Source organism: Anomaloglossus baeobatrachus, chromosome 5, assembly GCF_048569485.1.
Source record: "Anomaloglossus baeobatrachus isolate aAnoBae1 chromosome 5, aAnoBae1.hap1, whole genome shotgun sequence".
Taxonomy (NCBI): domain Eukaryota; kingdom Metazoa; phylum Chordata; class Amphibia; order Anura; family Aromobatidae; genus Anomaloglossus; species Anomaloglossus baeobatrachus.
The window spans coordinates 506,740,100-506,884,278 of NC_134357.1; the positions used below are offsets into that span (position 1 = coordinate 506,740,100).

At 48.2% G+C, this 144,179-nt stretch overlaps 4 protein-coding genes and 1 long non-coding RNA gene across 5 annotated transcripts in view; all 5 read right to left on the minus strand.

The window, feature by feature from the left end:
• LOC142310535 (uncharacterized) overlaps nucleotides 1-928 on the minus strand; it is a 16,103-nt gene extending 15,175 nt beyond the window's left edge. The window contains exons 1-2 of the mRNA XM_075348057.1: nucleotides 895-928; nucleotides 714-811 (exon numbers count right to left, since the gene is read on the minus strand). Of these exons, the coding sequence (XP_075204172.1) occupies nucleotides 714-811; nucleotides 895-928 (132 nt within the window). The remainder of the gene's footprint in view (nucleotides 1-713; nucleotides 812-894) is intronic.
• The window catches only part of LOC142312849 (uncharacterized), a 202,909-nt gene extending 188,649 nt beyond the window's left edge, over nucleotides 1-14,260 (minus strand). Inside the window, 4 exon segments of the mRNA XM_075351837.1 lie at nucleotides 1,994-2,584; nucleotides 8,918-9,008; nucleotides 13,926-14,023; nucleotides 14,116-14,260. Of these exon segments, the coding sequence (XP_075207952.1) occupies nucleotides 1,994-2,584; nucleotides 8,918-9,008; nucleotides 13,926-14,023; nucleotides 14,116-14,248 (913 nt within the window). The 5' untranslated portion in view covers nucleotides 14,249-14,260.
• A 116-nt stretch (nucleotides 14,261-14,376) lies between these two features.
• On the minus strand, nucleotides 14,377-21,755 carry LOC142312011 (uncharacterized). The gene is made up of 3 exons (XR_012754322.1): nucleotides 21,687-21,755; nucleotides 14,631-14,775; nucleotides 14,377-14,501 (listed from the first exon to the last, which is right to left on the minus strand). It is a non-coding gene; the product is annotated as an uncharacterized LOC142312011 (long non-coding RNA).
• A 43,743-nt stretch (nucleotides 21,756-65,498) lies between these two features.
• Nucleotides 65,499-84,267, minus strand: LOC142312850 (uncharacterized). The gene is made up of 4 exons (XM_075351838.1): nucleotides 84,234-84,267; nucleotides 84,053-84,150; nucleotides 81,923-82,013; nucleotides 65,499-67,042 (listed from the first exon to the last, which is right to left on the minus strand). Exons 1-4 carry the CDS (start codon nucleotides 84,265-84,267, stop codon nucleotides 65,847-65,849), a joined length of 1,419 nt encoding a protein of 472 aa, XP_075207953.1. The 3' UTR covers nucleotides 65,499-65,846.
• A 495-nt stretch (nucleotides 84,268-84,762) lies between these two features.
• Nucleotides 84,763-111,651, minus strand: LOC142311994 (gastrula zinc finger protein XlCGF66.1-like). The gene is made up of 7 exons (XM_075350869.1): nucleotides 111,583-111,651; nucleotides 104,165-104,309; nucleotides 103,856-104,035; nucleotides 103,650-103,773; nucleotides 103,469-103,566; nucleotides 98,499-98,589; nucleotides 84,763-85,923 (listed from the first exon to the last, which is right to left on the minus strand). The coding sequence occupies exons 2-7, from the start codon at nucleotides 104,240-104,242 to the stop codon at nucleotides 85,268-85,270; spliced, it is 1,227 nt and encodes a 408-aa protein (XP_075206984.1). The 5' UTR covers nucleotides 104,243-104,309; nucleotides 111,583-111,651; the 3' UTR covers nucleotides 84,763-85,267.
• Between the last annotated feature and the right edge of the window lie 32,528 nt (nucleotides 111,652-144,179).

Here is a 144,179-nt window from a genome sequence, read left to right on the forward strand (position 1 = left end):
TATACGTTGCTTACATTCAGGGGATCCAATATCACCGGATATTTTTCCTTGATCGCACCATTCTCAGTATACTCTTCACACCATTACATGTAAGAACCACATGAGTTCGGTAATTTTAGAAATACTCGTGCTGAGACAGTTACAGTATATGAGGCACTGGAGATTGCTCAAACTTCCCTGAAAACTGATCGCTCCGATTTATGCTGCACTCTGCGGTCATGTGTCTAATAAGGCTAAGTTCACACAGGGCATCTTTTGTAACTACAAAGATGGAACGTTTTTGCAGTGTTTTTGTCCCAAAAAAACGCACCAAAAACTCAATGAGTTTTTGCAGCGTTTTTAGCGCGTTTTGCCCAATGCTTTTTAAGTAAAATCTAATGACTGGAGGGCTAAAAAACGCATCAAGAAGAATTGACATGCTGCATCTTGAAAAATGCAGTCAAGATGCCCAGTGTGGACAGCAAAATAGAAATCTCATAGACTTTGCTGGCAGAAGGAAATGCATGCATTTAGGTGAATCTTTGTGACCTCAAAAACGCAGCAAAAGATGCCCTGTGTGAACTTAGCCTAAATGTCAGATGTGAGTGTGAAAGTGTCTCTAATTAGTGCCCATTCAGTGTATAATACTGGAGGAAATAATAAGCCTGGACACAAGACCTTCACAGCCGTCTACACATCATAAGGAGATTTCATGACACCTTCTCTCCATCTACCTGATCATCCTGAGGAACATCTGCAGTTTCTTGTTTACAGTCCTGTGGAAGAAGAGGACGGGGACATCTCTCTGGTGTTGTCCTCTCACTGGATAGAACTGGAGGTAACACATACAGGGATTGAATTCATTCTTTACATACAGATAATTATCAGCCGTGTGTATTTAGTCCTGTCTATTACCTGGTGATGTGAGGGGCTGGAGAACCTCTATCATGACGTCCTTGTACAGATCTCTGTGTCCTTCTAAATACTCCCACTCCTCCATGGAGAAATAGACGGTGACATCCTGACACCTTATAGGAACCTGACACATACAATGATACCGTCATCCCCCGATCCCTTCATAGTGTTACTGTATAATGTCCCAGCATTGCCAGCAGTGTCACCTCTCCAGTCAGCAGCTCAATCATTTTGTAGGTGAGTTCTAGGATCTTCTGGTCATTGATGGCTTCATGTATCAGGGGGTGAGGTGGAGGTCCTGTGATTGGGCTCAGGGGTCTTCCCCATCCCTCAGACACAGGGTCCTGACAGAGCTCACTAGAGGTCTTCTTCACTACTGTGTAATCCTGGTTATGGAGAGACACATTAATAAATCTCACTACAGACATTTCCAGAGTCCTCACCTCTCCAGTTCTGTCCATCTGTTATTCCCATAGATAAGAATGATGTAATGTGACGTCAGTTTAGCTCTGGCAGGCAATGACAGGGATACAGTAAAGAGGCACACAATTTTTCAGTCCAAACTCAGAGTTTTATTCACACTGGTAGCAAAGAAAAAACAGAATCGTACATCAGATGGGAATGCAAAAGAAAAGTCCAGTTTGTTATCCAGCATATTTTAGGGCTCGGACGTGCCAGCCCTTTCAGGTATGAAGTTCCCACAAAACACATTTCAGCTTTCTCAGCCAAAACACCACTCTCCACTGATGTCTATTTATGCTGTCCTAACTCCTTCAGCTGTGCAACCTCGGTGTTGCCCCAAAAACCTGGAATAGCAGAGAAGATCCAGGCCAGGGTTTGACCTTCTCCTTGTTGCTCACCAGTGTGAGAAACAATTCCTGAGAGAAATATATCTTCCATATACCCCTCGCTGCATCACAATTTTCTAATAATTATTTAATGCTCTAAATTGTTTTTTTCATTTCGTTTGAAGAATTTACCATAACTTGTATTTTTTTCCTTTACATTTTGTCAATAAAAAAAAAAGAAAATAGCTACTTTCGTGTGTGCGTTTTCAGATGTATAAGAAGATTTTCTTTCTTTTTAAAACATTTCCCACATTCTGAACATGAAAATGGTTTCTCCCCTGTGTGAGTTCTTTGATGTCTGACAATATCTGATTTCAACTTAAAACATTTCCCACATTCTGAACACGAAAATGGCTTCTCTGCTGTGTGAATTCTCTGATGTGTAACAAGATGTGCTTTTTGGTTAAAACATTTCCCACATTCTGAACAAAAAAATGGCTTCTCCCCTGTGTGACTTCTCTGATGTCTAACAAGATGTGATTTCTCTGAAAAACATTTCCCACATTCTGAACAAGAAAATGGTTTCTCCCCTGTGTGAATTTTTTTATGTGTAACAAGATTTGCTTTCCAATTAAAACACTTCCCACATTCTGAACATGAAAATGGTTTATTCCCTTTGTAAGCCATTTTATGTTCAATAGTGCTGTGTCTTTGTTTTGTCTTTGATGAAGCAGAAAAAAGGACCTGTTGAAAAGGATCAGATGACCGTTTTTTTCTGAGAAGGTCTTGATGTGTATCTGACCTAATCACATGTTCTTCACAAGTATTTGGTGTGATGCTAAGATTATCTGCTGAAAAATCAGTGAATATCAGATGTCCCTCTGAGCTCCTAGTGCAGTTATCTGCCAAGAATAAAAATGATTTTATTATTTATCAGTAGGTTTGCATTGGAATTATATAACTATTTATATTGTATACAGTAGCATGCAAACGTTTGAGCAACCTTTATCAAAATTACTGTTATTCAAAACATTTAAGCAAGTTGAAAATTAACTGATCTCTAAAAGGCACAAAGTTAAAGATGACTTCTTTTTGTATTATAGCCAAAACAAACATATATTTTCATCTTTTACATTTTAAAAATAAGGAAAATGGGCTGATGCAAATGTTTGTGCACCCTTGTAAACCACAGCCACAGATTTTCAATGAAATTCAGATCAAGTGACTGGAAGGGCATTTTGTAAAATCTTTGGCTTGCGCCTTTTGAGGTTGTCTATTGTGGATTTTGATATGTTTTTAGGATCATTATCCATTTGTAGAAGCCATGCTCTTTTCAACTTCAGCTTTATTTTACAGATGGTGTGATGTTAAAATTGAATTTAATCCATTTTTCCATCTACCCTTGACATACAGTCAGGTCCAGAAATATTTGGACAGTGACACAAGTTTTGTTATTTTAGCTGTTTACAAAAACATGTTCAGAAATACAATTATATATATAATATGGGCTGAAAGTGCACACTCCCAGCTGCAATATGAGAGTTTTCACATCCAAATCGGAGAAAGGGTTTAGGAATCATAGCTCTGTAATGCAAAGCCTCCTCTTTTTCAAGGGACCAAAAGTAATTGGACAAGGGACTCTAAGGGCTGCAATTAACTCTGAAGGCGTCTCCCTCGTTAACCTGTAATCAATGAAGTAGTTAAAAGGTCTGGGGTTGATTACAGGTGTGTGGTTTTGCATTTGGAAGCTGTTGCTGTGACCAGACAACATGCGGTCTAAGGAACTCTCAATTGAGGTGAAGCAGAACATCCTGAGGCTGAAAAAAAAGAAAAAATCCATCAAAGAGATAGCAGACATGTTTGGAGTAGCAACATCAACAGTCGGTTACATTCTGAGAAAAAAGGAATTGACTGGTGAGCTTGGGAACTCAAAAAGGCCTGGGCGTCCACGGATGACAACAGTGGTGGATGATCGCCGCATACTTTCTTTGGTGAAGAAGAACCCGTTCACAACATCAACTGAAGTACAGAACACTCTCAGTGAAGTAGGTGTATCTGTCTCTAAGTCAACAGTAAAGAGAAGACTCCATGAAAGTAAATACAAAGGGTTCACATCTAGATGCAAACCATTCATCAATTCCAAAAATAGACAGGCCAGAGTTAAATTTGCTGAAAAACACCTCATGAAGCCAGCTCAGTTCTGGAAAAGTATTCTATGAACAGATGAGACAAAGATCAACCTGTACCAGAATGATGGGAAGAAAAAAGTTTGGAGAAGAAAGGGAACGGCACATGATCCAAGGCACACCACATCCTCTGTAAAACATGGTGGAGGCAACGTGATGGCATGGGCATGCATGGCTTTCAATGGCACTGGGTCACTTGTGTTTATTGATGACATAACAGCAGACAAGAGTAGCCGGATGAATTCTGAAGTGTACCGGGATATACTTTCAGCCCAGATTCAGCCAAATGCCGCAAAGTTGATCGGACGGCGCTTCATAGTACAGATGGACAATGACCCCAAGCATACAGCCAAAGCTACCCAGGAGTTCATGAGTGCAAAAAAGTGGAACATTCTGCAATGGCCAAGTCAATCACCAGATCTTAACCCAATTGAGCATGCATTTCACTTGCTCAAATCCAGACTTAAGACGGAAAGACCCAGAAACAAGCAAGACCTGAAGGCTGCGGCTGTAAAGGCCTGGCAAAGCATTAAAAAGGAGGAAACCCAGCGTTTGGTGATGTCCATGGGTTCCAAACTTAAGGCAGTGATTGCCTCCAAAGGATTCGCAACAAAATATTGAAAATAAAAATATTTTGTTTGGGTTTGGTTTATTTGTCCAATTACTTTTGGCCTCCTAAAATGTGGAGTGTTTGTAAAGAAATGTGTACAATTCCTACAATTTCTATCAGATATTTTTGTTCAAACCTTCAAATTAAACGTTACAATCTGCACTTGAATTCTGTTGTAGAGGTTTCATTTCAAATCCAATGTGGTGGCATGCAGAGCCCAACTCGCGAAAATTGTGTCACTGTCCAAATATTTCTGGACCTAACTGTATTCCCTATGCCATTGACTGCAACACAACCCCAAAGCATGATTGATCCACCCCCCTGCTTCATGGTTGGCGATATGTTACATAGTTACATATTTTGAAAAAGACCTAGGTCCATCTAGTTCAACCTTCAATCCACCAATTACCGTATTTTTCGCTTTATAAGACGCACTTTTGTTCCCCCAAATTTTGGGGGAAAGTAGGGGGTGCGTCTTATAATCCGAATATATGGATGTGTGTGTGTGTGTGTGTGTATATATATATACTGCAGGGTCCTGGGGAGATGGGGGCAGCTCTGGAGAGGTGCTGGGGGCTGGTCAAAGCTGCAGGAGGGAGCCTTTGATCTCCTGCTCCCGCTCATATAATATGCACTGCCGCTGTCCATCAACGTGGTGCTGAAACCGCACCGCGGTGATGGGCTGGGGCAGCGGCGCATATTATATCTGCCTGCGCCCCCGTTTGATGGCACATGATCCCCACTGTGTTAGATATGGCCCCCATACTGCTGCCCATAGTAAAATAAAAAAAGCTTTACTTACCTCTAGCGCTGATCTCCCGGTGTCTCTGCTGCTGTCATCAGGCACGCAGAGATGATATCACTCTGCTGTGCCGATCACATGACCGGCACCGAGAACCAGGAAGTGTAGGAGGAGGAGCAGCACGCCGGGAGACACAAGGAGGGATAGCGCTTAGAAGGTAAGGAAAGAGTGTTTTATTTAACTATGGGCAGCAGTATGGGGGCCATATCTAACACAGGGGAGGTGTGCCATCTATAGTGGCCATGGGCAGCACACATGGGGGCCATATCTAACACAGGGGAGGTGTGCCATCTATAGGGGCCATGGGCAGCACACATGGGTGCCATATCTAACACAGGGGTGGTGTGCCATCTATAGGGGCCATGGGCAGCACACATGGGGGCCATATCAAACACAGGGGAGGAGGAGACCTGTGCCAGCTGTAGGAGGCGTGTGCCATCTATAGGAGACCTGTGCCAGCTGTAAGAGACGTGTTCCATCTATAGGAGACCTGTGCCAGCTGTAGGGGACGTATGCCAGCTATAGGGGATGTGTACCAGCAATATGAGACTTGTAACAGGCTGCCAGCAATAGGGGACGCATGCCAGCACAGGGGGACATGTGTCATAAATAGGGGACATGTGCCAGCAATAGGGGATGTGTGTCATCAATGGGGGACATGTGGCATCACTGGGGGACGTGTCCCAGCACAAGGGGGCTATATTCAATATAAGGGGGCCATATCCAGATTAAGGGGGGCTAATTTTAGGATGGGGGGCTATGAGGGACATATACCCTATATGATTTGTTAGATGGACACTACCATTATAAGATGCACCCCATTTAACATTAAAAAAAAATTCTCTTTTCCTTCACCAAATTTGGGGGTGCGTCTTATAATCAGGTGCGTCTTATAAAGCGAAAAATACGGTATACATTTTGTCACTAAGTCACTTATAACAAACAATGTTGTGTGTACTGAGAAAATCATCCAGCCCTTTTTTTAAAAGCTGTTATAGTATCTGAAATTACTACCTCTTGTGGTAGGGCATTCCATAGTCTGGCTGCTCTAACTGTAAAGAACCCTTTCCTATTTAGCTGCCGGAATTGCTTTTCTTCCACTCATAGTGAATGCCCCCTGGTCCTTAGTATTGTCTTTGGAAGGAATAAGTTATGTGCCAGTCCTTTATATTTACCACACATGTATTTATACATATAAATGAGATCTCCTCTGAGACGTCTTTTTTTCTAAGCTAAACATATCTAAGTTTTTCAAGCTCTCATCATATGGGAGGCCTTCCATTCCATGTAGCAGTCTGGTTACCCGCCTTTGAACTGACTCTAGCTTCCAAATGTCCTTTTTAAAATGTGGAGCCCAAAACTGGATCACATATTCTAGATGTGGCCTTACAAGTGATTTATATGTTCTTTTCCTGAAATTGTGTTCCCTTTTTCCTCCATGCATACCTTTGATCATTGTGGCCAAAGAGTTATTTTTTAACCTCATCAGTCCAAAGAACTTGTTTCCAAAATGCAACACGCTTGTTTAGATCTTCTTTTGTATACTACTGATGCTGAATTTTATGGTGAGGATGCAGGAGAGATTTTCTTCTGATGACTCTTACACAAAGGCCATATTTGTGCAGGTGTCTCTGAACAGAAGAAGAATGTACCACAACTTGAGTCTGCCAATCTTCCAGAAGGTCTTTTGCAGTCAAGCGGGGGTTCTAATTTGTCTCTCTAGCAATCCTACAAGCAGCTCTCACAGAAATAGTTTGCTGTTCCAGACCTTATCTTGACCTCCACTATTTCTGTTAACTGCCATTTCTTAATTACATTTCAAACTGAGGAAAGAGCACCTGGGCCTCCACCATTTTCATTTTCAGAGTGCTAGGCAGCTGCTTAGATTAACCCATGGCTGCTTGTTTTGGCACAAGGTCAGAGGAGGCTGTTTTTTATAAAGCTGGGAAATTTGCATCACCTGGCCTTTCCTAACGATGATAGTGAACAAGTCATAACCCTAACAGGCTAATTAAGGTCTGAAACCTTAGACCAGGGTTCCCCAACTCCAGTCCTCGAGGGCCGCCAACAGTGCATGTTTTCAGGATTTCCTTAGCATTGCATGGGTGTTGGAATCATCACCTGTGCAGGTGATTAAATTATCACATGTGCAATACTAAGGAAATCCTGAAAACATGTACTGTTGGCGGCCCTCGAGGACTGGAGTTGGGGACCCATGCCTTAGACAAAGCTGTCTGGACACACATCTCCTAGTCTGCCCAAACGTTTGGATCATTGCATCACCCCATTCTCCTTTTAGTAATTTTTAAAATGTAAAAGATGAATATAATTTATTTTCTAAAATACAAAGTAAATATGTCCTCTTTAACTTTATGCCTTTTAGAGATCAATTTATCTTCAACTTGCTTAACTGTTCAGAATAACAATAATTTTGACCAAGTGTAGAGATAACTGTATAGATCAGTATTTATAGCATTTATAGAAGAATAATATTGAGGTTTTTAAAAGGAGAAAATTCTCTTGTACATAACAGTGAAGCCTGTGGCTGACTGGTAATGTTTATTTAGAGACATCCCTTGACCACAAGGACCTGTGATGGGCCGGACTGTAAATTGGTATCTCTATAAATCACAGAAAAAATACTCCTAAAATTTTTCGTTAAACTTTTATTGAATATCAATATATTGAAAACGTGAAGTGAAGGTGGGGGGTGTTCAGAAAAACATAAAATAATTATCATCCAGATCCAATAGTTAACCATGCATTGAAAAAAAGACTTATATAAATTGTAAATTTATATATAGATTTGGCATATATCTCTCAAATACAGAAACTTGGACTATATGTATTATTTGTAGAACAATGTAAAAAAAAAATAATTATAGAGTACTGTAGTAGGATAAAGTAAACATACAGTATTCTTTTCATGTAAAAAAAAGCATAAACAATTTAGCCCTAGGGTAACAGGGTAACATTTCTTGGGGCTAAATTGTTTATTTTTTTTGAGTATTTTTTCTGTGATTTATATTTTCGGGTTACTCCCTTTTGATCGTTTTTTCTGTGAATCGTTTAAATTGGTATCTCCTTTTCAGCAACTCAGAAATGGATTATGGATACAGGGAAGAAACCTTCCTACATGATCATGTAAAAAAGCATTTTTTTAGCACAAAGGGGCCAATTTATCAAACTGTTTATAATAGTTTTCTGGCACAGAACACAGAAAAGTCGCAAACCTTTTGCTCAAAGTGTCACAAAACTCTAGTAATTTTTGACATTTTCACGCCAGTCTCAGCCAAGTCCACCAAAGTGAGTGCAGCATTGACAAGGCTTGGTGGTATCCACCAAATCCCTCAAGAGTTATGCCACTGTAGTAGCATAACTGACGCCCATCAAAAATGTTGCTCTGGTCGATCCCTAACTTTAATACCATTTCTGGCAAGACTCTTGATTCTGAGATGTGCCAAATTCATTAAATTTCAAACACATCGTAATGAATTCAGCATAACTTACCCCACCGCAGCTCTTCATTAAGAAGACGGGAATCACCATGCCAACATTAATGAAACAGTCTCTAAATCTTAAAACACTCATCCCCAACAAATCTGTCACTTCTCTGCATTTAGTGATCACTACTCACCTGGGCGGTTATCTGTAGGAATCTCCTCTTTACACCACTCATCACCTATCACAAATGTCTCTGTAGTATTCATATGGGTCAGATCTTCATCCTGAAATAAATGTTTTAAAAGTCACAGACAAATGGAGATGTTTGGTGAAATGATTTGAAAAACAACAAAGATCAAACAAAATCCAACCTGTCGCCTCCTAATTGTAACCAGCAGTCTCGGTAACCAGAAAATTGTGAGAAGATCCAGACAACATCTAATGTCTATGATCATCTTTATCATGTCATCTGCACCAAGTATAAACCATACACTGAATGGCCACATTATTAGAGACCCCCATCTAGGAGCACGTTCGGCCTCCATCGGTCTTCAGAACTGCAGCAATTTGTGACGCCCTGGAGAATCCAGGTAGTCACAGATAGGCCGCTGCATTACACCATTCCCTCATTAGGTGACACACAGCCGACCTGAAACCCTAGTCACCCCCCTTTAGGGAAAGATAGACACACCAGTGGGCGTGACCAGGCAGTTGGTGCATGCCCACCTAAGGGTTTAGACAGCCCAGGGCGGGAAAACAGTAGTCTTATTCTGAAGTTCAAGTTGAGAGGAGGTGTGCTGGGGCTGGGTAGGGGCTGGGTAGGGGCCCTGGTGCCTTTGGCTAGGTGGCAGACGGTGGTCTCCATCAGCAGGAGACGGGAAGACGCCTCGGTAGAACCGAGGTGGACCGGGACAGGGTAGTGGCTCGCCGGTACCGACACGGGGAACCGACCCGGAAACCGTAGCACAATGGGGGTACTCGGACCCTGAAGCCGGAAACCAGAAACGACTGGACTGGTTAATTAACTGATTGAGGCCAGGACTAGAGGTCCTGTCCCACCCAAAGTCCCTCATAGAAGACAACAGCGCACTGATTAGGGATAAGAGGTCACCGCCAGGGCCCATAGATCCCACGGGCCGGCGTCTGCGGGCACGGCTTCTTAGGCCACATCCAGCCGGGAGCGGACTCCTACGTTTCACACTAGGAAGTTATTTCTACTTAAAACAGTGCAGAGGACAGAGATAGAGACCACCAGCTGGACGGGGGACCCTGAATGCGACCGGCCGAGGCAACTGCCACCATCACCTTGGTTTACCAGAGACTTGTGTGTTTTACTAACAGTGAGTACACCTGCACCATCTTGCGGTTGCAATCCCCTTGCACCTCAGCCACCGGGTCCCAGGGCCACCATCCCTGCCCACGGAGGGGTTAACAACTTGCTGCGCAACATCTCCCCCGGGTGCCCCGTAACTGCAGCGGTGGTGTCCCAACTCACCACGCACCGTGGGTGGCGTCATGAACTTAATACGGCCCAGCCCGTATATTCGGCGTGTCTGCGAGACCCTCGAGGCACCACCCCTGAAGGTCTGGGCCCGAGCAGCGCCGGCTGCTGGCACGGGGTCAGCACAAATTCATCACATCAGATTCCTCTAGGTGATGAGATTGTTCCCCAGGAATACTGGTCACTGCCAACAGGATAATTACTTGCAGTTGCTGCAAATTAGATGGAGGAGCTGACATTCTTTGAACAACCTCATCTACCTTGGCACAGAGATGCTTTATATGTTTAAGATCTGAGGACTGTGAAGGCCGGGGAAGGAAGAAGAAGTAATGTCATGTTCCTGGTGTAAAGAAATAGAAGATCCTGGTACCCAATGGAGAGACTTGCTGTGTGACATAAAGCTTTACATGTGATGCTGAAGGATATACTGGTATTAAAGGACTCTTATGCTAAGTACTGTAATTATATGGTTGATACTATGTTTTGTTGTAATTACTTTTATATGAAAGTCATAGGAGAGTAGGCAGCTCGGCAAGGGACAGTTACAGGTGGGTCAGCCTCTCAGCTGGGCAGAGAAGAGTTACAGAGGGTCAGCCCTGCAGCTGGACAGGGGAGAGTTACAGCGAGTCAGCCCTGCAGTTGGCAGAGGAGAGTTACAAAGGGTCAGCCTCTCAGCTGGGCAGAAGAGAGTTACAGAGGGTCAGCCCTGCAGCTGGGCAAGGGAGCGTTACAGAGGGTCAGCACTGCAGCTGGACAGGGGAGAGTTACAGCGAGTCAGCCCTGCAGTTGGGCAGAGGAGAGTTACAGAGGGTCAGACCTTCAGCTGGACAGGGGAGAGTTACAGCGCGTCAGCCCTGCAGTTGGGCAGAGAAGAGTTACATTGGGTCAGCCTCTCAGCCGGGCAGTGGAGAGTTACAGCGCGTCAGCCCTGCAGTTGGGCAGAGGAGAGTTACAGAGGGTCAGCCCTGCAGCTGGGCAGAGGAAGAGTTACAGAGGGTCAGCCCTGCAGCTGGGCAGGGGAAGATTTACAGAGGGTCAGCCCTGCAGCTGGGCAGAGGAGAGTTACAGAGGGTCAGTCCTGCAGCTGGGCAGAGGAAGAGTTACAGAGGGTCAGCCCTGCAGCTGGGCAGAGGAAGATTTACAGAGGGTCAGCCCTGCAGCTGGGCAGAGGAGAGTTACAGAGGGTCAGTCCTGCAGCTGGTGGGAGTCTTTGGAGAGGTTTCTAGTTGACTCATTTTATAAACAATAGACTGTAATTCTAGCACACATTTCCTATGTGGGGCTCTGTACAGTGACGTTGTGGCACCATGTACTGCTCATTGTTGCACTTGAGATGTGATATTATGTGTCCAAAAAACTAAGGAAAAAGAGTAAAGTTTTAATCTGTAAATAGACTCTGTAAATAGGCTGTTAGAGATCAGTTGTAGATTTAGGGGTACTTTGCACGCTGAGACATCGCTAGCCGATGCTAGCAATGCCGAGCGCGATAGTACCCACCCCCATCGCACATACGATATCTTGTGATAGCTGCCGCAGCGAACATTATCGCTACGGCAGTTTCACATGCACTTACCTGCCCTGCAACGTCGCTCTGGCCGGCAACCCGCCTCCTTACTAAGGGGGCGGGTCGTGCAGCATCATAGCGACGTCACACGGCAGGCAGCCAATAGAAGCGGAGGGGCGGAGATGAGCAGGACGTAAACATCCCGCCCACCTCCTTCCTTCCGCATAGCCGGCGGGACGCAGGTAAGATGTTCCTCGCTCCTGCGGCTTTACATGTTGCGACATCGTTACTGGCGCCGGATGTGAGTCACTTTCGATTTGACCCTGACGATATTGCAGTAGCGATGTCGTAGCGTGCAAAGTACCCCTTGGAGTTTGAGAGAGAGGAAATGAAATACAGAGACGCGAGGAGAAGGCCGGACCAGTGTGTGTGACAAGGAAGGATGAAGACATTGTGTTTCTAAAATGACCACTAAGAGGCCGAGAAACTGGAGTAAAGATGGTAGGATTTGGGGCCAGATTACATATGTGTTAATGAAGTAGAAGAAACAACTCTTGTGGATTTGAGCTGAAGGTCCAGAAAGGTAGCTAAGTGTTTGTGGGAAGCCTGAGGTGACAAGGACAGTGGCTAAGTATTACCCTGACTGACTGTACAGAGGAGTGGACTGCATGGAAAAGGAGTCAGGAAAAGTCCTATGAGGAAAAATAGAGGGTCAGTGAAAACTACTGGGTGTAACTGATGGAAACTGTATAAGTTATGTGCCTCCATTGGAAAAGAATATTGTATTTACAAGTAGAGATGAGAGGACAATATAAAGAAAATAAGAAAAATATTAAAGTGTAGGACGTTGACAAAAGGGCGGGATTGGCACCAAGAAACAGAAGCGAGCAGATGTATGTGCAAGGGTGCGTGATGTTACCCTCCTAGCTGAAGGAGCGAACTCATTGCAGACTGTGAAGTGTGTGAGTCAAGTCGCTCCCATGAGCCACCGGCCGACACCGCTTGTCACAACTCTGAGTCCACGCCACATGGTGAAGCCGCAGATGCTGATGGTCAAAACCACAAGCCCAAGCTGTGTGGTCAAGCCACAGGCGCTGCTTATAACCTCTCAAGGAAGATGACTGTATTAATGGGTGACTTGACAATCGTTAATTGGGTTACATCTTTTTCTGGTAAAGGAGTGTTATTACAAGGTGGTTCTTAGGGTAACATGCTGCTAAGAGTTATGGTCATTGTACGTATAACCTGAATCCATATTTGATGAGTATTTTTAAGCTCATATACTGTACCCCGGGAACCTACATTGAGTTCCCAAGCCTCATATCAACCTGTGTAAATAATAAATACCATATAAAATCAACACTGCGTCATCCTTCTAAGGCTAGGTTCACATTTCCATTGTTTTGCATCAGTCACAATCCGTCGCCTTGAGGAATTACGGTATCCTGCAAAATATTTTTCAGGAATCCAGTTTTTCCCCATAGACTTCTATTAGTGACGGATTGCGACTGATGATGCTGCGTTGCATCCGCTGCGTCGAGGTCAGTCGTTTTTTAACTGACCGCCGGGCGGGAGCAACGCAGCCTGTAACGTTTTTTGAGCAGCGCAATCCGTAGGATTTTGCTGCGCATGCTCTCTCTGGCTCCCTGCACCCATAACCAGGATACACATCGGGTAACCAAGCAATGCGCTTTGGTTAGTTACCCGATATTTACAGTGGTTACGTGTGCAGGGAGCCAGCGCTAAGCGGTGTACGCTGGTATCCAAGATAAATATCGGATAACCAAGCAAAAAGAGCTTTGCTTTTAGTTACCCGATATTTACCCTGGATACGTGTGCAAGGAGGCCGACACTTCCCCGCTCGGCTCTGCCCCCTCCCGCACTCCGCATGTGTACACACTCACACACACTCACTTGTCCCCAGCCGTGCAGTCCCCGCTGCACTGACGTCCTCAGCGCCATGGCCCCGCTCGGCTCCGCCCCCTCGCGCTCCACCCCCCGCACACAACGGAGTCCGACAATGATTTCTGTTCTTTGTCATCCGTTGTACAACGCATCAGTCACATGCGTCAAGCAACGCATGTGACTGATGCAAAACAACGGAAATGTGAACCTAGCCTAAGTGTGTTGCATTTTGGACCTGTTTCTTACATACACATCATAGGGAAGATTTCATGACACCTTCCCTCCATCTACCTGATCATCCTGAGGAACATTGAGATTTTCTTCTTTACAGTCCTGTGGAAGAAGAGGATGGGGACATCTCTCTGGTGTTGTCCTCTTTCTGGATACAACTGTAGGAAACACATACAGGGACTGAAATCATTCTTTACATACAGATAATTCAGATAATTATAGTCCATGTATATTTAGTCCTGTCTATTACCTGGTGATGTGAGGGGCTGGGGAACCTCCATCATGACGTCCTTGTACAGATCTTTGTGTCCTTCTAAATACTCCCACTCCTCCATGGAGAAATAGACGGTGACATCCTGACACCTTATAGGAACCTGACACATACAATGATACCGTCATCCTCCGATCCCTTCATAGCGTTACTGTATAATGTCTCAGCATTCCCAGCAATGTCACCTCTCCAGTCAGCAGCTCAATCATTTTGTAGGTGAGTTCTAGGATCTTCTGGTCATTGATGTCCTCATGTATCAGGGGGTGAGGTGGAGGCCCCGTGATTGGGCTCAGAGGTATTCCCCATCCCTCAGACACAGGGGCCTGACAGCGCTCACTAGAGGTCTTCTTCACTACTGTGTAATCCTGGATATGGAGAGACACATTAATAGATCTCACTACAGACATTTCCAGAGTCCTCACCTCTCCAGTTCTGTCCATCTGTTATTCCCATAGATAAGAATGATGTAATGTGACGTCATCAGAATCTCTCACCTCTCCAGTAAGCCGGAAGAGGATCTCTAGGGTGAGGTGTAATATCCTCTCCGCCATCTTGTCCCTGTCCCTATCCATCCTTGATGGGTCAATCAGGAAAATTCTCTTATATAGAAGATCTGAGAGGATCCGATATTGTAGGGACCTGAATGGGGAGAAGATGACGATGTAACATCAGAAAGATCCCATGTCAGAAATCTCCGGAGCTGCTACCGGCTTCACATGATCACTACATCCAGTTCTGGCCCCGTCCTGCCCCCGGTATAACACACAATCCAACTATAGTCACACACAGAGATTTATCACAGAATATCTCCAATCCAGCACCAAAATCACAGAATAAATTTTAAAAGGAAAAATCTAAAATAGCTGAATCTTTAATAAATATTTCATAAAAAGTAGACACAGTTATAAAGTGCAGGAACATCCACAGATATTGGGATGGCAGAATCGGGGCCGTGGGGCACAGATGATAGAACATTAACCTCTTCTCCACCCACCCTGTTTTCACCTTCATGACCTGGCCAAATTTTTCTTTTCTGACCAGTCTCATTTTATATACTAAAATTACAAATTTTGGACAATACTTTTTGTATTTGTGAAAACATATCAGAAATTTGGTGCCGTTTTTGAAAATGTCAAACTTTTATTTTTTATGCTCTTAAACCAGTTATTCTGCAATATAGTTAACTTCCCACGTCTACTTTACATCAGCACCATTTTTAAAACATATTTTTGTTTGTTAGAACATTAGAAGGGTTAAAATTTTATCAGCAATTTCTCATTTTTCCAACAACATTTACAAAACTTTTTTTAGGGACCACATTCTATTTGAAGTTAAATTTATTAACTCTTCAGGTGCTTTGCAAGAAGTAAAGCATTGTGGAAGGAAAAAAATTAGTTTTTACATTTTCCCCACAAATATGTTACTTTAGTCCCAAATTTTGCATTTTCACAAGAGTAACAAGAGAAAATTCACCATACAATTAGTTGTGGAAGTTCTCCTGAGTATTCTGATACCACAAGTGTGGTGTAAAACTACTGTTTGGGTGCATGACAGGGCACAGAAGGGAAGAAGCGCCATTTAACTTTTTGAATGCAAATTTGGCTGGAATTATTAGTGGTGCTATATCACGTTTGGAGAGCCCCTGATATGCCTTAATAATAGAGCTCCCCCACAAGTGACCCAATTTTGGAAACTAGACCCTCAAGGAATTTATCTAGATGAGTGCTAAGCACCTTTAACTCACAAGCAATAATTGGCGAACGCGAACCTCATGTTACTGTTTGGGTTTGGCTGCATAGGTAAAAATAAAAAAATGGTGATTAAAGCAGGACAGTTATTCTTAAGGAGTTCCACCGCTGCTGTCACATTGCTTCCGGGTCCACTCAGTAAACCTTATGGATATTCACCAATTCCCTGCCCACCCTCTTTGTCGGCATCTGTGATTGGTTTCCCTCACATTACCTTTCTGGGTCCCCGAAGTGGAGTGTAAAAATAAATGATTGAAAAAAATGGATTTGGGTTCCCCGTATTTTGATATCCAGCACAGATAAAGCAGACAGCAGGAGGCTGCAGGCCCCAGCTGTATGCTTCATCTTGGTGGTGTATCAAAATACGGGGACTACACTTGGCTTTTTTTTTTTTTTTTATACCCAACCAAGATGGGACTGGTATTCAGAGGCTGGGGAGGCCCATGGTTATTAGCCCTCCCCAGCCTAACAATAATAGCCTACAGTTACCACAGAATTGGCTCATCCATAAGATGCGCGAATCCTGGCACTTACACGGCTCATCCCGATTGCGATAATATAAGAGGTTAATGACAGCTGTGATTTGTCAAAAAAACACAACTGCTACAAAGGCCCAGATTAGTAATGGGTAGGGGTCTATGAGACCCCCCCACTACTAATCGTGTAAATAAAAATAAACACAAAACACAGAAAATGATCTACTAAAGCTAAGTACTATTATTAAAATCGGCCACCAAGGCTCATACTGAGCATCTTGGTTTTGTTCAACCTCTGCATCCAGTAAGGGAAATATATAGGGTAAAAGAGTCCCTGTTCCCTTCCCTTTCTCGACTCATAGGAATCTGGAACCTTTCAGAAATGTATGTATCAATATGTTTATGTCTATAGCAGTTTTCAAATTAAAATAAATATAGATATGTTTTCAGGGGATTTTGTTTAGTGAGAGAAATTTAATTGGTCACTATAAAAATATTACAGTGGTTCTATCCTAATTTGACCTCCAAAACTTGCAGGTGTCTAGTAGCATTGATTTTATCATATATGCCAAAGGGACCTTTTGATCCAGGGCCCTAGGCGATTTGCATACATTAATCTGGTGAGCTTTTTACCTCAGTATTTGTAAGCCAAACCAAGGAGTGGAACAATCAGAGTAAAAAAATATTAGAAACACGGGCACCACTTCTGTATTATTTTACCCACCCCTGCTTTTGACTTACAAATACTGAGGTAAAAAGCTCATCAAATACTCAACATGTGCATGTGGCCTTAGGCTATGTTCACACTAGAAAAATGATTTTTCTTAAGAAATTTCTTGAGTGAAGGATTAGTGCACCTGCGTTAAAAAACGCACCAATAACGCAGGTGCGTTTTGGTGCGTTTTTGGTGCATTTTTTTCAGGTTGCTCCCTGCGTTTTTTAATGCCTTTACAGCAATAAAGCATGTTGAAAATGGAAAAAAAAATAGATAATACAGAGATAGATAGATGATAGATAGAGGGATAGATGGATTGATAGATAGATATAGATAGATAATAGATATTTAGGGGAATAGATAGATATAGATAGATAATAGATAGATAATAGATAAAGATAGATAATAGATATTTAGGGGAATAGATAGATAATAGAGAGATAGACAGACAGACAGACAATAGAGGGATAGATATTCCAGCTTTATTTATGATGTCCCCCCCCCCACACATACTGCACTTCTCGCGGCCAGTAGTGTGTTCACATCACCGGCCGTGAGAAATGTCCTGGAGTCACCTCTGCACTCGCTCAGGGAGTGCATTCAGCATTCGCTCCCTGACCGAGGCTGTGTGGGGAACTGTCACACGCGGCTGGAGCAGGGCTGGAAGCGCCGCAGGACATCGCTGTGGATTACGTCGGAGCTGTGTGTTTGGGAGGGGTTAATAAACTGGAGAAAGAGGGGCTTTATGTCTTTTATTCAAAATAAAGGATTTTTTGGTGTGTGTGTGTGTGTGTGTTTCTTTACTTTCACTTACAGATTAGTGACGGCGAGTCATAGACACTGCCATTACTAATCTTGGACTTAGCGGCAGCTATTGGTTCCCGTTAACTCCTTATTACCTGGATTGCCACCGCATCACGGCATCTGGAAGAGCCGGGGACACTCCGGGACTGTCGCATAATGGATGCGACAGTTCCGGGGCAGCTGCGGCTGAGATTCTCGGCTGCAGGAGGAGGGGGAGGGCATTAACCCTGTCTATCACCCTTTCCTGCCTGAGAATACCGGGCCGCCGCTGTGTGTTTACCCGGCTGGAAAGTAAAAATACAGCGGAGCACACGCTTTTTTTTTCGCTTTTTCTTCCTCTTCCTGTCCTAGTGACATCACTTCCCTGCAAAACGCAGGGCAGGGATGTACGCTATGTCCCGAAAATGCGAAATAAGGCGGGAATAACGCAGGTATAACGCACATCACTTGCTACCTGCGTTATTCCTGTGCTATTTCCTGATTACATTACAGTCAATGGAGTGAAATAACGCAGTTAGCTGCAGATAAGAAGTGACATGCGCATTCTTTTTCTTAAGAAAATCTACTGAAAGAATTTTCTTAAGAAAAAAACGCAGTGTGCGCACAGCTAATTTTTTTTTGCCATAGGTTTTGCTGGGGAATGTCTGCAGAAAGCTTACAAGAATTTCTCAAGAAAATTCTGCAGCAAAAACTGACCAAAAACACAGCGTGTGAACATAGCCTTATAGTTCCATCCCCGACTCCTCATTATCGGCCACCACTGCAGACTTCTTCAGCTTCTCCTGTGTTTCCTATGTGCAGAGAGCCCTGATCCTTTCCACCAGCACTGAATCTTGTTCCCTCTGTCCCCGGCTCCTCATTAATGGTCAGCAGTACATACTTTTCCTCCACCTTCAGGACCTATTGAAGCGTGGCTTAACAGGAGCGAAACGTTCCACCTTCCATGCACCTTGCATTTGGTGATAAGAATCATGGACACAAATGGTGAGTGCTGCTGCTTCAATTCTTCCCTTCAGCTCCTCATTACCGATCTCCAGTGTGAACTTCTCCTCCAGATTCTCCTGTGTTTCCTATGTCCTGGTCTTTTTCCCCAGCACTGAGTCCTGTTCCGTCCCTGGCCCCTCATTACCGTTCTCCAGTGAAGACTTCTCCTCCAGCTTCTCCTGTGTTTCGGGCTGTTTCCTATGTTTAGAGAGCCCCGGTCCTTTCCCCCAGCACTGAGTCCTGTTCCCTCCGTCCCCGGCCCCTCATTACCGTTCTCCAGTGAAGACTTCTCCTCCAGCTTCTCCTGTGTTTCGGGCTGTTTCCTATGTTTAGAGAGCCCCGGTCCTTTCCCCCAGCACTGAGTCCTGTTCCCTCCGTCCCCGGCCCCTCATTCCCGGTCTCCAGTGCAGACTTCTCCTCCAGCTTCTCCTATTTCCGGCTGTTTCCTATGTGCAGAGAGCCCCGGTCCTTTCCCCCAGCACTGAGTCCTGTTCCCTCCGTCCCCAGCCCCTCATTACCAGTCTCCAGTGCAGACTTCTCCTCCAGCTTCTACTGTGTTTCCGGCTGTTTCCTATGTGTAGAGAGCCCCGGTCCTTTACCCCAGCACTGAGTCCTGTTCCCTCTGTCCCCGGCCCCTCATTACCGGTCTCCAGTGCAGACTTCTCCTCCAGCTTCTCCTGTGTTTCTGGCTGTTTCCTATGTGTAGAGAGCCCCGGTCCTTTACCCCAGCACTGAGTCCTGTTCCCTCTGTCCCCGGCCCCTCATTACCGGTCTCCAGTGCAGACTTCTCCTCCAGCTTCTCCTGTGTTTCTGGCTGTTTCCTATGTGTAGAGAGCCCCGATCCTTTCCCCCAGCACTGAGTCCTGTTCCGTCCCTGGCCCCTCATTACCGTTCTCCAGTGAAGACTTCTCCTCCAGCTTCTCCTGTGTTTCGGGCTGTTTCCTATGTTTAGAGAGCCCCGGTCCTTTCCCCCAGCACTGAGTCCTGTTCCCTCCGTCCCCGGCCCCTCATTACCGTTCTCCAGTGAAGACTTCTCCTCCAGCTTCTCCTGTGTTTCGGGCTGTTTCCTATGTTTAGAGAGCCCCGGTCCTTTCCCCCAGCACTGAGTCCTGTTCCCTCCGTCCCCGGCCCCTCATTCCCGGTCTCCAGTGCAGACTTCTCCTCCAGCTTCTCCTATTTCCGGCTGTTTCCTATGTGCAGAGAGCCCCGGTCCTTTCCCCCAGCACTGAGTCCTGTTCCCTCCGTCCCCAGCCCCTCATTACCAGTCTCCAGTGCAGACTTCTCCTCCAGCTTCTACTGTGTTTCCGGCTGTTTCCTATGTGTAGAGAGCCCCGGTCCTTTACCCCAGCACTGAGTCCTGTTCCCTCTGTCCCCGGCCCCTCATTACCGGTCTCCAGTGCAGACTTCTCCTCCAGCTTCTCCTGTGTTTCCGGCTGTTTCCTATGTGTAGAGAGCCCCGGTCCTTTCCCCCAGCACTGAGTCCTGTTCCCTCTGTCCCCGTCCCCTCATTACCGGTCTCCAGTGCAGACTTCTCCTCCAGCTTCTCCTGTGTTTCTGGCTGTTTCCTATGTGTAGAGAGCCCCGGTCCTTTCCCCCAGCACTGAGTCCTGTTCCCTCTGTCCCCGGCCCCTCATTACCGGTCTCCAGTGCAGACTTCTCCTCCAGCTTCTACTGTGTTTCCGGCTGTTTCCTATGTGTAGAGAGCCCCGGTCCTTTACCCCAGCACTGAGTCCTGTTCCCTCTGTCCCCGGCCCCTCATTACCGGTCTCCAGTGCAGACTTCTCCTCCAGCTTCTCCTGTGTTTCCGGCTGTTTCCTATGTGCAGAGAGCCCCGGTCCTTTCCCCCAGCACTGAGTCCTGTTCCCTCCGTCCCCAGCCCCTCATTACCGGTCTCCAGTGCAGACTTCTCTTCCAGCTTCTCCTGTGTTTCCTATGTGTAGAGAGCCCCCATCCTTTCCCCCAGCACTGAGTCCTGTTCCCTCCGTCTCCAGCCCCTCATTACCAGTCTCCACTGCAGACTTCTCCAGCTTCTCCTGTGTTTCCGACTCTTTCCTATGTGTAGACAGCCTCGGTCCTTTCCTCAGCACTGAGACCTGTTCCCTCCGTCCCCTCATTACCGGTCTCCAGTGCAGACTTCTCCTCCAGCTTCTCCTGTGTTTCCGGCTGTTTCCTATGTGTAGAGAGCCCCGGTCCTTTCCCCCAGCACTGAGTCCTGTTCCCTCTGTCCCTGTCCCCTCATTACCGGTCTCCAGTGCAGACTTCTCCTCCAGCTTCTCCTGTGTTTCCGGCTGTTTCCTATGTGTAGAGAGCCCTGGTCCTTTCCCCCAGCACTGAGTCCTGTTCCCTCCGTCCCCTAATTACCGGTCTCCAGTGCAGACTTCTCCTCCAGCTTCTCCTGTGTTTCCGGCTGTTTCCTATGTGTAGAGAGCCCTGGTCCTTTTCCCCAGCACTGAGTCCTGTTCCCTCCGTCCCCTCATTACCGGTCTCCAGTGCAGACTTCTCTTCCAGCTTCTCCTGTGTTTCCTATGTGTAGAGAGCCCCGGTCCTTTTCCCCAGCACTGAGTCCTGTTCCCTCCGTCCCCTCATTACCGGTCTCCAGTGCAGACTTCTCTTCCAGCTTCTCCTGTGTTTCCTATGTGTAGAGAGCCCCGGTCCTTTCCCCCAGCACTGAGCCCTGTTCCCTCCGTCTCCAGCCCCTCATTACCGGTCTCCAGTGCAGACTTCTCCTCCAGCTTCTCCTGTGTTTCTGGCTGTTTCCTATGTGTAGAGAGCCCCGGTTCTTTCCCCCAGCACTGAGTCCTGTTCCCTCCGTCCCCTCATTACCGGTCTCCAGTGCAGACTTCTCCTCCAGATTCTTCTCTTACATGCAGCCACTTCCTACAGAGGAAAACACTTCACTTCCTACAACCTCTCCTCTGACTCCTCCCCCATGTGACTGATCACATGACTGTGACATCATCACAGGTCCTGTCAGCAGAGCTGCGGATCTTTCCAGAATGGTAGATGATAAGACAGTGATTTCCACTCATTTATTTGGGAGAGCCCACAACCCACAGGTGGCCCTCTAACAGAAATTTGGGAAGTGGGAGGGCCCTCACATACATAATTTAATTTTTATTTATATAGCACCCAAAGCACATATTCCGTAGCACTTTTCAATACCAGCTATTATATGCCTGTCGGTATTCCAATCAGCTTCCACATATAGGAACCGATGAGTGGGCATGAATGCATGACATCTGTGAAGTTCTGCAAGTTTGAGCAATCAACGAGGAGGCTGATAACACCATAATCAGTGTAAGGCTGGAGTCACATTAGCGTATGGCATCGGATGCCATATTCTAATGACCTCTGGCTCAGGCTCTGCTGCGAGCATGAGCTGAGTGTCATGTGATCGGGTCACAGCTGCGAAGCTGAGTGGCGCTGCGGAGGAGAGGGAGGGATTAATCTCCCTATCTCCTTAATTGTCAGCCTGTGTGTGCCGCCCGTGCAGCGGATTGGACCGCTGATTACTCGTGGCTCGAGGGTCTCCGGACCCGGGGGCTAGGGGCACACTCAAATGAAAAAGGGGGACTATTTACAGGGGACAGATGTAGTTCGTGACGCCACCCGTGGTGTACGGTAATTGGGAGTAACGCCGCTGCCGTTGGGAGTTGGTGATGGAGTGTTGCAGCAAGATGACGTTACCCTCCACGGGTAGGGGTAGGCCCCGGGACTCTGGATGGTGATGCGGGGACGCAGTGCAGGGGTCAGTCGGGTACTCACTCAGCAATGATGCAGATGCTGACAACAGGGTAAACCAAGTCTCTGACTGCCGCTGTCTCCTGAGGGGAGCTCATCCGGGTCCCGTCCTCTGCAGCACTGCCTGGTGGTCCGTCACCTGCCTCCTGGCACCAATATAGATTGTCCGTTGTGGCCCGGTAGCTTGGAGTTTTCCGGGCCCCGCTCCCCACTGTGGCTAAGTGAAGGAGCCTGCTCTAAGGAGCTCATGCTTGGGATTTCAGTGGGCCGCTTGCTAGGAAAGCCCTATCCCCCTCGTTGCGCTCGTGCCCATGATCTCTGAGCTTCGTGAGAACAGTTCATAAAGGCCCTGTCCTCCGCAGGTTAATTGCCAGGTCGCCTGAAGCTTCTCCCCGATCTAGGGTCCGTGTACCCCGACGTGCCTTCGGCCCCGTACCGGTGATAGGACCAGGCTGCCCACCGTCCTCCTTGACGGGTTCCAAGCACCTAGCCTCAATCCCCTGCGACCAGTGGTCCGACTCCTCTAGGTCCAGGCCACTGTCTGCGACCTATTCTGCTTCTCCCCTGGGAGCTACAACTCCCAGCTTCCTCAGAGCTCCTCACAGCTCGAGGGCTACAACTCAACTGAACTTGACACCTCCCACCTCACTGTCTGACCCCTGGGTGGGCGGCCGCATTCCTGCTTAAGCAGCCCACTGGTGTGCCTGACAGGTGTGGTGCAAAGTGTATCTAGGATTTGTGAAGTACTGCAGGTTAGGTTCCCAGAACCATGGGGTTTTGAGCCCTGCACGGGAAGGGCAGATTGTGCATAACCCTGTGACGACCCGAATAGTCCAGGGCGTCACATGTGCGTATATTGTACTGCACTTGGATAACATCCGAGTGCAGTCCGATGTTTCTCTCGCACCCATACACTTGAAGACTTGTCTCGCAGACAATTGCAGCATGCTGCAATTTTTTCATCAGTCCGATTATGGCTGAGAAAAATACACGCAGATCTGAGCCGCATCATTGTCTTACATGGGGCCAAGTGCAACGCGAGATTTTCTCACATTGCACTCGTGCGAGTCATATGCAAGTGTGACTCGAGCCTAACTATCCTGCTTCTGTTTCTACTCAAACGCTCCCTGCTCACAGTTAAAGAGGAAGCTTTGAATGTGGACCAGGTGAAGATGAAGAAAGAAAGTATACAGGGTCCTACATGCTTGCCAATCCGCTGTCCAGGATAAAGGTGCAGATGCCTCCCATCCTGCACCTGTCATTGCACATTTGCAAGAACCATCAGCAATGTCAGATTTTCTTTTTCCCAGCCCAGCATTCAGGTGTCCCTTCCCCAGGCTTTGACATGGATAGCCAGCCAAACAAGCACCCACCCACAGGACCAAACACTAAACTGGCATATTGACAGATAGGCTGAACGGAGCCCACAGCGGAGCCATGGGCAAAGTGACTCATGACTGACTTTGAAGGGCAACGAGGGGTTAACACTGGTTGCAGGGAAAGAAAGCGCAGGCTGTGGGGGGGTCAGAAGTTTAAGGGGCTGGGTTAAGTGCTAGGGGTGGTCAGTTGGGAATATAGAATCAGTAGAAGGGGTGGGTACTATCAGAACAGCATGTGAAGCCAGCAGAAAAGGTGCTGAGCCCCCTTCACCTCATCTCCTGCTGTGACTGTAATCATGGTGATTTAAAACTTCTGGAGCAGCTGCAGGGGGCTGCCAGCAGCGTGGATGGAGCTGCATCAGAGCACAGGTGCTGGAGATATTGGGAGGTTCGGCTGTGGGGGGTGCTGCAGAAGATCCACTTCCCCAGTGGGCATGCAGGGCGAGGGTGCCTGACAGTCTGCCACCAGGAGCAGCTCCTGAGGTCTCAGTGGTGCCGCAAGAGCCCCCTCCCCGGGGACCCTCCCTGTCCATCTCTCCATCCTGTGCTTTTAGATGGAACAGGGGAGGAATCTTATGAAGTGACTAGCCAGGGAGGCCTCTGGCTGTGTAGTCGTGGCAGCACTATTTTCAAGGCACATCCCTGACTCCATCACTTCATTAATGTTGAGGGAGTGTATGTCTGTATCTTCATCGGCCGATGCACAAAGAGGCTGCAGGCAACAGTCCAGATGCAATAAAAACGACATTTATTCACAACGATAAAGAGAAAAACACTCCGGTCAGCAGATTTCGGCAATATTAGTGGAGCTGGGGACAACCTGCCCAAACGCACCCTCTGATGGGGATATGCCCAGAGTACTCCTCCCACTCTTCAGCCAAGCATACACCGGACCCACACCGGCAGAATAGGCTTCAAGGTTGCGCCACTGGACTCCCACTCTTCAGCCAAGCATACACCGGACCCACACCGGCAGAATAGGCTTCAAGGTTGCGCCACTGGACTCCCACTCTTCAGCCAAGCATACACCGGACCCACACCGGCAGAATAGGCTTCAAGGTTGCGCCACTGGACTCCCACTCTTCAGCCAAGCATACACCGGACCCACACCGGCAGAATAGGCTTTGAGGTTGCGTCCACCTCCTTATCTCCGGTGTCCCCTGATGTTCCGCTCACACAAACGCACTTGCCGCTCCAGATGTTCACACTCCGCTGACCCGGATTCTCTCTCCCTCACACACATCCAGACCTTGCCTAGATATCCGGCCGACTCCTCCTCCCCGGTGGCAACAGCCGTCCCACCCGGCCACTAGGGGGTGCCCTAACACATCACATAAAAATATGAAATTCAACACTTTTAATAATCACAATGCCGGGTAACTATGCTAAACTAGTAGGGGGTAGGCCCACCCACTACATGCCTCCCCTCTTAAAATCCGAGCCTCCCGGCAAGGCTCTTAAACACATAAAAACATAAACACATAAAAACCTTTCGGTTCAGTCCTCAACAGCGGCACCAGTTCAGCGGCGTTCCCGGTCTTGAGGGGCGCTTGATGGCGCAACAGCGCTCCCGGTCTCTGGATAGCGCCCGGAGGCTCAACAGCGCTCCCGGTCTTAGATGGGTGCCCGGAGGCTTCAGTAGCGCTCCCGGTCTTCGCTGGAGGTGCCCGGAGGCTTCAAGAGCGCTCCCGGTCTTTGCTGGGGGCAACAGGCCCGTAAAACTTTACAACAACAGAGGAACTTTCTGCCGGTCTGGAACAACACCGGTCTCGGCAAGTGCTGGAGGCAACAACTTACTCTGGGGGCCAGGCTCTCTTCCATTCTTCCGCTTGAGCCTGGATGTAGGCCCCCAGAGATTGTCCCGGCTGGCGGCGAATTCGCCTGAAAGACACCGGAGCGTAGCACGGTTCCTCCGGCACAGCTGCTGCAGCTCCTCTTGGCGGTGATGGCGCTTCTGCCCGGGACGGTGGTGGCGCGGCGGGCGACGCGTCCAGCATGAAAACCGGTCTGTTGTTGACATTTTGCGTCACCGCGACCACGGCTGGAACCCTCTCCGGATCGGGGGTCGGTTCAGCCACTGCCTCTGGGATGACAGCCTTGATGCGCCTGGGGTGAGAGGGCTCAGACAGACTCGGCCTAGCGTGACTCCGGCGCCGCTCTTGCTGCTCCTCCCACTCAATCTCCTCCTGCCACTGCTCCGCTTCCCGGGAGGTCGGCATGCGGGAGACACAGACAGCAAACAGGCCGCGGCTACCGGCGTCCGGCAGAAAGGTGACTTTCTCGCCCGGCCAAAGGGTGTGCAATCGCTTAGGGAGTCCTTCGACATCGAGATGAACCCGGTTATAAAAATAGTCATCCCCGGTCTCTACTTCTCGGATGAAGCCGTATCCCTCTTGCTGGTTAAACTTGACTACCACCCCGGTCACAAACTGCTGGGCTAACTTCTCGCCACCGGAACCGGACAGCATTTCCCGAACAATGGTCTCAGCCAGGAGCCGTTCCTGGACGGGGTCAGGCTTCGAGGGCGGAACCCTGGGGTGCGACTTCTCCGGCGGGGCGATGACTGGGTCCCAGAAGAAGCCCAGGTGGTCCTCCTCTAGACGCCCGGCTAACTCCTCAGCCGACTCTGGCGCCGGGACAAATGGTGTGGCGACGGCGTTAAGCTGCGGGGTGTCCCATGGGAAAGCAGCAACCCCCGGACGGCTTGGCATGGGCGGGGTAGCATAGGTCGCCTTCACCTCTGTAATGGTGCTCCCGGTTTGAGCGTCCCATGAGGTCTTCCAAGAGACCTTGTCCGGTCTTGTAGAGCCTCCCGGCCCAATGGGAAGATCCGCTATCGCGGCCTCGCTAGCAGGGGCGAACCGGGGTCGGCCTCGGCCAAGGCTGATGAGGGCCATAGTCGTCGCCAACTCCGCAGGTTGCCCAAAGTTCTCCATCTCGGTTCTCAACAGAATCGCTGATAATGGCGGTGGTGTCGACGCTGAGACTGGAGGAAGTGGAGGCGGGTCTTCATTTCCCGCTCTTAAACGAACTCCACCCCCAGCCTCACGCATCATTTCGACTCCTCCGCTGAGGTACTTCTTTTTCTTTTTCTTCTTCCATGCCCTGGAGCTGGCGCCTCCCCTCTTTGGGCGGAGTACTCCATGCCTTCTCTTCGGCACCAGCCAGCCCCAGGCTCTTCTTTCGGCGCCAATTTTCCGCGCCTTTTCTGTTTCTTCACAGACGTCGGCCATCCTGCCGCCATCTTGTGCCCGGTCCAACACCTTGGGCACTTCTTCCTCCCACCATGGGACTGGGAATCTTCTTTCATAATCCGAATTCCGTGCTTCAGGCACTACTTGGTCTTCAGACTCCTGGTTCTCCGGCAAGGGACTCGTATCCTGCCGACTACGCCACATGAAGTGACTAGCCAGGGAGGCCTCTGGCTGTGTAGTCGTGGCAGCACTATTTTCAAGGCACATCCCTGACTCCATCACTTCATTAATGTTGAGGGAGTGTATGTCTGTATCTTCATCGGCCGATGCACAAAGAGGCTGCAGGCAACAGTCCAGATGCAATAAAAACGACATTTATTCACAACGATAAAGAGAAAAACACTCCGGTCAGCGGATTTCGGCAATATTAGTGGAGCTGGGGACAACCTGCCCAAACGCACCCTCTGATGGGGATATGCCCAGAGTACTCCTCCCACTCTTCAGCCAAGCATACACCGGACCCACACCGGCAGAATAGGCTTCAAGGTTGCGCCACTGGACTCCCACTCTTCAGCCAAGCATACACCGGACCCACACCGGCAGAATAGGCTTCAAGGTTGCGCCACTGGACTCCCACTCTTCAGCCAAGCATACACCGGACCCACACCGGCAGAATAGGCTTCAAGGTTGCGCCACTGGACTCCCACTCTTCAGCCAAGCATACACCGGACCCACACCGGCAGAATAGGCTTTGAGGTTGCGTCCACCTCCTTATCTCCGGTGTCCCCTGATGTTCCGCTCACACAAACGCACTTGCCGCTCCAGATGTTCACACTCCGCTGACCCGGATTCTCTCTCCCTCACACACATCCAGACCTTGCCTAGATATCCGGCCGACTCCTCCTCCCCGGTGGCAACAGCCGTCCCACCCGGCCACTAGGGGGTGCCCTAACACATCACATAAAAATATGAAATTCAACACTTTTAATAATCACAATGCCGGGTAACTATGCTAAACTAGTAGGGGGTAGGCCCACCCACTACACTTACAAGACAGCCGGGACCTGCGGAGGTGGGCGGGGCCTCGGTGTATCATGTGACCGAGGCTCTGCCTAAAGCCTCTAGTGATCAGGGCTTCAACAAGATGGCGGCGGTCCTTCCCAGTGATATACCTGTGAGAGGAATGCTTGTGGTGGCAGCAACTGGACATCCGGAGAAACACTCAGAGACAGAGGTCAGCGCAGAGGGCGGCTTCAGGCTTGAGGTCAGAAAAGCAAAGGTCAACATCGAGGGAAAGGTCAGCGCGGAGGTCGTCATCGGGGACAGAGGTCAGCACGGAGGTCGTCATCGGGGACAGAGGTTAGCGCGGAGGTCGTCATCGGAGACAGAGGTCAGCGCGGAGGTCGTCATCGGGGACAGGGGTCAGCGCGGAGGTCGTCATCGGGGACAGAGGTCGGCGCGGAGGTCGTCATCGGGGACAGAGGTCGGCGCGGAGGTCGTCATCGGGGACAGAGGTCAGCGCGGAGGTCATCATCTGGCTGGCGGTCAGCATGGAGGTTTTCAGTGAGGTGGTCAGCGCGGAGGTCATCATCTGGCTGGCGGTCAGCATAGAGGTTGTTTTCAGTGAGGTGGTCAGCGCAGAGGTCATCATATGGCTGGCGGTCAGCATAGAGGTTGTTTTCAGTGAGGTGGTCAGCGCGGAGGTCATCATCTGGCTGGCGGTTAGCATGGAGGTTGTTTTCAGTGAGGTGGTCAGCGCAGAGGTCATCATATGGCTGGTGGTCAGCATAGAGGTTGTTTTCAGTGAGGTGGTCAGCGCAGAGGTCATCATATGGCTGGCGGTCAGCATAGAGGTTGTTTTCAGTGAGGGGGTCAGCGCGGAGGTCATCATCTGGCTGGCGGTCAGCATAGAGGTTGTTTTCAGTGAGGGGGTCAGCGCGGAGGTCATCATCTGGCTGGAGGTCAGCGTGGAGGTCGTTTTCAGTGTGGTGGTCAGTGCGGAGGTCATCATCTGGCTGGAGGTCAATGTGGAGGTCATTTTCAGCTCGGTAATGGTTATCGGTAAGGAGGTCGGCGCAGGGATCGACATCTGGAAGGAGGTCAGCATTGAGGAGGAGGCTGTCGTCATCACAGTGGAGGTCGCCTTTATGTTGGAGGTCAGCAGCATGGAGGGGCTCGTCGTCGCGGATGAGGTCCGTGTCGAGGAAGAGGTCGTCATCTAGGAGGGGATGATCCACGTCCTGGGAGGTCGTTCAACAGGTAGTCTGCTACCTGGTGGTCCCGCTAGGTTTGAGCGCAGCGGCTTGCTGGGGTCTCCCTAAGCAAGCTGCTTAAGCGGCTTGAGTGCCTCAACATCCTGAGGAGAGTCATCGGGTGTTCCGGCTGGTGGGTCCCATGCCCCCACGCAGCCTGGTGAGTTTAATTATATGTTCTGTGTGTGTTCATCTAGTGCGATTTTCCTGGGTAGGTGTTTTATTAGGCCCAGGGGGAATGGTGGCGGTCTTAGTTTTAGCATGTTGGGGGGCCTCTGTGGGGTCAGTTAGTAGGGTCTGCAGCATGTTAGGGTTTGGGAAGGAGTTGCCGAAACGTGTGGAGCAGGCAAAAGTCGGGTCAATGGGGTCCCCCGTTTCCGTTTTGGGTGTCGGGCGTTGAGGCAGGTCGCCGGTTGGTCATCAAGTTAGGCCACATCTTGTGGTGGGGGTCGCGGTGTCAGGGCAGATAGAGAAGGGTGAGTGGTTAAACTTTCGATTTTGTTAACTGGCTTTAGGTGTTTGCCATTCTGCAAGCATCCAGGCACACACACACACACACACACACACACACACACACAAAAAAGGGGGGGGGGCCTGAGAATTGTTCAGGGGTGTTCTGCTACAAGGAAGGTTCATTGGTTTTGTGGCGATCACACCCGGTGTTGAAATGATGGGTAGTTCAGGCAGTGGAAGGATGGGTGACACTGCATAAAGCCTTGGGGGCCTTGTCGCGTGCGGGGATGGATCTGCGGCGGATTGGTGGTCGCGGTGAAGTTGCGGACAATCAGTGCCAGGTTTGTGGCTGTGTACAGATGAAGCGGTGTGTCCGGGGTTTCGCTGCGGCCGCGGATCTGCCGGGGATTTGTCCTTGTGTGTGACGGGGCCTTACGGCTCGTTGAGATACCAGGGTTCAGGCTGCGGTGGGTTCTAGAATCATAATAATAGTAAATGTATATAAAATATAATAATAATTTTGGTGCGAGGTATCGTGCAGGTATTGGGCGGTTCAGTTTTATCTCTGCCATTTCTGGTTCTGGTGGTTTTTCTTCGTTAGGGGTAGTGCAAAAGAAGGAGCCGAATAAATTCTGGGTCACTTGGGAGTTATCGTTTCTGACATGCCGTTCGTTGCCAGGGTGTCCTGACAGCAGGCATTTGTTAGGTTGTTTTGGGATGGTTCATATTTTGTGGTCTGGTGTTTACTTATGGTTTGCCCTATTTTGTTGTGCCTATTGGAAGGGTTTGGTTCATTTCTAAAATGGGGGGTTGCAGTATGGCTGGGTTGCTGATGATGAGTCTTACCTCAAAAAAAAAACAAAAAACACGACAACAACTTCCTGTACATGGGGCGGTCAGCTCCCCAATTTTTTGCCATCTTTGCTAAGGGCTAGGGCATGGATAGTTCAGCAGTTTGCCAGGAGAGAAAGAAGGGCCCTGGCAATTGTCTGAACATCTTGGGAACCTCCATTGATTCTAGGAGGATGGAGAGCAGGGGAGGATTGAGTACAGGTTACGGGACAAGGAAGTGTGTCTTTCCTCACTGAAGTGCGCAAAGCGGGTTATATATTTAAAAAAATAAATAAGAAAAATCAAATGCAGTGGCAGACCTTTGGTTGTTGCTGGGCATGCTTTAATTTGCTTTTGCATGTGCCCATAGCCGGAATTTTTTCGGGTAGTGAGAAGGTGGCTATGGCGGGGGCAAGGCCCCCACGCTTTGTATACGGTTGCCGGAGGAATTCTTCAACGACCTGGCAGTGGGGGCCAGGATATATTTTCCTGGGTAGTTATAATGGATGGTCGTTAGGGTTTTGGAGCTTGTGGTCTATTTTGATTGTGAACTTTTACTGTAGCGGCAGGTTGGGTTAGTTGACAGAGCTTTCAGCAGGGCAAATGGGGGATGGACATAGAGCCACAATCTTGGGTGGAGGCAGTATTTTACCAGGAATCGGATTTTGTTCGAGTTTTTCTTGGTAGTGGCCAGTTCCATGTGGGGGGACTACTTCACCAATAAAAACATCAGTTTTCGTTGCGTCAACAGGTGTTTTTGGCAACTAATTTTTGGTGTTTCTCCTCCGTTAACAGGGCTATGGAGGCACTTTGGGTTACGGCGCCTTTTTTGCTTTAGCACAAAGATAGTGGCAGTGCAGGCACCAGGTGTTTGGAGATTAGCGTTAATGCTCTTTTTCAATGGTAGTGGGATCGCTTTTGGTGCCTGGCACTAGAGGCAGAGTCCACCAGCTGCAAGTGGCCGGAGGAGCTTTGTGAGGTGGTATTTGGGCACTAGGCTTATTATGCATTACAGTATCCTTTGCTGGGGGTACTAGGTTAGCATACGAGGCGGATTGGTGAGGCAACGGGGGATCAGAGTCAGGAATTCGGCACGGGGGAGTCTGAGGAGGATTTGGTAGGGGCACTGTTGTGTTGGTTACGTAGGGTGTCGGCTGAAGGAAGGTCTGAGTCTGAGGTTAATAATTTATGGCTCAGGACCACTCCTGGTTGTAAGTTTCAATGTCTGGTTGATGTCATTAAACTGTTTAGTGCAATTTTTGAGAGATTTGCGGGATGGGTCCTTTAACTGGACTGGTTAATTGCTTGGATCAGTGGGCACTGCCAAGACCAGTGAGTAATTCCCCCATTTGAGGTGAAGTGGTTTCGGCTAGTTGTTCTTAGTTGCTCTTTGGGGAATTAGGGGAATTGGTGGCTCCATCGGTAAGTGGAGGTGGCATGTTGAGTCAGGTTGTTGTGGGGTTAACCTACCCCATGGAATGTTTGGTTGGAATGGTCAAACTGAATACATCTTAAATAAATATTTAAAAAAAAATAAATAAATAAAAATTGGGGGGTCAGGTTGTGAGCAGTAAAGAGGTTGATAAGGCGGTCGGTAGAGTGTTGCAGGGGGTATTTATTTTTCTTGGGGGGGTGATCGCTCAGGCCCATTGGTGGTCTTGGGCCTCAATCAAGGTGGAAAAGTGGGGGACTTCCTGCAAAAGTATAATTTAAAAAAAAAAAAAAAAAAAAAAGGAAAAATGTTTCCCCCCCCCTCCCCTGTTTTTTCTACGTTCTCCTAGGCGGTGAGCCACTGGTTGGATAATTGGGTCACTGCCCTGAATTGGGGGGGGGGGGCTGATGGCAGTTGAGGGGAGGAATGAGTGCCAGCTGGGTTGGTTGAGAGATCACGTTCTAGTGCTTTGGATCTGGTTCCAGGTATGAGTGGTCTAAGGTAACACTGGATTATCACCATTTTAAGGTTGGACCGTGCCCCCGATGTGCTGGTGTTGCACATGGGTGAAAATGATGTGGGGATATCCCCCTATGGGGGATTAAATTGGAGTTATTTGCCAAGGTTTACTGCAGCTATGCTCCGCCTCCCCGAGAGGTGAAGATGGTGCGGTTGGATATTGTGCCTACAAAACCTTACTGGTGGTTCGGTCGATAGAGGGGATCGACAGGACTGAAATTAAGGTGGATAGGGCAGTGGGGAGTTTCTTGGCTTGGAATGGACAGGTTGGCGCGGTGGTCGTTAGCAGGTGTTCAGGAAGGTGGAGCGAGCACTTTGTTGGTGGGGTGACTCGCATTATGAGGTCTCAGGTAATGCTCGTGGTGGCTGGCTGTAGTGAGGTGGGGTTCTTGGAGTTGGTGGTAAAATGGTGGTGGGGGGTTGTACATCAGGTGGATGGTAACCCCCCTTCTTTTATTTGGAATGGTAATTATCTGGCAGACTTTGGGGCTCTCCAGGGTGGGGTCCCCTGGGAGTTGGTGTTAGGGAAATGGTTTTCCGGTCATGGTGTCCCGGAGCTTGTGGTCGTTTGCGGATGGGGACAACTCCGGATGGTTTATCAATTTTATGGGAACGTCCGCCAGGTTTTGGAGCTCCAAGAACCCTCCTCGCTTTAAAGAAAGATATTTATTTAATGTCATGTTTGTATAATAAAGGACGATTTGGCCAAATTATCCAAGCGGGTGTCATGTCTTCATTCAAAGGGGAATCTGTGGGATGAAGGGATTAGTGCATAGCGAGAAGGAAGCATCTACAATAGTACAGTCATGCTTGCCCTGGGAATGTTGCCGTGTAGGCTTGTGGACACCAAGGCTTGCCACAACTTCATGGCGGTGGTCATTCTTTATGTACTCACTCCCAGGCTGCCACTATTTCTCGCTCTACACCAGGGGCTGGCTGGCACATTTTAGGCTGGGGGGCAATCATAAGGCAGTGGCCCTCAAGTTGCGGTGGCCCACCTTTGGTCTGTTTATCTCTGGCCACTGCATTAAAGCAGCAGTAACAGACTTTATGAACAGACTGGTACATATATATGGGAACAGAACCCCGATTACTGCAACAGAACCAAGATGACTACATAGATATGGGAACTGCAAGGAGCTTACTACAGAGATATGGAATCAGAACCACGCTTACTGCTTACATAGATACTGCAACAGAACCAAGATGACTACAGAGATATGGGAACTGCAAAGAGCTTACTACAGAGATATGGGAACAGAACCGAGCTTACTACAGAGATATGGGAACAAAACCGGGCTTACTACAGAGATACAGGAGCAGAACTGAGCTTACTATAGAGATATGGGAGCAGAACCGACCTTACTACAGAGATATAGGAGCAGAACTGAGCTTACTACAAAGATATGGGAGCAGAACCGAGCTTACTACAGAGATATGAGAGCAGAACCAAGCTTACTGCAGAGATATGGGAGCAGAACAGAGCTTACTACAGAGATATGGGAACAGAACCGAGCTTACTACAGAGATATGGGAAAAAAACCGGGCTTACTACAGAGATACAGGAGCAGAACTGAGCTTACTACAGAGATATGGGTTTAGAACCGAGCTTGCTACAGAGGTATGAGAACAGAACCAAGCTTACTATAGAGATTAGAGATGAGCGAACCGGTCGCGGTTCGGCTCGAGGTCGGTTCGCCGAACGGGGGTCCCGTTCGAGTTCGGTTCGTCGAACGTTCGACGAACCGAACTCGAACCAATAGGCTATAATGGGAGGCAATCACAAACACATAAAAATGCATTATAAATGTACACAAACAGTTAATAAACATTGCCATAACACTTACCGGTCCTCGCGATCCCTTCTGCACTCTGTCTCCTGCCGCTATTCCATCCGATGATCGCTGAATCCTCCCGGTGACGGCACTGCCAGCAGAGATGCAGGACCTATCGTGACGTCAAAATAGCCATGTGACCAGTCACGTGGCTATTATCTCATTGGCTACAGACTGGTCACATGACTATGATGCGTCATGTAGGACCTGCGAGTGCATCTCTCCGGTACACGGTGCACATATGTGTATCGCCGTGTACCGGCGACATGCTCTAGCACACGGTCGACTCCCCGTTCCGTTAGGGACCGGCTGACACAGCCGGTCATTAACGGAGATCACCGTTGCCATAGCAACGCAGTTAGCGGTGACGTCACCGCTAACCGCGGCTCCGAGAGCACCATTGCTATGGTAACGCGTCTGTCAGCGTTACCGCTGTTACCGCTGACAGCCAGCACTGATCACTCACAGAGTGAAGGCTGCACGCTGCTTCTCGATTGTAGTGAGGATTGTACTGAGGATGAGGTTCCCCAGCCCCAAGTGATGAGCTGGTGAACCTCATCCTCACTACAATCGTCACTACTACTACACTAGAAAGAAAGAAGACAGAAGAGCAGGATCGTGGAGGGCTGACAGGGGGTAATAAAAATGGAGTCTCTAATGTGTCTGTGTATTTATTTCTATTAAAGTATTTTTTCTCTGTGTGGTGTTTTTTTTAACCCTTTATTGGAGATTCTTAATGGCCGGGTCAAACGTGCCTGACATTAAGAATCTCTGGCTTAATACTGGCTAGTAAAACAAAGCCAGTATTAACTCATGATTACCCAACAAGCCACCCGGCTCCAGGACTGTTGGAAGAGTTGGATACAGCGCCAGATGATGGCGCTTCTATGAGAGCGCCATTTTCTGGGACGGCTGCGGACTGAAATCCGCAGCAGAGGCGCCCAGAAACCTCGGGCTAACCTGTGCTGCGGATTCCAATCCCCAGCTGCCTAGTTGTACCCGGCTGGACACAAAAATGGGGCGAAGCCCACGTCATTTGTTTTTTAATTATTTCATGAAATAATTAAAAAAAAAATGGGCTTCCCTATATTTTTGGTTCCCAGCCGGGTACAAATAGGCAACTGGGGGTTGGAGGCAGCCCGTGGCTGCCTGCTGTACCTGGCTAGCATACAAAAATATGGCGAAGCCCACGTCATTTTTTTGGTGGGCAAAAAAATTCTGCATACAGTCCTGGATGGAGTATGCTGAGCCTTGTAGTTCTGCAGCTGCTGTCTGCTCTTCTCCATACAGACAGACAGCAGCTGCAGAACTACAAGGCTCAGCATACTCCATCCAGGACTGTATGCAGAAGTTTTTTGCCCCCTGAAAAAATTATGTGGGCTTCGCCATATTTTTGTATGCTAGCCAGGTACAGCAGGCAGGTACGGCTGCCCCCAACCCCCAGTTGCCTATTTGTACCCGGCTGGGAACCAAAAATAAAGGGAAGCCCTTTTTTTATTATTTCATGAATTTCATGAAATAATTAGAAAACAAATGACGTAGGCTTCGCCCCATTTTTGTGTCCAGCCAGGTACAACTAGGCAGCTGGGGATTGGAATCCGCAGCACAGGTTGGCCTGAGCTTTCTGGGCCCCACTGCTGCGAATTGCAGTCTGCAGCCGCCTCAGAAAATGGCATTTTCATAGAAGCGCCATCTTCTGGCGCTGTATCCAACTCTTCCAGCACCTGCCTGCTATACCTGGCTAGCATACAAAAATATCGCGAAGCTCACGTCCTTTTTTTGTAGTTTTTTGGCAAAAAAAATAAAAAATGCTTCCCTGGATTTTCCATTGCCAGTGAAGGTAACACCAAGCAGTGGGGGTTAGCAGCCAGTAGCTGCTTGGATTACCCTTAGCTAGCAATACAAAAAATGCAGCGGGAGCCCATATATATTTTTTTTAATTATTTATTTAAATAACTAAAAATAAAATGGGCTTCCCTGTATTTTGATTGCTGGACATCACAGTGCTGTAAAAATAAATCTTTAAAAAAATGACGTAGCGCTCCGCGGTATTTTTGATTCTCAGCGCAGATAAAGCAGACAGCTATGGGTTGCCACCCCCATCTGCCTGCCATTACCTTGGTTGGCAATCAAAATACAGGGAAGCCCATTAATTTTTTCTATTTAAAAAATAGTTAAAAAAAAAATGACGTTGGGTCCCCCCATTTTTGATAGCCAGCTAGGGTAAAGCAGACGGCTGTAGCCTGAAAACCACAGCTGGCAGCTTTACCGTGGTTGGGGATCCAATGTGGAGGTCCCCTCAGGCTCTTTTTTTATAATTATTTTATAAATATTAATAATTACACAATAAAAGTAGGGGACCCCCCAAATTGGATCACCAGCCAAGGTAAAGCGGACAGCTGTGGTCTGGTATTCTCAGAGTGGGAAGGTCCATAGTTATTGAGCCTTCACAGCCTAAAAATAGCAGGCCGCAGGCACCCCAGACGTGGCGCATCCACTAGATGCGCCAATCCTGGCTCTTCACCCCAGCTCATCCCGTGCCCTGGTGCAGTGGCAAACGGGGTAATAAATCGGGTTGATACTAGCTGTAAAGTAACCTGAGATCAAGCCCAGTAGGTTGTGATGTCATGGCGTCTATTAGATACTCAACATCATAAACTGTCAGTAGTAACAAAAAAAAAAAATCGACAAAAGAAATTTATTTGAAAAAACAGTCCCCAAAACATTTCCTCTTTCACCAATTTATTGTAAGAAAAAAAATAAAGGGGTCCCACGACGACTCTGGACCGTCTAGAATATGGGGGGGAGACACTCAGGGAACGTATCCCCCATTTTCTAGGAGTGCGGACCCTTCATGTGAGGAGTGTGGGTGCAATGAATCTGCACTCACTCTTCTCGGGTCCACAGCAGCAGAGTCCATGTCGTAATGGTTGCTACCAAAGCTGCAATGCCCTGCTCATGAGGTAAGGGCATGCCTAATCAGGAGAACTACTGTAGAGGAAGCTCTGCTCACTGGTATATAGGTGCTCAGAGGTAATAATAGATAAAATTAGTGAGTAACCTCGGCACTCTAAATCTCCCAGACTAAGTCAGTAAGTCACAACGGATAGTAATGCAAAACCACTCTTTATTGGTCCGTATTAAGAAAAAAATTTTTTTCATAAGCATATATGTTTTTGTCCAAAACAAGTTACAAATGACGTTTCGGCCTGAGCCTTCGTCAGATTGGACTTATCTGCATGTAATCATGAAAAATGACAATAATCAGTATCACATAAGAGTGAGAGAACAATAACATAAACTCGAACAATGTAGAGGTACAATTGGGATGCAGCAAAAAAATTGCAACACAGCAAGAAATGAAACACATGATACAAATGTCATAATACAGTACAAGGACAATATAGTAATGACAAATATGGGGTCAGAGTAGGCTTAGACAGCTCTGGTACGAAAGAGATGTCAATCATAAAGTAACATGTGCAGTAGGTGTAGAGCTACAGTATGCATGGCAGAGCTAATGGGTAGACCGACCATAGGAAAAGAACGGAGAAAAAGTGGAGAAAAAGTGGAGAAAAAGTAGAGCACCCTTTGGTGCCTTTCATGTGGCACTAAGGGGTGCTTAGCTTTGTATTTAGCCAAAAAAATGAAAAAAAAAATGACGTAGGGTTCCCCATAGTTTTGCAGCCAGCTAGGGTAAAGCAGACGGCTGCAGCCTGCAGACCACAGCTGGCAACCTCACCTTGGCTGGTAATCCAAAACTGAGGGCACCCCACGCTGTTATTTTAAATTAAATAAATAATTTAAAAAAAAAACACGTAGGGGTCCCCCAAAATTGGATCACCAGCCAAGGTAAAGCAGACAGCTGGGGCCTGATATTCTCAGACTAGGGAGGTCCATGGTTATTGGACTCTCCCCAGCCTAAAAATAGCAGGCTGCAGCCGCCCCAGAAGTGGCGCATCCATTAGATGCGCCAATCCTGGTGCTTCGCCCCAGCTCATCCCGCGCCCTGGTGCGGTGGCCAACGGGGTAATATATGGGGTTAATACCAGATGTGTAATGTCACCTGGCATCAAGCCCTGGGGTTGGTGAGGTCAGGCGTCTATCAGATACCCGACATCACCAACCCAGTCAGTAATAAAAAAAAAATAGACGACAACCACATTTTTATTTGAAAAAACACTCCCCAAAACATTCCCTCTTTAACCAATTTATTAGAATGAAAAACAAATCCAGGTCTGGTGTAATCCAAGGGGTTGCCATGACGATCCACACTGTCCCAGTCAATGAAGAGCAGGATGTTCCCCATTGGCTGGGAGAGCAGTGCAGTGACCTGAGCTAACATCAATGGGTCAGCCCAGGTCACTGCAGGGGATGACAAGTGCTACTGTCAGCGAGGTACATTACCTGCGCTGATCTCCAGCACACTGACAGCCCCTGTCACTGAGTTCAATGACCGGCGCCTTCACACCAAGTATCGCGAGAGGCCCGTGACGTCACCGCTAGTCAGTCTCGGGTCGGAAGCGAGAGAAGGTGATGTGACAAGCGGCGGCCATGGAGGACAGTGACAGCGCTGAGGTCGGGATGGCGGGACTTCATCACCGCAGGTAAGCCAAGCGGGACCATGTGTGTGTGTGTGTGTGTGTGCGCGTGCGCGTGCGTGTATGTATGTATGTATGTATGTATGTATGTATGTGTACATGCCGCGGGCAGGAGGGGGCGGAGCGAGCTGAGAAGTGTCGGCTTCCTGCACGTAACTAGGATAAACATCGGGTTACTAACCAAAGCGCTTTGGTTGGATACCCGATGTTTATCTTGGTTACCAGCTTCTGGCAGGCTGCCAGCGATGGCTCCTGCACACTGTAGCTGTAAAAAGCCCTGCTTTTTGCTGATAGAACCGTTCTCGAACGTATCTAGAACTATCGAGCTTTTGCAAAAAACTCGAGTTCTAGTTCGATCTCGAACAGCCCCCAAAATCACTCGAGCTTAGAACTGGAGAACCTCGAACCGCGAACCGCGCTCAACTCTAATAGAGATATGAGAGCAGAACTGAGCTTACTACAGAGATATGAAAGCAGAACCGAGCTTACTATAGAGATATGGGAGCAGAACTGAGCTTACTACAGAGATATGGGAGCAGAACCGAGCTTACTATAGAGATATGGGAGCAGAACCGAGCTTACTGTACTACAGAGATAAGGAAGCAGAACCCTGCTTACGGCAGAGATAAGGGAGCAGAATCAAGCTTACTACAGAGATAAGGGAGCAGAACCGAGCTTACTACAGAAATACAGGAGCAGAACCGAGCTTACTGTACCCATACAAGAACAAAATTGTACTTACTTAGTCTACTACATAGAAACAGCAACAGGACACGAAGCAAGGACAACAAGTTTACTGCATAGACATAGTACCATAACTGAGCTTACTGTATTGATATAGGAGCAAAACTACATAGATACAGTACCATAACCCAGCTAACTACATATACAGCAATTACAAAGCTTATCCTATATTTTCAATGTTAAACTCGTACAGAACACGGCTGGCACACGGACTATACACTTATGCCATCTGTGTGCTGTGTGTGTTTTTCACGGCACCATAGACTTCTATTGGCCTTTGCCATCTGCGCTGCCGGAAAAAAAAACATATGTCTCCGTAGGGATAACACACGGTCTGTGTAAACACATGGACATGTGAGCTTACTATAGAGATATGAGAGCAGAACTGAGCTTACTACAGAGATATGAAAGCAGAACCGAGCTTACTATAGAGATATGGGAGCAGAACTGAGCTTACTACAGAGATATGGGAGCAGAACCGAGCTTACTGTAGAGATATGGGAGCAGAACCGAGCTTACTGTACTACAGAGATAAGGAAGCAGAACCCTGCTTACGGCAGAGATAAGGGAGCAGAATCAAGCTTACTACAGAGATATGGGAGCAGAACCGAGCTTACTACAGAGATAAGGGAATCAATACCAAGCTTACTACATAGATATGAGAGCAGAACCGAGCTTACTACAGAGATACAGGAGCAGAACCGAGCTTACTGTACCCATACAGGAACAAAATTGTACTTACTTAGTCTACTACATAGAAACAGCAACAGGACACCAAGCAAGGACAACAAGTTTACTGCATAGACATAGTACCATAAGTGAGCTTACTGTATTGATATAGGAGCAAAACTACATAGATACAGTACCATAACCCAGCTAACTACATATACAGCAATTACAAAGCTTATCCTATATTTTCAATGTTAAACTCGTACAGAACACGGCTGGCACACGGACTATACACTTATGCCATCTGTGTGCTGTGTGTGTTTTTCACGGCACCATAGACTTCTATTGGCCTTTGCCATCTGCGCTGCCGGAAAAAAAAACATGTCTCCGTAGGGATAACACACGGTCTGTGTAAACACATGGACATGTGAGCAGCACCATAGATTATAATGGGTAGTCGTTGTAACTAGTGTTGAGCGAGTATGCTTGTCACTCTTTTGAGAGCCAGCCCTCATGCAGGGATTGGCTGGCAGACCACTGCAATTCCACAGCCCTGTTAGTTGTGGAATTGCAGTGATTGGCCGGCCCTCACAGCATGACCGTGCCTTTAGCCCGACACTTCCCCGCTCGGCTAAGCCCCCTCCCGCACTCCACTCATACACACAGACGCACGTTTTTTTTTTTACTTTACATTTTTATGGTTTCTACATGCTGCCGGGGGTCATTTCAGAATAATACTCGGGTCTCCCATAAGATAACATTGGGCTCGGTGCTCGGGCCGAGTACACGAGTATCTTGGGATGCTCGGCCCGAGCCTCGCGCACCCGAGCTTTTTGGTACTCGCTCATCACTAGTTGTAACCATGAAAAAAACGGACACAACACATACCACATACACACACACACGTGAAGGAGGCCATAAGGTGGTGACATAGCTACCTCACACTGCAGGGGTTAATTTCACTTCTTTTCATAAACATGGAAAGACAAATGACATTCCCTAACACATATGTGAACAAGCCCTTAGTGCTGCGTGCCCACGATCAGTGTCGGCAGCGTCTTGGACGCAGAGTGTTTTTCACAGTCCAAAATGCTGCATTGTACAGCACAGGCACAGTGGATGGATTTATAGAAATCTCCGGCCCCCTGGGCTCTTTTGGACGCTCCATAAACTGACCTGTGGCGCTGCTTTCCTATCCTCAGCAAGTCAATTTATTCTAACAGCGATGCTAGTGCTCTGAGCGGGAGAATATAGCGAATATCCGCTGACAGTCACTCTGATGGTATGCACGGACAGCGCGTTCTCCCGCCCAGGAGCCTAGCATCTCCAGCAGAGAAAGCACGCTGCGTCCAGACCATGAGGACGCCTGATGGTGTGCACTGACAGCGCGATCTCCCGCTCAGGAGCCTAGTGTCTCCACCAGAGAAAGCACGCTGCGTCTCCAGACCGTGAAGACGCCTGATGGTGGGCACTCACCCGTATAGATTTAGTGTTGTGTCCTACAGATACAAATGTTTTACACATACACAATGCACTATAAGGCTACATGCCCACGGTCTAGACATGGTGTGTCCTGGACGCAGTATGTCCCCTCCTGCAGGGCCACGAGTGCTCTCCGTAGGGACCACAGCAGCCTGTGCCCACAGTCAGGGATCGGGCCGCTGTGGTCTCTCTTCTGATCTCTCTGTGGAGACACTTGTGGCTACACAGCAATAAATTGACATGCCAGGGCTCGGGAAGCAGCACCACAAGTCAGATTTCGCTGTGGGCTGTACACGTACAGTGTACACAGGATTTGTACAAATCCTATCCACTGGGCTTGTACTGTACAATGCAGCGAAAACACTCTGAATCCAAAACACTGTGAACTCTGATGGTGGGCAGGCAGCGTCACATACAGGCATCTTACACACATACACAACCCCAGAAACACGGACTGTAAACATACAGTACAGAGATGTGTACACATAGACATATACACCGACACGGTATACACCTACACACACACACCTGCGTACAGCCGTATACACATACACACACCTCTGCATACAGCCGTATACACATACACACACCCCTGAGTACAGCCGTATACACACACACCCCTGCGTACAGCCATACACACACACACATACACCCCTGCGTACAGCCATACACACACACACATACACCCCTGCGTACAGCCGTATACACACACACACACATACACCCCTGCGTACAGCCATATACACATACACACACCCCTGAGTACAGCCGTATACACATACACACACACCCCTGCATACAGCCATATACACACACACATACACCCCTGCGTACAGCCGTATACACACAAACACACACACATACACCCCTGCGTACAGCCGTATACACATACACACAAACCCCTGCGTACAGCCTGTTTATCTCTGGCCACTGCATTAAAGCAGCAGTAACAGACTATGAACAGACTGGTACATATATATGGGAACAGAACCCCGATTACTGCAACAGAACCAAGATGACTACATAGATATGGGAACTGCAAGGAGCTTACTACAGAGATATGGGATCAGAACCACGCTTACTGCTTACATAGATACTGCAACAGAACCAAGATGACCACAGAGATATGGGAACTGCAAGGAGCTTACTACAGAGATATGGGAACAGAACCGAGCTTACTACAGAGATATGGGAACAAAACCGGGCTTACTACAGAGATATGGGAGCAGAACCGACCTTACTACAGAGATATAGGAGCAGAACTGAGCTTACTACAAAGATATGGGAGCAGAACCGAGCTTACTACAGAGATATGAGAGCAGAACCAAGCTTACTGCAGAGATATGGGAGCAGAACAGAGCTTACTACAGAGATATGGTAACAGAACTGATCTTACTACAGAGATATGGGTTCAGAACCGAGCTTGCTACAGAGGTATGAAAGCAGAACAGAGCTTACTATAGAGATATGGGAGCAGAACCGGGCTTACTACAGAGATACAGGAGCAGAACTGAGCTTACTATAGAGATATGGGAGCAGAACCGAGCTTACTACAGAGATATGAGAGCAGAACCAAGCTTACTGCAGAGATATGGGAGCAGAACAGAGCTTACTACAGAGATATGGGAACAGAACTGATCTTACTGCAGAGATATGGGAGCAGAACAGAGCTTACTACAGAGATATGGGAACAGAACTGATCTTACTGCAGAGATATGGGTTCAGAACCGAGCTTGCTACAGAGGTATAGGAACAGAACCGAGCTTACTACAGAGATATGGGAACAGAACCAAGCTTACTACAGAGATATGGGTGCAGAACCGAGCTTACTATAGAGATATGGGAGCAGAACTGAGCTTACTGTACTACAGAGATAAGGAAGCAGAACCCTGCTTACGGCAGAGATAAGGGAGCAGAACCGAGCTTACTACAGAGATAAGGGAATCAATACCAAGCTTACTACATAGATATGAGAGCAGAATCGCGCTTATTACAGAGATAAGGGAATCAATACCAAGCTTACTACAGAGATATGAGAGCAGAACCGAGCTTACTACAGAGATACAGGAGCAGAACCGAGCTTACTGTACCCATACAGGAACAAAATTGTACTTACTTAGTCTACTACATAGAAACAGCAACAGGACACCAAGCAAGGACAACAAGTTTACTGCATAGACATAGTACCATAACTGAGCTTACTGTATTGATATAGGAGCAAAACTACATAGATACAGTACCATAACCCAGCTAACTACATATACAGCAATTACAAAGCTTATCCTATATTTTCAATGTTAAACTCGTACAGAACACGGCTGGCACACGGACTATACACTTATGCCATCTGTGTGCTGTGTGTGTTTTTCACGGCACCATAGACTTCTATTGGCCTTTGCCATCTGCGCTGCCGGAAAAAAAAACATATGTCTCCGTAGGGATAACACACGGTCTGTGTAAACACATGGACATGTGAGCAGCACCATAGATTATAATGGGTAGTCGTTGTAACCGTGAAAAAAACGGACACAACACATACCAAATACACACACACGTGAAGGAGGCCATAAGGTGGTGACATAGCTACCTCACACTGCAGGGGTTAATTTCACTTCTTTTCATAAACATGGAAAGACAAATGACATTCCCTAACACATATGTGAACAAGCCCTTAGTTCTGCGTGCCCACGATCAGTGTCGGCAGCGTCTTGGACGCAGAGTGTTTTTCACAGTCCAAAATGCTGCATTGTACAGCACAGGTACAGTGGATGGATTTATAGAAATCTCCGCCCCCCTGGGCTCTTTTGGACGCTCCATAAACTGACCTGTGGCGCTGCTTTCCTATCCTCAGCAAGTCAATTTATTCTAACAGCGATGCTAGTGCTCTGAGCGGGATAATATAGCGAATATCCGCTGACAGTCACTCTGATGGTATGCACGGACAGCGCGTTCTCCCGCCCAGGAGCCTAGCATCTCCAGCAGAGAAAGCACGCTGCGTCCAGACCATGAGGATGCCTGATGGTGTGCACTGACAGCGCGATCTCCCGCCCAGGAGCCTAGTGTCTCCACCAGAGAAAGCACGCTGCGTCTCCAGACCGCGAGGACGCCTGATGGTGGGCACTCACCCGTATAGATTTAGTGTTGTGTCCTACAGATACAAATGTTTTACACATACACAATGCACTATAAGGCTACATGCCCACGGTCTAGACATGGTGTGTCCTGGACGCAGTATGTCCCATCCTGCAGGGCCACGAGTGCTCTCCGCAGGGACCACAGCAGCCTGTGCCCACAGTCAGGGATCGGGCCGCTGTGGTCTCTCTTCTGATCTCTCTGTGGAGACACTTGTGGCTACACAGCAATAAATTGACATGCCAGGGCTCGGGAAGCAGCACCACAAGTCAGATTTCGCTGTGGGCTGTACATGTACAGTGTACACAGGATTTGTACAAAACCCATCCACTGGGCTTGTACTGTACAATGCAGCGAAAACACTCTGAATCCAAAACACTGTGAACTCTGATGGTGGGCAGGCAGCGTCACATACAGGCATCTTACACACATACACAACCCCAGAAACACGGACTGTAAACATACAGTACAGAGATGTGTACACATATATAGACATATACACCGACATGGTATACACCTACACACACACACACATACCTGCGTACAGCCGTATACACATATACACACCTCTGCATACAGCCGTATACACATACACACACCCCTGAGTACAGCCGTATACACATACACACACACCCCTTCATACAGCCATATACACACACACACACATACACCCCTGCGTACAGCCGTATACACACACACACATACACCCCTGCGTACAGCCGTATACACATACACACACCCCTGAGTACAGCCGTATACACATACACACACACACCCCTGCGTACATATACACACACACATACACCCCTGCATACAGCCGTATACACACACAAACACACACACATACACCCCTGCGTACAGCCGTATACACATACACACAAACCCCTGCGTACAGCCTGTTTATCTCTGGCCACTGCATTAAGGCAGCAGTAACAGACTGGTTCATATATATGGGAACAGAACCCCGATTACTGCAACAGAACCAAGATGACTACATAGATATGGGAACTGCAAGGAGCTTACTACAGAGATATGGGATCAGAACCACGCTTACTGCTTACATAGATACTGCAACAGAACCAAGATGACTACAGAGATATGGGAACTGCAAGGAGCTTACTACAGAGATATGGGAACAGAACCGAGCTTACTACAGAGATATGGGAACAAAACCGGGCTTACTACAGAGATACAGGAGCAGAACTGAGCTTACTATAGAGATATGGGAGCAGAACCGACCTTACTACAGAGATATAGGAGCAGAACTGAGCTTACTACAAAGATATGGGAGCAGAACTGAGCTTACTACAGAGATATGAGAGCAGAACCAAGCTTACTGCAGAGATATGGGAGCAGAACAGAGCTTACTACAGAGATATGGGAACAGAACTGATCTTACTACAGAGATATGGGTTCAGAACCGAGCTTGCTACAGAGGTATGGGAACAGAACCGAGCTTACTACAGAGATATGGGTGCAGAACCGAGTGTACTATAGAGATATGAGAGCAGAACTGAGCTTACTACAGAGATATGAAAGCAGAACCGAGCTTACTATAGCGATATGGGAGCAGAACCGGGCTTACTACAGAGATACAGGAGCAGAACTGAGCTTACTATAGAGATATGGGAGCAGAACCGAGCTTACTACAGAGATATGAGAGCAGAACCAAGCTTACTGCAGAGATATGGGAGCAGAACAGAGCTTACTACAGAGATATGGGAACAGAACTGATCTTACTACAGAGATATGGGTTCAGAACCGAGCTTACTACAGATGTATGGGAACAGAACCGAGCTTACTACAGAGATATGGGAACAGAACCAAGCTTACTACAGAGATATGGGTGCAGAACCGAGCTTACTATAGAGATATGAGAGCAGAACTGAGCTTACTACAGAGATATGAAAGCAGAACCCAGCTTACTATAGAGATATGGGAGCAGAACTGAGCTTACTACAGAGATATGGGAGCAGAACCGAGCTTACTATAGAGATATGGGAGCAGAACCGAGCTTACTGTACTACAGAGATAAGGAAGCAGAACCCTGCTTACGGCAGAGATAAGGGAGCAGAACCAAGCTTACTACAGAGATAAGGGAATCAATACCAAGCTTACTACATAGATATGAGAGCAGAATCGCGCTTACTACAGAGATAAGGGAATCAATACCAAGCTTACTACAGAGATATGAGAGCAGAACCGAGCTTACTACAGAGATACAGGAGCAGAACCGAGCTTACTGTACCCATACAGGAACAAAATTGTACTTACTTAAGGCCCCGTCACACTAAGCAACATCGCTAGCAACATCGCTGCTAACGAACAACTTTTGTGACGTTGCTAGCGATGTTGTTGTGTGTGACATCCAGCAACAACCTGGCCCCTGCTGTGAGGTCGTTGGTTGTTGCTGAATGTCCTGGGCCATTTTTTAGTTGTTGCTGTCCTGCTGTGAAGCACAGATCGCTGTGTGTGACAGCGAGACAGCAACAACTGAATGTGCAGGCAGCAGGAGCCGGCTTCTGCAGAGGCTGGTAACTAATGTAAACATCGGGTAACCAAGAAGCCCTGTCCTTGGTTACTGGATATTTACCTTTGATACCAGCCTCCTCCGCTCTCACTGTCAGTGCCGGCTCCTGCTCTGTGCACATGTAGCTGCAGCACACATCAGGTAATTAACCCGATGTGTGCTGTAACTAGGAGAGCAAGGAGCCAGCACTAAGCAGTGTGCGCTGCTCCCTGCTCTGTGCACATTTAGCTGCAGCACACATCAGGCAATTAACCCGATGTGTGCTGTAACTAGGAGAGCAAGGAGCCAGCGCTCAGTGTGCGCTGCTCCCTGCTCTGTGCACATTTAGCTGCAGCACACATCGGGTTAATTAACCTGATGTGTGCTGTAACTAGGAGACTGGGGGCTGGTCACTGGTTGCTGGTGAGCTCACCAGCAACTCCTGTAGCCACGCTCCAGCGATCCCTGCCAGGTCAGGTTGCTGGTGGGATCGCTGGAGCGTCGCAGTGTGACAGCTCACCAGCAACCTCCTAGCAACTTACCAGCGATCCCTATCGTTGTTGGGATCGCTGGTAAGTTGCTTAGTGTGACTGGACCTTTAGTCTACTACATAGAAACAGCAACAGGACACCAAGCAAGGACAACAAGTTTACTGCATAGACATAGTACCATAACTGAGCTTACTGTATTGATATAGGAGCAAAACTACATAGATACAGTACCATAACCCAGCTAACTACATATACAGCAATTACAAAGCTTATCCTATATTTTCAATGTTAAACTCGTACAGAACACGGCTGGCACACGGACTATACACTTATGCCATCTGTGTGCTGTGTGTGTTTTTCACGGCACCATAGACTTCTATTGGCCTTTGCCATCTGCGCTGCCGGAAAAAAAAAAACATATGTCTCCGTAGGGATAACACACGGTCTGTGTAAACACATGGACATGTGAGCAGCACCATAGATTATAATGGGTAGTCGTTGTAACCGTGAAAAAAACGGACACAACACATACCACATACACACACACGTGAAGGAGGCCATAAGGTGGTGGCATAGCTACCTCACACTGCAGGGGTTAATTTCACTTCTTTTCATAAACATGGAAAGACAAATGACATTCCCTAACACATATGTGAACAAGCCCTTAGTGCTGCGTGCCCACGATCAGTGTCGGCAGCGTCTTGGACGCAGAGTGTTTTTCACAGTCCAAAATGCTGCATTGTACAGCACAGGCACAGTGGATGGATTTATAGAAATCTCCGGCCCCCTGGGCTCTTTTGGACGCTCCATAAACTGACCTGTGGCGCTGCTTTCCTATCCTCAGCAAGTCAATTTATTCTAACAGCGATGCTAGTGCTCTGAGCGGGAGAATATAGCGAATATCCGCTGACAGTCACTCTGATGGTATGCACGGACAGCGCGTTCTCCCGCCCAGGAGCCTAGCATCTCCAGCAGAGAAAGCACGCTGCGTCCAGACCATGAGGACGCCTGATGGTGTGCACTGACAGCGCGATCTCCCGCCCAGGAGCCTAGTGTCTCCACCAGAGAAAGCACGCTGCGTCTCCAGACCGTGAGGATGCCTGATGGTGGGCACTCACCCGTATAGATTTAGTGTTGTGTCCTACAGATACAAATGTTTTACACATACACAATGCACTTTAAGGCTACATGCCCACGGTCTAGACATGGTGTGTCCTGGACGCAGTATGTCCCCTCCTGCAGGGCCACGAGTGTGACTCGCCCACCCCAGGGCTATGGGACACCCGGTGCCGGGCCGGACTAGTCCGGTGGTAGTCAGTGGTGGCTGGGCCCGGCTCCGTGGCCCTGGTGGGTGTCAGTTGAATGTGTGGCTTGCTTGTTAATGTTTGTGTTCGTGACGCCACCTGTGGTATGCGGCTACTGAGCCGCCGCTGCTGTGTGAAGCCTCCGGGATGATGTTGTGGCAGCAATGATGGGGCTGCTCCCCACAGGTAGAGCAAAGCCCGGGGCACAGTTGGTGCTTGGAAGTGTCTATGCAGGTAGAATAACAGAGACGAGTCCAAAGGTGCAGTTCTAGTTCTTTTACTCACAGTTTCTGTCACACTTGCAGGGACCCTCAGACTGCTGGGACCACTGTCAGGGACCTCCGCCGTTTCTAGATGGTTCCGAGCGTGAAATCCGGTTCCCTCTCTTTAGTGTCCCTTTTTCTGCTGACTTCACTAGCCTCGCCTTAGGTAGATGGACTTGGCTCGGCCTCCATTACAGCCTCCAGGCTGGGGGGTCACCTGTCGGCTGATTACCCCTTTTCTGAAGATCTGCTCTGGGTTCTGGCCCTGGGAGCTTGCAATTCCCTGGGCCTCGGTTTTTACTGTCTGGAGACTGTCTTTTCACTCCTTCAGTATCTAGGGACCGTCCCCTGTCGCAGCTGATCGCTCCACTGATGTCGCTGTGGAACGGGCCACCGCAGCCTGTAGCTACCCGTAGCGCCTCTGGGCCCTCGGCAGCGGTACCCAACAAGGACTGCTCGTGGCACCTTCCAGGACTACCCGTGGCCCTGCGATCCTTCCTTCTCTTCTACATGCTCACTCCTCACTCTCCCACTCCCTGAGCGAACTAACTAAACTTCACCTTCCTGTCCCTGTCTGCTCTCCCTGGCTCCTCCCACCTCCCCAGTTGCTAAGCTGTACCCTATGGGAGCAGGGATGGGTCTTACAGCCCCTCTCAGCATGCAGCATGGGAGGGTTGCCTGCCACTTTCCCTGGTCCTGTGTGTCTCTAGCAATGGGTGTAGTGTGAATTTACTAGGGGACCGGAGTTCACTCTCTTCCTCACCCAGAATGGGGCATCACACCGCAGATGGGGTGCAATGACCTGTGGCGACGGAAGCCTCAGGGGCGCCACAAGTGCTCTCCGCAGGGACCACAGCAGCCTGTGCCCACAGTCAGGGATCGGGCCGCTGTGGTCTCTCTTCTGATCTCTCTGTGGAGACACTTGTGGCTACACAGCAATAAATTGACATGCCAGGGCTCGGGAAGCAGCACCACAAGTCAGATTTCGCTGTGGGCTGTACACGTACAGTGTACACAGGATTTGTACAAAACCCATCCACTGGGCTTGTACTGTACAATGCAGCGAAAACACTCTGAATCCAAAACACTGTGAACTCTGATGGTGGGCAGGCAGCGTCACATACAGGCATCTTACACACATACACAACCCCAGAAACACGGACTGTAAACATACAGTACAGAGATGTGTACACATATATAGACATATACACCGACACGGTATACACCTACACACACACACACATACCTGCGTACAGCCGTATACACATACACCTCTGCATACAGCCGTATACACATACACACACCCCTGAGTACAGCCGTATACACATACACACACACCCCTGCGTACAGCCATACACACACACACATACACCCCTGCGTACAGCCGTATACACACACACACATACACCCCTGCGTACAGCCGTATACACATACACACAAACCCCTGCGTACAACCGTATACACATACACACAAACCCCTGCGTACAGCCGTATACACACACCCCTGACTACAGCCATATACACATAAACACCCCTGTGTACCGCCGTATACACAGACACACACACCTGCGTACAGCCGTATACACACATCCCTGCGTACAGCAGTGTACACATACACACACACACACCACTGCGTAAAGCCGTATACACCACCCCTGAGTACAGCCAGATACACATACACACCCCTACGTACAGCCGTATACACACACCACTGAGTACAGCCATATACACATAAACACTCCTGCGTACAGCCGTATACACACCACTGAGTACAGCCATATACACATAAACACCCCTGCGTACCGCCGTATACACATAGACACACACCTGCGTACAGCCGTATACACACACACACACCCCTGCGTACAGCAGTGTACACATACACACACCCCTGCATACAGCCATATACACATACACACACACACCCCTGCGTACAGCCGTATACACACACCACTGAGTACAGCCATATACACATAAACACCCCTGCATCCTGCCGTATACACATAGACACACACACCTGTGTACAGCCGTATACACATACAGACACCTGCATACAGCCGTATACACACACACATCCGCGTACAGCCGTATACACATAGACACACACACACCTGCGTACAGCCGTACACACACACAGACATACCCCTGCGTACAGCCGTATACACACACACACACACACACACATCCGCGTACAGCCGTATACACATAGACACACACCTACGTACAGCCGTATACACATACACACACACATCCGCGTACAGCCGTATACACACACACACACATCCGCGTACAGCCGTATATACATAGAAACACACCTACGTACAGCCGTATACACATACACACACACATCCGCGTACAGCCGTATACATATACACACACCTGCGTACAGCTGTATACATACACACACATATATACACAGACACACACAGATATAGTCACATAGAAGTGTATACATATTTGAAAACATTCACATACAAAAATTCATACACAGACACAATCCTATACACTCAGACACATACTGGGGGCTTTTTACTTTTGATGATTGGGGGACACTTCTCTCTTCTTCTCTCCCGTGCAGCCACAGACTTCTTTGATGGTAAAATCAAATCCCACGGGCTAAAGGACCTGTTGTGACGTCACACTCATGTGATCCTTAGGGGGCGGGGCCTCAGCAATACAGCTGAAAACAGAAAGAAACTTTAGGTGTCCTGGAGTTCTTTATAATAGAAGCGGGGGTCTGAGGTAAGACCTCCAGATGGGAGGTTCAGGCGGGTGCAGGGGGGGAGGGAGGGTAGGTGGGGGGGCGCAGCCTGCATGATTATAGTGGACGGGAGGAAACATGGCCACGCCCACTAACAAAGCCGGTCACGCCCACTACCCAGGCAGCTCCTAGAAACTGGGATGTAGTAGCAAACCTTGTCTGATGCTCCTCGGCTGGATGGAGGCAGCGCGTGTTGCATGACGTCATTATAGCACACGTGGCCGCGCACTGTGCACTGCGAGCGCCGGGTCTCCTGAACTATACGGCCGGTCATTTGCCTGTAGAAGTGTCAGTGTGCCCGGCCACAGTACAGGAGACACGGCCGCGCGCAATTCACTGTGCGCGGCCATGTGTGTTATAATGACATTATGCAGCAGGCGGCCGGCCCTCTACAATACCTGGGAGAGCAGCCCGGGGGGCAATTGCCCCTCGCCCCTCGGCCTAGCCCGCCCCTGCTCTACACCAGAACATTTCTCGTAACATCACCGGTGCCCTGACCAAGGAACTTAATGGGAATGTCCATCTAACAACTAAAATGTAGCAAGTGCTTCTTTTACTACTGCATTTCATTGGAAAGGGTATGTTACAGAGGACAGGTCTTTGGTCCTGAGAGGTAAAATGAATGCCAACCATCTCATCGCTGAGTTCCACAAAGTGTTTCCAGACAAAAAGAGTGGTGAGAGCCCAGAAGTCTCTCTTAGGCTACTTTCACACATCCGGTTTGAGCCCTGCGGCTCAATCCGGCTGTGAAAACTATGCAACGGATGCGGTGAAAACACCGCATCCTTTGCATACGTTTTTACATGCGGCCGGTCCGTTTTTTTCCGGTTGCGGCATGCTACTGAGCATGCGCAGTGGAAAATACCGCATGCGGCGACCGGATGCGTTTTTTTTCCGCATCGCGCCGCATCCAGCCTCCATAGGGATGCATTGAAAAATGCGCCGCAGCGGCCGGATGCGGCGCGGTGCGGTGTTTTTTGCCGGAGCAAAAAACGTTGCAGGGTACGTTCGATCCGGCCGCCGCATCGGCTAAATCTGCCGCATGCGGCAAAAACCGGACCGAACGCAAGCCCCTACGGCACAATGCGGCACTAATGTAAGTCAATGCAAAAAAAAACCGCAATCGGCGTTACAAAAGCCGGTTGCGGTTTTTCTGCAGAACGCCGTATTGTGCCGCAGAGCAAAAATCCGGATGTGTGAAAGTACCCTTAGGCTACTTTCACACATCAGGTTTTTTCCATCAGGCACAATCCGGAAAAAAACGGGTAAAACGGATCCGGTACCGCATCCGTTTTATCCCCATAGATTTGCATTGTTTCCGGATTGTGCCTGATGGCTTTGCGTTGCATCCGTTTTTTCCAGATGCGGCAAAATTAATTAAAGCGGCAGCCGGAGACAACGTATCTTGTAACGTTTTTTTGACCGGCAAAAAAAACGCATCGCGCCGAATCCGGCGCAATACGGCGTGTTTTACAGTGGAAGTCTATGGACACCGGATCCGGCGCAATGCGGCAAAAAACGGATGCGGCTGCCGGATCCGTTTTTGTAAACTGCGCATGCTCCAATGTTCTGAAAAACCAGATCCAGCAAAAAAAAACAAACAAAACGGATGCAAAAACGGATGCAAAACGGATCCAACGGATCCGTTTTTTTTACGCATTTGGCATAACGGATCCGTTAAAAAACGGATCCGGTGCATATGGTTTTTACATTTTTTGCCGGATCCGTTGGATCAGGAAAAAAAAGGATTGTGCCTGAATGCAGAAAACTGATGTGTGAAAGCAGCCTTAGGGAGGAGGGTACTGTTAGGAATGGTAGTTCAGTGCTTCCCTCTGGAAGCAAATCTGGTCTGGTGTAGCACAACTCTGGTCAGTAGCGTTGCCATTATCCTGCAGGCCCAAAAGGGAACACCGTCCACCCTCCCCCCATTTACCAGGAAGGAGTCTGTTTGCATTGGGGGTGGAGTTCTACAAACACAGGTAACCCGTCTCAATCTGAGGGAGCTGCGCATAGTGGAGTGGTGGGGTGTGTGGGGACGCAGGACACCATGTCTCTCACTGGTTTAACTGCCCGGTGAATATAGGACACTGTGTTCATCAGTTGCCAGGCAACGCAGGATGCTGCAGGTGTCTCGTACTAGTAAGTGGTGGGATTGTATTTTGTCACGTCACCACCAGAGTCCGCTCCTGTGACTTCTGCTTTGATCACCAGGCAACGCCATGTTCCCGCCATGGAGTGTGCAGGTGATAGGAGAGGAGTTGATGTCAGTGGCTCTGGTGGGTGCAGGCTGCGGTCATCCACTAAGCTGGGTTTCCCTGGGACCTGCAGTACCACTAGCTGACTATAGGTGGCATGTGTCTTCCAGCTGAAGTTACCACCATTCAGCTACAACCAATGGAAAGACACCCCACCCTTCTATTTCTCCCTCCTGTCTGCTGGTGTCTGCCAGAGATAGTTTTGTATTTCTGCTTTCTGGTTCCCACTCTTTTTTGAATAGTGATCCCTGTGTTTTGACCTCTGCCTGTTCTTTGACTATGTGTCGCCCCCACGCCTGTAGCAGCCGAGCTGCTCAGGTCTGGACCCGCTGTGTGGCTCGAGGGATCCTCCGGACCCAGGGGTTACGCGGACACGCCAAATGAAAAGGGGGACGTAGTTGTACGGGGTTGGCCGTACTCCGTTTGTGCCCTCAATTGGTTAATTAGCTAGGCCGTTGGTTCCGGTCTTGGCTTCAGAGTCCAAGTACCCCCTCTGTGCTCGGTTTCCGGGTCGGGTCTCTGGTGTCGATACCGGAGGGCTCCAACCCTGTCCCGGTCCACTTCTGATCTCCGGCTGCCGTCTTCCCATCGCCTGCTGACGGGGACCACCGTCTGCCACCAAGCCAAGGTAACAGGGCTCCGACCCTGGCACCAGTCAACTTGAGCTTCACCTCCGCTGGAGCTACACCTAGCCCCAGCCTTCCACTCCTCTCAACTTGATCTTCAAGCTCAATCTCTAAAACTGATCTACTGTCTAGACCCCTAAGTGGGTGTTCCCTAACCGCCTGGTCCCGCCCACTAGTGTGCCTGTCTTGCCCTAAGGGGGGTGACTAGGGTTTCAGGTCTGCTGAATGTAACCCTGTGACGGAAGGTGTTATGCGGGGGCCTATTGTGTGACTGCCTGGTTTTGCCAGGGCGTCACAACTACTCTTCTGCCTGCTGTTTTTGTACCTCGCTGTCAGATCCAGATTTGACATCTGCCTGGTTTCCTGACTACGTCCTTGTCAGTCAATTTTGGCCTTGTTCTGCATCTCCTGGTTTGACTCTGCCTGACTACTACTCTCCTCTGGACTGCAGCCTTCCACAGGTAGCGATCTCCGGGGCCTTGCAGTAATTCCAAATCCCTGTATAGGGGTTAAAGGGTTTAAGGGTTCTCGGGGTCCTGCTTTGTGAGCGATTATCCTCTAGCCTGTCCGTGACAACCAGTCTGAGTCTGTGGTTCCAGGCAGGCATTGCATGTCCATTCTGCTGTGCTGGTTAGAGGCAGTGTTTTTTTGGGAGTGATTGGAAGATATCCAACACCTGATCATCTCGTCCAGCATGAGACGGACTATTTCAACCCTTTTCCCAGCCCAGGTCAATGCTGTTTATTGCAGTTCATGCATGGTAGTAGTGGTGAGTGGTACAAGTATTGTTTGTCTTCCTCCATTTGGATTTGATCTCTCTAATTTGTTTTATCCCTTTGATTTACTACACTTCTTGTGTTTCTTTGAGAGTCATTTTCTAGGTGTTTGACAATACTCAGTCTGCAAAACCAGACACCAGCTGTCCAGGGACAGCAGCTGAGAAAGTTTTTGTCAAAGTCCCCCTCCCATTTACTGTGAGCTGAGTGAAGAATATTCCAGCCTTTAAAGGCTTGCCTAGCTTTTGTCTGTGGCTGTGCTTTTGCTGGTTTGGTGCTGGCCTTGCAGTGTCTCTCTCCTATTAAGCATAACATCGATATAAAAGGTAGTACTTTAATGTGTGAACCTCCCACTTAATATCCAAGCACTACTTCTTCAGGATAGAATAGTTATTTTTGCTGGACGACAGTTTCCCACTAATGTAGAGTATTGGATGTTCTCTGTTTAGTAGAGTTGAGTGAGTATCTAACTATTCGTACTTGCTATATTAATAGCGAGTACTGTCTAATACTCGCATATTCGTTACGAATAGCGTGTGCAGTTCAAGTCAACGGGGAAAAACTTGCAAAGTAATGAGTGACTCGAATGCCATGCTATTAGTGCGAGTAGCAAATAGTGCGGCATTCAGGTTACTCGTTAATTTGCAAGATTTCCCCATTGACTTGCACTGCACATGCCATTTCGAACGAATACGCGAATATTAGACAGTACTCGTTATGAGTATAGTGAGTACAAATAGTTAGGTACTCACTCAACTCTACTGTTTACCTCCCGAAACAAAACATGCCCCAAATCTGAGCTCTGAGGCATCTGTGTGGACCACAAATTCCTTCTTGAAGTTGGGTGCCACCAAGATTGGTTGTTTACAGAGGGCTATCTTTAATTCTTGAAAAGCCGTAACCGCTTCTAAAGTCCAGTTAGCCATAGCCTACTTTTTACCTTTAACAAGTTCAATCAGGGGTGCGGCAATCATGGTGAAGTTTAGGATAAACCGTCTGTAGTATCTTACAATCTCAACAAAAGCCCTGAATTGAGCCAATTCTGAATGGCTTCAACTCCTACCTACTATATTGCCTAGATAGTGGGCCTTCTCCTTCCAAATGGCACACTTCTTCCACACTTCTTCAGTTATAGAAAACCCTGCCTTCCTTAGAGCATCAAACATCACTTGAACTTTTCTTAGATGACTTCCTCACTCTATTCTGAAAATCACAACATTGTCTAGGTATGTCGCTGTGTACTTCTTGTGGGGAGCTAGGATCCGGTCCATAGCCCTCAGGAAGCTGGCTGGAGCTCCTTGCAACCCGAACAGCATCTGTGTTTACTGAAAGCCCCAGTCAGGCGTAGAGAAGGCCCTCTTCTCCTTAGCATCTTGGGACAGGGGTATTTACTAGTACCCTTTCGTTAGGTCAATAATGGCAACATAGCATGCTGGCCCTAGCTTCTCAATTAGCTCATCAACATGAGGCATCGGATACTCATCGGATACACATCGAATACTTCATTCACCTTTTGATAGTCATTGTAGAATCTCTAATTGCCATTGGCTTCCTCAAATGACTCCCAAGCTCAACAATTGTTTCACCTCTTCTAAAATCAGCACAGGCCTCAGGGATCTGGTATTGCTTCAAGTTCACCCTCACGTGAGGTTCCATAAGAATCTCATGTTCCACGATCTGTGTAGATCTCGGTAATTCAGAAAACACGTGTCAGTTTCACTAGAGCATTTCCAGGCAATGATGTTTCTGCTCCAGTGACAGTGTCTCTGCCACTGTGACATCATCGATATCGGCTTCAGGATTGACTACCATACACTGAGTTTAAACCAGCTCCCTGTCTCACCACATTTTGATCAGAAAGGACAGGAGTTTTTGCAAGGCAGAATAAAGAATTTTATTGATACAAAAATCACAAGTAAACACATATGAAAAAACACGTCAAGGTTAAAATAGTGCTATAGGGGGGAGACACCCAGAGACATGTGGGACAGAAAAGCACGCTCATATAAATATCAGAAACATGGGTATATACATCAGGCTTAAATAAGTTATAAAGTGCAATCATATAATAAGCCTTACTTCAATTGCTTACCCATTGTTAAAAGAGCGTCGCTAATGCGTCGCTAAAACGTCCCACGAGTCAGAAAAACCCATCCAACGTGCGTTTTGCGTCGCACATCTCAGCTCCCTCAGGGCGGCCCTCCCTGAGGAAGCTGAGATGTGCGACGCGAAACGCGCGTTGGAAGGGTTTTTCTGACTTGTGGGACGTTTTAGCGACGCTCTTTTAACAATGGATAAGCAGTTGAAGTAAGGCTTATTATATGATTGCACTTTATAACTTATTTAAGCCTGATGTATATACCCATGTTTCTGATATTTATATGAGCGTGCTTTTCTGTCCCACATGTCTCTGGGTGTCTCCCCCCTATAGCACTATTTTAACCTTTACGTGTTTTTTCATATATGTTTACTTGTGATTTTTGTATCAATAAAATTCTTTATTCTGCCTTGCAAAAACTCCTGTCCTTTCTGGTTCTTATGCGATTATGGAGTGGTCTTTTTGAGATTTAGATAAAAAATGACTGAGATGTGAATTCTGTTCAAATTTATAATACATCTTGATCAGGTTGATATGGTATACTTGATAGGGCTTTTGTCTTCTAGGCTGGTGGACCTTATAGTTCACTTCCCCAAGTTTTTCTACCACTTCGCATGGCCAGTCATTTGGCCAGAAATTTTCTCTCCACCATAGGAATCAACTAATGAATCAACACTAACACTCGGTCTTCAGGACTGCATAGTCTCACCCTTACCTATCAATTGTAGACCCTCGCCTGGGCCTCGGGCGCCTGGAGAAGTCTTTCCTTCACGATAGGCATCACGTTTACAATCATTTTCTGCATCTGTGCCACTTGTTTGATGATGCTCCTATAGGGACACTACCCTCATCTCCTTCGCTATGTCTAGGAGACCACAAGCATGTCGGCCCTAAAGGAGTTCAAATGGAGAAAACCCCGTAGAGGCCTGGGGATCTTATCTAATGATGAATGTCACGCTGGTGTGGACCCACAGTGCAACAGGATCGGGCTCACCCTAAGTGACTACTTCAGATTCACTAGAGCCTCTGTTGGTGAGATTAGGCTTCTGCTGGAAAGTAGCTGCCAGGTGCCACTACACAGTATCTCTCGGTTCCGTGGCAACTGACCCCAGGGTCGAGAGTGCAGTCATGAACACAGATCCAGGCAGGATGGCTGGAATAGAGAGGAAGACTAGAGGCAGGTTCTAGCAGGTACAAGAAGTATGGCAGATTCTGGAACACAGGTACGGATTATCAGAACTAATAACAGTAACAGGAAACTGGGAATGGGACCAGGCAACTAATAAGTGTGTCTAGGAGTATGATCACATTGTTCAGGCACCTCCCATAGGGGGAGGATGCCTTTAATACCCAATGATTCTCAGCCACCGGCTGAGATGCATTTCTAGGTTATGGCATGCTTGCCCTTTAAGAGAGCAGGAGCAAGTGCCCTAAGCACGCTCCTGAGGGACCTGCATTGTGTCTGCAGGTTCTGGGAGCCGAAGGCAGAAGCAGGATACAACACCACTGTAAAGCGACCAGAAGGATGAGTGCGCCAGCGTTCCCTCCTGGAAGAGGAAGTGGGACAGTGCTTGGATGTTGGGGCTGATGTTAACCCTTTCACCCCCAGGCGTTTTTGCGTTTTTCAGGGGGGGGTGTTTCCCTCTCTTTCTTCCGAGAGCCGTAACTTTATTATTTTTCGGTCAATCTGCCCATATCAGGGCTCGTTTTTTTGCGGGATGAGTTGTACTTTTAAATGAAACCATAAATTTTACCTTATAGTGTACTGGAAAACAGCAAAAAAATTTCAACTGTGGAAAAACTGCAAAAAACGTGCGCTTGCACAATAGTTTTTGGGATATTTTATTCACCATGTTCACTATATGGTAAAACTGATGTGTCACTATAATGCCTGAGGTCGGTGCGAGTTTGTAGACACCAAGCATGTATAGGTTTACTTGTATCTAAGGAGTTAAATAAAATTCACAAGTTTGTCCAAAAAAAGTGTCACACATTTTGTGCCATTTTCCGAAACCCATGGAGTTCTCATTTTTCTGGATCTATGGCTCAGTGATGGCTTATTGTTTGCTTCTTGAGCTGACGTTCTTAACGGTACCATTTTTGCGCAGATGCTACGTTTTGATCGCCTGTTATTGCATTTTGCGCAAAATTTGCGGCGACGAAAAAACGTAACTTTGGGGTTTGGAATTTTTTTGCTGCTACGCTGTTTACCAATCAGATTAATTGATTTTATATTTTGATAGATCGGGCATTTCTGAACACGGTGATACTAAATATGTGTACATTTTTTTAACCCTTTAATTATCAATGGGGCGAATGGGGGGTGATTTGAACTTTTAGGTTTTGGGCTTTTTTTTAATTTTTTAAAACTTTTAACTTTTTTTTTTACTTTACCAGGTCTCTGAGGGGACTATAACGATCAGCAATCTGATCGCTCTTCCATTTCTCCAGATCACAGCAACACAGCGGAGATCTGTAGAAAAGGAGCTCTCCTATTTACACAGCGCAGTCTGCCGGGTGTAAAAGCAACTGACTCATGATAGCTACAAGCGTCATCACATGACCCTGTGCTATCATAGCAACCACCGGAAGTCACGTGATTTTCGATGGGGACGGGAAAGTTACCATTATGGCGGCGCGCATATACATCTCGCTGCCAGTTATTGGCAGTTAGATGTAAGGAGTTAATAGTCACGGGTGGAACACGATTCCACTCGCGACTAGCAGGCACACATGTCAGCTGTTGAAATCAGCTGATATGTGTGCAGATCACCGCGGACTTCCCACGGCAGGCCACAGAGCTTAACCTCCCATGATCCATGACGTACCCAGTACATCATGTGTCGTGAAGAGGTTAAAGAGAACATCAGATATGGCAGTAGGCAATCCCTGTCCTGGCCATTTTACTTACTTACCTTCTTGAGCAGGGCCTTTAAAGTTTTCTTGAACCTTTCTAGCCGTCTGTCTGTGGATGGTACACCAATGTCTTACCAGAGGTCCCACTAACTCCAAAGCAATTTGGTCAAACTATGATAAGTAATGGCAGTAAGGAACTATGGAAGTGAGCAACTGAACCAGTTAGCTGGCAGGTGGTACATTACCTGAAATAGTACATAATCTCTAAGCGACTTCCAGTCCAGTATAATCTCTGAAGTTTCTGCAACTGGATTTTGTCTATGCCCAGGTGACCACCAAAGACATTAGAATGGGACAGATTTAATACCTTTTGTCTGTTGGGCCATGGTAAAAACAGTTGCTCTATTACTTTACCTCTCTGCTTGGTAGCCAAATATAACAAGTGTCCATTTACAGTGAAGTAAGGGTACCTGGTATCTGCCCTCGGCTTCTGGGCAATCCCATGTAGAACCGTAACATTATTATATGTCCCTTTAAGGGTTACGTCCCTAAGTTGGGCAGTGTTAATGTTTCCACCGGACACCCCCAGCTAAGGCATGGACTCTGAGAATGCTGCCTCTTTCTCATCGCCCACAAATACACAAAAGGGAACCCCATCAGGCTCCAGCTGCAGTGAGGTTTCTTAAAGGGTAACCTGGCTCACTGCAGTTAAAAGGCACCCCCACAAGTTCCAGAAAAAGGCAAAGTCCCGCCAAAAACCAGGTGAAATAAGTCCTTAACAACGTCGACCTCAGGAGATACAGTGGCACAATTTGTCGCGATGGCCACTCTAGCCACAAGGTAGTCCTTAGTGTCTCTGTAGATTTAGCAGACACCCACCGTTTTTCCCAGAATCAGCCAGTGAATGTATCCCTTACCTGTTTCACCAAACTCACCAAGCCCAATATTCCCATAATTTGCACTCCGTTTATTGACACAGGACAGGCCTGCGACCCCTCACCAGGTTGAGAGTCGACACTGCAGAGCGGATAGGCATACTACAAAGATTGCACCCATGATGCAATTCATCGGCTCTTTGGTCATGGGTTAATGGGCAGCTATGTGACCTGGGCTGTGACACCTCCAACAAATTACATTATTTGGTAAAGGCTTCGCAATAGCTCAGCCATGCTTGAAAGCACGTCACTTGTGGCTCTAGTACCCTTTTTGTGGGTGTCGGCCTCCCTTTTGTATTTCAAGAATGGCAATGCTTTGACCCCTGGTTTCCCCATGGACCTGTCATCTGCCTTTCACCTTTTTTACCAAGCCCATCAGGTCATTAGCATTCCGGGGATCATCCTGGGCAACCCACAACTGCAGCAGCATTGGAAAGGAGTGAATGAATCGGTCAATGACAACCTGCTCCACCATCTGTGCTAGGGTGGAGGACTCCAGCTGCAACCACTTTTGGACTAAACGCATCAAGTCAAACATTTGGGAGCAGGGAAGTTTGTCTGTGTGATATGCCCAATGGAGCACCCATTGTGCCCTGACAGTTGCTAAGCATGCCAATAGTCCTTTTGTGGCTCTCCAGTCAGATGTGGAGCCAGCCACTCCACTCACTGCTCCAAAAGCAGTTTCTCCCATTCTGCAATCCTTTTAAACACCATAAAAAAGGATGTTCAATATAGACCACCGGGGTCATCTTTTGTATGGCTCTGCTTACCGCATTCAGGACATGTGAGTCATCACGTTGACTTGGGGATGGGACAGTTGCCCGGCCATGGACTGGCTCTGCTAGGACTTTCACCTGCTCCTTCAGTACCTGCTGCTGCTATTGCTGGACACGTTGCAACAACGGTTTGTTTCCTTCTGGGCTAGCTGTTGCTGCTGGGGTTGCTGTTGAGCTTGCTGCAGATTGGCCTGTATGAGCTACTTATTAGTCTCCTGCTGAGGTTGCTGCTCCTACACATTGGCTTGTAATAGCTAATTGCTCAGCTCCTCCATGCTGTCTATCTTTAGTCCTTCAGCCGCTTTTACCCAAAACATGCGGTACGTCCGCAGCAGTCACACACGTGCTCCTGGGAAGCTTACCTGCACTTCTAGCACCAATTGTAGTAATGCAAGTCACTTGGCTGCTTGTTGAGGTAAACACAGAAACTATTTAAATGTCAGCTGGTATATTTAATCTTTATAAACTGCCCAATAAGATAAACGTAAACAGCCTTTTCCAGGTATTAAAATAAACAGTAAAACAAAATAACAAGTTCATATGATACTGCGGGGTCCACCTGCTCAGGATAGTGTCAGGATCCTTAACAAAAATAAAACTGCTGGCGCTCTGCACACCTCCACATAGATACACAGACTGGAGACTACAGGTCTCCATTTACTTGAAGTACCACACCCCAAGATGGGATATGTGAGCAGTGAGTCCTACCCATCTCTCTGACTGCTCGTAAACCTGACCCTTGTCAGCCCTATTAACACCCTCAATCCTTTATGAAAATGGAGCTTGTTTCCAGGCTTACATCACAGAGGATAATCACCTCTGTGATACATATCACCCTTGAGGAGCTGTCCGGTGGCCATCGTACAATATACCGTATTTTTCGTTTTATAGGACGCACCAGATTATAAGATGCATCCCAAATTTAGAGGAGAAAAATAGGAAAATATAATTTTTAATGTTAAAATGAGGGTCTGTCTTATAATCCCTGTGTGTCTTAATCCTACTGCTAACCAGGGGGGAGCAATAGTGGTGGAGCGGCTCAGGAAGGTCACAGAAAGCAGAGCGATGCTGCAGGCTCGGAGGAGGGGGTGTTGAGGCTCAGGAGGGTAGGCGACCACCTCGGTGGTGCCATTAATCTGCTGTGGCTGCGGGGGTGTCGCAGCGGCGGTGGGCGCCCTTAATCTACCGGCAGTGTCACTGCAGTGGAGAGTCACAGGACGGGGTGTCTCGGCGGAAGGTGCCATTGAGCTGAATGCAGGCTCCATTGAATCGTCCGTGGTTGACAAGTTGGACTTCAAGAAAAAGGCCGGGAAGGAAACGCGTGCGCAGATAGAACTTTGCGGCAATTGTGTTGAAGTCCATTGAGTAAAACTGCGCACGCCTCGCCTCCGCGACCATTTGCTTGAAGTCCATTGCGTTGACAGTGGGCTCCATTGAATCGCCCGCAGTTAACTCAATGCACCCACCGCAGAGACACCCCATCCAGTGACCCTCCTGAGTCGCTCCACTGCAGGGACACCCCTGCAGTCCGCTTGCAAATCAATGGCGCTCGCTTCCGCGACACCACCGAACTCGTCCTGTGACCCTTCTCAGCCGCTCCACTGCTCCTCCGAGCCCTCAGTATCGACGACCCTGTGTAACGCCTGCCTGAAACCACAGTCTCAAAATGGGTGTTACGGACAGGTTAGAGGAAAGCCGCTCACTAAGCAGGATCCTGAGAACCCCAAAATCCTTTAACCCCTATACAGGGATTTGGAATTGCTACAGGGCCCCGGAGATTGCTACCTGTGGAAGGCTGCAGTCCAGAGGAGAGTAGTCGTCAAGCAGGGTCAAACCAGGAGGAACTGAAAGGGGACAAAATTGGCAGACAGGAGCGTGGTCAGGAAATCAGGCTGAGTTCAAAACTGGAGATGGCAGCGAGGTACAAAAACGGCAGGCAGGAAATTAGTCAGAGAGCAGGCAGGGGTTAAAATACAGGGATCAATAGTCAGAGGAAAGCGAGAACCAGAAACAAGCAGAACTTCAAAACTATATCTCGTGGGACCAGCAGACAGGAGGGGGAATTAGAAGGGTATGATGTCTTCCCATTGGCTGTAGCTGAAAGGTGGTAACTTCAGCTGGAAGATACACACCACCACAGTCAGTCAGTGGTACTGCAGGTCCCAGGGAAACCCAGCTAAGCCCACTAGAGGCACTGGCATGACTTCTCCCCTATCACCAGCACTGTCTACGGCGGGAATACAGCATCGCCTGGTGACCGAAGCAGAAGTCGCAGGAGCGGACTCTGGTGGGGACGTGACACCCTGCCTTCTATGACCCCGCTCCACCACCGCAGACCCGGTAAGCCATATCCATTTTGTAAGATGCACCCCCATTTTACCCCCAGTTTTGGAGGGGAAAAAGTGTTTCTTACAATCCAGAAAATACTGTATGTGTATTATTTGGGTAGTAGTTAGTTTCCAATAGCAAATGGCTGCATTTTCTAATAATCATTCAATGCTTTAAATTGTTTTCCCTTACTTTTTTAGCCTTTACCATAACTTGTGTTTTTTCTTTTACATTTTGTCAATAAAACAAAAAAGTAAATAGCTACTTTCCTGTGTGTGTGTTTCCAGATGTTGAAGATTTGTTCTCCTATAAAAACATTTCCTAGATTCTGAACATGAACAGGGTTTCTACCTTGTGTGAGTTAAATAAAAATCTAACTAGACTGTATTTCTCTGTAAAACATTTTTCACACTTGAAACATGAATATGGTTTCTTCCCTGTGTGAGTTCTTTGGTGTTTAACAAGGTGCTGTTTTACTGTAAAACATTTCCCACATTTTGAACATGATTATGGCTTTTGCTATCCGTGATATCTTTGATGCAAAATTAAAAAAGATTTTCGTTTAAAATATTTTCCACATTAAGACCATGAAAACTCCTGATTGCCTGAGTAACTTATCTGATGTGATACCAGACTTGACTTATCTGTAAAACAATTGCCATATTCTGAGCAAGAAAATGGCTTCTTCCCTGTGTGAATTGTCTTATGTAAAGCAAGATCAGATTTTGTACTATAACTTTTTTAACACTCTGAACATGAAAAAGGATTTTCTCCTGTGTGAATTCTCTGATGTCGAACAAGATTTGATTTGTCTGCAAAACATGTCCCACATTCTGAGCAAGAAAATGGCCTCTCCCCTGTATGAATTCTCTGATGTGTAGCAAGATCAGATTTCCTACAATAACATTTCCCACATTCTGAACATGAAAAAGGCTTCTCTCCTGTATGAATTCTCTGATGTTTAACAAGATTTGATTTGTCTGCAAAACATTTCCCACATTCTAAGCAAGAAAATGGCTTCTCCCCTGTGTGAACTCTCTGATGTATAGCAAGATCAGCTTTCATATAATAACATTTTCCACACTCTGAACATGAAAAAGGCTTCTCTCCTGAGTGAATTCTCTGATGCAGTAGAAGCTTTGATTTATCTGTAAAACATTTCCCACATTCTAAACAAGAAAATGGCTTATCCCCTGTGTGATGTCTTTGATGTTTAACAAGATTAAATTTCTCAGTATAATGTTTTCCACAGTCTAAACATGAATATGGCTTCTCTCCTGTGTGAGTTCTCTGATGAGTAACAAGATGGGACTTTTCTGTAAAACATTTCCCACATTCTGAACAGGAAAATGGCTTCTCCCCCTTATGACTTTTCAGATGTTTAACAAGATTTTGCTTCCAATTAAAACATTTTCCACATTCTGAACATGAAAATGGCTTCTCCCCTGTGTGAATTTTCTGATGAATTATTAGTTGATATTTCTCATTATAACATTCCCCACATTCTGAACATGAAAATGGCTTCTCCCCTGTGTGAATTCTTAGATGTGTAACAAGATTTGTTTTCTGATTAAAACATTTCCCGCATTCTGAACATGAAAATGGCTTCTCCCCTGTGTGTATTATCTGATGTCTTACAAGTCTTGATTTAGTATTGTAACATTTTCCGCATTCTGAACATGAAAATGATTTCTCCCCTTTGTAAGCTATTTCATGTTTATCAGCCCTTCTGTGATATTTGTATTCTATATTTGTCTTTGATGAAGCAGGAAAAAAGACCTGTTGAAAAGGATCAGATAACAGACTGTTTCTGAGAAGGTCTTGAGGTGTATCTGGTATAATAACATGTTTTTCACTAGTATCTGGTGTGATACCAACATTATCAGCTGAAAAATCGGAGAATATCAGGTATCCCTCTGAGCTCTTGGTACAGTCATCTGCAAAAAAAATTACTTTTATTATTTTTCACAAACTTAACATGGGAATTATATGACTATTTACCGTATATTATTATTATATACTTTACAGTATTTCCATGCAAACTGCAATACAATTAAATTATTGACAGACTAAGATAATAGACCACAAAAGAAGGAATGATAGATTATAGTGTTAGGGGTCCTTAATCACTTTTATTATGCAATTCCATCTCAGACATTCTCTGAACGGCACAAGCACTATAGCAAAGAGCACAGTACATTGGAGCAGATTAGTCATGTGTAGGGTGCCAAAGGGCGGTTTTTGTGGGGGAGCTGCAACTACAGTATCACACCCTGATACTCTACAGAAAAGTTTTGTGCCCACTGAAATGTGTTGGATGTGTTACACTCACTTGCCGACCATCGGATTCTGTGTCCTCCAAGTCCTCCATTTTCAAAAGCCTTCCTCCACACATATAAATCAGAAGACACTTTATGTGTTCCATGAAAAACAACTTTACTTGTTCCTACTTGCAGCTCCGGATCTGTACTCCCCCACAAGGACATAGGCTACTGTACTCGAGTCTTGTGCCCCAGAAGTCTCAGGAGAATTTGGCAGTAGAGTACAAACCTGAATCTCTATTCATCAGAGCATAGTTGCTTCACGAGCACTACCCAGCCTTAATTCCCTGCTCTTTCAGGAACAACTTTTTCTCTTGCTCCACTAACCCCTGTCACAGAATCTAGACCTACACTTAAAGGGAACCTGTCACCAGATTTGGCGACTATAAGCTGCGGCCACCACCAGTGGGCTCTTATATACAGCATTCTAACATGCTGTATATAAGAGCCCAGGCCACTGTGTAGAATGTAAAAATCACTTTATAACACTCACCTAAGAGGCGGTGCAGTGCAGACTGGTCGGATAGGTGTCTCCATTCTCCGGTACCGGCACCTCCTCTTTCAGGCATCTTTCTCCTCCTTCTTCTGAAGCCTGGGTGCATGACGCGTCCTACGTCATCCACGCTAGCCGGCATTGAGGTCCCGCGGAGGCGCACTATAATACTTTGATCTGCTCTACTCAGGGCAGACCAATGTGCGCCTGCGCAGGACCCTAGTATGGATTGTGTGGATTACGTACTACGTCCTACACAGCGGCCTGGGCTCTTATATACAGCATGTTAGAATGCTGTATATAAGAGCCCAATGGTGGTGGCCGCAGCTTATAGTCGTCAAATCTTGTGACAGGTTCCCTTTAGCCACTTGTGCTCCTGTAGTATGCCCCAGACAGAGCTACCTTGATAAACATCCTACATAGCAGTAGTTTACATTTCTACATAGCATAACCAATACTGCTACATATACATGGCATTCTTATATCTTGTAATTATGCATGAACATATCACATTACATTATACAGGAAAACATCACATTTGGACAGTATGATCAGTGCCTTCATGGGCAGGAACATGGCCACCTCCTTACATCTCTGGGGAAAAAGTAAGGATTTATATATCTTTTTTTAATGTAAACTAAGTAGTGGCTACAAGAAAGGAGAACAGGTCCTTCATATTCTTATATACAGTATCATGCAAGCCAATATATACATTGGCTAAGCATACAAATATGGGAGCACTGGGAATCTAAAAAATTATTTGCCTTAGTTTCTTCTGTAAAAATAATAGCCCCTGGGTGCTTGAAAGTTTCTAAATCCTTAAAAAGTGTTTTAACATTTCTGCATAAATTTTACCTAAAAACTATACCAGACTTTCACACTAAAAGTAGATAAGGAGACTTCTATTTGTAATATCTAGCAGGTCAGTTATGTAACATTATGATTTCAGTCCCCCCCTATGCCAATGGCTGACTATTTTCTAACTACCACAGTGGCAGGTGACGTCACCTGGCATATGACATGGAGGCCGACGGGCTTCCCTGATGGCAACCGCAACACAAGCGTTATCACGGATCATACCGCGATCCGATTGGACAGTGCCTATTTTTAACCTCTTCTTTCACTGCAAGTCACTGCCTCTTAACGAAGGTGCACAGCCGAAATGCACATCGGAGCAGACAGCATTCTGGAAGGATTCCCTACACTCAACCTGCCTTAATTCCAGGTACACTACATGCTCTTATGAATATCTTGTTCATCTACAACAGGGGTGGGGAACCTTTTTACTGCTGGGGGCCATTTGGAAAATTCTACCTTCCTTCTACCTTTTTTGTGGCCAACCTTCGGGGGCCACAAAAAATTATCAACTTGAAAATGACCCGGCTATATTTGGTCACACATTTAAATCACCCCCACTGTGGCGGCCGGAGCTGCTTCTCTTTGGTGCGGTTGTAATGTTTGCTTCTCACAACTGCTTTTCCAGGTTTGTCTTTGTCTGGAGCGCAGGCAACTCTTTATGATAATAAGATTGGTAAATCATATATATCACACAGGAGACACTGTACATACAGGCACAGCCCCGACACACTGGCCGTATACTGCACACAGCCCCGACACACTGGCCGTATACTGCACACAGCCCCGACACACTGGCCGTATACTGCACACAGCCCCGACACACTGGCCGTATACTGCACACAAACTTGACACATTGGCTGTAAACCACACATTGTAATCACACACTGGCCGTATACTGCACACAGCCTTGACACATTGGTCATATTGTACACCACCCACGACACACACTGGCCATATACAGTACACATGCACAGGAGATACTGTATACTGTACACAGCACTCACGCTCCATATACACACATGCCGTATACAGCACACACACACACACACACACACACACACACACAAGCCATGCACAGCATTCAACAAGCCATACACAGCACTCAACATGCCGTATACACAGCACACATACACGCCGTATACACAACACATACATACTGGACTTTTAAGTCACAAATACATTTGATATACTAGATATAAACACACTTAGCTCACATATAAGTACCTGCTGCTTAGTTGCCCTCAGGTGCAGCAGAAGTTCCTGCCTGCCGCAAGATGGATGCAGCAGCTCAGCTCAAGGGCTGGCTTCCTTCTCGTCTTCTCTCTCCTCTGCGGTGCTAGACCTGAACAGCCAAGCACAGAGGCAGATTTCATAGAAAGGGAGGGTGAGAGGCAGAACGCACGGCACTATACAGCATTCTTAGTGCAGTGCAGTCCCCTCTCCCATCACTCTGCTTATAGCTGCAATCTCACAGAGGAGCATGTAGGAGCCAGAGGGAGGGAGAACGTCCCACCCCCAGTGCTGTCTGTCGGCCAGCAATAGACAAGATGAGCGGCTGCCCGAGCACCTCAGCCACCGGGAATCTGCCCCGGGGGCCGCAGAAAAGGTCATCGCGGGCCGCATACGGCCCGCGGGCCGGAGGTTCCCCACCCCTGATCTACAAGGTGTGGCTAGCAATTATGCAGCAGACACATAGAGTGTTAACTATTTTGTGTATCAGGTTTAGTTCATCCAGTTTCTCTACAGGACCTGCACATGGCATTTGCATTTTCTGACTCCAATTTACCTTATTCCGCATAAATATAATTTCATTAGCAAGTACTACTCTTTGTGGTCAATTACTGCAAAACATTTCTTTTTAGTTATACTGGAAGTCGTTAATTAGACATTCTTCTATGTGAGTGTGATACATAATTATATTCATATTTTTCCTTCACTCCACTTATTTATATAGTGTCTATGCTAGGTGGCTGTTTATTTTGGAGGGACTTCTTTATACTAATAATAATCTTCTACTTATTCATGAATTGGCTCTCCAGGTATAACATGTGGAATAAGCATCTACACATTGCACTTATGTTCTGGCTCATTTCCTGGTTTTCCTTTAGTTTTGTGAACTTTGTACATATAAGGCTCTCCCTTTTGAGTTCTGCATTTTGTCTATATAGCTTGAGGCTATGTTCGCACGTAAATGCTGAAATTTCTGCAGCGATTTGACAGCACATGTGCGCTTCAAATCGCTGCAGAAACACTGCGTAATGGATGCAGTGTTTCAGCAGATTACATGACGATTTAATGCGCTATGGATGCTGGCTCTCCCATAGACAGAGTGGGAGCTGCATCCAAAGCGCACCAATTAATTGACATGCTGCTTTTTTGTATGCACGGATTTGGGTCAAAATTTTAGCATCCAAATCGCTGCGTTCAAAAAAGCAACGTGCGCATGGATTATGCACAATCTTCATAGATTGTGCTGGGGACGCAGGACGCATGCATTTACGCTGCAGTGCAATATGCAGCGTAAATGCATGCAATTACGCAACGTGCGCACAAGCCCTTACATGGGAAGGTGCTTAAGCAGTCAGGTCTGGATCCTGCTCTGCCCCCATCTTTTGGAGGGCTCCTAGCACATAGAGGGGTCAACTACAAGAGCTAAGGACCATCATAATTACACCTTGTCGCGGTGGGATGGGGTTTATACTCTTTTGATGAAAATAGCATCAACAAAGTACTCCGTGTTATCTATATGTACTATTACTATTTATTTACTGCAAGGTATTTGCTCACTTTGTTTTTATCCTAGATTCTGGTTACAAGGGTGAATCGCTGCAGTTCAAAACCTTGGCACAGTTCAAAAAGGATAAGGCACTTCTACCGAATTTCTAGTTACCAGGGTGCTCAGGTAGGTTTCCAAACCATATAACTAGTAATATATACAAGGCACTCCTGAATTCAGTAAAATATGATGATTTTTTATTATTTCATACTCAGTATAGTCAAGTAGTTATGACTTGACTATACTGAGTATGAAATAATAAAAAATCATCATATTTTACCGAATTCAGGAGTGCCTTGTACATATTACTACAAAACCTTTGCACAGTGAGCCATGAAGGACATGTACTGTATATGACCATAGTTGCTGTTCTATGGAGCCACGCACATTTGTCACGCTCCCGGTCTCCCAGCAGCGCTCCTTACCCACTGATCTGGTCACACCATCCCGGCACCGCTCCGTACCCACTGATCCGGTCTCACCGTCGCTGCACCGCTCCGTGACCACTGATCAGGTCCACGTGTCCACCGGTCATGGCTGCCGCTCTGCTCGTGCTCTCCTGCGTCCTGTTCCTGGTCTCATGAGTCTGACTCTGAGTCTTAAGGCCACTTTACAAACAGAGATACATCTTTGGCAGATCTGTGGTTGCAGTGAAATCATGGACATATTGTTCCATTTGTACACAGCCATAAATCTGGCACTGATTGTCCACAATTTCACTGCAACCACAGATCTGTCGCAGATTTATCTCTCTGTGTAAAGTGGCCTTTAGTCTCATGCCTCTGTATAGGACCGGGCTGCGCCCACTCTGACTGGTCTTATGGGCCCAGCACACCTGAAGCAGTATATGACATAGGGCTGTGCTGGGTATATAAGACTGGCCTTTCTATGTGGGGGGGGGGCCTGATCAACGTGTCTTGAAGCTTAGTCTTGTGAGCTAGGTGCTCAGGTCCCCTTGTGCCGTGTCCCGTTACCAGTACCATTGCCTGACGTTCCTACCCGACACGTGTACCGGAATCCTGTACTGTCTCCGTTTCCAGGAACTCTGAGGCCCCAGTGACTTTGTCCTACCCGTTCCCTGTGGGACGCTGTCCCTGCCCCATTAGTGCTCCGGCTACCGTGCACCCAGGCCTCCGGTGGGGTGCACGGTCCAGTGGATCCACCTCCTGGACCTAACAACATTCAAGCTTAATTCCAAGAGAAAGAGTGGCTACCCAACCCTAAACCTGTGACACATGGAAGGCACCCCTTTCTGTAAGAAATGAACGGAATTTTGTTTACTTACCGTAAATTCCTTTTCTTCTAGCTCTAATTGGGAGACCCAGACAATTGGGGTGTATAGGCTATGCCTCCGGAGGCAGCACAAAGTATTACACTCAAAAGTGTTAAGCCCCTCCCCTTCTGCCTATACACCCCCCGTGCTCCCACGGGCTCCTCAGTTTTGGTGCAAAAGCAAGAAGGAGGAAATATAATTACAAACTGGTTTAAAGTAACTTCAATCCGAAGGAACATCGGAGAACTGAAACCATTCAACATGAACAACATGTGTACACAAAAAAACAGGGGCGGGTGCTGGGTCTCCCAATTAGAGCTAGAAGAAAAGGAATTTACGGTAAGTAAACAAAATTCCGTTCTTCTTTTTCGCTCTATTGGGAGACCCAGACAATTGGGACGTCCAAAAGCAGTCCCTGGGTGGGTAAAATAATACCTCGTAAGAGAGCCGTAAAACGGCCCTTTCCTACAGGTGGGCAACCGCCGCCTGAAGGACTCGTCTACCTAGGCTGGCATCCGCCGCAGCATAGGTATGCACCTGATAGTGTTTCGTGAAAGTGTGCAGGCTCGACCAGGTGGCCGCCTGACACAGCTGCTGAGCCGTAGCCTGGTGCCTCAAAGCCCAGGACGCGCCCACGGCTCTGGTAGAATGGGCCTTCAGCCCTGAGGGAACCGGAAGCCCAGCCGAACGGTAAGCTTCGATAATTGGCTCCTTGATCCACCGAGCCAGGGTTGATTTGGAAGCCTGTGACCCTTTACGCTGGCCAGCGACAAGGACAAAGAGTGCATCCGAGCGGCGCAGGGGCGCCGTACGAGAAATGTAGAGTCTGAGTGCTCTCACCAGATCTAACAAGTGCAAATCCTTTTCACATTGGTGAACTGGATGAGGATAAAAAGAAGGTAAGGAGATATCCTGATTGAGATGAAAGGGGGATACAACCTTAGGGAGAAATTCCGGAACCGGACGTAGAACCACCTTGTCCTGGTGAAACACCAGAAAAGGGGCTTTGCATGACAACGCTGCTAGCTCAGACACTCTCCGAAGAGAGGTGACTGCTACTAGGAAGACCACCTTCTGCGAAAGGCGTGAGAGAGAGATATCTCTCATTGGCTCGAATGGTGGTTTCTGAAGAACCATCAGCACCCTGTTCAGATCCCAGGGTTCTAACGGCCGCTTGTAAGGTGGAACGATGTGACAAACTCCCTGCAGGAACGTGCGTACCCGTGGAAGTCTAGCTAGGCGCTTCTGGAAAAACACCGAGAGCGCAGAAACTTGTCCCTTAAGGGAGCCAAGCGACAAACCCTTTTCCAGTCCAGATTGAAGGAAGGACAGAAAAGTAGGTAATGCAAATGGCCAGGGAGAAAAACCCTGAGCAGAGCACCATGACAGAAAAGTTTTCCACGTCCTGTGATAGATCTTGGCGGACGTTGGTTTCCTAGCCTGTCTCATAGTGGCAATGATATCCTGAGATAATCCTGAAGACGCTAGGATCCAGGACTCAATGGCCACGCAGTCAGGTTGAGGGCCGCAGAATTCAGATGGAAAAACGGCCCTTGAGACAGCAAGTCTGTTCGGTCTGGTAGTGCCCACGGTTGGCCGACCGTGAGATGCCACAGATCCGGGTACCACGACCTCCTCGGCCAGTCTGGAGCGACGAGGATGGCGCGGCGGCAGTCGGCCCTGATCTTGCGTAACACTCTGGGCAACAGTGCCAGCGGAGGAAACACATATGGGAGCTGAAACTGCGACCAATCCTGAACTAAGGCGTCTGCCGCCAGAGCTCTGGGGTCTTGAGACCGTGCCATGAACATTGGTACCTTGTTGTTGTGCCGGGACGCCATGAGGTCGACGTCCGGCACCCCCCAGCGGCAACAGATCTCCTGAAACACGTCCGGGTGAAGGGACCATTCCCCTGCGTCCATGCCCTGGCGACTGAGATAATCTGCTTCCCAGTTTTCCACGCCTGGGATGTGAACTGCGGATATGGTGGAGGACGTGGCTTCCACCCACATCAAGATCCGCCGGACTTCCTGGAAGGCTTGACGACTGCGTGTGCCGCCTTGGTGATTGATGTATGCCACCGCTGTGGAATTGTCCGACTGAATTCGGATCTGCTTGCCTGCCAGCCACTGCTGGAACGCTTTCAGGGCAAGATACACTGCCCGAATTTCCAGAACATTGATCTGAAGCGAGGACTCTTGCCGGGTCCACGTACCCTGAGTCCTGTGGTGGAGAAAAACCGCTCCCCATCCTGACAGACTCGCGTCCGTCGTGACTACTTCCCAGGATGGGGGAAGGAAGGATTTCCCCTTCGATAATGAAGTGGGAAGAAGCCACCACCGAAGGGAGGCTTTGGTCGCCTGAGAGTGGGAGACGGTCCTGTCGAGGGACGTCGGCTTCCTGTCCCATTTGCGTAGGATGTCCCATTGAAGGGGACGCAGGTGAAACTGCGCGAAAGGGACTGCTTCCATTGCTGCCACCATCTTCCCCAAGAAGTGCATGAGGCGCCTCAAGGGGTGTGACTGGCCTTGAAGGAGAGACTGTACCCCTTTCTGTAGTGACTGCTGTTTGATCAGCGGAAGCTTCACTATCGCTGAGAGGGTATGAAACTCCATGCCAAGGTACGTCAGCGATTGGGCCGGTGTCAGATTTGACTTTGGAAAATTGATGATCCACCCGAAACTCTGGAGAGTCTCCAGGGTAACGTCGAGGCTGTGTTGGCATGCCTCTTGAGAGGGTGCCTTGATCAACAGATCGTCCAAGTACGGGATCACAGAATGACCCTGAGAATGGAGGACCGCTACTACAGTAGCCATAACCTTGGTGAAAACCTGTGGGGCCATTGCCAGGCCGAATGGTAGTGCCACGAACTGCAGGTGTTCGTTTTCCATGGCGAAGCGCAAGAAGCGTTGGTGCTCTGGGGCAATCGGAACGTGGAGATAAGCATCTTTGATATCGATCGATGCAAGGAAATCTCCCTGGGACATTGAGGCGATGACGGAACGGAGGGATTCCATCCGGAACCGCATGGTCTTTACGTGTTTGTTGAGAAGTTTCAGGTCCAGGACAGGACGGAAGGACCCGTCCTTCTTTGGGACCACAAACAAGTTGGAGTAAAAACCGTGGCCCTGTTGCTGAAGAGGAACAGGGACCACCACTCCTTCTGCCTTCAGGGTGCCCAGCGCCTGCCGAAGAGCCTCGGCTCGCTCGGGAGGCGGAGAGGACCGGAAGAATCGAGTCGGGGGACGAGAGATGAACTCTATCTTGTAACCGTGAGAGAGAATGTCTCTCACCCAGCGGTCTTTTATTTGTGGCAGCCAGGTGTCGCAAAAGCGGGAGAGCCTGCCACCGACCGAGGATGCTACTAGAGGAGGTAGAAAGTCATGAGGCAGCCGCTTTGTTAGCGGTGCTCCCAATGGCCTTTTTAGGACGTGACTTAGACCGCCATGCATCAGAGTTCCTTTGTTCTTTCTGAGACCTTTTGGACGAGGAGAATTGGGACCTGCCCGCGCCCCGAAAGGACCGAAACCTCGACTGCCCTCTCCTCTGTTGGGAGAGGTTCTGCTTGGGCTGGGGTAAGGATGTATCCTTTCCCTTGGATTGTTTGATGATTTCATCCAGGCGCTCGCCAAAGAGCCTGTCGCCAGAAATTGGCAAACCGGTTAAACGCTTTTTGGAAGCGGAATCTGCCTTCCACTCCCGTAGCCACAAGGCCCTGCGGACTACTACCGAATTGGCGGTTGCAACTGCCGTACGGCTCACAGAGTCCAGGACAGCATTCATAGCGTAAGACGCAATTGCCGAGGTCTGGGAGGTAATGGAAGCCACTTGTGGCGCGGCCGCTTCAATTTTCGCTTGACCTGCTGATATAGCTTGTAGCGCCCATACGGCTGCGAATGCTGGGGCAAAAGAAGCTCCGATAGCTTCATAGATGGATTTCATCCAGAGCTCCATCTGCCTGTCAGTGGCATCTTTAAGCGAGGCCCCATCTTCTACTGCAAGTATGGATCTAGCCGCCAGTCTGGAGATTGGAGGATCCACTTTGGGACATTGAATCCAACCTTTAACCACTTCCGGGGGAAAAGGATAACGTGTATCCTTAAGGCGCTTAGAGAAACGCTTATCCGGACAAGCATGGTGATTCTGGATTGCCTCTCTGAAATCAGAGTGGTCTAGAAACATACTCTGTGTACGCTTGGGGAACCTGAAGCGAAATTTCTCCTGCTGAGAATCTGACTCCTCCGCCGGAGGGGCTGAGGGAAGAATATCCAGCAACTGATGAATGGATGCAATAAGATCATTCACTATGGCGTCCCCGTCTGGAGAATTAAGATTGAGAGCGCTCCCAGGATCAGAATCCTGATCAGCTGTCTCCGCATCATCAACCAGAGAATCCCCCCGCTGAGACCCTAAACAATATGATGTCGAGGGAAATTCTAAGCGGGCCCGCTTAGACGATCTGGGGCTAGGTTCTAAGTCCGAACCCTCCGCCTGGGATGTATGAGATACCCCGTGAGGACCTTGTTGGTCCAACTGAGGGGGGTCAGGGAACAATGATTCAACAGAGTCCCTTTGCTGAGATACCGGTCTGGACTGCAAGGCTTCTAGTATCTTAGCCATAGTCTCAGAAAGTTGATCCTTAAAGGCTGCAAACTCAGTCCCCGTCACCTGGACAGTGTCAACAGGTGGCTCCCCCTGGGCCCCTCTTAGTAGAGGATCCGGCTGAGGAAGTGTCACAGGGGTCGAACACTGTACACAATGAGGGTCAGTGGAACCTGCCGGTAGCTGGGTCTTACATGCGGCGCAGGCAACATAATAAGCCTGTGTTTTGGCACCCCTGCCTTTTGTGGGCGCCATGCTATAGTTTTCCCTGAGTAACACAATAGGGTATATAGCCAGAAAGAACTGTGCTCATACAGTGTAAATTATATACAGTACACAAATAATGTACCAATACAATACAGCACCATGGGGCTAGCACCACATGTGCTGCTTACCAGCCGCCTAAGCGGTTGTGAGGCCACCAGAGACCGTGTCTGGGTCTCCCATGAATATGTCCCTCTCTGCAGCGTCGGTGGAGCTGACAGGAATGGCTGCGGCGTCCTGACGAGCTGAGGAAGCTGTGGGCGTGGCCTAGAAAGAGCGCGAAACGGGCGCTCATACTGTGCACAGTGAGGGGAGTGGAGCATGTAAATCATACTCCAGCCCTCATTGCTGCTCGCTCCGTGCAGCGTCCCGCCCTTCCCTTGCCTGTCAGGGCTGAGGGCGGGAGAAAAAACGGGAAACTAGGCCGCAATGAAGCCGGGGACTGTAGTAATAAACGCGGCCGCCGTAAAAGCGCGGTCGCGTGAAAGTCCCCGGCGAACTACAAGTCCCAGCCGCACAGCAGTGTCCCGTGGCAACGGCGGTCAGTGCGGTAGCCCTTACATATAAACACACTCAGCGACGCTGAGTGTGTAATGGCACATATAGACCCGGTCAGCGCCGCGGTCCCCGGTGCACTAGCACACCCAGCAAAGCTGAGGTGATGCCGTGCGCGGTCCCCCTAGGGATACAGAGTACCTCTAAGATGCAGGGCCATGTCCCTGAACGGTATCGGCTCCTATCCATCAGGCTCCACAGGAGTTGTGGATGAAGCCCGGTCTCAGTGCCTGGAGACCGATAAGATCCCACTTCACCCAGAGCCCTAAGGGGGATGGGGAAGGAAAACAGCATGTGGGCTCCAGCCTCCGTACCCGCAATGGATACCTCAACCTTAACAACACCGCCGACAAGAGTGGGGTGAGAAGGGAGCATGCTGGGGGCCCTATATGGGCCCACTTTTCTTCCATCCGACCTAGTCAGCAGCTGCTGCTGACTAATCTGTGGAGCTGTGCTTGCATGTCTGCCTCCTTCGCACAAAGCAAAAAACTGAGGAGCCCGTGGGAGCACGGGGGGTGTATAGGCAGAAGGGGAGGGGCTTAACACTTTTGAGTGTAATACTTTGTGCTGCCTCCGGAGGCATAGCCTATACACCCCAATTGTCTGGGTCTCCCAATAGAGCGAAAAAGAAAATGGCATCATCCAGCAAGGATGAGTGCATCATTTCTCGAAATTCTGTGCAGTTCACTAAGTGGTACATCAGCGACGGCACTAACAGAAACTTGACCAGGTTGGAGTTGAGTTTGGCTCAGAAGTTGTAGCGTACAAATAGTTCATTGTCACACAATCATGGACGGATGCCTGACAGTAAATAGAAATAGAGGAGGAACATGAAAAACATTACTTGTGGATGATGCAAATGGGACACCGACCACTTACTACTTGTGGATGCAGCCTAGTTACCAAAAATACAAGTGCAAGGAGATCGCTGGATAGATTGAGCCTTGATCATATAGCTGGCCAGCTTACTTTTCCCAAAGGGGTCAGTGATGTTTCTTCATGTGTTAATGAAGTGCTGTATTTCCTAGTCTTTTCTTGCCTGTATAATTTCTTTCTATTCCTCTTGCAAAGTCTTCACATAACAAAACAACTCACCACCAATACAACCATGACCAAAGCTTTCAGATGCTATTGAGCCTCCTTCAAAAATATCAGTTGTGGCATCACATGCATGTAAAACAAGGCAGTCCCTGCAGCCATCCATAATACCTATCTAAAGCTGCACACAGAGCCAAACAAGTCTGCAATTTGTAAACAGGACTATCACTATTGTTGTACATGGTCATCTGCATCCCAGCTTATCAAACTCAATGCTTGCAGCAGAGGGACGTCTGAATGTCTTTTCATGAGATTTCAAACAGTAGCCTCTAGATGAGACAAAAGCGCATGTAAGAAAGAAGACTGACCTTCCCCAGAGATATTACACCTGTCTACTGTTACGTCTCCACCAGAGTCGACTTCTGCTTCAATCACCAGACAACGACGTGTCACCACTGTGGGGGGAGCTGGGGATGGGGGGGCAGTCAGTGGCTCTGTTGGGCGCAGGCTCCGCTCATCTATTAGGCTGGGTTTCACTAGGACCTGCAGTACCACTGGTTGACTGTGGTGGTGTGCGCCTTCCGGCTGAGTAGTTACCTTTCAGCTGGGGCCAATGGGAAGGCACCACACTCCTCTTATGCTTTCTCCCTTCTGTTGAGAGGTGCCAAATATACTCCTGTAAATCCCTGCTAGTCTCTGGTGCCATGCTGTTTGTTTGTATTCCTGTATATTAACCTTAGCTTGACTACCTGACCACTCTTCTGCCTGCTGTCCCTGTACTTTGCTGCTAGCTCCGGTTTTGACCCTTAGCTTGTTTACCCGACCACTTTTCTGGCTGCCGTTTCTGTACTTCGCTGCTAGTTCCGGTTTTGACCCTTAGCCTGATATCTGACCACTCTCCCACCTGACGATTTTTGTCCCTGTTCTACCTTCTGGGTTTGACCCTGCCTGGTTACTGCTCTTCTCAAGACTACAATCTTCCGCGGGCAGCGATCACCTGGGTCCTGTCGTAAATTCCAAATCCCTGTATAGGGGTTAAAGGGTTGTGGGGTCCAGGTTCCTGCTTTGTGGGTGGTTGCCTCTATTCACCTGTTTCACCGATCCTGAGTCCATGGCTCCAGGCAGGCGTCACATCTACATTTCCCTCAGTGCACTGAATGGACACGTCAGAAGCACATTTGTATACCATTCTTGTGTATAAAGACATAAACCCAAGACACAGCGCTCAGCGTACAGCACTTTAAAATTTATGGTTTTAGTCATGGTTGAATATCTTTGTGCTGGATCCATTTTAAGTCCATGTACAGTCACATGAAAACGTTTCGGCACCCCTATTAATGTTAACCTTTTTTCTTTATAACAATTTGGGGTTTTGCAACAGCTATTTCAGTTTCATGTATCTAATAACTGATGGACTGAGTAATATTTCTGGATTGAAATGAGGTTTATTGTACTAACAGAAAATGTGCAATCTGCATTTAAACAAAATTTGACCGGTGCAAAAGTATGGGCACCCTTATCAATTTCTTGATTTGAACACTCCTAACTACTTTTTACTGACTTACTAAAGCACTAAATTGGTTTTGTAACCTCATTGGGCTTTGAACTTCATAGGCAGGTGTATCCAATCATGAGAAAAGGTATTTAAGGTGGCCACTTGTAAGTTGTTCTCCTATTTGAATCTCCTATGAAGAGTGGTATCATGGGCTCCTCAAAAGAACTTTCAAATGATCTGAAAACAAAGATTATTCAACATAGTTGTTCAGGGGAAGGATACAAAAAGTTGTCTCAGAGATTTAAACTGTCAGTTTCCACTGTGAGGAACATAGTAAGGAAATGGAAGAACACAGGTACAGTTCTTGTTAAGCCCAGAAGTGGCAGGCCAAGAAAAATAACAGAAAGGCAGAGAAGAAAAATGGTGAGAACAGTCAAGGACAATCCACAGACTACCTCCAAAGACCTGCAGCATCATCTTGCTGCAGATAGTGTCAATGTGCATCGGTCAACAATACAGCGCACGTTGCACAAGGAGAAGCTGTATGGGAGAGTGATGGCAAAGAAGCCGTTTCTGCAAGCACGCCACAAACAGAGTCGCCTGAGGTATGCAAAAGCACATTTGGACAAGCCAGTTACATTTTGGAAGAAGGTCCTGTAGACTGATGAAACAAAGATTGAGTTGTTTGGTCATACAAAAAGGCGTTATGCATGGAGGCAAAAAAAACACGGCAGTCCAAGAAAAGCACTTGCTACCCACAGTAAAATTTGGTGGAGGTTCCATCATGCTTTGGGGCTGTGTGGCCAATGCCGGCAACGGGAATCTTGTTAAAGTTGAGGGTCGCATGGATTCAACTCAGTATCAGCAGATTCTTGACAACAATGTGCAAGAATCAGTGACGAAGTTGAAGTTACACAGGGGATGGATATTTCAGCAAGACAATGATCCAAAACAGACTGGCAAGAATGGTGCCAGCTTTAATGAGACAGAATCTAAATCTTAAAGTGTAAAATCCAGACAAAAGTTCCATGTGAAGACAACCAAAAAAAAACCCCAACAAGTTGAACATCTAGTTATAATTATTCTACAACCAGTGACTAGTAAAATCTGTGACTTCTCTGCATTTAGTGGTCACTACTCACCTGTGCGGTTATCTGTAGGAATCTCCTCTTTACACCGCTCATCACCCCTCACATATGTCTCTGTAGTATTAATATGGGGCAGATCTTCACCCTGAAACAAATATTGTAAAAGTCACAAATAGATGGAGATGTTTGGGGGAATGATTTTGAAAAACAACGAAGATGAAACAAAATCCAACCTATTGGTTCCTTATTCCAACCAGCAGTCTCCATAACCAGAAAATTGTGAGAAGATCCAGAAATATCTAATGTCTATGATCAGCTTTATGCTGTCATTAAAGCTGGGCAGGGAAGAGTTACAGAGGATCAGCCTTGCAGCTTGGCAGCTAGGCAAGGGAGAGTTAAAGAGGGTCAGCCCTGCAGCTGGACAGGTGAGAGTTACAGAGCATCAGTCCTGCAGCTGGGCAGGGGAGAGTGACAGAGGGTGCGCCTGCAGCTGGGCAGAGGAGTTACAGAGGGTCAGCCCTGCAGCTGGGCAAAGGAGATACAGAGGGTCAGTCCTCCAACTGGGCAGGGGAGGGTTACAGAGGGTCAGCCCTGCAGCTGGGCAGGGGAGAGTTACAGAGGATCGGCCCTGCAGCTGGGCAGGGGAGGGCTACAGAGGGTCAGCCCTGCAGTTGGTCAGGGGAGAGTAGCAGAGGGTCAGCCTTGCAGTATATGCGGCTGCGCAATATGTTACGGATGTCCTGCAGCCGCACGTAACTGCATGTCGATTATTCATGTGGCAAATCCCGCCTCTCCACTATGGAGATACAGTGCGGGACTTCCGCAAGTAAGTTGCAAGAGTGTCTGCTGGAATCCCGCAGCAATGGATAGCTGCTGATTCTGGCCAGCTGCTGCGGGAAACCTGCGGACAAACCTGTGGATATATCTGCAGGTAAAATGTCACGTGGAGAGAGAGTGAAAGTGAGTGAGTGAGAGAGAGATTTTTGTGGCCAGAATTGAATTTCCATTTGATCTGGGCATGCCCACGCTAAAAAAAACATCTGTCGCCTGATTCCGTCATTTCATGGATGACAACGGATTCCTGCGCCCATAAGCTTCCATTATATCTAACGACGGACGCCGATGGATCCGTCCCTGTTTGTTTTTTTCGATGCACACTAAAAACGTTGCATTTTGCGATTTTGCGTTGCTTCCGTCCGACGGTCAGTCATTCCACGACTGATACGTCACGGGAAGGATGCATCGCAAGCCCATCATCCACAATCCGTCATTAATACAATTCTATGGGGAAAAAACTGAATCCTGCAAATTATTTTGCTGGATATTGTATTTTCTCAAGGAGACAGATTGCAACTGATGGAAAAACACGGAAGTGTGAAAGCAGCCTAAGGGATGAGCTCTACCGCAGTATTCAGCTGCAGGGCATAACGGAGCTCCACATGTTCTCAGAACTAATGCTGACATTTTCCCTTATACGTTGCTTACATTCAGGGGATCCAATATCACCGGATATTTTTCCTTGATCGCACCATTCTCAGTATACTCTTCACACCATTACATGTAAGAACCACATGAGTTCGGTAATTTTAGAAATACTCGTGCTGAGACAGTTACAGTATATGAGGCACAGGAGACTGCTCAAACTTCCCTGAAAACTGATCGCTCCGATTTATGCTGCACTCTGCGGTCATGTGTCTAATAAGGCTAAGTTCACACAGGGCATCTTTTGTAACTACAAAGATGGAACGTTTTTGCAGTGTTTTTGTCCCAAAAAAACGCACCAAAAACTCAATGAGTTTTTGCAGCGTTTTTAGCGCGTTTTGCCCAATGCTTTTTAAGTAAAATCTAATGACTGGAGGGCTAAAAAACGCAGCAAGAAGAATTGACATGCTGCATCTTGAAAAATGCAGTCAAGATGCCCAGTGTGGACAGCAAAATAGAAATCTCATAGACTTTGCTGGCAGAAGGAAATGCATGCATTTAGGTGAATCTTTGTGACCTCAAAAACGCAGCAAAAGATGCCCTGTGTGAACTTAGCCTAAATGTCAGATGTGAGTGTGAAAGTGTCTCTAATTAGTGCCCATTCAGTGTATAATACTGGAGGAAATAATAAGCCTGGACACAAGACCTTCACAGCCGTCTACACATCATAAGGAGATTTCATGACACCTTCTCTCCATCTACCTGATCATCCTGAGGAACATCTGCAGTTTCTTGTTTACAGTCCTGTGAAAGAAGAGGACGGGGACATCTCTCTGGTGTTGTCCTCTCACTGGATAGAACTGGAGGAAACACATACAGGGATTGAATTCATTCTTTACATACAGATAATTATCAGCCGTGTGTATTTAGTCCTGTCTATTACCTGGTGATGTGAGGGGCTGGAGAACCTCTATCATGACGTCCTTGTACAGATCTCTGTGTCCTTCTAAATACTCCCACTCCTCCATGGAGAAATAGACGGTGACATCCTGACACCTTATAGGAACCTGACACATACAATGATACCGTCATCCCCCGATCCCTTCATAGTGTTACTGTATAATGTCCCAGCATTGCCAGCAGTGTCACCTCTCCAGTCAGCAGCTCAATCATTTTGTAGGTGAGTTCTAGGATCTTCTGGTCATTGATGGCTTCATGTATCAGGGGGTGAGGTGGAGGTCCTGTGATTGGGCTCAGGGGTCTTCCCCATCCCTCAGACACAGGGTCCTGACAGAGCTCACTAGAGGTCTTCTTCACTACTGTGTAATCCTGGTTATGGAGAGACACATTAATAAATCTCACTACAGACATTTCCAGAGTCCTCACCTCTCCAGTTCTGTCCATCTGTTATTCCCATAGATAAGAATGATGTAATGTGACGTCAGTTTAGCTCTGGCAGGCAATGACAGGGATACAGTAAAGAGGCACACAATTTTTCAGTCCAAACTCAGAGTTTTATTCACACTGGTAGCAAAGAAAAAACAGAATCGTACATCAGATGGGAATGCAAAAGAAAAGTCCAGTTTGTTATCCAGCATATTTTAGGGCTCGGACGTGCCAGCCCTTTCAGGTATGAAGTTCCCACAAAACACATTTCAGCTTTCTCAGCCAAAACACCACTCTCCACTGATGTCTATTTATGCTGTCCTAACTCCTTCAGCTGTGCAACCTCGGTGTTGCCCCAAAAACCTGGAATAGCAGAGAAGATCCAGGCCAGGGTTTGACCTTCTCCTTGTTGCTCACCAGTGTGAGAAACAATTCCTGAGAGAAATATATCTTCCATATACCCCTCGCTGCATCACAATTTTCTAATAATTATTTAATGCTCTAAATTGTTTTTTTCATTTCGTTTGAAGAATTTACCATAACTTGTATTTTTTTCCTTTACATTTTGTCAATAAAAAAAAAAGAAAATAGCTACTTTCGTGTGTGCGTTTTCAGATGTATAAGAAGATTTTCTTTCTTTTTAAAACATTTCCCACATTCTGAACATGAAAATGGTTTCTCCCCTGTGTGAGTTCTTTGATGTCTGACAATATCTGATTTCAACTTAAAACATTTCCCACATTCTGAACACGAAAATGGCTTCTCTGCTGTGTGAATTCTCTGATGTGTAACAAGATGTGCTTTTTGGTTAAAACATTTCCCACATTCTGAACAAAAAAATGGCTTCTCCCCTGTGTGACTTCTCTGATGTCTAACAAGATGTGATTTCTCTGAAAAACATTTCCCACATTCTGAACAAGAAAATGGTTTCTCCCCTGTGTGAATTTTTTTATGTGTAACAAGATTTGCTTTCCAATTAAAACACTTCCCACATTCTGAACATGAAAATGGTTTATTCCCTTTGTAAGCCATTTTATGTTCAATAGTGCTGTGTCTTTGTTTTGTCTTTGATGAAGCAGAAAAAAGGACCTGTTGAAAAGGATCAGATGACCGTTTTTTTCTGAGAAGGTCTTGATGTGTATCTGACCTAATCACATGTTCTTCACAAGTATTTGGTGTGATGCTAAGATTATCTGCTGAAAAATCAGTGAATATCAGATGTCCCTCTGAGCTCCTAGTGCAGTTATCTGCCAAGAATAAAAATGATTTTATTATTTATCAGTAGGTTTGCATTGGAATTATATAACTATTTATATTGTATACAGTAGCATGCAAACGTTTGAGCAACCTTTATCAAAATTACTGTTATTCAAAACATTTAAGCAAGTTGAAAATTAACTGATCTCTAAAAGGCACAAAGTTAAAGATGACTTCTTTTTGTATTATAGCCAAAACAAACATATATTTTCATCTTTTACATTTTAAAAATAAGGAAAATGGGCTGATGCAAATGTTTGTGCACCCTTGTAAACCACAGCCACAGATTTTCAATGAAATTCAGATCAAGTGACTGGAAGGGCATTTTGTAAAATCTTTGGCTTGCGCCTTTTGAGGTTGTCTATTGTGGATTTTGATATGTTTTTAGGATCATTATCCATTTGTAGAAGCCATGCTCTTTTCAACTTCAGCTTTATTTTACAGATGGTGTGATGTTAAAATTGAATTTAATCCATTTTTCCATCTACCCTTGACATACAGTCAGGTCCAGAAATATTTGGACAGTGACACAAGTTTTGTTATTTTAGCTGTTTACAAAAACATGTTCAGAAATACAATTATATATATAATATGGGCTGAAAGTGCACACTCCCAGCTGCAATATGAGAGTTTTCACATCCAAATCGGAGAAAGGGTTTAGGAATCATAGCTCTGTAATGCAAAGCCTCCTCTTTTTCAAGGGACCAAAAGTAATTGGACAAGGGACTCTAAGGGCTGCAATTAACTCTGAAGGCGTCTCCCTCGTTAACCTGTAATCAATGAAGTAGTTAAAAGGTCTGGGGTTGATTACAGGTGTGTGGTTTTGCATTTGGAAGCTGTTGCTGTGACCAGACAACATGCGGTCTAAGGAACTCTCAATTGAGGTGAAGCAGAACATCCTGAGGCTGAAAAAAAAGAAAAAATCCATCAAAGAGATAGCAGACATGTTTGGAGTAGCAACATCAACAGTCGGTTACATTCTGAGAAAAAAGGAATTGACTGGTGAGCTTGGGAACTCAAAAAGGCCTGGGCGTCCACGGATGACAACAGTGGTGGATGATCGCCGCATACTTTCTTTGGTGAAGAAGAACCCGTTCACAACATCAACTGAAGTACAGAACACTCTCAGTGAAGTAGGTGTATCTGTCTCTAAGTCAACAGTAAAGAGAAGACTCCATGAAAGTAAATACAAAGGGTTCACATCTAGATGCAAACCATTCATCAATTCCAAAAATAGACAGGCCAGAGTTAAATTTGCTGAAAAACACCTCATGAAGCCAGCTCAGTTCTGGAAAAGTATTCTATGAACAGATGAGACAAAGATCAACCTGTACCAGAATGATGGGAAGAAAAAAGTTTGGAGAAGAAAGGGAACGGCACATGATCCAAGGCACACCACATCCTCTGTAAAACATGGTGGAGGCAACGTGATGGCATGGGCATGCATGGCTTTCAATGGCACTGGGTCACTTGTGTTTATTGATGACATAACAGCAGACAAGAGTAGCCGGATGAATTCTGAAGTGTACCGGGATATACTTTCAGCCCAGATTCAGCCAAATGCCGCAAAGTTGATCGGACGGCGCTTCATAGTACAGATGGACAATGACCCCAAGCATACAGCCAAAGCTACCCAGGAGTTCATGAGTGCAAAAAAGTGGAACATTCTGCAATGGCCAAGTCAATCACCAGATCTTAACCCAATTGAGCATGCATTTCACTTGCTCAAATCCAGACTTAAGACGGAAAGACCCAGAAACAAGCAAGACCTGAAGGCTGCGGCTGTAAAGGCCTGGCAAAGCATTAAAAAGGAGGAAACCCAGCGTTTGGTGATGTCCATGGGTTCCAAACTTAAGGCAGTGATTGCCTCCAAAGGATTCGCAACAAAATATTGAAAATAAAAATATTTTGTTTGGGTTTGGTTTATTTGTCCAATTACTTTTGGCCTCCTAAAATGTGGAGTGTTTGTAAAGAAATGTGTACAATTCCTACAATTTCTATCAGATATTTTTGTTCAAACCTTCAAATTAAACGTTACAATCTGCACTTGAATTCTGTTGTAGAGGTTTCATTTCAAATCCAATGTGGTGGCATGCAGAGCCCAACTCGCGAAAATTGTGTCACTGTCCAAATATTTCTGGACCTAACTGTATTCCCTATGCCATTGACTGCAACACAACCCCAAAGCATGATTGATCCACCCCCCTGCTTCATGGTTGGCGATATGTTACATAGTTACATATTTTGAAAAAGACCTAGGTCCATCTAGTTCAACCTTCAATCCACCAATTACCGTATTTTTCGCTTTATAAGACGCACTTTTGTTCCCCCAAATTTTGGGGGAAAGTAGGGGGTGCGTCTTATAATCCGAATATATGGATGTGTGTGTGTGTGTGTGTATATATATATACTGCAGGGTCCTGGGGAGATGGGGGCAGCTCTGGAGAGGTGCTGGGGGCTGGTCAAAGCTGCAGGAGGGAGCCTTTGATCTCCTGCTCCCGCTCATATAATATGCACTGCCGCTGTCCATCAACGTGGTGCTGAAACCGCACCGCGGTGATGGGCTGGGGCAGCGGCGCATATTATATCTGCCTGCGCCCCCGTTTGATGGCACATGATCCCCACTGTGTTAGATATGGCCCCCATACTGCTGCCCATAGTAAAATAAAAAAAGCTTTACTTACCTCTAGCGCTGATCTCCCGGTGTCTCTGCTGCTGTCATCAGGCACGCAGAGATGATATCACTCTGCTGTGCCGATCACATGACCGGCACCGAGAACCAGGAAGTGTAGGAGGAGGAGCAGCACGCCGGGAGACACAAGGAGGGATAGCGCTTAGAAGGTAAGGAAAGAGTGTTTTATTTAACTATGGGCAGCAGTATGGGGGCCATATCTAACACAGGGGAGGTGTGCCATCTATAGTGGCCATGGGCAGCACACATGGGGGCCATATCTAACACAGGGGAGGTGTGCCATCTATAGGGGCCATGGGCAGCACACATGGGTGCCATATCTAACACAGGGGTGGTGTGCCATCTATAGGGGCCATGGGCAGCACACATGGGGGCCATATCAAACACAGGGGAGGAGGAGACCTGTGCCAGCTGTAGGAGGCGTGTGCCATCTATAGGAGACCTGTGCCAGCTGTAAGAGACGTGTTCCATCTATAGGAGACCTGTGCCAGCTGTAGGGGACGTATGCCAGCTATAGGGGATGTGTACCAGCAATATGAGACTTGTAACAGGCTGCCAGCAATAGGGGACGCATGCCAGCACAGGGGGACATGTGTCATAAATAGGGGACATGTGCCAGCAATAGGGGATGTGTGTCATCAATGGGGGACATGTGGCATCACTGGGGGACGTGTCCCAGCACAAGGGGGCTATATTCACTATAAGGGGGCCATATCCAGATTAAGGGGGGCTAATTTTAGGATGGGGGGCTATGAGGGACATATACCCTATATGATTTGTTAGATGGACACTACCATTATAAGATGCACCCCATTTAACATTAAAAAAAAATTCTCTTTTCCTTCACCAAATTTGGGGGTGCGTCTTATAATCAGGTGCGTCTTATAAAGCGAAAAATACGGTATACATTTTGTCACTAAGTCACTTATAACAAACAATGTTGTGTGTACTGAGAAAATCATCCAGCCCTTTTTTTAAAAGCTGTTATAGTATCTGAAATTACTACCTCTTGTGGTAGGGCATTCCATAGTCTGGCTGCTCTAACTGTAAAGAACCCTTTCCTATTTAGCTGCCGGAATTGCTTTTCTTCCACTCATAGTGAATGCCCCCTGGTCCTTAGTATTGTCTTTGGAAGGAATAAGTTATGTGCCAGTCCTTTATATTTACCACACATGTATTTATACATATAAATGAGATCTCCTCTGAGACGTCTTTTTTTCTAAGCTAAACATATCTAAGTTTTTCAAGCTCTCATCATATGGGAGGCCTTCCATTCCATGTAGCAGTCTGGTTACCCGCCTTTGAACTGACTCTAGCTTCCAAATGTCCTTTTTAAAATGTGGAGCCCAAAACTGGATCACATATTCTAGATGTGGCCTTACAAGTGATTTATATGTTCTTTTCCTGAAATTGTGTTCCCTTTTTCCTCCATGCATACCTTTGATCATTGTGGCCAAAGAGTTATTTTTTAACCTCATCAGTCCAAAGAACTTGTTTCCAAAATGCAACACGCTTGTTTAGATCTTCTTTTGTATACTACTGATGCTGAATTTTATGGTGAGGATGCAGGAGAGATTTTCTTCTGATGACTCTTACACAAAGGCCATATTTGTGCAGGTGTCTCTGAACAGAAGAAGAATGTACCACAACTTGAGTCTGCCAATCTTCCAGAAGGTCTTTTGCAGTCAAGCGGGGGTTCTAATTTGTCTCTCTAGCAATCCTACAAGCAGCTCTCACAGAAATAGTTTGCTGTTCCAGACCTTATCTTGACCTCCACTATTTCTGTTAACTGCCATTTCTTAATTACATTTCAAACTGAGGAAAGAGCACCTGGGCCTCCACCATTTTCATTTTCAGAGTGCTAGGCAGCTGCTTAGATTAACCCATGGCTGCTTGTTTTGGCACAAGGTCAGAGGAGGCTGTTTTTTATAAAGCTGGGAAATTTGCATCACCTGGCCTTTCCTAACGATGATAGTGAACAAGTCATAACCCTAACAGGCTAATTAAGGTCTGAAACCTTAGACCAGGGTTCCCCAACTCCAGTCCTCGAGGGCCGCCAACAGTGCATGTTTTCAGGATTTCCTTAGCATTGCATGGGTGTTGGAATCATCACCTGTGCAGGTGATTAAATTATCACATGTGCAATACTAAGGAAATCCTGAAAACATGTACTGTTGGCGGCCCTCGAGGACTGGAGTTGGGGACCCATGCCTTAGACAAAGCTGTCTGGACACACATCTCCTAGTCTGCCCAAACGTTTGGATCATTGCATCACCCCATTCTCCTTTTAGTAATTTTTAAAATGTAAAAGATGAATATAATTTATTTTCTAAAATACAAAGTAAATATGTCCTCTTTAACTTTATGCCTTTTAGAGATCAATTTATCTTCAACTTGCTTAACTGTTCAGAATAACAATAATTTTGACCAAGTGTAGAGATAACTGTATAGATCAGTATTTATAGCATTTATAGAAGAATAATATTGAGGTTTTTAAAAGGAGAAAATTCTCTTGTACATAACAGTGAAGCCTGTGGCTGACTGGTAATGTTTATTTAGAGACATCCCTTGACCACAAGGACCTGTGATGGGCCGGACTGTAAATTGGTATCTCTATAAATCACAGAAAAAATACTCCTAAAATTTTTCGTTAAACTTTTATTGAATATCAATATATTGAAAACGTGAAGTGAAGGTGGGGGGTGTTCAGAAAAACATAAAATAATTATCATCCAGATCCAATAGTTAACCATGCATTGAAAAAAAGACTTATATAAATTGTAAATTTATATATAGATTTGGCATATATCTCTCAAATACAGAAACTTGGACTATATGTATTATTTGTAGAACAATGTAAAAAAGAAGGGAATTTTGTTTACTTACCGTAAATTCCTTTTCTTCTAGCTCCAATTGGGAGACCCAGACAGTGGGTGTATAGCTACTGCCCTCTGGAGGCCGCACAAAGAACTACACTTAAAAGTGTAAGGCCCCTCCCCTTCTGGCTATACACCCTCCCGTAGGAGTACAGATTCCTCAGTTTTAGTACCAAAGCAAGAAGGAGGAAAGCCAATAACAGTTTCAAAAACAAATTCAATCCGATAACATGATCGGAGAACTTAAGAAACAACATGAACAACATGTGCACCCGAAAAACGAAACCCTAAGAACAAATAGGGCGGGTGCTGGGTCTCCCAATTGGAGCTAGAAGAAAAGGAATTTACGGTAAGTAAACAAAATTCCCTTCTTCTTTTTCGCTCCTAATTGGGAGACCCAGACAGTGGGACGTCCAAAAGCAGTCCCTGGGTGGGTAAAAAGATACCACATGAACGGGCTGTCAGACAGCCTCTTCCTACAGGTGGGCCACCGCCGCCTGAAGGACCTGTCTACCTAGGCTGGCATCTGCCGAAGCGTAGGTATGCACTTGATAGTGTTTGGTAAACGTGTGCAGACTCGACCAGGTAGCCGCCTGGCACACTTGCTGAGCCGTAGCCTGATGCCGCAATGCCCAGGACGCACCCACGGCTCTGGTAGAATGGGCCTTCAGTCCAGATGGAATCGGAAGCCCAGCAGAACGGTATGTGTGAAGAATTGGTTCCTTGATCCACCGCGCCAGGGTGGATTTGGAAGCTTGCGATCCCTTATGCTGACCAGCGACTAGGACAAAGAGCGCATCAGAACGGCGTAGAGCCGCCGTGCGAGAAATGTAAATCCTGAGTGCTCTCACCAGGTCCAACAGATGTAAACCCTTTTCAAATTGGTGAACTGGATGCGGACACAAAGATGGTAAAGTGATATCCTGATTGAGATGAAAGGAAGAAACCACCTTGGGAGAAAACTCTGGAATTGGACGCAGTACTACCTTGTCTTGGTGAAACACCAGGAAGGGAGATTTGCAAGATAACGCCGCTAGCTCGGACACTCTTCGAAGAGACGTGACCGCCACAAGAAAAACTACCTTTTGTGAAAGCCGAGAAAGGGGAACCTCTTTCAAAGGCTCGAAAGGCGGCTTCTGGAGAGCAATGAGAACCTTGTTCAGATCCCAGGGTTCCAATGGCCGTCTGTAAGGAGGAACGATATGACAAACTCCTTGGAGAAACGTGCGTACTTTAGAAAGCTGTGCCAAGCGCTTCTGAAAGAATACGGATAGCGCGGAGACTTGACCCTTAAGAGAGCTAAGCGACAAACCTTTTTCCAACCCAGACTGCAGGAAGGAAAGAAAAATTGGCAATGCAAATGGCCAGGGAGAAAACCCTTGAGCCACGCACCACGCTAAGAATATCTTCCACGTCCTGTGATAGATCTTAGCTGAGGATGGTTTTCTAGCCTGTCTCATTGTGGCAACAACTTCATGAGATAAACCTGAGGCCGCTAGGATCCAGGACTCAATGGCCACACAGTCAGGTTCAGGGCCGCAGAATTCAGATGGAAAAACGGCCCTTGAGACAGCAAATCTGGACGGTCTGGTAGTGTCCACGGTTGGCCTACCGTGAGATGCCACAGATCCGGGTACCACGACCTTCTTGGCCAATCTGGAGCGACGAGTATGGCTCGATGGCAGTCGGACCTGATTTTCCGGAGAACTCTGGGTAACAATGCTAGAGGTGGGAACACATAGGGGAGTCGGAATTGCGACCAATCCTGAACCAAGGCGTCTGCCGCCAGTGCTCGGTGATCGTGAGACCGTGCCATGAAAACTGGGACCTTGTTGTTGTGTCGTGACGCCATCAGATCGACGTCCGGCGTCCCCCAGCGGCAACAGATCTGCTGAAACACGTCCGGGTGAAGGGACCATTCTCCTGCGTCCATGCCCTGGCGACTGAGAAAGTCTGCTTCCCAGTTTTCCACGCCTGGGATGTGAACTGCGGATATGGTGGACGCTCTGCTTTCCACCCACGTCAAAATCCGTTGGACTTCCTGAAAAGCTTGGCGACTGCGTGTTCCCCCTTGGTGGTTGATGTACGCCACCGCCGTGGAATTGTCCGACTGAATCCGAATCTGCTTGCCTTCCAGCCATTGTTGGAAGGCTCGCAGGGCAAGATAGATTGCTCTGATTTCCAGAACATTGATCTGCAGGGTGGACTCTTCCAGAGTCCACATCCCCTGAGCCCTGTGGTGGAGATACACCGCTCCCCACCCTGATAGGCTCGCATCCGTCGTGACCACTGCCCAGGACGGGGGAAGGAACGACTTTCCCTGTGACAATGAGGTGGGGAGAAGCCACCAACGCAGAGAGTCCTTGGCAGTCTGAGAGAGGGAGACAGTCCTGTCGAGGGACGTCGATTTCCCGTCCCATTGGCGTAGAATGTCCCATTGTAGAGGGCGCAGATGAAACTGCGCGAACGGGACTGCCTCCATTGCTGCTACCATCTTTCCTAGGAAATGCATGAGGCGCCTCAGTGAGTGCGACTGGCTCTGAAGGAGAGATTGCACTCCAGTCCGTAGCGAGCACTGCTTGTCCAGTGGAAGCTTCACTATCGCTGAGAGAGTATGAAACTCCATGCCAAGATAAGTCAGAGATTGGGTCGGGGTTAGATGAGACTTTGGAAAGTTGATAATCCACCCGAAACTCTGGAGAGTGTCTAGTGCCACCTTCAGACTGTGTTGGCATGCCTCTTGAGAGGGTGCCTTTATAAGCAGGTCGTCTAGATACGGGATGACCGAGTGACCCTGCGAGTGCAGAACAGCTACTACTGCTGCCATGACCTTGGTGAAGACCCGGGGGGCTGTTGCCAGACCGAAAGGTAACGCTACGAACTGCAGGTGTTCGTCGTGTATGACGAAGCGTAGGAAACGCTGATGCTCTGGTGCGATCGGCACGTGGAGATACGCATCTTTGATATCTATTGATGCTAGAAAATCTCCTTGAGACATTGAGGCTATGACGGAGCGTAGGGATTCCATCCGGAACCTCCTGACTTTTACGTGTCTGTTGAGCAACTTTAGATCCAGGACGGGCCGATACGATCCGTCCTTTTTTGGGACCACAAACAGATTGGAGTAAAAACCGTGACCTTGTTCCTGAAGAGGGACGGAGGTCACCACTCCTTCCGCTTTTAGAGCGGCCACCGCCTGCAACAGAGCATCGGCTCGGTCTGGTGGGGGAGAAGTTCTGAAGAAACGAGTTGGCGGACGAGAACTGAACTCTATCCTGTACCCGTGAGACAGAATATCCCTCACCCAACGGTCTTTGACGTGTGACAGCCAGATGTCGCCAAAGTGGGAAAGCCTCCCACCGACCGCGGGTGTGGGAATCGGAGACCGCAAGTCAGGAGGACGCCGTCTTGGCAACGGTTCCTCCGGCTGCCCTTTTTGGGCGTGACTGAGACCTCCAAGAATCTGAGCGTCTCTGGTCTTTTTGAGTCTTTTTTGACGAGGCGAATTGGGACCTGCCCGGTCCTCGAAAGGACCGATAACCAGACTGACCCTTCCTCTGTTGGGGTCTGTTTTGTCTGTGTTGCGGTAAGGATGAGTCCTTACCCTTGGAGTGTTTGATGATTTCATCCAAACGCTCTCCAAACAATCGGTCACGAGAAAAAGGCAAATTGGTTAAGCACTTCTTGGAATGAGAATCTGCTTTCCAATGTCTCAACCACAGGGCCCTACGCAAAACAACGGAGTTGGCTGACGCCACTGCCGTGCGGCTTGTAGCGTCAAGAACAGCATTAATCGCGTACGACGCGAATGCCGCCATTTGCGAGGTCAAAGGTGCTACCTGCGGGGCAAATGCACGTGTGACGGAGTCAACTCGCGCCAGCCCGGCTGAGATAGCTTGGAGTGCCCATACGGCTGCAAAAGAAGGCGCTAAAGACGCTCCAATCGCTTCATAGATGGATTTCAGCCAGAGCTCCATCTGCCTGTCAGTGGCATCTTTAAGTGCCGCTCCATCTTCAACTGCAACCAAGGATCTAGCTGCAAGCCTGGAAATTGGAGGATCCACTTTTGGACACTGGGTCCAACCCTTGACCACCTCAGGGGGAAAAGGATAGCGTGTATCTTTAAGCCGTTTAGGAAAACGCCTTTCAGGATAAGCGTGGGGTTTCTGGATTGCGTCTCTAAAGTCAGCGTGGTCCAGAAAAGTGCTTAAAGTACGCTTAGGGTATCTGAAATGGATTCTCTCGTGCTGCGAAGCTGACTCCTCCACAAGAGGAGCTGGTGGGGAAATATTTAACATCTTATTGATGTTAAATATAAGATCATTAACTATGGCGTCACCATCTGGTGTATCTAGATTGAGAGCGGTCCCAGGATCAGAATCCTGATCAGTTACGTCCGCCTCATCACCCATAGATTCATCTCGCTGGGATCCTGACCATTGAGATGAATGTGAAGGCCCGTCATAGCGAGCCCGCTTAGGCTGCCCGGGGCCATCGTCCGAGTCAGAGTCTTCACCCTGAGGTGTATATGCCCGTCCCGGAGCTTGGAGCTGAGGGGGACCAGGGGGCAATGATTGCACAGTGTCCGTGGCCTGAAGTACAGGCCTAGCTCGCAATGTGTCAAGAATTTGTGACATAGTGAGAGACATTCTGTCAGCAAAAGCTGCAAACTCAGTTCCTGTCACCTGGACAGCATTCACAGGTGGTACACCCTGGGTCACGTCCAGCAGAGGTCCCGACTGTGCAAGCGCCGCAGGGGCCGAGCACTGCACACAATGGGGGTCCGTGGAGCCTGCCGGTAGAAAAGTCCCACATGCGGTGCAGGAAGCATATAATGTCTGTGCTTTGGCACCCTTGCGTTTTGCGGACGACATGCTGCTGGCTCTCTGAATGTGAGAGAGTCTATAGCCAAAGGGCGACCAGCGCTATGTAATACAAAGTATTTGTAGCAACAAAATACTAAGAATACTACTGGCACAAGAGGGGGTGAGCCCTGAGGGCTGCTTACCGCCCGCTGAATAGCGGGTAAGAGGCTGCAGATTCCTTGTCTGGGTCTCCCCGGCTCCCCTCTGCAGCTCAGCGTGTCAGCAGGAATGGCTGCCGGCGTCTGTGGAGAGGGGCGGTCCGTGGGAGTTCCCAAACAAAAGTGCGGGAAACAGTGTCCCCTCTGTGCCGATTGTGAGGGCTGGAGTATGTAAAAACGACTCCAGCCCTCAGCGCTGATGCACTGGCCAGCGTCCCGCCCCTTTCCTGACTGGCAGGTCTGGGGGCGGGAACGAACGGAAGCAGGCCGCAAAAGCCGGGGACTCGAGTTATCAGCGCGGCCGCCGTAAAAGCGCGGGCCGCGCTGAAGTCCCCGGCGCACCACAAGTGCCAGCCGCGCCGCAGTCCCAGCGGCCGGCATGACCCATTCCTAGACGTGGCCAGCGTCCCGCCCCTCTCCTGACTGGCAGGTCCGGGGGCGGGAACGAACGGAAGCAGGCCGCAAAAGCCGGGGACTCGAGTTATCAGCGCGGCCGCCGTAAAAGCGCGGGCCGCGCTGAAGTCCCCGGCGCACCACAAGTGCCAGCCGCGCCGCAGTCCCAGCGGCCGGCGCGACCGATTCCTGGAAGTGTGCCTGCTTCAGCTAAGCTGAATGAGGCCATGGCACAAGCGCCGTAGCGCTGATGTCCCCCGGCGCACTACAACACCCAGCATGCTGCGGTGTGAGCGCCAAATGCACGGGGACACAGAGTACCTTGAGGAAGCAGGGCCATGTCCCTGATGTACTCCGCTCCATCCAGCATCTTCTCCAGGGGCTGTAGATGGAGCCCGGTCTCAGTGCCTGGAGACCAGTAAATCCCACTTCACCCAGAGCCCTGTAAAAAGGGATGGGGAAGGAATCAGCATGTGGGCTCCTGCCGCCGTACCCGCAATGGGTACCTCAACCTTACAAACACCTCCGACATACAGTGGGGTGAGAAGGGAGCATGCTGGGAGCCCTGTTTATGGGCCCTCTTTTCTTCCATCCGACATAGTCAGCAGCTGCTGCTGACTAAAAACAATGGAGCTATGCGTGCGTGTCTGACCTCCTTGCGCACAAAGCTAAAACTGAGGAATCTGTACTCCTACGGGAGGGTGTATAGCCAGAAGGGGAGGGGCCTTACACTTTTAAGTGTAGTTCTTTGTGCGGCCTCCAGAGGGCAGTAGCTATACACCCACTGTCTGGGTCTCCCAATTAGGAGCGAAAAAGAAAAAATAATTATAGAGTACTGTAGTAGGATAAAGTAAACATACAGTATTCTTTTCATGTAAAAAAAAGCATAAACAATTTAGCCCTAGGGTAACAGGGTAACATTTCTTGGGGCTAAATTGTTTATTTTAGGAGTATTTTTTCTGTGATTTATATTTTCGGGTTACTCCCTTTTGATCGTTTTTTCTGTGAATCGTTTAAATTGGTATCTCCTTTTCAGCAACTCAGAAATGGATTATGGATACAGGGAAGAAACCTTCCTACATGATCATGTAAAAAAGCATTTTTTTAGCACAAAGGGGCCAATTTATCAAACTGTTTATAATAGTTTTCTGGCACAGAACACAGAAAAGTCGCAAACCTTTTGCTCAAAGTGTCACAAAACTCTAGTAATTTTTGACATTTTCACGCCAGTCTCAGCCAAGTCCACCAAAGTGAGTGCAGCATTGACAAGTCTTGGTGGTATCCACCAAATCCCTCAAGAGTTATGCCACTGTAGTAGCATAACTGACGCCCATCAAAAATGTTGCTCTGGTCGATCCCTAACTTTAATACCATTTCTGGCAAGACTCTTGATTCTGAGATGTGCCAAATTCATTAAATTTCAAACACATCGTAATGAATTCAGCATAACTTACCCCACCGCAGCTCTTCATTAAGAAGACGGGAATCACCATGCCAACATTAATGAAACAGTCTCTAAATCTTAAAACACTCATCCCCAACAAATCTGTCACTTCTCTGCATTTAGTGATCACTACTCACCTGGGCGGTTATCTGTAGGAATCTCCTCTTTACACCACTCATCACCTATCACAAATGTCTCTGTAGTATTCATATGGGTCAGATCTTCATCCTGAAATAAATGTTTTAAAAGTCACAGACAAATGGAGATGTTTGGTGAAATGATTTGAAAAACAACAAAGATCAAACAAAATCCAACCTGTCGCCTCCTAATTGTAACCAGCAGTCTCGGTAACCAGAAAATTGTGAGAAGATCCAGACAACATCTAATGTCTATGATCATCTTTATCATGTCATCTGCACCAAGTATAAACCATACACTGAATGGCCACATTATTAGAGACCCCCATCTAGGAGCACGTTCGGCCTCCATCGGTCTTCAGAACTGCAGCAATTTGTGACGCCCTGGAGAATCCAGGTAGTCACAGATAGGCCACTGCATTACACCATTCCCTCATTAGGTGACACACAGCCGACCTGAAACCCTAGTCACCCCCCTTTAGGGAAAGATAGACACACCAGTGGGCGTGACCAGGCAGTTGGTGCATGCCCACCTAGGGGTTTAGACAGCCCAGGGCGGGAAAACAGTAGTCTTATTCTGAAGTTCAAGTTGAGAGGAGGTGTGCTGGGGCTGGGTAGGGGCTGGGTAGGGGCCCTGGTGCCTTTGGCTAGGTGGCAGACGGTGGTCTCCATCAGCAGGAGATGGGAAGACGCCTCGGTGGAACCGAGGTGGACCGGGACAGGGTAGTGGCTCGCCGGTACCGACACGGGGAACCGACCCGGAAACCGTAGCACAATGGGGGTACTCGGACCCTGAAGCCGGAAACCAGAAACGACTGGACTGGTTAATTAACTGATTGAGGCCAGGACTAGAGGTCCTGTCCCATCCAAAGTCCCTCATAGAAGACAATAGCGCACTGATTAGGGATAAGAGGTCACCGCCAGGGCCCATAGATCCCACGGGCCAGCGTCTGCGGGCACGGCTTCTTAGGCCACATCCAGCCGGGAGCGGACTCCTACGTTTCACACTAGGAAGTTATTTCTACTTAAAACAGTGCAGAGGACAGAGATAGAGACCACCAGCTGGACGGGGGACCCTGAATGCGACCGGCCGAGGCAACTGCCACCATCACCTTGGTTTACCAGAGACTTGTGTGTTTTACTAACAGTGAGTACACCTGCACCATCTTGCAGTTGCAATCCCCTTGCACCTCAGCCACCGGGTCCAAGGGCCACCATCCCTGCCCACGGAGGGGTTAACAACTTGCTGCGCAACATCTCCCCCGGGTGCCCCGTAACTGCAGCGGTGGTGTCCCAACTCACCACGCACCGTGGGTGGCGTCATGAACTTAATACGGCCCAGCCCGTATATTCGGCGTGTCTGCGAGACCCTCGAGGCACCACCCCTGAAGGTCTGGGCCCGAGCAGCGCCGGCTGCTGGCACGGGGGCAGCACACATTCATCACATCAGATTCCTCTAGGTGTTGAGATTGTTCCCCAGGAATACTGGTCACTGCCAACAGGATAATTACTTGCAGTTGCTGCAAATTAGATGGAGGAGCTGACATTCTTTGAACAACCTCATCTACCTTGGCACAGAGATGCTTTATATGATTAAGATCTGAGGACTGTGAAGGCCGGGGAAGGAAGAAGAAGTAATGTCATGTTCCTGGTGTAAAGAAATAGAAGATCCTGGTACCCAATGGAGAGACTTGCTGTGTGACATAAAGCTTTACATGTGATGCTGAAGGATATACTGGTATTAAAGGACTCTTATGCTAAGTACTGTCATTATATGGTTGATACTATGTTTTGTTGTAATTACTTTTATGTGAAAGTCATAGGAGAGTAGGCAGCTCGGCAAGGGACAGTTACAGGTGGGTCAGCCTCTCAGCTGGGCAGAGAAGAGTTACAGAGGGTCAGCCCTGCAGCTGGACAGGGGAGAGTTACAGCGAGTCAGCCCTGCAGTTGGCAGAGGAGAGTTACAAAGGGTCAGCCTCTCAGCTGGGCAGAAGAGAGTTACAGAGGGTCAGCCCTGCAGCTGGGCAAGGGAGCGTTACAGAGGGTCAGCACTGCAGCTGGACAGGGGAGAGTTACAGCGAGTCAGCCCTGCAGTTGGGCAGAGGAGAGTTACAGAGGGTCAGACCTTCAGCTGGACAGGGGAGAGTTACAGCGCGTCAGCCCTGCAGTTGGGCAGAGAAGAGTTACATTGGGTCAGCCTCTCAGCCGGGCAGTGGAGAGTTACAGCGAGTCAGCCCTGCAGTTGGGCAGAGGAGAGTTACAGAGGGTCATCCTCTCAGCTGGGACAGGGGAGAGTTACAGCGCGTCAGCCCTGCAGTTGGGCAGAGGAGAGTTACAGAGGGTCAGCCCTGCAGCTGGGCAGAGGAAGAGTTACAGAGGGTCAGCCCTGCAGCTGGGCAGGGGAAGATTTACAGAGGGTAAGCCCTGCAGCTGGGCAGAGGAGAGTTACAGAGGGTCAGTCCTGCAGCTGGTGGGAGTCTTTGGAGAGGTTTTTAGTTGACTCATTTTATAAACAATAGACTGTAATTCTAGCACACATTTCCTATGTGGGGCTCTGTACAGTGACGTTGTGGCACCATGTACTGCTCATTGTTGCACTTGAGATGTGATATTATGTGTCCAAAAAACTAAGGAAAAAGAGTAAAGTTTTAATCTGTAAATAGACTCTGTAAATAGGCTGTTAGAGATCAGTTGTAGATTTAGGGGTACTTTGCACGCTGAGACATCGCTAGCCGATGCTAGCAATGCCGAGCGCGATAGTACCCACCCCCATCGCACATACGATATCTTGTGATAGCTGCCGCAGCGAACATTATCGCTACGGCAGTTTCACATGCACTTACCTGCCCTGCAACGTCGCTCTGGCCGGCAACCCGCCTCCTTACTAAGGGGGCGGGTCGTGCAGCGTCATAGCGACGTCACACGGCAGGCAGCCAATAGAAGCGGAGGGGCGGAGATGAGCAGGACGTAAACATCCCGCCCACCTCCTTCCTTCCGCATAGCCGGCGGGACGCAGGTAAGATGTTCCTCGCTCCTGCGGCTTTACATGTTGTGACATCGTTACTGGCGCCGGATGTGAGTCACTTTCGATTTGACCCTGACGATATTGCAGTAGCGATGTCGTAGCGTGCAAAGTACCCCTTGGAGTTTGAGAGAGAGGAAATGAAATACAGAGACGCGAGGAGAAGGCCGGACCAGTGTGTGTGACAAGGAAGGATGAAGACATTGTGTTTCTAAAATGACCACTAAGAGGCCGAGAAACTGGAGTAAAGATGGTAGGATTTGGGGCCAGATTACATATCTGTTAATGAAGTAGAAGAAACAACTCTTGTGGATTTGAGCTGAAGGTCCAGAAAGGTAGCTAAGTGTTTGTGGGAAGCCTGAGGTGACAAGGACAGTGGCTAAGTATTACCCTGACTGACTGTACAGAGGAGTGGACTGCATGGAAAAGGAGTCAGGAAAAGTCCTATGAGGAAAAATAGAGGGTCAGTGAAAACTACTGGGTGTAACTGATGGAAACTGTATAAGTTATGTGCCTCCATTGGAAAAGAATATTGTATTTACAAGTAGAGATGAGAGGACAATATAAAGAAAATAAGAAAAATATTAAAGTGTAGGACGTTGACAAAAGGGCGGGATTGGCACCAAGAAGCAGAAGCGAGCAGATGTATGTGCAAGGGTGCGTGATGTTACCCTCCTAGCTGAAGTTGCAAACTCATTGCAGACTGTGAAGTGTGTGAGTCAAGTCGCTCCCATGAGCCACCGGCCGACACCGCTTGTCACAACTCTGAGTCCACGCCACATGGTGAAGCCGCAGATGCTGATGGTCAAAACCACAAGCCCAAGCTGTGTGGTCAAGCCACAGGCGCTGCTTATAACCTCTCAAGGAAGATGACTGGATTAATGGGTGACTTGACAATCGTTAATTGGGTTACATCTTTTTCTGGTAAAGGAGTGTTATTACAAGGTGGTTCTTAGGGTAACATGCTGCTAAGAGTTATGGTCATTGTACGTATAACCTGAATCCATATTTGATGAGTATTTTTAAGCTCATATACTGTACCCCGGGAACCTACATTGAGTTCCCAAGCCTCATATCAACCTGTGTAAATAATAAATACCATATAAAATCAACACTGCGTCATCCTTCTAAGGCTAGGTTCACATTTCCATTGTTTTGCATCAGTCACAATCCGTCGCCTTGAGGAATTACGGTATCCTGCAAAATATTTTTCAGGAATCCAGTTTTTCCCCATAGACTTCTATTAGTGACGGATTGCGACTGATGATGCTGCGTTGCATACGCTGCGTCGAGGTCAGTCGTTTTTTAACTGACCGCCGGGCGGGAGCAACGCAGCCTGTAACGTTTTTTGAGCAGCGCAATCCGTAGGATTTTGCTGCGCATGCTCTCTCTGGCTCCCTGCACCCATAACCAGGATACACATCGGGTAACCAAGCAATGCGCTTTGGTTAGTTACCCGATATTTACAGTGGTTACGTGTGCAGGGAGCCAGCGCTAAGCGGTGTACGCTGGTATCCAAGATAAATATCGGATAACCAAGCAAAAAGAGCTTTGCTTTTAGTTACCCGATATTTACCCTGGATACGTGTGCAAGGAGGCCGACACTTCCCCGCTCGGCTCTGCCCCCTCCCGCACTCCGCATGTGTACACACTCACACACACTCACTTGTCCCCAGCCGTGCAGTCCCCGCTGCACTGACGTCCTCAGCGCCATGGCCCCGCTCGGCTCCGCCCCCTCGCGCTCCACCCCCCGCACACAACGGAGTCCGACAATGATTTCTGTTCTTTGTCATCCGTTGTACAACGCATCAGTCACATGCGTCAAGCAACGCATGTGACTGATGCAAAACAACGGAAATGTGAACCTAGCCTAAGTGTGTTGCATTTTGGACCTGTTTCTTACATACACATCATAGGGAAGATTTCATGACACCTTCCCTCCATCTACCTGATCATCCTGAGGAACATTGAGATTTTCTTCTTTACAGTCCTGTGGAAGAAGAGGATGGGGACATCTCTCTGGTGTTGTCCTCTTTCTGGATACAACTGTAGGAAACACATACAGGGACTGAAATCATTCTTTACATACAGATAATTATAGTCCATGTGTATTTAGTCCTGTCTATTACCTGGTGATGTGAGGGGCTGGGGAACCTCCATCATGACGTCCTTGTACAGATCTTTGTGTCCTTCTAAATACTCCCACTCCTCCATGGAGAAATAGACGGTGACATCCTGACACCTTATAGGAACCTGACACATACAATGATACCGTCATCCTCCGATCCCTTCATAGCGTTACTGTATAATGTCTCAGCATTCCCAGCAGTGTCACCTCTCCAGTCAGCAGCTCAATCATCTTGTAGGTGAGTTCTAGGATCTTCTGGTCATTGATGTCCTCATGTATCAGGGGGTGAGGTGGAGGCCCCGTGATTGGGCTCAGAGGTATTCCCCATCCCTCAGACACAGGGGCCTGACAGCGCTCACTAGAGGTCTTCTTCACTACTGTGTAATCCTGGATATGGAGAGACACATTAATAGATCTCACTACAGACATTTCCAGAGTCCTCACCTCTCCAGTTCTGTCCATCTGTTATTCCCATAGATAAGAATGATGTAATGTGACGTCATCAGAATCTCTCACCTCTCCAGTAAGCCGGAAGAGGATCTCTAGGGTGAGGTGTAATATCCTCTCCGCCATCTTGTCCCTGTCCCTATCCATCCTTGATGGGTCAATCAGGAAAATTCTCTTATATAGAAGATCTGAGAGGATCCGATATTGTAGGGACCTGAATGGGGAGAAGATGACGATGTAACATCAGAAAGATCCCATGTCAGAAATCTCCGGAGCTGCTACCGGCTTCACATGATCACTACATCCAGTTCTGGCCCCGTCCTGCCCCCGGTGTAACACACAATCCCACTATAGTCACACACAGAGATTTATCACAGAATATCTCCAATCCAGCACCAAAATCACAGAATAAATTTTAAAAGGAAAAATCTAAAATAGCTGAATCTTTAATAAATATTTCATAAAAAGTAGACACAGTTATAAAGTGCAGGAACATCCACAGATATTGGGATGGCAGAATCGGGGTCGTGGGGCACAGATGATAGAACATTAACCTCTTCTCCACCCACCCTGTTTTCACCTTCATGACCTGGCCAAATTTTTCTTTTCTGACCAGTCTCATTTTATATACTAAAATTACAAATTTTGGACAATACTTTTTGTATTTGTGAAAACATATCAGAAATTTGGTGCCGTTTTTGAAAATGTCAAACTTTTATTTTTTATGCTCTTAAACCAGTTATTCTGCAATATAGTTAACTTCCCACGTCTACTTTACATCAGCACCATTTTTAAAACATATTTTTGTTTGTTAGAACATTAGAAGGGTTAAAATTTTATCAGCAATTTCTCATTTTTCCAACAACATTTACAAAACTTTTTTTAGGGACCACATTCTATTTGAAGTTAAATTTATTAACTCTTCAGGTGCTTTGCAAGAAGTAAAGCATTGTGGAAGGAAAAAAATTAGTTTTTACATTTTCCCCACAAATATGTTACTTTAGTCCCAAATTTTGCATTTTCACAAGAGTAACAAGAGAAAATTCACCATACAATTAGTTGTGGAAGTTCTCCTGAGTATTCTGATACCACAAGTGTGGTGTAAAACTACTGTTTGGGTGCATGACAGGGCACAGAAGGGAAGAAGCGCCATTTAACTTTTTGAATGCAAATTTGGCTGGAATTATTAGTGGTGCTATATCACGTTTGGAGAGCCCCTGATATGCCTTAATAATAGAGCTCCCCCACAAGTGACCCAATTTTGGAAACTAGACCCTCAAGGAATTTATCTAGATGAGTGCTAAGCACCTTTAACTCACAAGCAATAATTGGCGAACGCGAACCTCATGTTACTGTTTGGGTTTGGCTGCATAGGTAAAAATAAAAAAATGGTGATTAAAGCAGGACAGTTATTCTTAAGGAGTTCCACCGCTGCTGTCACATTGCTACCGGGTCCACTCAGTAAACCTTATGGATATTCACCAATTCCCTGCCCACCCTCTTTGTCGGCATCTGTGATTGGTTTCCCTCACATTACCTTTCTGGGTCCCCGAAGTGGAGTGTAAAAATAAATGATTGAAAAAAATGGGTTTGGGTTCCCCGTATTTTGATACCCAGCACAGATAAAGCAGACAGCAGGAGGCTGCAGGCCCCAGCTGTATGCTTCATCTTGGTGGTGTATCAAAATACGGGGACTACACTTGGCTTTTTTTTTTTTTTATACCCAACCAAGATGGGACTGGTATTCAGAGGCTGGGGAAGCCCATGGTTATTAGCCCTCCCCAGCCTAACAATAATAGCCTACAGTTACCACAGAATTGGCTCATCCATAAGATGCGCGAATCCTGGCACTTACACGGCTCATCCCGATTGCGATAATATAAGAGGTTAATGACAGCTGTGATTTGTCAAAAAAACACAGCTGCTACAAAGGCCCAGATTAGTAATGGGTAGGGGTCTATGAGACCCCCCCACTACTAATCGTGTAAATAAAAATAAACACAAAACACAGAAAATGATGATCTACTAAAGCTAAGTACTATTATTAAAATCGGCCACCGAGGCTCATACTGAGCATCTTGGTTTTGTTCAACCTCTGCATCCAGTAAGGGAAATATATAGGGTAAAAGAGTCCCTGTTCCCTTCCCTTTCTCGACTCATAGGAATCTGGAACCTTTCAGAAATGTATGTATCAATATGTTTATGTCTATAGCAGTTTTCAAATTAAAATAAATATAGATATGTTTTCAGGGGATTTTGTTTAGTGAGAGAAATTTAATTGGTCACTATAAAAATATTACAGTGGTTCTATCCTAATTTGACCTCCAAAACTTGCAGGTGTCTAGTAGCATTGATTTTATCATATATGCCAAAGGGACCTTTTGATCCAGGGCCCTAGGCGATTTGCATACATTAATCTGGTGAGCTTTTTACCTCAGTATTTGTAAGCCAAACCAAGGAGTGGAACAATCAGAGTAAAAAAATATTAGAAACACGGGCACCACTTCTGTATTATTTTACCCACCCCTGCTTTTGACTTACAAATACTGAGGTAAAAAGCTCATCAAATACTCAACATGTGCATGTGGCCTTAGGCTATGTTCACACTAGAAAAATGATTTTTCTTAAGAAATTTCTTGAGTGTAGGATTAGTGCACCTGCGTTAAAAAACGCACCAATAACGCAGGTGCGTTTTTGGTGCGTTTTTTTAGGTTGCTCCCTGCGTTTTTTTAATGCCTTTACAGCAATAAAGCATGTTGAAAATGGAAAAAAAAATAGATAATACAGAGATAGATAGATGATAGATAGATAGAGGGATAGATGGATTGATAGATAGATAGATAGATAATAGATATTTAGGGGAATAGATAGATAGATATTTAGGGGAATAGATAGATATAGATAGATAATAGATAGATAGATAATAGATATTTAGGGGAATAGATAGATAATAGATAATAGAGAGATAGACAGACAGACAGACAATAGAGGGATAGATATTCCAGCTTTATTTATGATGTCCCCCCCCCCCCACACATACTGCACTTCTCGCGGCCAGTAGTGTGTTCACATCACCGGCCGTGAGAAATGTCCTGGAGTCACCTCTGCACTCGCTCAGGGAGTGCATTCAGCATTCGCTCCCTGACCGAGGCTGTGTGGAGAACTGTCACACGCGGCTGGAGCAGGGCTGGAAGCGCCGCAGGACATCACTGTGGATTACGTCGGAGCTGTGTGTTTGGGAGGGGTTAATAAACTGGAGAAAGAGGGGCTTTATGTCTTTTATTCAAAATAAAGGATTTTTTGGTGTGTGTGTGTGTGTTTCTTTACTTTCACTTACAGATTAGTGACGGCGAGTCATAGACACTGCCATTACTAATCTTGGACTTAGCGGCAGCTATTGGTTCCCGTTAACTCCTTATTACCTGGATTGCCACCGCATCACGGCATCTGGAAGAGCCGGGGACACTCCGGGACTGTCGCATAATGGATGCGACAGTTCCGGGGCAGCTGCGACTGAGATTCTCGGCTGCAGGAGGAGGGGGAGGGCATTAACCCTGTCTCTCGCCCTTTCCTGCCTGAGAATACCGGGCCGCCGCTGTGTGTTTACCCGGCTGGAAAGTAAAAATACAGCAGAGCACACGCTTTTTTTTTTTGCTTTTTCTTCCTCTTCCTGTCCTAGTGACATCACTTCCCTGCAAAACGCAGGGCAGGGATGTACGCTATGTCCCGAAAATGCGAAATAAGGCGGGAATAACGCAGGTATAACGCACATCACTTGCTACCTGCGTTATTCCTGTGCTATTTCCTGATTACATTACAGTCAATGGAGTGAAATAACGCAGTTAGCTGCAGAAAAGAAGTGACATGCGCATTCTTTTTCTTAAGAAAATCTACTGAAAGAATTTTCTTAAAAAAACGCAGTGTGCGCACAGCTAATTTTTTTTGCCATAGGTTTTGCTGGGGAATGTCTGCAGAAAGCTTACAACAATTTCTCAAGAAATTTCTGCAGCAAAAACTGACCAAAAACGCAGCGTGTGAACATAGCCTTATAGTTCCATCCTCAACTCCTCATTATCGGCCACCACTGCAGACTTCTTCAGCTTCTCCTGTGTTTCCTATGTGCAGAGAGCCCTGATCCTTTCCACCAGCACTGAATCTTGTTCCCTCTGTCCCCGGCTCCTCATTAATGGTCAGCAGTACATACTTTTCCTCCACCTTCAGGACCTATTGAAGCGTGGCTTAACAGGAGCGAAACGTTCCACCTTCCATGCACCTTGCATTTGGTGATCTTATGGAATTAAAATAAAGAATCGTGGACACAAATGGTGAGTGCTGCTGCTTCAATTCTTCCCTTCAGCTCCTCATTACCGATCTCCAGTGTGAACTTCTCCTCCAGATTCTCCTGTGTTTCCTATGTCCTGGTCTTTTTCCCCAGCACTGAGTCCTGTTCCGTCCCTGGCCCCTCATTACCGTTCTCCAGTGAAGACTTCTCCTCCAGCTTCTCCTGTGTTTCGGGCTGTTTCCTATGTTTAGAGAGCCCCGGTCCTTTCCCCCAGCACCGAGTCCTGTTCCCTCCGTCCCCGGCCCCTCATTACCGGTCTCCAGTGCAGACTTCTCCTCCAGCTTCTCCTATTTCCGGCTGTTTCCTATGTGTACAGAGCCCCGGTCCTTTCCCCCAGCACTGAGTCCGTCCTGCTCCCTCCATCCCCGGCCCCTCATTCCCGGCCCCTCATTCCCGGTCTCCAGTGCAGACCTCTCCTCCAGCTTCTCCTATTTCCGGCTGTTTCCTATGTGCAGAGAGCCCCGGTCCTTTCCCCCAGCAATGAGTCCTGTTCCCTCCATCCCCGGCCCCTCATTGCCGGTCTCCAGTGCAGACGTCTCCTCCAGCTTCTCCTATTTCCGGCTGTTTCCTATGTGCAGAGAGCCTCGGTCCTTTCCCCCAGCACTGAGTCCTGTTCCCTCCGTCCCCAGCCCCTCATTACCGGTCTCCAGTGCAGACTTCTATTCCAGCTTCTCCTGTGTTTCCTATGTGCAGAGAGCCCCGTTCCTTTCCCCCAGCACTGAGTCCTGTTCCCTCCGTCCCCAGCCCCTCATTACCGGTCTCCAGTGCAGACTTCTCTTCCAGCTTCTCCTGTGTTTCCTATGTGTAGAGAGCCCCCATCCTTTCCCCCAGCACTGAGTCCTGTTCCCTCCGTCTCCAGCCCCTCATTACCAGTCTCCACTGCAGACTTCTCCAGCTTCTCCTGTGTTTCCGGTTCTTTCCTATGTGTAGAGAGCCTCGGTCCTTTCCTCAGCACTGAGTCCTGTTCCCTCCGTCCCCTCATTACCGGTCTCCAGTGCAGACTTCTCCTCCAGCTTCTCCTGTGTTTCCGGCTGTTTCCTATGTGTAGAGAGCCCCGGTCCTTTCCCCCAGCACTGAGTCCTGTTCCCTCTGTCCCCGGCCCCTCATTACCGGTCTCCAGTGCAGACTTCTCCTCCAGCTTCTCCTGCGTTTCCGGCTGTTTCCTATGTGTAGAGAGCCCCGGTCCTTTCCCCCAGCACTGAGTCCTGTTCCCTCTGTCCCCGGCCCCTCATTACCGGTCTCCAGTGCAGACTTCTCCTCCAGCTTCTCCTGTGTTTCTGGCTGTTTCCTATGTGTAGAGAGCCCCGGTCCTTTCCCCCAGCACTGAGTCCTGTTCCCTCCGTCCCCTCATTACCGGTCTCCAGTGCAGACTTCTCCTCCAGCTTCTCCTGTGTTTCCGGCTGTTTCCTATGTGTAGAGAGCCCCGGTCCTTTCCCCCAGCACTGAGTCCTGTTCCCTCTGTCCCCGGCCCCTCATTACCGGTCTCCAGTGCAGACTTCTCCTCCAGCTTCTCCTGTGTTTCCGGCTGTTTCCTATGTACAGAGAGCCCCGGTCCTTTCCCCCAGCACTGAGTCCTGTTCCCTCCGTCCCCTCATTACCGGTCTCCAGTGCAGACTTCTCCTCCAGCTTCTCCTGTGTTTCCGGCTGTTTCCTATGTACAGAGAGCCCCGGTCCTTTCCCCCAGCACTGAGTCCTGTTCCCTCCGTCCCCAGCCCCTCATTACCGGTCTCCAGTGCAGACTTCTCTTCCAGCTTCTCCTGTGTTTCCTATGTGTAGAGAGCCCCGGTCCATTCCCCCAGCACTGAGTCCTGTTCCCTCCGTCCCCTCATTACCAGTCTCCAGTGCAGACTTCTCCAGCTTCTCCTGTGTTTCCGGCTCTTTCCTATGTGTAGAGAGCCCCGGTCCTTTCCCCCAGCACTGAGTCCTGTTCCCTCTGTCCCCGGCCCCTCATTACCGGTCTCCAGTGCAGACTTCTCCTCCAGCTTCTCCTGTGTTTCCGGCTGTTTCCTATGTACAGAGAGCCCCGGTCCTTTCCCCCAGCACTGAGTCCTGTTCCCTCCGTCCCCTCATTACCGGTCTCCAGTGCAGACTTCTCCTCCAGCTTCTCCTGTGTTTCCGGCTGTTTCCTATGTACAGAGAGCCCCGGTCCTTTCCCCCAGCACTGAGTCCTGTTCCCTCCGTCCCCTCATTACCGGTCTCCAGTGCAGACTTCTCCTCCAGCTTCTCCTGTGATTCCGGCTGTTTCCTATGTGTAGAGAGCCCCGGTCCTTTCCCCCAGCACTGAGTCCTGTTCCCTCCGTCCCCTCATTACCAGTCTCCAGTGCAGACTTCTCCTCCAGCTTCTCCTGTGTTTCTGGCTGTTTCCTATGTGTAGAGAGCCCCGGTCCTTTCCCCCAGCACTGAGTCCTGTTCCCTCTGTCCCCTCATTACCAGTCTCCAGTGCAGACTTCTCCTCCAGCTTCTCCTGTGTTTCCGGCTGTTTCCTATGTGTAGAGAGCCCCGGTCCTTTCCCCCAGCACTGAGTCCTGTTCCCCCCGTCCCCTCATTACCGGTCTCCAGTGCAGACTTCTCCTCCAGCTTCTCCTGTGTTTCTGGCTGTTTCCTATGTGTAGAGAGCCCCGGTCCTTTCCCCCAGCACTGAGTCCTGTTCCCTCCGGCCCCTCATTACCGGTCTCCAGTGCAGACTTCTCCTCCAGCTTCTCCTGTGTTTCCGGCTGTTTCCTATGTACAGAGAGCCCCGGTCCTTTCCCCCCAGCACTGAGTCCTGTTCCCTCCGTCCCCTCATTACCGGTCTCCAGTGCAGACTTCTCCTCCAGCTTCTCCTGTGTTTCCGGCTGTTTCCTATGTACAGAGAGCCCCGGTCCTTTCCCCCAGCACTGAGTCCTGTTCCCTCCGTCCCCAGCCCCTCATTACCGGTCTCCAGTGCAGACTTCTCTTCCAGCTTCTCCTGTGTTTCCTATGTGTAGAGAGCCCCGGTCCATTCCCCCAGCACTGAGTCCTGTTCCCTCCGTCCCCTCATTACCAGTCTCCAGTGCAGACTTCTCCAGCTTCTCCTGTGTTTCCGGCTCTTTCCTATGCGTAGAGAGCCCCGGTTCTTTCCCCCAGCACTGAGTCCTGTTCCCCCCCGTCCCCGGCCCCTCATTACCGGTCTCCAGTGCAGACTTCTCCTCCAGCTTCTTCTCTTACATGCAGCTGCTTCCTACAGAGGAAAACACTTCACTTCCTACAACCTCTCCTCTGACTCCTCCCCCATGTGACTGATCACATGACTGTGACATCATCACAGGTCCTGTCAGCAGAGCTGTGGATCTTTCCAGAATGGTAGATGATAAGGCTATGTGCGCACGTTGCGTACAAGCCCTGCAGAAATTTCTGCAGCGATCTGAAGAGCACATGTGCGCTTTAGATCGCTGCAGAAATGTCCGTAGTGAGCGCCGATTCCATGCGCTCTGCCTGCAGCTCCTGCCATAGACAGAGCAGGAGCTGCCGGCAAAGCGCAGGAAAGAAGTGACATGTCACTTCTTTTTGCGCAGCGCTTCGGCAGTAGCCGAAGCGCTGCGCTCTTAAACGCCACGTGCGCACGGCCCCTGCACAGTCTCCATAGACTGTGCAGGGGACGCAGGACGCATGCAGTTACGCTGCGCTACAAAGCGCAGCGTAACTGCATGTTTTTACGCGACGTGCGCACATAGCCTAAGACAGTGATTTCCACTCATTTATTTGGGAGAGCCCACAACCCACAGGTGGCCCTCTAACAGAAATTTGGGAAGTGGGAGGGCCCTCACATACATAATTTAATTTTTATTTATATAGCACCCAAAGCACATATTCCGTAGCACTTTTCAATACCAGCTATTATATGCCTGTCGGTATTCCAATCAGCTTCCACATATAGGAACCGATGAGTGGGCATGAATGCATGACATCTGTGAAGTTCTGCAAGTTTGAGCAATCAACGAGGAGGCTGATAACACCATAATCAGTGTAAGGCTGGAGTCACATTAGCGTATGGCATCGGATGCCATATTCTAATGACCTCTGGCTCAGGCTCTGCTGCGAGCTGAGTGTCATGTAACTGTGACACAATCTTGCGATCGGGTCACAGCTGCGAAGCTGAGAGTGGCGCTGCGGAGGAGAGGGAGGGATTAATCTCCCTATCTCCTTAATTGTCAGCCTGTGTGTGCCGCCCGTGCAGCGGATTGGACCGCTGATTACTCATGGCTCGAGGGTCTCCGGACCCGGGGGCTAGGGGCACACTCAAATGAAAAAGGGGGACTATTTACAGGGGACATATGTAGTTCGTGACGCCATCCGTGGTGTACGGTATTGGGAGTAACGCCGCTGCCGTTGGGAGTTGGTGATGGAGTGGGGCAGCAAGATGACGTTACCCTCCACGGGTAGGGGTAGGCCCCGGGACTCTGGATGGTGATGCGGGGACGCAGTGCAGGGGTCAGTCGGGTACTCACTCAGCAATGATGCAGATGCTGACAACAGGGTAAACCAAGTCTCTGACTGCCGCTGTCTCCTGAGGGGAGCTCATCCGGGTCCCGTCCCCTGCAGCACTGCCTGGTGGGCCGTAACCTGCCTCCTGGCACCAATATAGATTGTCCGTTGTGGCCCGGTAGCTTGGAGTTTTCCGGGCCCCGCTCCCCACTGTGGCTAAGTGAAGGAGCCTGCTCTAAGGAGCTCACGCTTGGGATTTCAGTGGGCCGCTTGCTAGGAAAGCCCTATCCCCCTCGTTGCGCTCGTGCCCATGATCTCTGAGCTTCGTGGGAACAGTCCATAAAGGCCCTGTCCTCCGCAGGTTAATTGCCAGGTCGCCTGAAGCTTCTCCCAGATCTAGGGTCCGTGTACCCCGACGTGCCTTCGGCCCCGGACCGGTGATAGGACCAGGCTGCCCACCGTCCTCCTTGACGGGTTCCAAGCACCTAGCCTCACTCCCCTGCGACCAGTGGTCCGACTCCTCTAGGTCCAGGCCACTGTCTGTGACCTATTCTGCTTCTCCCCTGGGAGCTACAACTCCCAGCTTCCTCAGAGCTCCTCACAGCTCGAGGGCTACAACTCAACTGAACTTGACACCTCCCACCTCACTGTCTGACCCCTGGGTGGGCGGCCGCATTCCTGCTTAAGCAGCCCACTGGTGTGCCTGACAGGTGTGGTGCAAAGTGTATCTAGGATTTGTGAAGTACTGCAGGTTAGGTTCCCAGAACCATGGGGGTTTGAGCCCTGCATGGGAAGGGCAGATTGTGCAGAACCCTGTGACGACCCGAATAGTCCAGGGCGTCACATGTGCGTATATTGTACTGCACTTGGATAACATCCGAGTGCAGTCCGATATTTCTCTCGCACCCATACACTTGAAGACTTGTCTCGCAGACAATTGCAGCATGATGCAATTTTTTCATCAGTCCGATTATGGCTGAGATAAATACACGCAGATCTGAGCCGCATCATTGTCTTACATGGGGCCAAGTGCAACGCGAGATTTTCTCACATTGCACTCGTGCGAGTCATATGCAAGTGTGACTCGAGCCTAACTATCCTGCTTCTGTTTCTACTCAAACGCTCCCTGCTCACAGTTAAAGAGGAAGCTTTGAATGTGGACCAGGTGAAGATGAAGAAAGAAAGTATACAGGGTCCTACATGCTTGCCAATCTGCTGTCCAGGATAAAGGTGCAGATGCCTCCCATCCTGCACCTGTCATTGCACATTTGCAAGAACCATCAGCAATGTCAGATTTTCTTTTTCCCAGCCCAGCATTCAGGTGTCCCTTCCCCAGGCTTTGACATGGATAGCCAGCCAAACAAGCACCCACCCACAGGACCAAACACTAAACTGGCATATTGACAGATAGGCTGAACGGAGCCCACAGCGGAGCCATGGGCAAAGTGACTCATGACTGACTTTGAAGGGCAACGAGGGGTTAACACTGGTTGCAGGGAAAGAAAGTGTGGGCTGTGGGGGTCAGAAGTTTAAGGGGCTGGGTTAAGTGCTAGGGGTGGTCAGTTGGGAATATAGAATCAGTAGAAGGGGTGGGTACTATCAGAACAGCATGTGAAGCCAGCAGAAAAGGTGCTGAGCCCCCTTCACCTCATCTCCTGCTGTGACTGTAATCATGGTGATTTAAAACTTCTGGAGCAGCTGCAGGGGGCTGCCAGCAGCGTGGATGGAGCTGCATCAGAGCACAGGTGCTGGAGATATTGGGAGGTTCGGCTGTGGGGGGTGCTGCAGAAGATCCACTTCCCCAGTGGGCACGCAGGGCGAGGGTGCCTGACAGTCTGCCACCAGGAGCAGCTCCTGAGGTCTCAGTGGTGCCGCAAGAGCCCCCTCCCCGGGGACCCTCCCTGTCCATCTCTCCATCCTGTGCTTTTAGATGGAACAGGGGAGGAATCTTACAAGGCAGCCGGGACCTGCAGAGGTGGGCGGGGCCTCGGTGTATCATGTGACCGAGGCTCTGCCTCAAGCCTCTAGTGATCAGGGCTTCAACAAGATGGCGGCGGTCCTTCCCAGTGATATACCTGTGAGGGAAATGCTTGTGGTGGCAGCAACTGGACATCTGGAGAAACACTCAGAGACAGAGGTCAGCGCAGAGGGCGGCTTCAGGCTTGAGGTCAGAAAAGCAAAGGTCAACATCGAGGGAAAGGTCAGCGCGGAGGTAGTCATCGGGGACAGAGGTCAGCACGGAGGTCGTCATCGGGGACAGAGGTCAGCGCGGAGGTCGTCATCGGGGACAGAGGTCAGCACGGAGGTCGTCATCGGGGACAGAGGTCAGCGCGGAGGTCGTCATCGGAGACAGAGGTCAGCGCAGAGGTCGTCATCGGGGACAGGGGTCAGCGCGGAGGTCGTCATCGGGGACAGAGGTCGGCGCGGAGGTCGTCATCGGGGACAGAGGTCAGCGCGGAGGTCGTCATCGGGGACAGAGGTCGGCGCGGAGGTCGTCATCGGGGACAGAGGTCAGCGCGGAGGTCGTCATCGGGGACAGAGGTCGGCGTGGAGGTCGTCATCGGGGACAGAGGTCGGCGCGGAGGTCGTCATCGGGGACAGAGGTCAGCGCGGAGGTCGTCATCGGGGACAGAGGTCGGCGTGGAGGTCGTCATCGGGGACAGAGGTCAGCGCGGAGGTCGTCATCGGGGTCAGAGGTCAGCGCGGAGGTCGTCATCGGGGTCAGAGGTCAGCGCGGAGGTCGTCATCGGGGACAGAGGTCAGCGCGGAGGTCGTCATCTGGCTGGCGGTCAGCATGGAGGTTGTTTTCAGTGAGGTGGTCAGCGCAGAGGTCATCATATGGCTGGCGGTCAGCATGGAGGTTGTTTTCAGTGAGGGGGTCAGCGCGGAGGTCATCATCTGGCTGGAGGTCAGCGTGGAGGTCGTTTTCAGTGTGGTGGTCAGTGCGGAGGTCATCATCTGGCTGGAGGTCAATGTGGAGGTCATTTTCAGCTCGGTAATGGTTATCGGTAAGGAGGTCGGCGCAGGGATCGGCATCTGGAAGGAGGTCAGCATTGAGGAGGAGGCTGTCGTCATCACAGTGGAGGTCGCCTTTATGTTGGAGGTCAGCAGCACGGAGGGGCTCGTCGTCGCGGATGAGGTCCGTGTCGAGGAAGAGGTCGTCATCTAGGAGGGGATGATCCACGCCCTGGGAGGTCGTTCAACAGGTAGTCTGCTCCCTGGTGGTCCCGCTAGGTTTGAGCGCAGCGGCTTGCTGGGGTCTCCCTAAGCAAGCTGCTTAAGCGGCTTGAGTGCCTCAACATCCTGAGGAGAGTCATCGGGTGTTCCGGCTGGTGGGTCCCATGCCCCCACGCAGCCTGGTGAGTTTAATTATATGTTCTGTGTGTGTTCATCTAGTGCGATTTTCCTGGGTAGGTGTTTTATTAGGCCCAGGGGGAATGGTGGCAGTCTTAGTTTTAGCATGTTGGGGGGCCTCTGTGGGGTCAGTTAGTAGGGTCTGCAGCATGTTAGGGTTTGGGAAGGAGTTGCCGAAACGTGTGGAGCAGGCAAAGGTCGGGTCAATGGGGTCCCCCGTTTCCGTTTTGGGTGTCAGGCGTTGAGGCAGGTCGCCGGTTGGTCATCAAGTTAGGCCACATCTTGTGGTGGGGGTCGCGGTGTCAGGGCAGATAGAGAAGGGTGAGTGGTTAAACTTTCGATTTTGTTAACTGGCTTTAGGTGTTTGCCATTCTGCAAGCATCCAGGCACACACACACACACACACACACACACACACACACACACACACACACACACACACACACACACACACAAAAAAAGGGGGGGGCCTGAGAATTGTTCAGGGGTGTTCTGCTACAAGGAAGGTTCATTGGTTTTGTGGCGATCACACCCAGTGTTGAAATGATGGGCAGTTCAGGCAGTGGAAGGATGGGTGACACTGCATAAAGCCTTGGGGGCCTTGTCGCACGCGGGGATGGATCAGCGGCGGATCGGTGGTCGCGGTGAAGTTGCGGACAATCAGTGCCAGGTTTGTGGCTGTGTACAGATGAAGCGGTGTGTCCGGGGTTTCGCTTCGGCCGCGGATCTGCCGGGGATTTGTCCTTGTGTGTGACGGGGCCTTACGGCTCGTTGAGATACCAGGGTTCAGGCTGCGGTGGGTTCTAGAATCATAATAATAATAGTAAATGTATATAAAATATAATTATAATTTGGGCGCGAGGTTTCGTGCAGGTATTGGGCGGTTCAGTTTTATCTCTGCCATTTCTGGTTCTGGTGGTTTTTCTTCGTTAGGGGTAGTGCAAAAGAAGGAGCCGAATAAATTCTGGGTCACTTGGGAGTTATCGTTTCTGACATGCCGTTCGTTGCCAGGGTGTCCTGACAGCAGGCATTTGTTAGGTTGTTTTGGGATGGTTCATATTTTGTGGTATGGTGTTTACTTATGGTTTGCCCTATTTTGTTGTGCCTATTCAAAGGGTTTGGTTCATTTCTAAAATGGGGGGTTGCAGTATGGCTGGGTTGCTGATGATGAGTCTTACCTCAAAAAAAAAACAAAAAACACGACAACAACTTCCTGTACATGGGGCGGTCAGCTCCCCAATTTTTTGCCATCTTTGCTAAGGGCTAGGGCATGGATAGTTCAGCAGTTTGCCAGGAGAGAAAGAAGGGCCCTGGCAATTGTCTGAACATCTTGGGAACCTCCATTGATTCTAGGAGGATGGAGAGCAGGGGAGGATTGAGTACAGGTTACGGGACAAGGAAGTGTGTCTTTCATCACTGAAGTGCGCAAAGCGGGTTATATATTTAAAAAAATAAATAAGAAAAATCAAATGCAGTGGCAGACCTTTGGTTGTTGCTGGGCATGCTTTAATTTGCTTTTGCATGTGCCCATAGCCGGAACTTTTTCGGGTAGTGAGAAGGTGGCTATGGCGGGGCAAGGCCCCCACGCTTTGTATACGGTTGCCGGAGGAATTCTTCAACGACCTGGCAGTGGGGGCCAGGATATATTTTCCTGGGTAGTTATAATGGATGGTCGTTAGGGTTTTGGAGCTTGTGGTCTATTTTGATTGTGAACTTTTACTGTAGCGGCAGGTTGGGTTAGTTGACAGAGCTTTCAGCAGGGCAAATGGGGGATGGACATAGAGCCACAATCTTGGGTGGAGGCAGTATTTTACCAGGAATCGGATTTTGTTCGAGTTTTTCTTGGTAGTGGCCAGTTCCATGTGGGGGGACTACTTCACCAATAAAAACATCAGTTTTCGTTGCGTCAACAGGTGTTTTTGGCAACTAATTTTTGGTGTTTCTCCTCCGTTAACAGGGCTATGGAGGCACTTTGGGTTACGGCGCCTTTTTTGCTTTAGCACAAAGATAGTGGCAGTGCAGGCACCAGGTGTTTGGAGATTAGCGTTAATGCTCTTTTTCAATGGTAGTGGGATCGCTTTTGGTGCCTGGCACTAGAGGCAGAGTCCACCAGCTGCAAGTGGCCGGAGGAGCTTTGTGAGGTGGTATTTGGGCACTAGGCTTATTATGCATTACAGTATCCTTTGCTGGGGGTACTAGGTTAGCATACGAGGCGGATTGGTGAGGCAACGGGGGATCGGAGTCAGGAATTCGGCACGGGGGAGTCTGAGGAGGATTTGGTAGGGGCACTGCTGTGTTGGTTACGTAGGGTGTCGGCTGAAGGAAGGTCTGAGTCTGAGGTTAATAATTTATGGCTCAGGATCACTTCTGGTTGTAAGTTTCAATGTCTGGTTGATGTCATTAAACTGTTTAGTGACATTTTTGAGGGATTTGCGGGATGAGTCCTTTAACTGGACTGGTTAATTGCTTGGATCAGTGGGCACTGCCAAGACCAGTGAGTAATTCCCCCATTTGAGGTGAAGTGGTTTCGGCTAGTTGTTCTTAGTTGCTCTTTGGGGAATTAGGGGAATTGGTGGCTCCATCGTCAAGTGGAGGTGGCATGTTGAGTCAGGTTGTTGTGGTTAACCTACCCCATGGAATGTTTGGTTGGAATGGTCAAACTGAATACATCTTAAATAAATATTTAAAAAAAAAATAAATAAATAAATAAAAATTGGGGGGTCAGGTTGTGAGCAGTAAAGAGGTTGATAAGGCGGTCGGTAGAGTGTTGCAGGGGGTATTTATTTTTGTTGGGGGGGTGATCGCTCAGGCCCTTTGGTGGTCTTGGGCCTCAATCAAGGTGGAAAAGTGGGGGACTTCCTGCAAAAGTATAATTTAAAAAAAAAAAAAAAAAAAAAAAGGAAAAATGTCCCCCCCCTGTTTTTTCTACGTTCTCCTAGGCGGTGCGCCACTGGTTGGATAATTGGGTCACTGCCCTGAATTGGGGGGGGGGCTGATGGCAGATGAGGGGAGGAATGAGTGCCAGCTGGGTTGGTTGAGAGATCACGTTCTAGTGCTTTGGATCTGGTTCCAGGTATGAGTGGTCTAAGGTAACACTGGATTTTCACCATTTTAAGGTTGGATCGTGCCCCCGATGTGCTGGTGTTGCACACGGGTGAAAATGATGTGGGGATATCCCCCTATGGGGGATTAAATTATAGTTATTTGCCAAGGTTTACTACAGCTATGCTCCGCCTCCCCGAGAGGTGAAGATGGTGCGGTCGGATATTGTGCCTACAAAACCTTACTGGTGGTTCGGTCGATAGAGGGGATCGACAGGACTGAAATTAAGGTGGATAGGGCAGTGGGGAGTTTCTTGGCTTGGAACGGACAGGTTGGCGCGGTGGATGCACCTGTCATTAGCAGGTGTTCAGGAAGGTGAAGCGAGCACTTTGTTGGTGGGGTGACTCGCATTATGAGGTCTCAGGTAATGCTCGTGGTGGCGGTAGTGAGGTGGGGTTCTTGGAGTTGGTGGTAAAATGGTGGTGGGGGGGGGGGGGGGGGGTTGTACATCAGGTGGATGGTAACCCCCCTTCTTTTATTTGGAATGGTAATTACCTGGCAGACTTTGGGGCTCTCCAGGGTGGGGTCCCCTGGGAGTCGGTGTTAGGGAAATGGTTTTCCGATCATGGTGTCCCCGAGCTTGTGGTCGTTTGCGGATGGGGACAACTCCGGATGGTTTATTAATTTCTATGGGAACGTCCGCCAGGTTTTGGAGCTCCAAGAACCCTCCTCGCTTTAAAGAAAGATATTTATTTAATGTCATGTTTGTATAATAAAGGCCGATTTGGCCAAATTATCCAAGCGGGTGTCATGTCTTCATTCAAAGGGGAATCTGTGGGATGAAGGGATTAGTGCATAGCGAGAAGGAAGCATCTACAATAGTACAGTCATGCTTGCCCTGGGAATGTTGCCGTGTAGGCTTGTGGACACCAAGGCTTGCCACAACTTCATGGCGGTGGTCATTCTTTGGTACTCACTCCCAGGCTGCCACTATTTCTCGCTCTACACCAGGGGCTGGCTGGCACATTTTAGGCTGGGGGGCAATCATAAGGCAGTGGCCCTCAGGTTGCGGTGGCCCACCTTTGGTCTGTTTATCTCTGGCCACTGCATTAAAGCAGCAGTAACAGACTTTATGAACAGACTGGTACATATATATGGGAACAGAACCCCAATTACTGCAACAGAACCAAGATGACTACATAGATATGGGAACTGCAAGGAGCTTACCACAGAGAAATGGGATCAGAACCACGCTTACTGCTTACATAGATACTGCAACAGAACCAAGATGACTACAGAGATATGGGAACTGCAAGGAGCTTACTATAGAGATATGGGAGCAGAACCGACCTTAATACAGAGATATAGGAGCAGAACTGAGCTTACTACAGAGATATGAGAGCAGAACCATGCTTACTGCAGAGATATGGGAGCAGAACAGAGCTTACTACAGAGATATGGGAACAGAACTGATCTTACTACAGAGATATGGGTTCAGAACCGAGCTTGCTACAGAGGTATGAGAACAGAACCGAGCTTACTACAGAGATATGGGTGCAGAACCGAGCTTACTATAGAGATATGAGAGCAGAACTGAGCTTACTATAGAGATATGGGAGCAGAACCGAGCTTACTACAGAGATATGAGAGCAGAACAGAGCTTACTACAGAGATATGGGAACAGAACTGATCTTACTACAGAGATATGGGTTCAGAACCGAGCTTGCTACAGAGGTATGGGAACAGAACCGAGCTTACTACAGAGATATGGGAACAGAACCAAGCTTACTACAGAGATATGGGTGCAGAACCGAGCTTACTATAGAGATATGAGAGCAGAACTGAGCTTACTACAGAGATATGAAAGCAGAACCGAGCTTACTATAGAGATATGGGAGCAGAACCAAGCTTACTGTACTACAGAGATAAGGAAGCAGAACCCTGCTTACGGCAGAGATAAGGGAGCAGAATCAAGCTTACTACAGAGATAAGGGAGCAGAACCGAGCTTACTACAGAGATAAGGGAATCAATACCAAGCTTACTACAGAGATATGAGAGCAGAACCGAGCTTACTACAGAGATACAGGAGCAGAACCGAGCTTACTGTACCCATACAGGAACAAAATTGTACTTACTTAGTCTACTACATAGAAACAGCAACAGGACACCAAGCAAGGACAACAAGTTTACTGCATAGACATAGTACCATAACTGAGCTTACTGTATTGATATAGGAGCAAAACTACATAGATACAGTACCATAACCCAGCTAACTACATATACAGCAATTACAAAGCTTATCCTATATTTTCAATGTTAAACTCGTACAGAACACGGCTGGCACACGGACTATACACTTATGCCATCTGTGTGCTGTGTGTGTTTTTCACGGCACCATAGACTTCTATTGGCCTTTGCCATCTGCGCTGCCGGAAAAAAAAATATGTCTCTGTAGGGATAACACACGGTCTGTGTAAACACATGGACATGTGAGCAGCACCATAGATTATAATGGGTAGTCGTTGTAACCGTGAAAAAAAACGGACACAACACATACCACATACACACACACACACACGTGAAGGAGGCCATAAGGTGGTGACATAGCTACCTCACACTGCAGGGGTTAATTTCACTTTTTTTTCATAAACATGGAAAGACAAATGACATTCCCTAACACATATGTGAACAAGCCCTTAGTGCTGCGTGCCCACGATCAGTGTCGGCAGCGTCTTGGATGCAGAGTGGTTTTCACAGTCCAAAATGCTGCATTGTACAGCACAGGCACAGTGGATGGATTTATAGAAATCTCCGGCCCCCTGGGCTCTTTTGGACGCTCCATAAACTGACCTGTGGCGCTGCTTTCCTATCCTCAGCAAGTCAATTTATTCTAACAGCGATGCTAGTGCTCTGAGCGGGAGAATATAGCGAATATCCGCTGACAGTCACTCTGATGGTATGCACGGACAGCGCGTTCTCCAGCCCAGGAGCCTAGTGTCTCCACCAGAGAAAGCACGCTGCGTCTCCAGACCGCGAGGACGCCTGATGGTGGGCACTCACCCGTATAGATTTAGTGTTGTGTTCTACAGATACAAATGTTTTACACATACACAATGCACTATAAGGCTACATGCCCACGGTCTAGGCATGGTGTGTCCTGGACGCAGCATGTCCCCTCCTGCAGGGCCACGAGTGCTCTCCGCAGGGACCACAGCAGCCTGTGCCTACAGTCAGGGATCGGGCCGCTGTGGTCTCTCTTCTGATCTCTCTGTGGAGACACTTGTGGCTACACAGCAATAAATTGACATGCCAGGGCTCGGGAAGCAGCACCACAAGTCAGATTTCGCTGTGGGCTGTACACGTACAGTGTACACAGGATTTGTACAAAACCCATCCACTGGGCTTGTACTGTACAATGCAGCGAAAACACTCTGAATCCAACACACTGTGAACTCTGATGGTGGGCAGGCAGCGTCACATACAGGCATCTTACACACATACACAACCCCAGAAACACGGACTGTAAACATACAGTACAGAGATGTGTACACATATATAGACATATACACCGACACGGTATACACCTACACACACACACACACACACACACACACACCTGCGTACAGCCGTATACACACACACACACCCCTTCGTACAGCCATATATACACACACACACACACACATACACCCCTGCGTACAGCCATATACACATACACACAAACCCCTGCGTACAGCCTGTTTATCTCTGGCCACTGCATTAAAGCAGCAGTAACAGACTTTATGAACAGACTGGTACATATATATGGGAACAGAACCCCGATTACTGCAACAGAACCAAGATGACTACATAGATATGGGAACTGCAAGGAGCTTACTACAGAGATATGGGATCAGAACCACGCTTAAGGCCCAGTCACACTAAGCAACTTACCAGCGATCCCAACAACGATAGGGATCGCTGGTAAGTTGCTAGAAGGTTGCTGGTGAGATGTCACACTGCGACGCTCCAGCGATCCCACCAGCAACCTGACCTGGCAGGGATCGCTGGAGCGTGGCTACACGAGTTGCTGGTGAGCTCACCAGCAACCAGTGACCAGCCCCCAGCGCCGCGTGGAAGATGCTGCGCTTGGTAACTAAGGTAAATATCGGGTAACCAACCCGATATTTAACCTTCGTTACCAGCGCACGCAGCTACACGTGCAGAGAGCAGGGAGCCTCGCACACTGCTTAGCGCTGGCTCCCTGCTCTCCTAGTTACAGCACACATCGGGTTAATTACCCGATGTGTACTCCAGCTACATGTGCACAGAGCAGGAGCCGGCACTGACAGTGAGAGCGGCGGAGGCTGGTAACAAAGGTAAATATCGGGTAACCAAGGACAGGGCTTCTTGGTTACCCGATGTTTACTGTGGTTACCAGCCTCCGCCGCTCTCACTGTCAGTGCCGGCTCCTGCTGCCTGCACATTTAGTTGTTGCTGTCTCGCTGTCACACACAGCGATCTGTGCTTCACAGCAGGACAGCAACAACTAAAAATGGCCCAGGACATTCAGCAACAACCAACGACCTCACAGCAGGGGCCAGGTTGTTGCTGGATGTCACACACGGCAACATCACTAGCAACGTCACAAAAGTTGTTCGTTAGCAGCGATGTTGCTAGCGATGTTGCTTAGTGTGACGGGGCCTTTACTGCTTACATAGATACTGCAACAGAACCAAGATGACTACAGAGATATGGGAACTGCAAGGAGCTTACTACAGAGATATGGGAACAGAACCGAGCTTACTACAGAGATATGGGAACAAAACCGGGCTTACTACAGAGATACAGGAGCAGAACTGAGCTTACTACAGAGATATGAGAGCAGAACCAAGCTTACTGCAGAGATATGGGAGCAGAACCGAGCTTACTACAGAGATATGAGAGCAGAACCAAGCTTACTGCAGAGATATGGGAGCAGAACAGAGCTTACTACAGAGATATGGGAACAGAACTGATCTTACTACAGAGATATGGGTTCAGAACCGAGCTTGCTACAGAGGTATGGGAACAGAACCGAGCTTACTATAGAGATATGGGTGCAGAACCGAACTTACTATAGAGATATGGGTGCAGAACTGAGCTTACTACAGAGATATGAAAGCAGAACCGAGCTTACTATAGAGATATGGGAGCAGAACCGGGCTTACTACAGAGATACAGGAGCAGAACTGAGCTTACTACAGAGATATGAGAGCAGAACCAAGCTTACTGCAGAGATATGGGAGCAGAACAGAGCTTACTGCAGAGATATGGGAGCAGAACAGAGCTTACTACAGAGATATGGGAACAGAACTGATCTTACTACAGAGATATGGGTTCAGAACCGAGCTTACTACAGAGATATGGGAGCAGAACCAAGCTTACTATAGAGATATGGGAGCAGAACCGAGCTTACTGTACTACAGAGATAAGGAAGCAGAACCCTGCTGACGGCAGAGATAAGGGAGCAGAATCAAGCTTACTACAGACATAAGGGAGCAGAACAGAGCTTACTACAGAGATAAGGGAATCAATACCAAGCTTACTACAGAGATATGAGAGCAGAACCGAGCTTACTACAGAGATACAGGAGCAGAACCGAGCTTACTGTACCCATACAGGAACAAAATTGTACTTAGTCTACTACATAGAAACAGCAACAGGACACCAAGCAAGGACAACAAGTTTACTGCATAGACATAGTACCATAACTGAGCTTACTGTATTGATATAGGAGCAAAACTACATAGATACAGTACCATAACCCAGCTAACTACATATACAGCAATTACAAAGCTTATCCTATATTTTCAATGTTAAACTCGTACAGAACACGGCTGGCACACGGACTATATACTTATGCCATCTGTGTGCTGTGTGTGTTTTTCACGGCACCATAGACTTCTATTGGCCTTTGCCATCTGCGCTGCCGGAAAAAAAAAATATGTCTCCGTAGGGATAACACACGGTCTGTGTAAACACATGGACATGTGAGCAGCACCATAGATTATAATGGGTAGTCGTTGTAACCGTGAAAAAAACGGACACAACACATACCACATACACGTGAAGGAGGCCATAAGGTGGTGACATAGCTACCTCACACTGCAGGGGTTAATTTCACTTCTTTTCATAAACATGGAAAGACAAATGACATTCCCTAACACATATGTGAACAAGCCCTTAGTGCTGCGTGCCCACGATCAGTGTCGGCAGCGTCTTGGACGCAGAGTGTTTTTCACAGTCCAAAATGCTGCATTGTACAGCACAGGCACAGTGGATGGATTTATAGAAATCTCCGGCCCCCTGGGCTCTTTTGGACGCTCCATAAACTGACCTGTGGCGCTGCTTTCCTATCCTCAGCAAGTCAATTTATTCTAACAGCGATGCTAGTGCTCTGAGCGGGAGAATATAGCGAATATCCGCTGACAGTCACTCTGATGGTATGCACGGACAGCGCGTTCTCCCGCCCAGGAGCCTAGCATCTCCAGCAGAGAAAGCACGCTGCGTCCAGACCATGAGGACGCCTGATGGTGTGCACTGACAGCGCGATCTCCCACCCAGGAGCCTAGTGTCTCCACCAGAGAAAGCACGCTGCGTTTCCAGACCGTGAGGGCGCCTGATGGTGGGCACTCACCCGTATAGATTTAGTGTTGTGTCCTACAGATACAAATGTTTTACACATACACAATGCAGTATAAGGCTACATGCCCACGGTCTAGACATGGTGTGTCCTGGACGCAGCATGTCCCCTCCTGCAGGGCCACGAGTGCTCTCCGCAGGGACCACAGCAGCCTGTGCCCACAGTCAGGGATCGGGCCGCTGTGGTCTCTCTTCTGATCTCTCTGTGGAGACACTTGTGGCTACACAGCAATAAATTGACATGCCAGGGCTCGGGAAGCAGCACCACAAGTCAGATTTCGCTGTGGGCTGTACACGTACAGTGTACACAGGATTTGTACAAAACCCATCCACTGGGCTTGTACTGTACAATGCAGCGAAAACACTCTGAATCCAAAACACTGTGAACTCTGATGGTGGGCAGGCAGCGTCACATACAGGCATCTTACACACATACACAACCCCAGAAACACGGACTGTAAACATACAGTACAGAGATGTGTACACATATATAGACATATACACCGACACGGTATACACCTACACACACACACACCTGCGTACAGCCGTATACACATACACACACCTCTGCGTACAGCCGTATACACATACACACACCCCTGAGTACAGCCGTATACACATACACACACACCCCTGCGTACAGCCATACACACACACACACACACACACCCCTGCGTACAGCCATACACACACATACACTCCTGCGTACAGCCGTATACACACACACACATACACCCCTGCGTACAGCCATATACACATACACACAAACCCCTGCGTACAGCCTGTTTATCTCTGGCCACTGCATTAAAGCAGCAGTAGAAAAAAGGGAACCAGCACGATCTGAAATTGGCATGCATCATATAAAAAGTGAAAATTCACAAATTTATTCCAACTGTACTATAATAAAAAAAAAAAAAGAGATTTTTAGCAAATAATTGATCAATTTTTTGAGCCACCCCTGCCAACGTCACGGCAAATCTCAATAGGGGGGTCCTACTCTACATTCTGTATTTCATGTGCCAAGCGGCCTCCTAGATAAAGTTAAAAGCAGAACCATAATGGAGCACACATACCTGCAACCTGTATATAGCCGCTTCCATGTTGCAAAAAAGGCACTTGTGGATAAAGACCAGCCCAGGTCCCAGCATGTGGAGCAAGCCCCACACATACCAGGACTATATCAGAACTGATCCTCCCAGTGCCAACCAGCAACCATTGATAAAGGCGGACCAGATCCAAGAATGGTGCTTAATTAGCATTGCCTGTGGAAAGGGGTGAGGTAACTGAGTCTGAACAGCTACCAACAGGGGCTGGCCTCTATCCACAATTGCCTCTTTTGCAACATAGAAGCGGTTATATATACAGGTTACAGGTATGTGTGCTCCATTATGGTTCTGCTTTTAACTTTATCTAGGAGGCCGCATGGCACATGAAATACAGAATATAGAGTAGGACCCCCCTATTGAGATTTGCCGTGACGTTGGCAGGGGTGGCTCAAAGAATTGATCAATTATTTGCTAAAAATCTCATTTATATTACAGTACAGTTGGAATAAATCTGTGAATTTGCACTTTTTATATGATGCATGCCATTTTCAGATCGTGCTGGCTCCCCTCTCTCATTAAAGCAGCAGTAACAGACTGGTACATATATATGGGAACAGAACCCTGATTACTGCAACAGAACCAAGATGACTACATAGATATGGGAACTGCAAGGAGCTTACTACAGAGATATGGGATCAGACCCACGCTTACTGCTTGCATAGATACTGCAACAGAACCAAGATGACTACAGAGATATGGGAACTGCAAGGAGCTTACTACAGAGATATGGGAACAGAACCGAGCTTACTACAGAGATATGGGAACAAAACCGGGCTTACTACAGAGATACAGGAGCAGAACTGAGCTTACTATAGAGATATGGGAGCAGAACCGACCTTACTACAGAGATATGGGAACAGAACTGATCTTACTACAGAGATATGGGTTCAGAACCGAGCTTGCTACAGAGGTATGGGAACAGAACCGAGCTTACTACAGAGATATGGGTGCAGAACCGAGCTTACTATAGAGATATGAGAGCAGAACTGAGCTTACTACAGAGATATGAAAGCAGAACCGAGCTTACTATAGAGATATGGGAGCAGAACCGGGCTTACTACAGAGATACAGGAGCAGAACTGAGCTTACTATAGAGATATGGGAGCAGAACCGAGCTTACTACAGAGATATGAGAGCAGAACCAAGCTTACTGCAGAGATATGGGAGCAGAACAGAGCTTACTACAGAGATATGGGAACAGAACTGATCTTACTACAGAGATATGGGTTCAGAACCGAGCTTGCTACAGAGGTATGGGAACAGAACCGAGCTTACTACAGAGAGATGGGAACAGAACCAAGCTTACTACAGAGATATGGGTGCAGAACCGAGCTTACTACAGAGATATGTAAGCAGAACCGAGCTTACTATAGAGATATGAGAGCAGAACTGAGCTTACTACAGAGATATGGGAGCAGAACCGAGCTTACTATAGAGATATGGGAGCAGAACCGAGCTTACTATAGAGATATGGGAGCAGAACCGAGCTTACTGTACTACAGAGATAAGGAAGCAGAACCCTGCTTACGGCAGAGATAAGGGAGCAGAATCAAGCTTACTACAGAGATAAGGGAGCAGAACCGAGCTTACTACAGAGATAAGGGAATCAATACTGTTACGAGGGGGACCGGGGGAAGCGTGCCAAGATGGGAAATGGACAGCTTCCGCCGGTCAAGGTCCACTGTGCGGTGTAAGGGACCGCTGCTATGGTCAGGAAAGAGTGAGCGGGTTGCTACTAGTGATCGTCTGGAATGTCACAGACGATCTATGTACACCGGTCCGCCCTAACCCGTGAGGGTTGTATGGCTCGGGGCTTCTCGGTGTACCTGTTGCACGGGGACGCACAGAGGTGCCTACGCACGTGTGCCAGCGGGAGTCACAGGATATGGCACGAGGGTAGCACAGAGGTGCCCACGCACGTGTGCTTTCAATAACCAGGTGAGTCCGGTGGAGACTCGAGGAGCTCACCTGGGACAGGAACACGGCCTGTTAAAGGAGATACTGCCGGAGCAGCAAGGCAGGAACACGGCCTGCAAACCAGGTGCTGCCTGAGCAGCAAGGGCAAAGCCCACGAAAGACAATAATGCCTGAGCAGTGGCGTGGCAGCACGCTGCCAGACATCCAAACATAGAAGGACGGTCGCACGCCGCCATGATGGCAGGGGGAGCTTTTAAGGAGGTGTAGCTCCACCCAAGGGCGGGCGCGAGATGGACGTGACCCAATCAGGATTCGTGACGTCTTGGCCCGGCCAGTCAAGATTCAGCACACCACCAGCCTCGTTATCGGGCCGTGTGATATCAGTGAGCGAATCAGAAGACGTCACGTGGGGCACATACTCATCTTCCTGCCTCTGGGTCATAAAGGCGGGATCCTCAGTTTCACAATGTGCAGAGATAAGGGAAGTCTTGCTGCTTCCCTGAGTATCCATCCTTTGCACACTGCGCAACCTCCCTGACCCTCTGTGATGCTGAGCAGGAGGGCTCGTGGCAGACAAGGGATGGGAGACCACTCCATTCCTTGCAAGGGGAGAACCACTAGGTGTCACCCTTCTGCTGCGTCTCCAAGGAGGCAACTCCTGCAGACTGCGCAGTCTCCCAGACCTTTGGTGCTGCTGAGCATGAGGGCTCGCGGCAGACAAGGAATGGGGGACCACCTCATTCCTTGCAACAGGAGAGCCACGAGGTGTAACATTACCCCCCCCGCCTGCGCTCGAAGGCCACCACCAAACCTGGGGCGTGGACATGATCCTCCAATTCCCAGGACCTATGCTTTGGGCCACGACCGACCCACTCCACGAGGAATTACCTCTTGCCCTGTACGATTTTTGTTTTTACTAGCTTCGCTACTTCTGGGTCGTCGGAAGAGAAGTCGGCCTGGGACAGCAGGGACCCCGAGGTTTTAGGTCGTACGGGTTTCAGAAGAGATACATGAAACGTATTAGAAATAGCCCAGCACGAAGGGAGCTGGAGTCGATATACTACCGCGGTTACCCGCTCTATTACTGTAAACGGGCCAAGGTACCTAGGAGCAAACTCGGCTGTCTGTACCGGAAGGTTAATATGTTCAGAAGACAGCTACACTAGGTCACCAGGTGCGAAAGATGGCACAGGATGTGGAAGACCCGCAGGCCTCCGCCTGAACGGTTTATTATACGCACAGGACGTACGGGCTTCCATATTCTTATGTACATCCTGGGCTACCGCCGTCCCCCAATAATGCCTGACCCCTAGGTCTCTGGTCTTGTCGACCCTGAAGTGGACCCCAACTTTGGAGGCATGATCCTATGACAGCACACCATTCTGGGAGTCAGAGGAAGTGAGGGTCTTACCAGGTGGCACCTGGTCTTGGGGAGTGGAAATGACCCTCCTCACGCTGACCGTAGGTGAAACAAGACACTGACTTTCTTCCGAAGGTTTCAAACATCGGGTAGCTACATGTCCCCCCTGCCCACAGGCAAAGCAAACGGCCGACGGCCGAGAACCTATGGTAGAGGGGATCACTTTGGAGACTTCCATTGGCTCCACAGAGTCATCAACAGAGCTGGCTGGGAGACCGGTCTGGTGGGGAAGGGGAGTCAGAGGCTCTATAGACAAGGTAGACGTGGGTGCCGAAGAGACCTCGAGCCTCCGCTTCGCGTGGCGGATGTCTATGCGAGAGGCAAGCCGAATCAAGGACTCTAAGGTGGTCGGCACGTCACGCGTGGCCAGTGCGTCTTTGACGAACCCTGCCAGACCCTCCCAGAACACAGGGACCAGGACTTTATCTGGCCAGTCCAGCTCTGCGGCGAGTGTCCTGAATTGTACTGCAAAGTCCCCGACTGAAGTGGACCTTTGCCGAAGGCGTAGGAGCCGCAGCGCAGAGTCGTGGGTGACTTGAGGCCCGAGGAACACCTTTCTCATGGCCTCAAGATAAACTGGAAGGTGATTCACCACCCGATCTCCGCGCTCCCACAACGGCGTGGACCATTTTAGCGCTTTCCCTGTGAGCAGGGACTGGACGAAGGCTACCTTCGCCTTCTCAGTAGCATAATCAGTCGCGGACAACTCCAAGTAGGTGGTAACCTGGTTTATGAAACCACGGCACTCAGAGTTGTCCCCGCTGAAGCGCTCCTGGAGCGCAAGGCGAGGCGACCTTCCGCACAATTCCACAGCCTGAGTAGCCGCCTGGGTGGCGACTGTTGCTAGAGCAGCCTTATCGGGGGAAGACCGCTCCACTGCTGCCAATCGTGACTCCAACTGCTGCACATAACGCAGCAACTGCTGCTGCTCTTCCGCAATAGCCAGACCTTTGGCGCGACCGTAATGTTACGAGGGGGACCCGGGGAAGCGTGCCAAGATGGGAAATGGACAGCTTCCGCCGGTCAAGGTCCACTGTGCGGTGTAAGGGACCGCTGCTATGGTCAGGAAAGAGTGAGCGGGTTGCTACTAGTGATCGTCTGGAATGTCACAGACGATCTATGTACACCGGTACGCCCTAACCCGTGAGGGTTGTATGGCTCGGGGCTTCTCGATCGGTGTACCTGTTGCACGGGGACGCACAGAGGTGCCTACGCACGTGTGCCAGCGGGAGTCACAGGATATGGCACGAGGGTAGCACAGAGGTGCCCACGCACGTGTGCTTTCAATAACCAGGTGAGTCCGGTGGAGACTCGAGGAGCTCACCTGGGACAGGAACACTGCCTGTTAAAGGAGATACTGCCGGAGCAGCAAGGCAGGAACACGGCCTGCAAACCAGGTGCTGCCTGAGCAGCAAGGGAAAAGCCCACGAAAGACAATAATGCCTGAGCAGTGGCGTGGCAGCACGCTGCCAGACATCCAAACATAGAAGGACGGTCGCGCTCCGCCATGATGGCAGGGGGAGCTTTTAAGGAGGTGTAGCTCCACCCAAGGGCGGGCGCGAGATGGACGTGACCCAATCAGGATTCGTGACGTCTTGGCCCGGCCAGTCAAGATTCAGCACACCACCAGCCTCGTTATCGGGCCGTGTGATATCAGTGAGCGAATCAGAAGACGTCACGTGGGGCACATACTCATCTTCCTGCCTCTGGGTCATAAAGGCGGGATCCTCGGTTTCACAATGTGCAGAGATAAGGGAAGTCTTGCTGCTTCCCTGAGTATCCATCCTTTGCACACTGCGCAACCTCCCCGACCCTCTGTGATGCTGAGCAGGAGGGCTTGTGGCAGACAAGGGATGGGAGACCACTCCATTCCTTGCAAGGGGAGAACCACTAGGTGTCACCCTTCTGCTGCGTCTCCAAGGAGGCAACTCCTGCAGACTGCGCAGTCCCCCAGACCTTTGGTGCTGCTGAGCAGGAGGGCTCGCGGCAGACAAGGAATGGGGGACCACCTCATTCCTTACAACAGGAGAGCCACGAGGTGTAACACAATACCAAGCTTACTACATAGATATGAGAGCAGAATCGCGCTTACTACAGAGATAAGGGAATCAATACCAAGCTTACTACAGAGATATGAGAGCAGAACCGAGCTTACTACAGAGATACAGGAGCAGAACCGAGCTTACTGTACCCATACAGGAACAAATTTGTACTTACTTAGTCTACTACATAGAAACAGCAACAGGACACCAAGCAAGGACAACAAGTTTACTGCATAGACATAGTACCATAACTGAGCTTACTGTATTGATATAGGAGCAAAACTACATAGATACAGTACCATAACCCAGCTAACTACATATACAGCAATTACAAAGCTTATCCTATATTTTCAATGTTAAACTCGTACAGAACACGGCTGGCACACGGACTATACACTTATGCCATCTGTGTGCTGTGTGTGTTTTTCACGGCACCATAGACTTCTATTGGCCTTTGCCATCTGCGCTGCCGGAAAAAAAAAACATATGTCTCCGTAGGGATAACACACGGTCTGTGTAAACACATGGACATGTGAGCAGCACCATAGATTATAATGGGTAGTCGTTGTAACCGTGAAAAAAACGGACACAACACATACCACATACACACACACACGTGAAGGAGGCCATAAGGTGGTGACATAGCTACCTCACACTGCAGGGGTTAATTTCACTTCTTTTCATAAACATGGAAAGACAAATGACATTCCCTAACACATATGTGAACAAGCCCTTAGTGCTGCGTGCCCACGATCAGTGTCGGCAGCGTCTTGGATGCAGAGTGGTTTTCACAGTCCAAAATGCTGCATTGTACAGCACAGGCACAGTGGATGGATTTATAGAAATCTCCGGCCCCCTGGGCTCTTTTGGACGCTCCATAAACTGACCTGTGGCGATGCTTTCCTATCCTCAGCAAGTCAATTTATTCTAACAGCGATGCTAGTGCTCTGAGCGGGAGAATATAGCGAATATCCGCTGACAGTCACTCTGATGGTATGCACGGACAGCGCGTTCTCCCGCCCAGGAGCCTAGCATCTCCAGCAGAGAAAGCACGCTGCGTCCAGACCATGAGGACGCCTGATGGTGTGCACTGACAGCGCGATCTCCCGCCCAGGAGCCTAGTTTCTCCACCAGAGAAAGCACGCTGCGTCTCCAGACCGTGAGGGCGCCTGATGGTGGGCACTCACCCGTATAGATTTAGTGTTGTGTTCTACAGATACAAATGTTTTACACATACACAATGCACTATAAGGCTACATGCCCACGGTCTAGACATGGTGTGTCCTGGACGCATCATGTCCCCTCCTGCAGGGCCACGAGTGCTCTCCGCAGGGACCACAGCAGCCTGTGCCTACAGTCAGGGATCGGGCCGCTGTGGTCTCTCTTCTGATCTCTCTGTGGAGACACTTGTGGCTACACAGCAATAAATTGACATGCCAGGGCTCGGGAAGCAGCACCACAAGTCAGATTTCGCTGTGGGCTGTACACGTACAGTGTACACAGGATTTGTACAAAACCCATCCACTGGGCTTGTACTGTACAATGCAGCGAAAACACTCTGAATCCAAAACACTGTGAACTCTGATGGTGGGCAGGCAGCGTCACATACAGGCATCTTACACACATACACAACCCCAGAAACACGGACTGTAAACATACAGTACAGAGATGTGTACACATATATAGACATATACACCGACACGGTATACACCTACACACACACACACACACACACCTGCGTACAGCCGTATACACATACACCTCTGTATACAGCCGTATACACATACACACACCCCTGAGTACAGCCGTATACACATACACACACACCCCTTCATACAGCCATATACACACACACACACATACACCCCTGCGTACAGCCGTATACACACACACACATACACCCCTGCGTACAGCCGTATACACATATACACACCTCTGCATACAGCCGTATACACATACACACACCCCTGAGTACAGCCGTATACACATACACACACACCCCTGCGTACAGCCATGCACACACACACATACACCCCTGCGTACAGCCGTATACACACACACACACACACACCCCTGAGTACAGCCGTATACACATACACACACACCCCTGCATACAGCCATATACACACACACATACACCCCTGCGTACAGCCGTATACACACACACACACACAAACACACATACACCCCTGCGTACAGCCGTATACACATACACACAAACCCCTGCGTACAACCGTATACACATACACACAAACCCCTGCGTACAGCTGTATACACACACCCCTGAGTACAGCCATATACACATACACACACACACACACCCCCCTGCGTACAGCTGTATACACACACCCCTGTGTACCGCCGTATACACAGACACACACACCTGCGTACAGCCGTATACACACATCCCTGCGTACAGCAGTGTACACATAGACACACACATCACTGCGTACAGCCGTATACACCACCCCTGAGTACAGCCAGATACACACACCACTGCGTACAGCCGTATACACACACCACTGAGTACAGCCATATACACATACACACTCCTGCGTACAGCCGTATACACACCACTGAGTACAGCCATATACACATAAACACCCCTGCGTACCGCCGTATACACATAGACACACACCTGCGTACAGCCGTATGCACACACACACACCCCTGCGTACAGCAGTGTACACATACCCACACCCCTGCATACAGCCATATACACATACACACACACACACCCCTGCGTACAGCCGTATACACACACCACTGAGTACAGCCATATACACATAAACACCCCTGCATCCTGCCGTATACACATAGACACACACACCTGTGTACAGCCGTATACACATACAGACACCTGCATACAGCCGTATACACACACACATCCGAGTATAGCCGTATACACATAGACACACACACACCTGCGTACAGCCGTACACAGACATACCCCTGCGTACAGCCGTATACACACACACACATCCGCGTACAGCCGTATACATATACACACTCCTGCGTACAGCTGTATACATACACACACATACACAGACACACACAGATATAGTCACATAGAAGTGTATACATATTTGAAAACATTCACATACAAAAATTCATACACAGACACAATCCTATACACTCAGACACATACTGGGGGCTTTTTACTTTTGATGATTGGGGGACACTTCTCTCTTCTTCTCTCCCGTGCAGCCACAGACTTCTTTGATGGTAAAATCAAATCCCACGGGCTAAAGGACCTGTGGTGACGTCACACTCATGTGATCCTTAGGGGGCGGGGCCTCAGCAATACAGCTGAAAACAGAAAGAAACTTTAGGTGTCCTGGAGTTCTTTATAATAGAAGCGGGGGTCTGAGGTAAGACCTCCAGATGGGAGGTTCAGGGGGGCGCAGGGGGGGAAGGAGGGTAGGTGGGGGGGCGCAGCCTGCATGATTATAGTGGACGGGAGGAAACATGGCCACGCCCACTAACAAAGCCGGTCACGCCCACTACCCAGGCAGCTCCTAGAAACTGGGATGTAGTAGCAAACCTTGTCTGATGCTCCTCGGCTGGATGGAGGCAGCGCGTGTTGCATGACGTCATTATAGCACACGTGGCCGCGCACTGTGCACTGCGAGCGGCCGGTCTCCTGAACTATACGGCCGGTCATTTGCCTGTAGAAGTGTCAGTGTGCCCGGCCACAGTACACGAGACACGGCCGCGCGCAATTCACTGTGCGCGGCCATGTGTGTTATAATGACATTATGCAGCAGGCGGCCGGCCCTCTACAATACCTGGGAGAGCAGCCCGGGGGGCAATTGCCCCTCGCCCCTCGGCCTAGCCCGCCCCTGCTCTACACCAGCACATTTCTCGTAACATCACCGGTGCCCTGACCAAGAAACTTAATGGGAATGTCCATCTAACAACTAAAATGTAGCAAGTGCTTCTTTTACCACTGCATTTCATTGGAAAGGGTATGTTACAGAGGACAGGTCTTTGGTCCTGAGAGGTAAAATGAATGCCAACCATCTCATCGCTGAGTTCCACAAAGTGTTTCCAGACAAAAAGAGTGGTGAGAGCCCAGAAGTCTCTCTTAGGCTACTTTCACACATCAGGTTTTTTCCATCAGGCACAATCCGGAAAAAAACGGGTAAAACGGATCCGGTACCGCATCCGTTTTATCCCCATAGATTTGCATTGTTTCCGGATTGTGCCTGATGGCTTTGCGTTGCATCCGTTTTTTTCCAGATGCGGCAAAATTAATTAAAGCGGCGGCCGGAGGCAACGTATCTTGTAACGTTTTTTTGTCCGGCAAAAAAACCGCATCGCGCCGAATACGGCGCAATACGGCGTGTTTTACAGTGAAAGTCTATGGACACCGGATCCGGCGCAATGCGGCAAAAAACGGATGCGGCTGCCGGATCCGTTTTTGTAAACGTTAAAAAACGGATCCGGTGCATACGGTTTTTACATTTTTTGCCAGATCCGTTGGATCAGGAAAAAAAAGGATTGTGCCTGAATGCAGAAAACTGATGTGTGAAAGTAGCCTTAGGGAGGAGGGTACTGTTAGGAATGGTAGTTCAGTGCTTCCCTCTGGAAGCAAATCTGGTCTGGTGTAGCACAACTCTGGTCAGTAGCGTTGCCATTATCCTGCAGGCCCAAAAGGGAACACCGTCCACCCTCCCCCCATTTACCAGGAAGGGGTCTGTTTGCATTGGGGGTGGAGTTCTACAAACACAGGTAACCCGTCTCAATCTGAGGGAGCTGCGCATAGTGGAGTGGTGGGGTGTGTGGGGACGCAGGACACCATGTCTCTCACTGGTTTAACTGCCCTGTGAATATAGGACACTGTGTTCCTCAGTTGCCAGGCAACGCAGGATGCTGCAGGTGTCTCGTACTAGTAAGTGGTGGGATTGTATTTTGTCACGTCACCACCAGAGTCCGCTCCTGTGACTTCTGCTTTGATCACCAGGCAACGCCATGTTCCCGCCATGGAGTGTGCAGGTGATAGGAGAGGAGTTGATGTCAGTGGCTCTGGTGGGTGCAGGCTGCGGTCATCCACTAAGCTGGGTTTCCCTGGCACCTGCAGTACCACTAGCTGACTGTAGGTGGCATGTGTCTTCCAGCTGAAGTTACCACCATTCAGCTACAACCAATGGAAAGACACCCCACCCTTCTATTTCTCCCTCTTGTCTGCTGGTGTCTGCCAGAGATAGTTTTGTATTTCTGCTTTCTGGTTCCCACTCTTTTTTGAATAGTGATCCCTGTGTTTTGACCTCTGCCTGTTCTTTGACTATGTGTCGTCCCCACGCCTGTAGCAGCCGAGCTGCTCGGGTCTGGACCCGCTGTGTGGCTCGAGGGATCCTCCGGACCCAGGGGTTACGCAGACACGCCAAATGAAAAGGGGGGCGTAGTTGTACGGGGTTGGCCGTACTCCGTTTGTGCCCTCAATTGGTTAATTAGCTAGGCCGTTGGTTCTGGTCTTGGCTTCAGAGTCCAAGTACCCCCTCTGTGCTCGGTTTCCGGGTCGGGTCTCTGGTGTCGGTACCGGCGGGCTCCAACCCTGTCCCGGTCCACTTCTGATCTCCGGCTGCCGTCTTCCCATCGCCTGCTGATGGGGACCACCGTCTGCCACCTAGCCAAGGTACCAGGGCTCCGACCCTGGCACCAGTCAACTTGAGCTTCACCTCCGCTGGAGCTACACCTAGCCCCAGCCTTCCACTCCTCTCAACTTGATCTTCAAGCTCAATCTCTAAAACTGATCTACTGTCTAGACCCCTAGGTGGGTGTTCCCTAACCGCCTGGTCCCGCCCACTAGTGTGCCTGTCTTGTCCTAAGGGGGGTGACTAGGGTTTCAGGTCTGCTGAATGTAACCCTGTGAGGGAAGGTGTTATGCGGGGGCCTATTGTGTGACTGCCTGGTTTTGCCAGGGCGTCACAACTACTCTTCTGCCTGCCGTTTTTGTACCTCGCTGTCAGATCCGGATTTGACATCTGCTTGTTTTCCTGACTACGTCCTTGTCTGTTGATTTTGGCCTTGTTCTGCATCTCCTGGTTTGACCCTGCCTGACTACTACTCTCCTCTGGACTGCAGCCTTCCACAGGTAGCGATCTCCGGGGCCTTGCAGTAATTCCAAATCCCTGTATAGGGGTTAAAGGGTTTAAGGGTTCTCGGGGTCCTGCTTTGTGAGCGGTTATCCTCTAGCCTGTCCGTGACAACCAGTCTTGAGTCTGTGGTTCCAGGCAGGCATTGCATGTCCATTCTGCTGTGCTGGTTAGAGGGAGTGTTTTTTTGGGAGTGATTGGAAGATATCCAACACCTGATCATCTCGTCCAGCATGAGACGGACTATTTCAACCCTTTTCCCAGCCCAGGTCAATGCTGTTTATTGCAGTTCATGCATGGTAGTAGTGGTGAGTGGTACAAGTATTGTTTGTCTTCCTCCATTTGGATTTGATCTCTCTAATTTGTTTTATCCCTTTGATTTACTACACTTCTTGTGTTTCTTTGAGAGTCATTTTCTAGGTGTTTGACAATACTCAGTCTGCAAAACCAGACACCAGCTGTCCGGGGACAGAAGCTGAGAAAGTTTTTGTCAAAGTCCCCCTCCCATTTACTGTGAGCTGGGTGAAGAATATTCCAGCCTTTAAAGGCTTGCCTAGCTTTTGTCTGTGGCTGTGCTTTTGCTGGCCTTGCAGTGTGTCTCTCCTATTAAGCATAACATCGATATAAAAGGTAGTACTTTAATGTGTGAACCTCCCACTTAATAGCCAAGCACTACTTCTTCAGGATAGAATAGTTATTTTTGCTGGATGACAGTTTCCCACTCATGTAGAGTATTGGATGTTCTCTGTTTAGTAGAGTTGAGCGAGTATCTAACTATTCGTACTTGCTATACTAATAGCGAGTACTGTCTAATACTCGCATATTCGTTCCAAATAGCGTGTGCAGTTCAAGTCAACGGGGAAAAACTTGCAAAGTAATGAGTGACTCGAATGCCATGCTATTAGTGCGAGTAGCAAATAGTGCGGCATTCAGGTTACTCGTTAATTTGCAAGATTTCCCCATTGACTTGCACTGCACATGCTATTTGGAACGAATACGCGAATATTACACAGTACTCATTATGAGTATAGTGAGTACAAATAGTTAGGTACTCACTCAACTCTACTGTTTACCTCCCGAAACAAAACCGCCACAAATCTGAGCTCTGAGGCATCTGTGTGGACCACAAATTCCTTCTTGAAGTCGGGTGCCACCAAGATTGGCTGTTTACAGAGGGCTACCTTTAATTCTTGAAAAGCCGTAACCGCTTCTAAAGTCCAGTTAGCCATAGCCTACTTTTTACCTTTAACAAGTTCAATCAGGGGTGCGGCAATCATGGCGAAGTTTAGGATAAACCGTCCGTATTATCTCACAATCTCAACAAAAGCCCTGAATTGAGCCAATTCTGTATGGCTTCAACTCCTACCTTCTATATTGCCTAGATAGTGGGCCTTCTCCTTCCAAATGGCACACTTCTTCCACACTTCTTCAGTTATAGAAAACCCTGCCTTCCTTAGAGCATCAAACATCACTTGAACTTTTCTTAGATGACTTCCTCACTCTATTCTGAAAATCACAACATTGTCTAGGTATGTCGCTGTGTACTTCTTGTGGGGAGCTAGGATCTGGTCCATAGCCCTCAGGAAGCTGGCTGGAGCTCCTTGCAACCCGAACAGTATCTGTGTTTACTGAAAGCCCCAGTCAGGCGTAGAGAAGGCCCTCTTCTCCTTAGCATCTTGGGACAGGGGTATTTACTAGTACAATTTCGTTAGGTCAAAAATGGCAACATAGCATGATGGCCCTAGCTTCTCAATTAGCTCATGAACATGAGGCATCGGATACTCATCGGATACACATCGAATACTTCATTCACCTTCTGATAGTCATTGCAGAATCTGTAATTGCCATTGGCTTCCTGAAATGACTCCCAAGTTCAACATTTGTTTCACCTCTTCTAAAATCAGCACAGGCCTCAGGGATCTGGTATTGCTTCAAGTTCACCCTCATGTGAGGTTCCATAAGAATCTCATGTTCCACGAGATCTCGGTAATTCAGAAAACACGTGTCAGTTTCACTAGAGCATTTCCCGGCAATGATGTTTCTGCTCCAGTGACAGTGTCTCTGCCACTGTGACATCATCGATATCGGCTTCAGGATTGACTACCATACACTGAGTTTAAACCAGCTCCCTGTCTCACTACATTTTGATCAGAAAGGACAGGAGTTTTTGCAAGACAGAATAAAGAATTTTATTGATACAAAAATCACAAGTAAACATATATGAAAAAACACGTAAAGGTTAAAATAGTGCTATAGGGGTGAGACACCCAGAGACATGTGGGACAGAAAAGCACGCTCATATAAATATCAGAAACATGGGTATATACATCAGGCTTAAATAAGTTATAAAGTACAATCATATAATAAGCCTTACTTCAATTGCTTACCCATTGTTAAAAGAGCGTCGCTAATGCGTCGCTAAAACGTCCCACGAGTCAGAAAAACCCATCCAACACGCGTTTCGCATCCCACATCTCAGCTCCCTCAGGGCGGCCCTCCCTGAAGAAGCTGAGATGTGCGACGCGAAACGCGCGTTGGAAGGGTTTTTCTGACTTGTGGGACGTTTTAGCGACGCATTAGCGACGCTCTTTTAACAATGGGTAAGCAATTGAAGTAAGGTTTATTATATGATTGCACTTTATAACTTATTTAAGCCTGATGTATATACCCATGTTTCTGATATTTATATGAGCGTGCCTTTCTGTCCCACATGTCTCTGGGTGTCTCCCCCCTATACCACTATTTTAACCTTTACGTGTTTTTTCATATATGTTTACTTGTGATTTTTGTATCAATAAAATTCTTTTTTCTGCCTTGCAAAAACTCCTGTCCTTTCTGGTTCTTATGCTATTATGGAGTGGTCTTTTTGAGATTTAGATAAAAAATGACTGAGATATGTATTCTGTTCAAATTTATAATACATCTTGATCAGGTTGATATGGTATACTTGATAGGGCTTTTGTCTTCCATGCTGGTGGACCTTATAGTTCACTTCCCCAAGTTTTTCTACCACTTCGCATGGCCAGTCATTTGGCCAGAAGTTTTCTCTCCACCATAGGAATCAACTAATCAATCAACACTAACACTCGGTCTTCAGGACTGCATAGTCTCACCCTTACGTATCAATTGTAGACCCTCGCCTGGGCCTCTGGCGCCTGGAGAAGTCTTTCCTTCACGATAGGCATCACTTTTACAATCATTTTCTGCATCTGTGCCACTTGTTTGATGATGCTCCTATAGGGACCCTACCCTCATCTCCTTCGCTATGTCTAGGAGACCACAAGTATGTCGGCCCTAAAGGAGTTCAAATGGAGAAAACCCCGTAGAGGCCTGAGGATTTTATCTAATGATGAATGTCACGCTGGTGCGGACCCACAGTGCAACAGGATCAGGATCACCCTAAGTGACTACTTCAGATTCACTAGAGCCTCTGTTGGTGAGATTAGGCTTGTGCTGGAAAGTAGCTGCCAGGTGCCACTACACAGTATCTCTCGGTTCCGTGGTAACTGACCCCAGGGTCGAGACTGCAGTCATGAACACAGATCCAGGCAGGGTGGCTGGAATAGAGAGGAAGACTAGAGGCAGGTTTTAGCAGGTACAACAAGTATGGCAGATTCTGGAACACAGGTACGGATTATCAGAACTAATAACAGTAACAGGAAACTGGAAATGGGACCAGGCAACTAGTAAGTGTGTCTAGGAGTATGATCAAATTGTTCAGGCACCTCCCATAGGGGGAAGATACCTTAAATACCCAATGATTCTCAGCCACCGGCTGAGATGCACTTCTAGGTTATGGCATGCTTGCCCTTTAAGAGAGCAGGAGCAAGTGCCCTAAGCACGCTCCTGAGGGACCTGCATTGTGTCTGCAGGTTCTGGGAGCCGAAGGCAGAAGCAGGATACAACACCACTGTAAAGCGACCAGAAGGATGAGTGCGCCAGCGTTCCCTCCTGGAGGAGGAAGTGGGACAGTGCTTGGATTTTGGGGCTGATGTTAACCCTTTCACCCCCAGGCGTTTTTGCGTTTTTCAGGGGGGGGGGTGTTTCCCTCTCTTTCTTCCGAGAGCCGTAACTTTTTTATTTTTCGGTCAATCTGCCCATATCAGGCCTCGTTTTTTTGCGGGATGAGTTGTACTTTTAAATGAAACCATAAATTTTACCTTATAATGTACTGGAAAACAGCAAAAAAATTTCAAGTGTGGAAAAACTGCAAAAAATGTGCGCTTGCACAATAGTTTTTGGGATATTTTATTCACCATGTTCACTATATGGTAAAACTGATGTGTCACTATGATGCCTGAAGTCGGTGCGAGTTTGTAGACACCAAGCATGTATAGGTTTACTTGTATCTAAGGAGTTAAATAAAATTCACAAGTTTGTCCAAAAAAAGTGTCACACATTTTGTGCCATTCTCCGAAACCCATAGAGTTCTCATTTTTCTGGATCTATGGCTCAGTGATGGCTTATTTTTTGCTTCTTGAGCTGACGTTCTTAACGGTACCATTTTTGCGCAGATGCTACGTTTTGATCGCCTGTTATTGCATTTTGCGTAAAATTTGCGGCGACGAAAAAATGTAACTTTGGGGTTTGGAATTTTTTGCTGCTACGCTGTTTACCAATCAGATTAATTGATTTTATATTTTGATAGATCGGGCATTTCTGAACACGGTGATACTAAATATGTGTACATTTTTTATTTTTTTAACCCTTTAATTATCAATGGGGCGAATGGGGGGTGATTTGAACTTTTAGGTTTTGGGGTTTTTTTTTAATTTTTTAAAACTTTTAACTTTTTTTTTTACTTTACCAGGTCTCTGAGGGGACTATAACGATCAGCAATCTGAACGCTCTTCCATTTCTCCAGATCACAGCAACACAGCGGAGATCTGTAGAAAAGGAGCTCTCCTATTTACACAGCGCAGTCTGCCGGGTGTAAAAGCAACTGACTCATGATAGCTACAAGCGTCATCACATGACCTTGTGCTATCATGGCAACCACCGGAAGTCACGTGATTTTCGATGGGGACGGGAAAGTTACCATTATGGCGGCGCGCATATACATCTCGCTGCCAGTTATTGGCAGTTAGATGTAAGGAGTTAATAGTCACGGGTGGAACACGATTCCACTCGCGACTAGCTATCACACATGTCAGCTGTTGAAATCAGCTGATATGTGTGCAGATCACCGCGGACTTCCCACGGCAGGCCACAGAGCTTAACCTCCCATGATCCATGACGTACCCAGTACATCATGTGTCGTGAAGAGGTTAAAGAGAACATCAGATATGGCAGTAGGCAATCCCTGTCCTGGCCATTTTACTTACTTACCTTCTTGAGCAGGGCCTTTAAAGTTTTCTTGAACCTTTCTAGCTGTCTGTGGATGGTACACAAATGTCTTACCAGAGGTCCCACTAACTCCAAAGCAATTTGGTCAAACTATGATAAGTAATGGCAGTAAGGAACTATGGAAGTGAGCAACTGAACCAGTTAGCTGGCAGGTGGTACATTACCTGAAATAGTACATAATCTCTAAGCGACTTCCAGTCCAGTATAATCTCTGAAGTTTCTGCAACTGGATTTTGTCTATGCCCAGATGACCACCAAAGACATTAGAATGGGACAGATTTAATACCTTTTGTCTATAGGGCCATGGTAA

Bases quoted from the DNA above. Each gene is read 5' to 3' on its own strand.
- LOC142311994 (XM_075350869.1), bottom strand. From the start codon at position 104,242: ATGGATAGGGACAGGGACAAGATGGCGGAGAGGATATTACACCTCACC. The intron at 103,774-103,855 runs GTGACACTGCTG...TGTATGTGTCAG, and splicing joins TTGAGCTGCTGACTGGAGAG to GTTCCTATAAGGTGTCAGGA. The intron at 85,924-98,498 runs GTGAGTAGTGAT...TATTCTTGGCAG, and splicing joins TCCTACAGATAACCGCCCAG to ATAACTGCACTAGGAGCTCA.
- LOC142312850 (XM_075351838.1), bottom strand. From the start codon at position 84,267: ATGATAGAGGTTCTCCAGCCCCTCACATCACCAG. The intron at 82,014-84,052 runs GTAGATGGAGAG...TATTTGTTTCAG, and splicing joins ATGTTCCTCAGGATGATCAG to GGTGAAGATCTGCCCCATAT. The intron at 67,043-81,922 runs GTGAGTAGTGAC...TTTTTTTTGCAG, and splicing joins TCCTACAGATAACCGCACAG to ATGACTGTACCAAGAGCTCA.